We start from the raw sequence: 144,179 nt of genomic DNA, 5'->3' as shown, positions 1-144,179 counted from the left end.
TATGTCACTAAGCCACTCTGTGGTCTCCACATTCTGCTGCCACATCACCACTCTGTGGTCTCCTTATGCTGCTGCCAAATCACTACTCTGTGGTCTCCTCATGCTGCTGCTACCTCAACACTATGTCTCTAGGCCACTATGTGGTCTCCACATGCTGCTGCCACTTCACCACTCTGTGGTCTCCTCATGCTGCTGCCACATCACTACTCTGTGGTCTCCTCATGCTGCTGCTACCTCACCACTATGTCACTGGGCCACTTTCTGGTCTCCTCATGCTGATGCCACTTCACTACTCTGTGGTCTCCTTATGCTGCTGCCACCTCAACACTATGTCACTGGGCAACTCTGTGGTCTCCTCATGCTGCTGCATATCACTACTCTGTGGTCTCCTCCTACTGCTGCTACCTCAGCACTATGTCATTGGGCCACTTTGTGGTCTCCTCCTGCTGCCGCCACTTCACCACTCTGTGGTATGCTAATGCTGCTGCCATATTACTGCTCTGTGGTCTCCTCATGCTGCTGCCACCTCAACACTATGTCACTGGGCCACTTTGTGGTCTCCTCACGCTGCTGTCACGTCACCACTTTGTGGTCTCCTCATGCTGCTGCCACCTCAACACTATGTCACTGGGCCACTTTGTGGTCTCCTCATGCTGCTGTCACTTCACCACTTTGTGGTCTCCTCATGCTTCTACCACATCACTACTCTGTGGTCTCCTCATGCTGCTGCCACTTCACTACTCTGTGGTCTCCTTATCCTGCTGCCACCTCAACACTATGTTACTGGGCCACTTTGTGGTCTCTTCATGCTGCTGTCACTTCACCACTTTGTGGTCTCCTCATGCTGCTGCCACATTACTATTCTGTGGTCTCCTCATGCTGCTGCTACCTCACCACTATGTGTCACAACCAGACAGCTGAGAAGCTCTGACAGGAGCCGTCCAGATCCTCCTCCTTGAGTTTCTTTGTTTTGATTTCTGTTCCTCACCTCGTTAGTCTATCTCAGCTGTCATGCAGTCGGACTGATCACTTCCCTTTATATTCATCCCCATAAGGCAGTTGGGTGCGGCTGATACAACTTCCTGGAGTGTGTGTGCATGCTGTCCCAGCTCCCAGCTCCCAGCTCCCTGTTCCCAGTTCCCTGTCCACAGTCGTCTGCAAGATAAGTTCTGTTTATGTATTTATGATTTTCTGTTTTCTGGATCCAGGTGACCCTGACTCCCTCCGTGTCTGTGTAGGGAGCCGGTGGTCGTGTCCCCTCACTATTGTAGGGCCTTCAGGTCTAAGATAGCCGAGGTACGTGGATATGCGCCCATCCACCTTTGGGGTGGTCGCATAGGCTGAGCAATAAGGGAGAGCGGCAGGTCGATTGCAGGGGTCTCCCTTTTGTTCCTTAGTTGTGGGTCCAGTGAGTCATTGTTTGTATTGTATTATCTTGTTTCCTGTACACCATCCGTGACATTATCAGCCGCCAAAACCGTCTCAAGCATGGATCCGGTTACACTTTTGGCTGAACGCTTTCAGGGTCTTGCTTTGGAGGTAGCTGATCTCCGTAAGACTTTTTCTCAGTTTCAAGTGACCGGTTCAGCGTGCGTTCATGGAGTTTGTGCTGAGCCTAAGATTTCGCTCCCGGATACGTTTTCCGGGGGTAGTGAGAATTTTGTAGACCCGGGTCCCATTTTGGCTGAAGGTGTGGTGGTCTCTGCTCTTTTTCCTGAATTGGAGGCAGAGGTGCAGGCAGCTCAGTCAGAAGCTCCTGATCTTTGTCCTCCTGGGAGGTTGTTTGTGCCTCTCGCTTTGAGACACAAGATTTTTAAAGAACACCACGATACGGTCCTTGCTGGGCACCCGGGGACAAGAGCCACACTGGATCTCATTGCCCGGAGATTCTGGTGGCCTGCGCTTCGTAAGTCGGTTGAGGGTTTTGTGGCAGCTTGCGAGACTTGCGCTCGTGCCAAGGTCCCTCATTCACGGCCATCAGGTCCTCTCCTTCCTTTGCCCATTCCTTCCCGTCCCTGGACACATCTGTCCATGGACTTCATAACGGACTTGCCTCGTTCCTCGGGGAAGTCTGTGATTCTGGTGGTGGTGGACCGTTTTAGCAAAATGGTGCATTTTATCCCTTTTCCTGGTTTGCCCAATGCTAAGACGCTGGCGCAGGCATTTGTTGACCACATTGTCAAATTGCATGGGATTCCTTCAGACATAGTCTCTGATAGGGGCTCGCAGTTTGTTTCCAGATTCTGGAAGGCCTTCTGTTCTCGCTTGGGGGTTCGCTTGTCATTCTCTTCTGCTTTCCATCCGCAGTCGAATGGCCAGACAGAGCGTGTCAATCAGAATCTGGAGACATATCTGCGCTGTTTTGTGGCGGAGAATCAGGAGGATTGGTGTTCTTTTTTGTCCCTTGCTGAGTTTGCTTTAAATAACCGTCGTCAGGAGTCCTCTGATAAGTCACCATTTTTTGGTGCATATGGGTTTCATCCGCAGTTTGGGACTTTCTCTGGAGAGGGCTCTTCTGGTTTGCCTGATGAGGACAGATTCTCCTCGTCTTTGTCATCTATTTGGCAAAAGATTCAGGATAATCTAAAGAACATGAGTGAGAGATATAAGCGTGTGGCGGATAGGAGATGTGTGCCTGGTCCGGACCTGAATGTTGGTGATTTGGTGTGGCTGTCTACCAAGAATATCAAATTGAAGGTTCCCACCTGGAAGTTGGGTCCTAGGTTTATTGGGCCTTACAAGATCCTGTCTGTCATCAATCCTGTTGCCTACCGTCTTGATCTTCCTCAGACTTGGAAGATCCATAATGTTTTCCATAAGTCCTTATTGAAACCTTATGTTCAACCTATTGTACCCTCGCCTTTGCCTCCTCCTCCGATTATTGTTGATGGAAATCTTGAATTTCAGGTCTCTAGGATTGTGGATTCTCGTCTTGTCCGCGGTTCCCTCCAGTACCTCGTTCATTGGGAGGGTTATGGTCCCGAGGAGAGGATGTGGGTCCCAGTGACGGACATTAAGGCCTCTCGTCTCATCAGGGCTTTCCATAGGTCCCATCCTGAGAAGGTGGGCCCTGAGTGTCCGGCGTCCACTCCTAGAGGGAGGGGTACTGTCACAACCAGACAGCTGAGAAGCTCTGACAGGAGCCGTCCAGATCCTCCTCCTTGAGTTTCTTTGTTTTGATTTCTGTTCCTCACCTCGTTAGTCTATCTCAGCTGTCATGCAGTCGGACTGATCACTTCCCTTTATATTCCTCCCCATAAGGCAGTTGGGTGCGGCTGATACAACTTCCTGGAGTGTGTGTGCATGCTGTCCCAGCTCCCAGCTCCCAGCTCCCTGTTCCCAGTTCCCTGTCCACAGTCGTCTGCAAGATAAGTTCTGTTTATGTATTTATGATTTTCTGTTTTCTGGATCCAGGTGACCCTGACTCCCTCCGTGTCTGTGTAGGGAGCCGGTGGTCGTGTCCCCTCACTATTGTAGGGCCTTCAGGTCTAAGATAGCCGAGGTACGTGGATATGCGCCCATCCACCTTTGGGGTGGTCGCATAGGCTGAGCAATAAGGGAGAGCGGCAGGTCGATTGCAGGGGTCTCCCTTTTGTTCCTTAGTTGTGGGTCCAGTGAGTCATTGTTTGTATTGTATTATCTTGTTTCCTGTACACCATCCGTGACACTATGTCACTGGGCCACTTTATGGTCTCCTCATGCTGCTGCCACTTCACAACTCTGTGGTCTCCTCATGCTGCTGCCACCTCAACACTATGTCACTAGGCCACTCTGTGGTCTCCTCATGCTGCTGCCACTTCACTGCTCTGTGGATCCTTATGCTGCTCCCACCTCAACACTATGTTACTGGGCCACTCTGTGGTCTCCTCATACTGCTGCCACCTCACCACTCTGTCATTCGGACTCTCTGTGAACTTCTTATGCTGTTTCCATCCTCCCCACTCCATAACTGGGCCACTATTTTGCCTTTTTGGCCTGGTTGACATCATCATTTATGTGACCCTTCTTCTGATCTGTCAGAAGGAAGAAAAAATGATACGCACAACGGATCCTGTCTATGTAGCAGCTCTAAGGCCTGTATGACATGGTCCCTATTTTGCAGCAGAATTGGCTTATGACTTGGTAGCCAAAAGCAGGAGTGAGTACAAAACACAGAAGACATGCAAATATTCCATTCACGTGTCATCTCTGTTTTGGATCCACTCCTGTTTTTTTGGGGCTTTAGTAATACTGATGGATTAGTGACCAAATGCTGACCAAGTGAAGACGGATGCTCAACAGACAGGATCTGTTTTTTAGGGGTTATTGTTCTGATGGATGAGAGGAAGGGCAACATAATCAGTGATGTCAACACAAACACTGCTGACACCCTCTACATTCTTGGTAACCACGGGCGAGTCTAGAGTTCCCCTCGGTCAGGAGGGGAACATGGAGACAAAAGAAAAGGTGTGGGGGGCGCACAATAGGGTAGTATGTTCAGTACAAACTTAGCAAGTAGAGGCGCTCACCTTTTTAGGTTGTGCAATAATAGACACAACTCTATTGTAGGTATGTAGGTATAGAGAGACCTTTCGGATATGTGAATGCAGCCGCAGAAGAAGTATCTTTGGGATCGGATGCCCAATCCCCCAAAGGATGCTTGTAGAGAAAAAGGTTTCTGATCAGGTGCAAAATCACAGGCTCCAATCCGTCTCTTATAGGTGAATCTTCTTTAATTACATAAAATGTATAGAACAACGCGTTTAGGGGCTCAAAATGTTCCCTTTCAGGTTAACAGTAGTCACAATAACTAATTGTGGATACAGGTATATAAAGAGGAAAAAAAACACCAAAAAACGGGTTACCTGAGAGCTGCCCACAAATGGGAGGGTCTAGCCCCAGGTAAAATGTCACAAATAAGAATACAGCTTTTCAACTAATAAACCTCAATATATATATTGCTTATTATTACTGGTGGTGCATAGGTGAAATAATACAGATAATAGTAGGCGATTGTGTACTATATCTAGATGAACCTAAGATCGATAAACCGAAGTCACATGACCGCTGCAGTGCGTAGTTTGAACGGAGCCCAGAGCGTGCGCTCTGCTTCCCTATGTTTTCTTTCTGGGCGGCTGTTAATGTGAAGATCGCGATCAGTATCCATGTCTACAGAGACGCTGCTCTGCAGTTTAAAACGGAGCCCAGTGTCCCTGGAATAGAAGTACTGAGCGCTATGAGGTAATGTGGACTGGAACCGCAATGGATATCAAGGGGTACATATGTTAGGTGGATAAATATAAATCTAAAAATAGATATGCTTATACAGGATAAAAACTAAAAAATAAAATGGAGAATAAATATGCGCATTAAAGCTAAAAGGGCTCATAACCATAAAAAGAGACCCCATCCTGAATCAAATCATTCCAGAATTCCCAAAACTTACGTATAAAAGAGCGCGTACCCTCAAAAACATTCTTGCACCCAGTAAACTGAATCCTGTTACATACCACATTGAGAATCACGATACCACCGCCCCCAAAGGCAGCTCCAAGTGCGGGCACACAAGATGCCTATGCTGCTCCAGTATATGCCAAACATCTATTTTTTACAGCCGAGTGAGTGGGGAGTCATTCCCCATTTTGAGCAGCCTAAACTGTGAATCCAGCCATGTTATATATCTCCTAGAGCAGGCATGCTCAACCTGCGGCCCTCCAGCTGTAAAACTACAACTCCCACAATGCCCTGCTGTAGGCTGATAGCTGTAGGCTGTCCGGGCATGCTGGGAGTTGTAGTTTTGCAACAGCTGGAGGGCCGCAGGTTGAGCATGCCTGTCCTAGAGTGTCCGTGCCATCTACAGTATGTGGGGCGCACGATCCAAACACTGCGGAATAGACTGAATACACATAGATCAAAGATTAAGAAAAAATACTGGAAACACAGTGTATCCAGACACGCTGCGGAACATCATGAGGGTAGTTCAGCCGGATTTAAGGTGACCCCAATTGAACAAATCCCAAGTCACCTACATAAAGACACCCAGCACATTAGACGTAGGGAAATGTATTGAATCTTCAAGTTGAATAGTTTGCATCCATACGGCCTCAACAAAGCTTTTGAGATCAACTTATAGAAAGTCCTGGACTAGCAATTTATACATATATGTATATATATATATATATATATATATGTATATATTTTTATGCATTTTTATATATATTTATATGAAGTTGATACATATTCTCCCTCTTCCCTACCCCCGACATGGTTTTTATTTATCTATTACCATTATTATATCATATAATTTTATACATGTCACTTTTTTTGGATATGTGTACATCCGTGGATGTATCTATATGTTTATATGCTCTCATATTTATTTGTACATTATAGGGGCAAAAAAGTGCTTTATGGTTATGAGCCCTTTTAGCTTTAATGCGCATATTTATTCTCCATTTTATTTTTTATCCTGTATAAGCATATCTATTTTTAGATTTATATTTATATTTTTCCACCTAACATATGTACCCCTTGATATCCATTGCGGTTCCAGTCCACATTTCCTCATAGCGCTCAGTACTTCTATTCCAGGGACACTGGGCTCCGTTTTAAACTGCAGAGCAGCGTCTCTGTAGACATGGATACTGATCGCGATCTTGCGGTCACACTAACAGCCGCCCAGAGAGAAAACATAGGGAAGCAGAGCGCACGCTCTGGGCTCCGTTCAAACTACAGAGCAGTGTCTCTGTAGTCATAGATACTGGCCATGTGATCGCGAGTCTTGCGATCACATGACCAGCTGCCCAGAGAAGAAACATAGGGAAGCAGAGCGCAGGCGCCGAGCGCCGGACTTGGTAGCCGCTCTGCCCCAATCACATGACCGCACTGCAGCGGTCATGTGACTTCGGTTTATCGATCTTAGGTTCATCTAGATATAGTACACAATTGCCTACTATTATCTGTATTATTTCACCTATGCACCACCAGTAATAATAAGCAATATATATATTGAGGTTTATTAGTTGAAAAGCTGTATTCCTATTTGTGACATTTTACCTGGGGCTAGCCCCTCCCATTTGTGGGCAGCTCTCAGGTAACCCATTTTTTGGCGTTTTTTTTCCCTCTTTATATACCTGTATCCACTATTGGTTATTGTGACTACTGTTAACCTGATGAAGGGGACATTTTGAGCCCCGAAACGCGTTGTTCTATACATTTTATGTAATTAAAGAAGATTCACCTATAAGAGACAGATTGGAGCCTGGGATTTTGCACCTGATCAGAAACCTTTTTCTCTACAAGCACCCTCTACATTCTGTCAGGGGGCTCTACTTGTTTAAGTGTTTAATAGAACAGGTTCTATAGACATCTATGTGAAATCAGATGATGACGGTGTAAAAGAAGTGCACTCTTTCACACTATAGTAGGATCTGGGGCCTCTGCACGGTTCTTTATACCTGGCGCTAACATTGACCTGTAAGGCTGAGTTCACAAATGAGTTATTTGGTCAGTTTTGGCCCCATAACTGCCCAAATAAGTGAAGTATGCAGTGATTCTAAGAGAGACGCCTGTCATCTGCGTGTCATACTATCTCAAAGTATTGTTTCACTACCACAGCAGACTCCCTATGCTTGTTACTGCAAGGCACAGTGTTCTACACCACTATACAGGCTGTCTGCAGCCAGGAAATAGCTGTTTTTTTAAATTCGGATCAAAACTAATCTTTTCAGAAAATTTGTCGAACCGACCGAATCAAATTTTTGAAAAATTCGCTTATCTCTACTAGCAACATAGCCAGGTCTCTTTGACACCCACACCCATGATTACATTGGAATGTCTCCCACAGCAGGCAAATATCCACCTCCTCCTCAATGGATACCTGCCTTTTTTAACAGTAGCAGAGCACATTGTCACTCCCACTCCCCCTACTTCTTATCACATGTGTCGAGTGAAGTATCGCCATGTCGTGTTGGAGATGATCACTCTGGGAGAGAGTAGCCACATAGGTGAGCAGTTGCTAAAGTACATCAAGCAGCAAACATGCTGATAGCTGTCACCCCACAGACTCCAACGAGGCAACATGGTCGGCGACAGTGGCCGCAACATCATGGCCACCCGGAACCTGAAGAAAATAACACATGCTCCATGTCTTTTTAAAAAAGTACACTGGCTTGCGCAAGGTGCTGGCAATGTCCTGGAGACTGTCCCTTTTTTCAGCAATTCTCACGTGACAAGGAATGCACAACAGAATGGTCTGCCACTACACCTCCTTATCTGTGATGTTCCAACTTGCTGGCATTCGACATTGCTCATGCTACAGCGTCTGTATGAGCAGTGGAAAGCCATGAACAATTTTGTCATGCTTCAGACCGCCTCAGCAGGGAGCATGTATTGTTTCTAGTTTGGGCAGTGGCAGCTCATGCCTTTCCTGCTGCAGTTGTTGCTCACCTACCATCTACAGTTGATGCTCATGAAGGTGGGGGCAATAGACGAAGAAGAACAGCTAATGCATCTTGCTGTCCACCCTGTAGCTGTTGGGGACCCACAAGAAGAAACTCACATGGAGGAGGATGATGATGAGGTGCTGCTTTTGGAGCAGGAGGAGGTGGAGTCGGAGTTGGAGGAGATAGAGGATGATGATGATGACAGTGACACTGGCCACAACACCCAATCGTCTCAGCGGGGGAAGGAGTTAGAAAGAACTGGCTCCTCAGGCACTTTGGCAAGAATGGCGAACTTTATAGTCTCTTGCTTACTACAGTGACAGGCGTATCATTGACATTAAGCAGTTTGTTGATTACTGGATAGCTATGCATTTAGACCCTTGCTATCAAAGCAAAATGGGGGAATTCAGGGCAAAATAGTTGTATTACCAGGATATGCTCTGTTCCCAGCTTGCCGCAGTTTTACAGAGCAGATTCTCCCTGCCCTCATGTTTGTATAGGATGCCCGTGTTTGACCTCTGCTGAGTCGCTGATCTCCTGTCATCTCTGCCGGTGCTACTGCAACAATAATTAGCAGAAGCCGCAACAGCACCACTAGCAGCCAATTTAGTGTGCTGAACATCATGGATGTCACAGTACCGTTCACTGTGACACTTGTTACAATGTAGGCTGACTGCATGTGCTCTTGTGTATTGGCTGCGGTTGATGTTCCCGTGTATGCTGGTTGCTTGAGTGGTGCGTGGTAGCTGCGGCCTTCTCAGTGTGCTGTGAACTGTGTCCTGTAAATATATTGTTACTTGTGTCTGTATTGCAGTACCATTCATTGTAACACTGTGTTGCCGTGTAGGCTAGCTTCATGCACTCTTGTATACTGGCTGCGATTGACGTGTGAACTGTGTCCTGTGAATTGTATGCTCCCTGGTCCCTAATCCGCATGGCTTCTAGGCTTCCTGGTCCCTAATCCTCATGAGTTCCAGACTATGAAACCATGTTTCTATGTTGCAATGTCTTCATGTCCTATCTGTGAATGCCATTCTTCCAGTGACCCATGGGTTCCAGGTATGTTTGTATGTCTGTCTGAGAACGCAATGCTCCCTGTATGCATGGGTTCCAGGCATGCTTCTATTTCTCTGATTATGTTCTGATTAGGGATGAGCGAACCCGAACTGTATAGTTCGGGTTCGTACCGAATTTTGGGGTGTCCGTGACACGGACCCGAACCCGAACATTTTCGTAAAAGTCCGGGTTCGGGTTCGGTGTTTGGCGCTTTCTTGGCGCTTTCTGAAAGGCTGCAAAGCAGCCAATCAACAAGCGTCATACTACTTGCCCCAAGAGGCCATCACAGCCTTGCCTACTATTGGCATGGCTGTGATTGGCCAGTGCAGCATGTGACCCAGCCTCTATATAAGCTTGGGTCACGTAGCGCTGCATGTCACTCTGCTGATTCAAGCATAGGGAGAGGTTGCTGCTGCGACGTTAGGGCGAGATTAGGCAGATTAACTCCTCCAAAAGACTTCATTCTGTGATCGATCTCCAGCTGTGGATCATTGAAGTGCTAATATCGACTTGCTCACTTTTTTTAGGCTGCCCAGAGCGTTTTTAGATCACTTTTTTCTGGGGTGATCGGCGGACATTTTGTGGCTTGTGGTGCGCCAGCACAAGCTACCACCAAGTGCTTTTAACCATCAATAGTGTGGTTATTTTTTGCTATATCCTACATCAGCTGCAGGCTGAGCCTGTGTCACCCAAGTGCATTTAACCATCAACAGTCTGGTTATTTTTTGGCCATATACTACATCAGGTGCAGGCTGAGCCTGTGTCACCCAAGTGCATTTAACCATCAACAGTGTGGTTATTTTTTGGCCATATACTACATCAGGTGCAGGCTGAGCCTGTGTCACCCAAGTGCATTTAACCATCAACAGTGTGGTTAATTTTTGGCCATATACTACATCAGGTGCAGGCTGAGCCTGTGTCACCCAAGTGCATTTAACCATCAATAGTGTGGTTATTTTTTGGCCATATACTACATCAGGGGCAAGTTGAGCCTGTCACCCAGCGCCTAAAAAACAGGCCTGACATTTCTATTCAACCAAATCTGTACTGTTTTAGCTGGTCAAGTTATTTGTAGTGACCGTAAAAGCACAGTTTTTGTTCTGGGTTGAAAAACTATTCCCAAATTTGCCATTCTCAAAATAACTAAGTAGTTTATGTTATATGAGGCCTACTTGAAATCTATCCCAAAAAGGATATCTTAGATTCAAGGTGCTGATAGTGTCATTCAGAAAAACTTAACACACACGCTACCATGCAGATACAAGTCTAATTCTGTGATTAAGCGTATACCTGTCACACAGCACAAAAAAAAATAGGCCTCACATTTCTATTCAACCAAATCTGTACGGTTTTAGCTGGTCAAGTTATTTGTAGTGACCGTAAAAGCACAGTTTTTGTTCTGCGGTGAAAAACTATTCCCAAATTTGACATTCTCAAAATAAGTAGTTTATGCTATATGAGGCCTACTTGAAATCTTTCCCAAAAAGGATATCTTAGATTCAAGGTGCTGATAGTGTCATTCAGAAAAACTTAACACACACGCTACCGTGCAGATACAAGTCTAATTCTGTGATTAAACGTATACCTGTCACACAGAGCAAAAAAAAATAGGCCTCACATTTCTATTCAACCAAATCTGTACTGTTTGAGCTGGTCAAGTTATTTGTAGTGACCGTAAAAGCACAGTTTTTGTTCTGGGGTGAAAAACTATTCCCAAATTTGCCATTCTCAAAATTGTGGTGAACGGGAACAATGAGGAAAACATTTAATAAGGGACGCGGACGTGGACATGGTCGTGGTGGTGTTAGTGGACCCTCTGGTGCTGGGAGAGGACGTGGCCGTTCTGCCACAGCCACACGTCCTAGTGAACCAACTACCTCAGGTCCCAAGAGCCAGCAGAATTTACAGCGATATTTGGTGGGGCCCAATGCCGTTCTAAGGATGGTAAGGCCTGAGCAGGTGCAGGCATTAGTCAATTGGGTGGCCGACAGTGGATCCAGCACGTTCACATTATCTCCCACCCAGTCTTCTGCAGAAAGCGCACATATGGCGCATGAAAACCAAGCCCATCGGTCTGTCACATCACCCCCATGCATATCAGGGAAACTGTCTGAGCCTCAAGTTATGCAGCAGTCTCTTATGCTGTTTGAAGACTCTGCTGCCAGGGTTTCCCAAGGGCATCCACCTAGCCCTTCCCCAGGGGTGGAAGAGATAGAATGCACTAACGCACAACCACTTATTTTTCATGATGATGAGGACATGGGAGTACCACCTCAGCATGTCTCTGATGATGACGAAACACAGGTGCCAACTGCTGCGTCTTTCTGCAGTGTGCAGACTGAACAGGAGGTCAGGGATCAAGACTGGGTGGAGGATGATACAGGGGACGATGAGGTCCTAGACCCCACATGGAATGAAGGTCGTGCCACTGACTTTCACAGTTCGGAGGAAGAGGCAGTGGTGAGATCGAGCCAACAGCGTAGCAAAAGAGGGAGCAGTGGGCAAAATCAGAACACCCGCCGCCAAGAGACTCCGCCTGCTACTGACCGCCGCCATCTGGGACCGAGCACCCCAAAGGCAGCTTCAAGGAGTTCCCTGGCATGGCACTTCTTCAAACAATGTGCTGACGACAAGACCCGAGTGGTTTGCACGCTGTGCCATCAGAGCCTGAAGCGAGGCATTAACGTTCTGAACCTTAGCACAACCTGCATGACCAGGCACCTGCATGCAAAGCATGAACTGCAGTGGAGTAAACACCTTAAAAACAAGGAAGTCACTCAGGCTCCTCCTGCTACCTCTTCTGCTGCTGCTGCCTTCGGCCTCTTCTGCTGCTGCCGCCGCCTCGGCCTCTTCCTCCGCCTCTGGAGGAACGTTGGCACCTGCCGCCCAGCAAACATGGGATGTACCACCAACACCACCACCTGCGTCACCAAGCATCTCATCCATGTCACACGGCAGCGTTCAGCTGTTCATCTCACAAACATTTGAGAGAAAGCGTAAATTCCCACCTAGCCACCCTCGATCCCTGGCCCTGAATGCCAGCATTTCTAGACTACTGTCCTATGAAATGCTGTCATTTAGGCTGGTGGACACAGACAGCTTCAAACAGCTCATGTCGCTTGCTGTCCCACAGTATGTTGTTCCCAGCCGCCACTACTTCTCCAAGAGAGCCGTGCCTTCCCTGCACAACCAAGTGTCCGATAAAATCAAGTGTGCACTGCGCAAGGTCCACCTAACCACAGATACGTGGACCAGTAAGCACGGCCAGGGACGCTATATCTCCCTAACTGCACACTGGGCAAATGTAGTGGCGGCTGGGCCCAAGGCGGAGAGCTGTTTGGCGCACGTCCTTCAGCCGCCAAGGATCGCAGGGCAACATTCTTTGCCTCCTGTCTCCTCCTCCTCCTACTCAGCTTCCTCCTCCTCTTTTTCCACCTGCTCATCCAGTCAGCCACACACCTTCACCACCAACTTCAGCACAGCCCGGGGTAAACGTCAGCAGGCCGTTCTGAAACTCATATGTTTGGGGGACAGGCCCCACACCACACAGGAGTTGTGGCGGGGTATAGAACAACAGACCGACGAGTGGTTGCTGCCGGTGAGCCTCAAGCCCGGCCTGGTGGTGTGCGATAATGGGCGAAATCTCGTTGCAGCTCTGGGACTAGCCGGTTTGACGCACATCCCTTGCCTAGCGCATGTGCTGAATTTGGTGGTGCAGAAGTTGATTCGCAACTACCCCAACATGTCAGAGCTGCTGCATAAAGTGCGGGCCGTCTTTTCGCGCTTCCGGCGTTCACACCCTGCTGCTGCACGCCTGTCTGCGCTACAGCGTAACTTCGGCCTTCCTGCTCACCACCTCATATGAGATGTGCCCACCAGGTGGAACTCCACCTTGCACATGCTGGACAGACTGTGCGAGCAGCAGCAGGCCATAGTGGAGTTTCAGCTGCTGCACGCACGGGTCAGTCGCACTGCAGAACAGCACCACTTCACCACCAATGACTGGGCCTCCATGCGAGACCTGTGTGCCCTGTTGCGCTGTTTCGAGTACTCCACCAACATGGCCAGTGGCGATGACGCCGTTATCAGCGTTACAATACCACTTTTATGTCTCCTTGAGAAAACACTTAGGGCGATGATGGAGGTGGCCCAGGAGGAAGAGGAGGAAGAGGGGTCATTTTTAGCACTTTCAGGCCAGTCTCTTCGAAGTGACTCAGAGGGAGGTTTTTTGCAACAGCAGAGGCCAGGTACAAATGTGGCCAGACAGGGCCCACTACTGGAGGACGAGGAGGACGAGGATGAGGAGGAGGTGGAGGAGGATGAGGATGAAGCATGTTCACAGTGGGGTGGCACCCAAAGCAGCTCGGGCCCATCACTGGTGCGTGGCTGGGGGGAAACACAGGACGATGACGATACGCCTCCCACAGAGGACAGCTTGTCCTTACCTCTGGGCAGCCTGGCACACATGAGCGACTACATGCTGCAGTGCCTGCGCAACGACAGCAGAGTTGCCCACATTTTAACGTGTGCAGACTACTGGGTTGCCACCCTGCTGGATCCCCGGTACAAAGACAATGTGCCCACCTTACTTCCTACACTGGAGCGTGATAGGAAGATGCGCGAGTACAAGCGCACGTTGGTAGACGCGCTACTGAGAGCATTCCCAAATGTCACAGGGTAACCAGTGGAAGCCCAAGGCGAAGGCAGAGGAGGAGCAAGAGGTCGCCAACGCAGCTGTGTCACGGCCAGCTCCTCTGAGGGCAGGGTTAGCATGGCAGAGATGTGGAAAAGTTTTGTCACCACGCCACAGCTAACTACACCACCACCTGATACGGAACGTGTTAGCAGGAGGCAACATTTCACTAACATGGTGGAACAGTACCTGTGCACACCCCTCCACGTACTGACTGATGGTTCGGCCCCATTAAACTTCTGGGTCTCCAAATTGTCCACGTGGCCAGAGCTAGCCTTTTATGCCTTGGAGGTGCTGGCCTGCCCGGCGGCCAGCGTTTTGTCTGAACGTGTATTCAGCACGGCAGGGGGCGTCATTACAGACAAACGCAGCCGCCTGTCTACAGCCAATGTGGACAAGCTGACGTTCATAAAAATGAACCAGGCATGGATCCCACAGGACCTGTCCATCCCTTGTGCAGATTAGATATTAACTACCTCCCCTTAACAATATATTATTCTACTCCAGGGCACTTCCTCATTCAATCCTATTTTTATTTTCATTTTACCATTATATTGCGGGGCAACCCAAAGTTGAATGAACCTCTCCTCTGTCTGGGTGCCGGGGCCTAAATGTGTGACAGTGGCCTGTTCCAGTGGTGGGTGGCGTGAAGCCTGATTCTCTGCTATGACATGAAGACTGATTCTGTGCTGACATAAGGCCAGATTCTCTGTTACGGGACCTCTCTCCTCTGTCTGGGTGCCTGGGCCTAAATATGTGACAGTGGCCTGTTCCAGTGGTGAGTGACGTGAAGCCTGATTCTCTGCTATGACATGAAGACTGATTCTGCGCTGACATAAGGCCAGATTCTCTGTTACGGGACCTCTCTCCTCTGTCTGGGTGCCGGGGCCTAAATATGTGACAGTGGCCTGTTCCAGTGGTGGGTAACGTGAAGCCTGATTCTCTGCTATGACATGAAGACTGATTCTGCGCTGACATAAGGCCAGATTCTCTGTTACGGGACCTCTCTCCTCTGTCTGGGTGCCGGGGCCTAAATATGTGACAGTGGCCTGTTCCAGTGGAGGGTGACGTGAAGCCTGATTCTCTGCTATGACATGAAGACTGATTCTGTGCTGACATAAGGCCAGATTCTCTGTTACGGGACCTCTCTCCTCTGCCTGGGTGCCTGGGCCTAAATATGTGACAGTGGCCTGTTCCAGTGGTGGGTGACGTGAAGCCTGATTCTCTGCTATGACATGAAGACTGATTCTGTGCTGACATAAGGCCAGATTCTCTGTTACGGGACCTCTCTCCTCTGTCTGGGTGTCGGGGCCTAAATATGTGACAGTGGCCTGTTCCAGTGGTGGGTGACGTGAAGCCTGATTCTCTGCTATGACATGAAGACTGATTCTGTGCTGACATAAGGCCAGATTCTCTGTTACGGGACCTCTCTCCTCTGCCTGGGTGCCTGGGCCTAAATATGTGACAGTGGCCTGTTCCAGTGGTGGGTGACGTGAAGCCTGATTCTCTGCTATGACATGAAGACTGATTCTGTGCTGACATAAGGCCAGATTCTCTGTTACGGGACCTCTCTCCTCTGTCTGGGTGCCGGGGCCTAAATATGTGATAGTGGCCTGTTCCAGTGGTGGGTGACGTGAAGCCTGATTCTCTGCTATGACATGAAGACTGATTCTGTGCTGACATGAAGCCAGATTCTCTGCTATGGCATGAAGAGACTGATTCTCTGCTGACATGAAGCCAGATTCTTTGCTATGGCATGAAGAGACTGATTCTCTGCTGACGTGAAGCCAGATTCTCTGCTATGGGACCTCTGTCCAATTGATATTGGTTAATTTTTATTTTTTTTATTTTTATTTTAATTCATTTCCCTATCCACATTTGTTCGCAGGGGATTTACCTACATGTTGCTGCCTTTTGCAGCCCTCTAGCTCTTTCCTGGGCTGTTTTACAGCCTTTTTAGTGCCCAAAAGTTCGGGTCCCCATTGACTTCAATGGGGTTCGGGTTCGGGACGAAGTTCGGGTCGGGTTCGGATCCCGAACCCGAACATTTCCGGGAAGTTCGGCCGAACTTCTCGAACCTGAACATCCAGGTGTTCGCTCAACTCTAGTTCTGATCTGTCTATTTTTTTTACCATGCTCCGTGTATCCTGATTTGCATGGGTTCCCGGCTATGTGGCTATGTCTGTGAATTTGTATCCTGGTCTTGTGTCTTGTATCTGTACAGCATCTCTGTTTCCTTGTAGGTCAGCTGCCAAGTGTACAGGGACCATCCCAGGAGGTAGTGGCTGGGTCATTCCCCTGCAGTGAAAACTAGATCTCTGTCTCCAGGGGCTCACCTTAGGGTTTAGCCCTAAGTCAAACCGGTCACTTGGCACAGTAGTTACACTTCTGCCCTTGATCTCCCTGATCTGTACAGTTTTCTCAGCTATGAAAGCATCTGTTCTTCTTGGCCTGGTTTATTCTGATTGTTTGTAATTGGTACTTTTGTTTAATAAAACATTCATTTTGCCTTTCTCTGGATCTAGTTGTCTGTTCTGTCTACGCTTGTGACCCCTGAACATGTCAAGAGAACAGTTTTTTCAAGTGCCTTGTCAACCTGACGCACATAAGAAAATGGGTATGCACCGCCTGAACAACCAGGTTCAGTTGTACCTGGGCTGTTCCCTTTCTCTTGCACATACCCTGTTCCCTAAGCCTATAGACTTCTGGGAGTAGTGATGAGCGGCAGAGGCTATTTTCGAATTTGCAATATTTCACAAATATTTAGGCGAATATTTGTCATATATTCGCAAGTTCACTATCTTTGCTCTTTATTTTATTTCAATGCGAAAATCGCAATGTAAAATTTGCTTACTGCGCGAAAAAGGGGAGTGTCCCAGTTTTCAAGCTACCCGAAGTTTGAGGAGATTGGAAAACATGGTTGGCAGCAATTTTCGCGACAGTGAGGATGAACTCCTGATCACTGTAAGTAATTTGACATTACAGCACTGTGTTTGATTACATGTCACATGCATGTCAGAACAATCGCTTTATATACAGATAGATAAAATATTTGCGATTGTGAAAATCGCCACTTATGATGCGAATGTTTTTTGTTTTTTTTCGCAATACATACAACCTCACATTTTATCAGGTCCAAGTAGATATTACTGATTCGTGCACTAAGTATTGTTGTGACATCACAGCACTATGTCTGTAGCATGAATGTATGGACAGCATAGAAATATCTCTCACATGCACATTGAACATCCATTTTCCTGCCACACACTATATACCCCACACACACACACCGCCAGTATTTGCTGGTTCATTTAGAGTTACCCAGGGTGCACCACGGGGAGACGAACCAGTTTTACACCCCATACTATTCCGTCACTTCACTAGACAGGTACATCTATGCTCAGCTGGCCAATATCTGATTGCTCAAACCACACACATATAATCGCAATCGCAATACAATCCGATCTTATAACAGTAATATTAAGGACTCATTCAGATGGCCGTATGCTGTCCGCAAAAATGCAGATCCGTTTTTTTGCGGATTAGATGCTGTCCCATTAACTTCTATGGGGTCCCTTTTCTTCTATTGCACGGTTGAGCAAAAAAATGAAGCATGTCCTATACTTGTCAGTGAAAATCAGGACATGGCCCTATTGAAGAATATGGATCAGCAAAAAATGGATTGCAATCCGTTTTTTTGCTGACATGCTGAACTGTCCGCCAAAAAACAGATCCGCATTTTTGCGGACAGCATACGGCCGTCTGAATGAGCCTAAGTCTAATATTTCCCCTTCAAAGACTTAAATACTTTTTGATGTTTTGTTGAGGACATTATTTTCAATACTTGTATTAAAACAAATTAGGATTATATGCTTGCGTCTTTATCCTGCAGCGCATGTTGGAGCGGGGCTATGACCGGACCCGGGTCCACTAATACTTTGTTGAAGCACCTTTTGATTTTATTACAGCTAGGGGTGCACCGAAATTCCGGCAGCCCAAAATATCGGCCGAAAATGTACCTAATCCATTTCGGCCGATATTGTTACATATCGGCCGAAAATATGGGGTGTGGGATTTGTCACCCACCAAGTAGCTCACCATCTGCGGGCGGGCGCCGGGCGGGCGGTTTACTTTAAGTCACTGCATCTTTATTTTACCTTACAATCGTGACACTCCAGTAACAACTCTGCAGGCAGAGCGGAGGGCGGCGTAACGTCACTTACTCACGTGACGCGCCTGCTCCGCCTCCTTCATTCATAAAGTGGGCGGAGCAGGTGCATCACGTGAGTAAGTGACGTTACGCCGCCCTCCGCTCTGCCTGCAGAGTTGTACTGGAGCGTCACGATTGTAAGGTAAAATAAAGATGCAGTGAGTCATTAGTCTGCTGTGAGCAGCAGGGCCGGGGCTGTTATGGGTAGGGGGATCGGTCTATGGCACTGCTATGGGGAGGGGGGATCTGTGCACTGTTATGCCCATAACAGTGCACATATCCCCCCCTCCATAACAGCGCCACCCACAGATCCCCCTCTCCATAACAGCGCCACCCACAGATCCCCCTCTCCATAACAGCGCCACCCACAGATCCCCCTCTCCATAACAGAGCCACCCACAGATCCCCCCTCCATAACAGCGCCACCCACAGATCCCCCTCTCCATAACAGCGCCACCCACAGATCCCCCTCTCCATAACAGAGCCACCCACAGATCCCCCTCTCCATAACAGCGCCACCCACAGATCCCCCTCTCCATAACAGCGCCACCCACAGATCCCCCTCTCCATAACAGCGCCACCCACAGATCCCCCTCTCCATAACAGCGCCACCCACAGATCCCCCTCTCCATAACAGCGCCACCCACAGATCCCCCTCTCCATAACAGCGCCACCCACAGATCCCCCTTTCCATAACAGCGCCACCCACAGATCCCCCTCTCCATAACAGAGCCACCCACAGATCCCCCTCTCCATATATAATATGATTTATTAAATTCATGAAAAAGAATTATTAATAAAATCATTAAAAAAAAAGTATTTTAAAAGTATTTGGGCAAAAAGGCAGTTTCGGTTTCGGTTTTCGGTCAAGGGCATCCTGAATTTTCGGTTTCGGTTTCGGACCAGAATTTTCATTTCGGTGCACCCCTAATTACAGCACTTCTTTTGGGTATGAGTCTATCAGCATGTCTTTGCAAAAACACTCCAAATCTGTCAGATTGCGAGGGCATCTCCTGTGCACAGCCCTCTTCAGATCGCCCCACAGACTTTCAATCAGATTTAGGTCTGGGCTCTGGCTGGGCCATTCCAAAACTTTAATCTCCTTCTGGTGAAGCCATTCCTTTGTTGATTTGGATGTATGCTTTGGGTCGTTGTCATGCTGAAAGATGAAGTTCCTCTTCATGTTCAGCTTTCTAGCAGAAGCCTGAAGGTTTTGTGCCAATATTGACTGGTATTTGTAACGGTTCATAATTCCCTCTAGCTTAACTAAAGCCTCAGTTCCAGTTGAAGAAAAACAGCCCCTTGGCATGATGCTGCCACCACCATGCTTCACTGTGGGTATGGTGTTCTTTTGCTGATGTGCAGTGTTGTTTTTGAGCCAAACATATCTTTTGGAATTATGGTCAAAAAGTTCAACCTTGGTTTCATCAGACCATAACACCTTTTCCCACATGCTTTTGGGAGACTTCAGATGTGTTTTTGCAAAATGTAGCCTGGCTTGGATGTTTTTCTTCGTAAGAAAAGGCTTTCGTCTTGCCACTCTACTCCATAGCCCAGACACATGAAGAATACGGGAGATTGTTGTCACATGTAGAGATGGCCTTGCGGTTCGCCCGGCCATCGGTTTGCGGCGAACTTCACACATTCGCGGTTCGCCGAACATGCGAACATATGAACATATTCGCCGGCGCCATATTTTTTTACATTGTGAGAACTTTGACCCATGACACATCCATCAGGTGGTACAGGACAGCCAATTAAGACATTTCAGCACATGGACATACCCCCTACCTTATAAATAGACCCGATCTGGCCGCCATTTTACATTCTGTCTTTTGTCAGTGTAGGGAGAGGTTGCTGTGTGGAGCAGGGACAGGAGGTTAGAGTGTTAATAGTGACACAAATCGCTAGCTAATAGGTCCACAAAAGTCCTTTTAAGGACTGGTATAGGTGTGCTATTGATTGGTGTGCAATAGAGAGGGGTGTAATACACTTATAATATACTTTCTAATATAGAAAGCATATTATAGTGGATTTGTATAGTGCAGCATTGTGACTGGTGATCGATTCTGCAGCGATACCACAACTACAAAGAGTGACAAACGCAATTATAAAAAAGTATTATAACTGGTGTGATAGACCAGTGTCCCCCAAAACAACATATAGAATTGGGGTGTTATCTAAGAATATACTACTCAAATAGTGTATTTGTGTGCTGCAGAAATTTATCTGCTTTCACTGAGTTACCTCCGCTACACACAGTGATAGAATTTAAAGGAAAACATTTTTATAACTTGTGTGAAAGACCAGTGGGCCCCAACACAACATATAGAATTGGGATGCTATCTAAGAATATACTACTCGAATTGTGTATTTAATTTGTGTGCTGCACAAATGTATCCGCTTTCACTGCTTTACCTCTGCTACACACAGTGAGAAAATTTAAAGGAAAACCTAAACTGGTGTGATAGACCAGTGGCCCCAAAACAACATATAGAATTGCGGTGTTATCTAAGAATATACTACTCAAATAGTGTATTTGTGTGCTGCAGAAATTTATCCGCTTTCACTGCTTTACCTCTGCACACAGTGATAACATTTTTAATATTTAATTTTTTTTAAAACTGGTGTGAGTATAGACCAGTTGACACCAAAACGACATATAGAAGCAGGGTATTATCTACTAATACACTACTGGAGAAATTTAGCCTCTTTCACTGCGTTACCTCTGCTAGACACAGTGATAAAATTTTAAATCATTTATTTATTTATAACTGGTGTGATTATAGACCAGTTGACAACAAAACAACATATTGAAGCAGGGTGTTGTATACCTTCTTCCACATACACTGCGCTTCTCTATAGACTTGTCACCGGGTCATTTAAAAAATGACAGGCAGAGGAAGAGGCAGGCCCTTTCGCAGGGGTGTTAGGGGTAGGGCAGGAGCACCAGGCCGGAGCCAAAGTGGGAAGTTGCAAAAGGTGCGTTCAATTTCGTCAAAGGACGCACCAGATTTGGTTGAGTGGCTCACTCAGCCTTCCACTTCTGTACCCTCCTCATCCACTCTATCTGCACCCTCTTCACTCTCTGCTGTGTGCACCCCCAAAGACACCACCACCAACACCACCACCTCCATATACCCTCCACTTGAGTCACAGGAATTATTTTCCGATCCATCACAAGACATTTCAGATGTGCAGCCATTCTTGGCATCGGATCAGGAAGAGAAGGTAGCAAGCGCAACAGCCGCCACTCAGCAGTCTGACGACAGTAATCAGATCAGCCCAAGGAGGTTGGTCCCCGCTGTTGCTGCCTACTCCGAGATCTCTAACATTAGTGGTGGGGAAGGTGACGTCGATGATGACGTGTCTATGGACGTAACGTGGGTGCCCACAAGAAAGGAAGAGGAGGGGAGTCCAGAGGGAGAGATGGACCAGCAGATAGGGAGGAGAAGCAGGCCGAACTTACATTGCACAGGAGGGACAAACCAGACTGCTGATGTATCAGGAGTGAGCCAGCAACCATGTACGGTCACATCTGGCGCTTCCAGGCTGCCGACACATGGCTCCGCAGTGTGGGCTTTTTTTTAATGTGTCAGCTGCTGACAATAGTGTTGCCATCTGCAGCCTTTGCAGTCAATGCATAAGTCGCGGTAAGCCCAACAATCACCTAAGGACGACCGCCTTAAGAAGGCACCTGGCCTTACATCACCGAGCCCAGTGGGAGCTACGCCGTCAGAACCCACAGAGCCACACTCCAGGCTCTCACCGTCCAGCCTCTTCTCCTTCTCCTCTCTCCTCCCAATTGTCCTCCACTCCACCTTCCATCATGCCGTCCTCACGTTTGTCAGGAAAAAGGTAGGCTTCCGTGGCCCAAATGTTCGAGCGTAAAAAAATGATGATGCTGGATAACCCTCTTGCCCAACGGTTGACCGCTGGCTTGTCGGAACTGATAGCCCACCAACTTCTGCCATATAAACTTGTGGACTCGGAGGCCTTTCGAAAATTTGTGGCCATTGGAACACCATAATGGAAGGTCCCAGGAAGGAAATATTTCTCGCAGAAGGACATACCAGAGCTATATGGACACGTTCAGCGGCAAGTGAATGTATCTCTGGCACACAGTGTCGGTGCCAAGATACATCTTACCACAGACACGTGGTCTAGCAAACACGGGCAGGGAAGGTATATAACTTTTACTGCCCACTGGGTGAACCTTCTGACGGCCGTCAAGCATGTAACCGTGGCACCCGTGTAGATTTGGTTTTACCGCCACGGATTGCATGCAGGCCTGCCTCTTCTTCTCCTCCTCCTACTCCATCCTCCCTCTCCTCCTTTGTTGACTCCTCCTTTTCCGCTGCTACCATCTCTTCCGCTGTGCCAACCAAGATCCCCAGAACCTATTCGACATGCCAGGTTAGACGTTGCCATGCTGTGCTGCGTTTGTTGTGCCTGGAAGCCAAGAGCCACACCGGTCCTGCACTCCTTTCAGCTTTGCGTTCACAGGCAGATCAGTGGCTAACACCGCTCAATTTGACAGTTGGTAATGTGGTGTGCGACAACGGTGCCAATCTGCTGAGCGTGCTGAAACAGGGCAAAATGACACACGTGCCGTGCATGGCACACGTCCTGAACTTGGTCGTGCAGCGATTCGTTGTCAAATTCCCCGGGGTCCAGGACGTCTTGCGGCAGGCCAGGAAAATCGCGGGCCATTTCAGAAGATCTTACACGGCCATGGCTCGCCTTGCTGAAATCCAGTGGCGACACAACCTGCCCGTGAGACGTCTTATTTGTGACTGCCCGACGCGATGGAACTCAACCTTGTATATGTTCGATAGGCTGCTCCAGCAGAAACGTGCAGTTAACGTCTACCTGTACGAACTCTGCGGCATGACAGGTTCTGGGGAGCTTGTTTTTTTTTCACCACGCCAGTGGCTGCTCATGCGCGACACATGCAGACTTCTGCGGCCATTTGAAGAGATCACCAAACTGGTCAGTCACAGCCAGGGCGCCATCAGTGACATCGTACCTTTAGCTTTCTTTCTGGAGCGTGCATTGCGTCGTGTCATTGATCAAGCCATCGAGGAGCAGGAGCAGGAAGATGAGGAAGTAGCAATGCTGGATGAATTCCCAGGGGAGGCTACTCCATCTGAGACAAGTCAACAACAGGAGTCTGAAGAGGAGTCAGAGGAGGATGGTGTCAGGGAGGAGGAGGATCAAGAAGAGCATGCTATAAACCTTTCTGGGATCCCTCGTGTTGTCCGTGGATGGGGAGAGGAGAACGAGGACGACATTATCCTGGAAGATGAGCAGGAGCCAGGCCACTGCAACGCTTACAGTTTAGTGCAAATGGGGGCCTTCATGCTCCAGTCTTTTAGGAGGGACCCCCGTATAAAAAGCATAAAGGGCATTCTTTCAGCCGACCCGTCGACAGCTGTCCTCCGAATCCAGCCTCAGGGAACGCCTAGACCTGCAGGTGTCTGACTACATCAGTTTAACGGCTGATTTGGATGCTCTGAGAAGTGATGAACCCCTGGACTACTGGGTGGGCAGGCTTGACCTCTGGCCAGAACTTGCACAATTTGCAATGGAACTGTTGGCTTGCCCCTTATCAAGTGTCCTGTCCAAAACGACGTTCAGCGTAGCTGGGGGATCGTGACCGATAAGCGGACTCTAAAAATGAATGAGGCATGGATCTCTGATGAATTCAACACATGTGAACAGTAGACCATGTTTGTTTAAAATTCCTCATGACAGCCTATAACCGCCACCACCCATTACAATTTATGGTCCCTGTCTTCGGTAAATACAGCGGCATAAAATGCCTTTTATGTACGTTGAATGCCTAATTTTTGGGGCCTGTAATGGCCGACACTTACTTCTGTATCCTGTGAATGCCTAATGTACCACCAGCAACAGAATACAAAGTTATTTGCTGTCAGGGGAACGCCTGTCGGCTAATTTTTGAGGCCTGTAATGGCTGACACTTACTTCTGTATCCTGTGAATGCCTAATGTACCACCAGCAACAGAATACAAAGTTATTTGCTGTCAGGGGAACGCCTGATTGACACTTACTTCTGCGGACACATTTAACAGACGTCTGAATGGACCCTAAATCTGGCTGATTTAGGCCTCATGCACACGACCGTTGTGTGCATCCGTGGCCGTTGTGCCGTTTTCCGTTTTTTTTCGCGGACCCATTGACTTTCAATGGGTCCGTGGAAAAATCGGAAAATGCACAGTTTTGCAGCCGCATCCATGATCCATGTTTCCTGTCCGTCCAAAAAATATGACCTGTCCTATTTTTTTGACGGACAACGGTTCATGGACCCATTCAAGTCAATGGGTCCGTGAAAGAACACGGATGCACACAAGATTGGCATCCGCGTCGGTGATCTGTGGCCGTAGGTTACTTTCATACAGACGGATCCGAAGATCCGTCTGCATAAAAGCTTTTTCAGAGATGAGTTCTCACTTCGTGAAAACTCATATCCGACAGTATATTCTAACACAGAGGCGTTCCCATAGTGATGGGGACGCTTCTAGTTATAATATACTACGAACTGTGTACATGACTGCCCCCTGCTGCCTGGCAGCACCCGATCTCTTACAGGGGGCTGTCATCTGCACAATTAACCCCTCAGGTGCTGCACCTGAGGGGTTAATTGTGCATATCATAGGCCCCTATAAGAGATCAGGGGCTGCCAGGCAGCAGGGGGCAGACCCCCCTCCCTCCCAGTTTGAATATCATTGGTGGCCAGTGTGCGGCCCCCCCTGCCCCCCCCTATTGTAATATCATTGGTGGCCAGTGTGCGGCCTCCCCCGGCCACCCCCCCTCCCTGTATTGTAATATCATTGGTGGCCAGTGTGCGGCCCCCCCCGGCCCCCCCTCTATTGTATTAATATCATTGGTGGCCAGTGTGTGGCCTCCCCTCCCCCCCCCGATCATTGGTGGCAGCAGAGATTCCGATCGGCCTGGTTGCCATGGTTACTTATCAATATTACAATATTAGAAGCATCATACTTACCTGCTGGCTGCTGCGCTGTCTGTGTCCGGCCGGGAGCTCCTCCTACTGGTAAGTGACAGGTCTGTGCGGCGCATTGCTTAATGATCTGTCACTTACCAGTAGGAGGAGCTCCCGACCGGACACAGACAGTGCAGCAGCCAGCAGGTAAGTATGATGCTTCTAATATTGTAATATTGCTAAGTAACCATGGCAAACAGGCCTGCAGTAGCGTCCTGGTTGCCATGGTTACCGATCGGAGCCCCAGAGCGATTAAACTGTGACTCCGATCGGAATCTCCGCTGCCACCAATGATCGGGCGGGGGGGGAGGAGAGGGGAGGCCGCACACTGGCCACCAATGAAATTACAATAGAGGGGGGGGGGCCGCACACTGGCCACCAATGATATTCAAACTGGGGAGGGAGGGGGGTCTGCCCCCTGCTGCCTGGCAGCCCCTGATCTTTTACAGGGGGCTATGATACGCACAATTAACCCCTTCAGATGCGGCACCTGAAGGGTTAATTGTGCTGATCACAGCCTCCTGTAAAAGATCGGGTGCTGCCAGGCAGCAGGGGGCAGTCATGTACACAGTTCGTAGTATATTCTAACTAGAAGCGTCCCCATCATTATGGGAACGCCTCTGTGTTAGAATATACTGTCGGATATGAGTTTCACAATGTAACTCAAATCCGATGGTATATTCTAACATAGAGGCGTTCCCATGGTGATGGGGATGCTTCAAGTTAAAATATACCATCGGATTGGAGAAAACTCCGATCCTATGGTATTAACTCCTGACTTTACATTGAAAGTCAATAGGGGACGGATCCGTTTGAAATTGCACCATATTGTGTCAACGTCAAACGGATCCGTCCCCATTGACTTTCATTGTAATTCAGGACGGATCCGTTTGGCTCCGCACGGCCAGGCGGACACCAAAACGACTTTTTTTTCATGTCCGTGGATACTCCAAAAATCAAGGAAGACCCACGGACGAAAAAACGGTCACGGATCACGGAAAAACGGAACCCGTTTTTGCGGACCGCAAAAAAAAACGGTCGTGTGCATGAGGCCTTAGGCCGAGCTATTACAGTAAAATCAAGCAATATTACAAAAAACACAATACACGTTATAACTGTACAAACGATTTATATAACTTAGTAGAATTTTTTTAAATAAATTAAGGCAATTTCTCCAAAAGCATGATAATGTCATGCACCTCCTTCATGGCCTTGCGTTGCCTCAACTCCATGCCCTTTAAGTGCTCATGAATGGCCCGCATATCATGGAGATGCGCCCTTTGCAGTTTGGCCAATTTGGCCTTCATTGTCTTCAGTCCTGTTTGAAAAAAAAAAAAAATGAACATTATTTGCAACTCTTATTAAACCTTTAATTTGTGGTGCATATGACTTTATGATCGCTTGCTATTACACCTTTTTGTGAGAAAAGCTGTCCATAAAATTGCCTTTTTAACAGTTAATTTTTGTTTAAAAAGGTGTCCAACTAAGGGGTTATTTGGTATGATATTTTTAGACAGCTGGTTGTTACAGGTGCGGCCAAACCTACTATTTTTCCTTATTTTATAGTAAATTGTCTTTTACACAATAAAAGCATTGTTGAACCAAAAACAATTCCTGTTTTACTGTCTCCATATTTTGAGAGCCAAATTATTGATTCTATGTGGCTTTTGTCTAACGGTTGGGTCTCATTTTTAGCAGAATGCACTGACCGATTGTTACTATTTTGGGGGGCATATGCCTCTTTAGCTAGCTTGGTGTTGCACTTTTATTGATGTTAGGTTTAATAAATTCATATTTTCGTTTAATTTTATTTTTTTATTTAAATTGTTCACCGGAGTGGTAATATCATATGGTATTTTTATATAGACAGTCGATATGTAGACGGCGGTACAAAATATGTCTGTTTGTCTATTGTTTACCTTTTTTTTATTTATTTTTATTTAAAGTCTTTATACACATTGACGATTAAAATCTCATTACGTTAGTTAGTGATCTTTATGATCATTATATGCTATATTAGTTAGTTATATTTCAGTACATTATAATTTTATTTTGTTTGTTAGTTAATGATAATTCAATTGAAATTAATATTATTTATTTGTTAACTCAATGGTTTTAAAGTAGATTAAAGAGTTATTGGCCAGTGTTCTTTTTTTGTATTACTAGAGTGTATGTTGTCGCCTTATTGTCGGCCCTTTTAATGTTTATGTACATGTTATGGATACATAATCATATTGCTATGTGCACTTATTTACCCTCCTGCCGGGGGCTGGTGATCATCTCCTCTTCCTCCGAGTCCTGAGATGGGGTGGTGCTGGAGGGTCTAGCACTTTCCACCTCCTTCACTTCTCCCACATCTGGTGGGGGTGGCTCAATAGGCTGGGAGGGTCCGGCCTCCACCTCCTCTACCTCCACAACCTCCACCGGTCGCCTTTCCTGAATGGAGGGAATAGGAATGTCTGTGATCACAAAATGTTCAGATTTTAGATAAACAACTCCAAAATCTTAAGAACATTTGATATAAAGATATTCCAATATGGAGGGATCTATATATAATTGCAGTGGCTGCCAGCTTTATGATGCATAACTCAATCCAAAATTAACAGTATGAAAAAAGACATCCCCTCCACAGTGTCTTGATGGAACAATAGGGCGGGAGGAAACCCATGGGATGGGATTATCTCCTCAGTGTATCATAGGATGATATAATTCTCTACACCAGAGTCGGCTACTTCTTAATTCCATCACTAACACAATAGGACAAAGGGACAAATAAACCAACACATTCATTTGGAGTTATACTTTTTTGTGTTTATGGATTCACACCATGCTACTTTAATGGGGAATACGAAAAATGTGGCCTATAAACTCAACCAAAAATTCATGGTTTATAGTTCCCTCTCAACCAAATAGGTTGGAGTGGGGGTCTCCATAGTCCTGTGTCCAAAGCCTGTAGGAAGGAGGCTAGGCCTAAGGCTTCTACTGCAGAGACAGTGATGGTTCAGTCCGTCACTTGTCTGGCACAAAGCCAACAACACATCACATCACATCACCCAAAGAACATCATCCCCACAATGAAACATGGTGGTGGCAGCATTTGCTGTGGGGATGTTTTTCAGCAGCCGGGACTGGGAAACTGGTCAGAGTTGAGGGAAAGATGGACAGGGGTATTCTTGAGCAAAACCAGTCCCGCTCTGTGCGTGATTTGAGGCTAGGACGGAGGTTCAGCTTCCAGCAGGACAATGACCACAAACACACTGCTGAAGCAACACTCGAGTGGTTTAAAGGGAAACATATAAATGTGTTGGAATGGCCTAGTCAAAGCCCAGATCTCAATCCAATAAAAAATCTGTGGTCAGACTTAAAGATTGCTCTTCACAAGTGCAAACAATCAAATTTGAAGGAGCAGAATCAGTATTGCAAGGAGGAATGGGCAAAAACGCCTGTGGTAAGATGTGGCAACTGCTCATAGAGACTTATCCAAAGCGACTTGGAGCTGTGATTGCCGCAAAAGGTGGCTCTACAAAGTATTGACTTTAGGCTACTTTCACACTTGCGTTTGGAGCGGATCCGTCTGGTGTCTGTACAGATGGATCCGCTCCTATAATGCAAACGCTTGCATCCGTTCAGAATGGATCCGTCTGCATAACTGTTGTTCTCAGATCAGATTTTTCACTTCGTGAAAACTCAGATCCGACAGTATATTCTAACACAGAGGCGTTCCCATGGTGATGGGGACGCTTCAAGTTAGAATATACTAAAAGAACTGTGTACATGACTGCCCCCTGCTGCCTGGCAGGTGCTGCCAGGCAGCAGGGGTCAGACCCCCCTCCCCTGTATTTAACTCATTGGTGGCCAGTGCGGCCCCCCCTCCCTCCCCTGTATTTATCTCATTGGTGGCCAGTGCGGCCCCCCCTCCCCTGTATTTAACTCATTGGTGGCCAGTGCGGCTGGCCCCCCCTCCCTCCCCTGTATTTAACTCATTGGTGGCCAGTGCGGCCGGCCTCCCCTCCCTCCCTTGTATTTAACTCATTGGTGGCCAGTGCGGCCGCCCCCCCCCTCCCTCCCTCCCCTGTATTTAACTTATTGGTGGCCAGTGCGGCCGGCCCCCCCTCCCTCCCCCCCTAATTAAAATGACCGACCCCCCATCATTGGTGGCAGCGGAGAGTTCCGATCGGAGTCCCAGTTTAATCGCTGGGGCTCCGATCGGTTACCATGGCAGCCAAGACGCTATTGCAGTCCTGGCTGCCATGGTTACTTAGCAATAGAAGCATTATACTTACCTGCAATGAGTTAAATACAAGGGAGGGAGGGGAGGCCGGCCGCACTGGCCACCAATGAGTTAAATACAGGGGAGGGAGGGGGGGCCAGCCGCACTGGCCACCAATGAGTTAAATACAGGGGAGGGGGGGCCGCACTGGTAAGTGAAAGGTCTGTGCGGTGCATTGCTTATAGCACAGACCTTTCACTTACCAGTAGGAGGAGTGCCCGGACAGTCACAGCATCACAGGTAAGTATAATGCTTCTATTGCTAAGTAACCATGGCAGCCAGGACTGCAATAGCGTCTTGGCTGCCATGGTAACCGATCGGAGCCCCAGCAATTAAACTGGGACTCCGATCGGAACTCTCCGCTGCCACCAATAATGGGGGGTCGGTCATTTTAATTAGGGGGGGGGGCGGCCGCACTGGCCATCAATGAGTTAAATACAAGGGAGGGAGGGCCGGCCGCACTGACCACCAGTGAGTTAAATACAGGGGAGGGAGGGGGGGGGCCGCACTGGCCACCAATGAGTTAAATACAGGGAAGGGAGGGAGGGGGGGCCGCACTGGCCACCAATGAGTTAAATACAGGGGAGGGGGGCAGTCATGTACACAGTTATTTTAGTATATTCTAACTTGAAGCGTCCCCATCACCATGGGAACGCCTCTGTGTTAGAATATACTGTCGGATCTGAGTTTCACGATCTAACTCAAATCCGATGGTATATTCTAACATAGAGGCGTTCCCATGGTGATGGGGACGCTTCAAGTTAAAATATACCATCGGATTGGAGAAAACTCTGATCTGATGGTATATTAATAGGGACTCCTGACTTTACATAGAAAGTCAATGGGGGACGGATCCGTTTGCAATTGCACCATATTGTGTCAACGTCAAACGGATCCGTCCCCATTGACTTGCATTGTAAGTCTGGACGGATCTGTTTGGCTCCGCACGGCCAGGTGGACACCAAAACGCTGCAAGCTGCGTTCGGGTGTCCGCCTGCTGAGCGGAGCGGAGGCCAAACGGTGCCAAACGGATGCATTCTGAGCGGAACCGCATCCACTCAGAATGCATTGGGGCTGTTCGCGGATCCGTTCGGGGCCGCTTGTGAGAGCCTTCAAACGGAACTCACAAGCGGAACCCCGAACGCAAGTGTGAAAGTAGCCTTAGGAGGTGAATAGTTATGCACATTGACCTTTTCTGTTATTTTGTCCTATTAGTTGTTTGCTTTAGGGTACTTTCACACTTGCGGCAGGACGGATCCGACAGGCTGTTCACCATGTCGGATCCGTCCTGCGGCTGTTTCGCCGTGCCCCCGGGCCGCCGCTCCGTCCCCATTGACTATAATGGGGATGGGGGCGGAGCTCCGGCGCAGCACGGCGGTGCACGGCTTAAGGCCGCCGGACTAAAATTACTGCATGTCAGGTTTTTTAGTCCGGCGGCTTTCTCCGTGCACCTCCGTGCCACACAGAGCCCCCCATATAAAATACCCCTTCTTTGTGGCCTCAGTAGATGCCCCCACAGTGCCACCCAATAATGTGCCAGTAAGTGTCCCCATAGATGCCCCCCTAATCATGTGCCAGTATCAAGTGCGGAGTGCCTCTCTCCTCCCCCCATGTGCCGGTATCATAGTGCCATCTCCCCCCCAATGTGCCCGTATCATAGTGCCACCTCCCCCCATAATGTGCCCGTATCATAGTGCCATCTCCCCCCATAATGTGCCCGTATCATAGTCCATCTCCCCCCATAATGTGCCCGTATCATAGTGCCACCTCCCCCCATAATGTGCCCGTATCATAGTGCCACCTCCCCCCATAATGTGCCCGTATCATAGTGCCATCTCCCCCTATAATGTGCCCGTATCATAGTGCCATCTCCCCCCATAATGTGCCCGTATCATAGTGCCTCCCCCCAATGTGCCAGTAGTATCATAGTGCCTCTCACCTCTCCCCCTGGCATTCACAGACCCCCCCACCCCATAACGGTGCCATCCACAGACCCCCCCCCACCCCATAACAGTGCCATCCACAGACCCCCCCCCACCCCATAACAGTGCCATCCACAGACCCCCCCCACCCCACCCCATAACAGTGCCATCCACAGACCCCCCCACCCCATAACAGTGCCATCCACAGACCCACCCCATAAAAGTGCCGTCCACAGACCCCCCCACCCCATAACAGTGCCATCCACAGACCCCCCCACCCCATAACAGTGCCATCCACAGACCCCCCCACCCCATAACAGTGCCATCCACAGACCCCCCCACCCCATAACAGTGCCATCCACAGACCCCCCATCCTATAACAGTGCCATCCACACCCCATAACAGTGCCATCCACACCCCATAACAGTGCCATCCACAGACCCCCCCACCCCATAACAGTGCCATCCACAGACCCCCCCCACCCCATAACAGTACCATCCACAGACCCCCCCACCCCATAACAGTGCCATCCACAGACCCCCCCACCCCATAACAGTGCCATCCACAGACCCCCCATCCTATAACAGTGCCATCCACACCCCATAACAGTGCCATCCACACCACATAACAGTGCCATCCACAGACCCCCCCCACCCCATAACAGGGCCATCCACAGACCCCCCCACCCCATAACAGTGCCATCCACAGACCCCCCCATCCTATAACAGTGCCATCCACAGACCCCCCTATCCTATAACAGTGCCATCCACAGACCCCCCCATCCTATAACAGTGCCATCCACAGACCCCCCCACCCTATAACAGTGCCATCCACAGACCCACCACCCACCCCTTAACAGTGTCATCCACAGACCCCCCCACCCTATAACAGTGCCATCCACAGACCCCCCCATTGCCGCTCCAGTAGTTATATAATTTGTAATTGTGATTAATAATCTTGCTGCCCCCTCTGTGTGTAGTATTACATTCAATAAATCTTACTTACAGCCGGCTACTGCTATCGGAACAGGCCGGCCGGGCAGACGAGCGGCAGCGTCACTGACTGACGTCACCTGCCTGAGCCGCCTGCTTTATGAATGAAGCGGCGCAAGCAGGTGACGTCAGTCAGTGACGCTGCCGCTCGTCTGCCCGGCCGGCCTGTTCCGATAGCAGTAGCCGGCTGTAAGAAAGATTTATTGAATGTAATACTACACAGAGAGGGGGCAGCAAGATTATTAATCACAATTACACATTATATAACTACTGGAGCGGAGGGGCCGGAGCACAGTAAACGCACCGGCCCCCAGCTCCGCCTCCCAGTCCCTCCCACCAGATTCGTCGGATTCGTTTCAGGCAAATTACGTCTGGATTCGAGTCCACGAATCCCACGAATCCAGCAAGATTCGAGGGATTCGTGGATTCGACGAATCCCCCGTCCCATCTCTAATATAAAGCGATTATTCAGACATGCAGGTGAAATGTAATCAAATACACTAATTTAATGTAAGATTACTTACAGTCACCAGGAGTTCTTCCTCTTCCTCGTTGAACTTCGCTCCAACCATCGCATCCATCTATTTGCTAGTCGGTGTAAACCAGTTCCTGTACGCCACGCCTTCAGAACGCATGTGATCTTGCGATTAATACTTTGCCGAAATTTCACCGATAAAAAAAAAAATGCTTGCAGATCGTAAAATCGCTTAATACTTCTGGTATGTCAGTGTCCATGTTGTGGGACTATGTGTCTGCATTTACTAAGTATTTTGTGGCTGCAGATATGACCTGGAGGTTTCTCATGTTCGAATGCCATTAAAATGAATGGGGTTCGCGAACATTTGAGCGAGTTCGAGCGATCGCGTTCGCAAACCGTCCCATCTGATGTTCGTCTATCACTAGTCACATGTACCACACATCCAATACTTGCTAGATATTCCTGCAGCTCCTTTAATGTTGCTGTAGGCCTCTTAGTAGCCTCCCAGACCAGTTTTCTTCTTATCTTTGCATAAATTTTGGAGGGACGTCCAGTTCTTGGTAATGTCACTGTTGTGCCATATTTTCTCCACTTGATGATGACTGTCTTCACTGTGTTCCATGGTATATCTAATGCCTTGGAAATTCTTTTGTACCCTTCTCCTGACTGATACCTTTTAACAATGAGATCCCTCTGATGCTTTGAAAGCTCTCTGTGAACCATGGCTTTTGCTGTGGGATGCGACTAAGAAAAATTGAGGAAAGACCAACTAGAGCAGCTGAACTTCATTTGGGGTTAATCAGAGGCACTTTACATGATGGCCGGTGTATGCTGACTCCTATTTAACATGATTTTGAATCTGATTGCTTAATTCTGAACACAGCTACATCCCCAGTTATATGCAACCACATTATTTTAGTTTTTTTTTGTTTTCTTCCCTCCACCTAAAAGAATTCAGTTTGTTTTTCAATTGAGTTGTACAGTTTATAGGTCACATTAAAGGTGGAAAAAGTTCAGAAATGATTTATCTTTGTCTCATTTTTTTACAGAAACCTGACATTTTAACAGGGGTGTGTAGACTTCTTATATCCATTGTATATTTTCCTCTGCAGAAAATCTGTAGCAGACTCGTCACATGTGAACCTTCTCTTACTGTATACATGCTGTGTTTATATACAATGATTTTAAAACTTTAGACTGTTGGGGGGCCCACATTCATAGTATAGCCCAAGGCCCATGGTCATCTTAATTCACCCCTGGAGCTGTGTTACAGTAAAACCAGATCAGGACGCACTGCTCTATTGAGGGGCAGCAAGTCCTGACTATTTTACCTACAGCCTGATGACAGGGAGGGCTACGTCCACAACCACAAGTCAAAGAACCTTTGAGAAGCTCAGAAGCAAGTATAGCTCTGCAGGACCTGACACTCCCAGTTAGAGGAGCGAAGTTTGGAATAATTTGATTTGGACGATTCGCTGAAGTTCTTCAAAAAATTTGATTTGTTCCGAATTAATTTGTCACAAATTTGTCACCATAAATATGGTATACTCAGGTCACCCAATCTCAGTGTAAAGTTGAGTCACACAATTTTCAGTATTTGCAATTTCAAAGTGGGAATTTATTCATTCACATCATGTAGTAGTATCATCCGTTTGCCAAATATATATCTTAATATGAACAGTATTTACTTCGTGTATACTGGCTGCTCGCAGCCCTTGACCGTCACCAGAACACAATAAGTAGAGTGCGGTTCTCCATCTTCTTCAAACCCAATCTCAGTGTGGCTTGGAACTTAAGCTGCAGGGACAGGGCAGAGAGAGTGCAGGGAGAGGATATCGCTATGTGCATTACATTCTAGTGCCCCCACATTCATAGTTAATCCATTCTGTAGGTACTGTGCTGTCAGTATTACAGGCAGGTGTAATGTATCACCATCTACATCACTGTGAAGGGCGCCAAGATTCATAGCTAAACCCTTCTGTTAGCTGTGGAATTACTGTGCTTTAGTATTATAAGTCAATAAAAGCGTAAGGTCTAATTTATCGCCGTGTACTTAACCGTGCAGTGCTCCAAGATTCAAGTAATGGCCCCATGACAGAGTGGAGACAGTGGTAGCAACAGTGTCAGTAGTGGGCACATGACAGAGTGGGGATGGCAGCAGCAGTGGCAGTAACCGTGACAAAAGTGGCCCCATGAAAGTGTGGGGAGGAGGGCAGCAACAGTGGCAGTAAGGCTGTGTTAACATCACTGTTTATGCTTCCGCTCTTCTGATCCATCAGAAGAAAAAACAAAACATTACAGTATTTTGTCAGTGTTTTGCATCAGTATTTGATCAGTAATTGTGAGCCAAAAACAGGAGTGAGTCCAAAACAGAGATAAAATGTAATAGAATTATTTGCATCTCATCTGTGTTTTGGATCCTCTCCTGCTTTTGGCTTACAATTACTGATCAAATACTGATGCAAAACACTGACCAAACACTAAATAAAAGAATGTATTACCTACGATGAATTTGGGTGTTTTGATCCATCCACCAAGTTCGGCCTATCTGGTTTTAATATAACATAACAAAAATGCACCACTGCATACGGGGTTGAGCACTTCCTGCTTTTAATACCACGCTAATTTTTAGTTTGTATTTTGAATTTTTGGAGGTGTAGAAACTCCTAGTCTGAATGTGCCTTTATTTACATCCACAGGCAGCATTCTGGTGCACATGTGAGGCCCGGGCTATATCAGCCAGTCTTGGGTGGGGCTCAGAGCTCTCTGCCTCCTCCCATTGTATGCATGGTCACATGCTGGAGGTTACTGGGAGATTGCTTTGAGTCGGACCTTGCGCACCTGTAATTCGCCCACTGGCTCCTGGTATTGCCCATACGGCCCAGGTAGGTTTAGCGTTAGGTTCCCGAGCTACTTGAGAAACCTTGGCGCGGTGATCGGGCTCAGACATGTCCTCCAAGCAGGATATGTTGGCTAATTCTCAATTTTACACCAGTACGAGGGTTAATAAGACCGCAGAGTGCACCTGTATTTGTTTTTGTTATGTTATTTTGACTGTCTATCACATCCACACAATTGCTATCCTGTGTAGGATGTCCATTGTGGTACTTGTGGTCCGCTGCAGGCATCCTCCATTGTATGCATTTTTGCTGGGGATTGCCATTAGCAGCGGGCCACAAGTGCAGGATCTGCCCCCCCGGTATAGATGCACCACTGCATACGGGGTTGAGCACTTCCTGCTTTTTAATACCACGCCAATTTGTAGTTTCTATCTGGTTTTAACCCAAATACGAGGAGATATTTGACCCCAGGTGTTCTGCGTCCAACCTCCTGGAGAGCCAACTGGCGTTCAGCACTAACTCTTCTGTGATGCCCTTACATGTCCATGGCTGCACACGCACTGCACTGTATTGATCGCGGTGTGTCTACCCTTCGCCTACAGGTGTGGGTTATGCCTCCTCAGTCTTGTAATGGAAATAGTCAGATGTTCAATAACGTCTCATTAAAGTTGCTGCAGCTAACAAGCTCTTCCTTGCATCTGTAATCATTCCCCAATAATGACATTAAGTTAAAAACTACCGCATCCAACTTCCGAGAGGGCCAAGTGGCATTCAGCACTAACTGTTATGTAATGCCAGCGGCAGAATCACATAGCCGACACCCGACCTCTATGACAGGGAGCTGCGATCAGCGGCAGTTAACCCCTCAGGTGTGGCACTCCCCCCCTTCAGTATTAAAAACATTGGTGGAGCAGTGCGCCCCCCCCCCCGTATTAAAGTCATTTGTCGCGTGGTGCGCCCCCCCAAGCCCCCCAGTGTTAAATTATTGGTGGCAATGGCCACAAGGTACCCCCCCTCTTCATTGATGGTGCAGTGGCAGTTCCGATCGGAGCCCCAGAAGTGTTATCGCGGAGCTCCGATTGGTTACCATGGCAGCCAAGACGCTACTGAAGCCTTGGCTGCCATGGTAATCTCCCTGCTGCTGAGTGCACAAAGCAAAGGGCAGCAGGGAGAATGTGAAGTCCTATTCACCCTAATAGAGCTCTATTAGGGTGAATAGGGCAAGGAATCAAAAGAGCCCAGGTTCTAGCCCCTAAGAGGGGAAATAGTTATTAAATAAAAAGTAAAAAAATTAAAAAGTAAAACTAAATATTAAGTATTATTCACCCCCTTTCCCAATTTTACGTATAAAATATATAAACAATAACTAAATAAACATATTACATATCGCCACGTCCAAAAAGTCCAAACTATTAAAATATTTAAAAATATCTCCTATGCAGTGAACGCCTTAACAGAAAAAAAAACAAAAACTGCATGATTCGCCATTTTTTTGTCACATTGTCCTCCCCAAAAAATAGGATAGGACTGTTCAATTATGGGCCAGACATTCCATAAAATGCGGAATGCACACAGCTTTTTTGGTGTTTTATTATTTTGCATGGTATCGAATGGTATAGAGTATCGCAACACTTTTTATGGTATTGAAATTGAATCAGAATTTTGATAACGTGACAACCCTAGTTCTTAGTATGGAGGGACCCAGGATGGATTATGGTTATCCCTGTTGCGAATCCCTCTATTTTATTGCTCTGAGGAAGGTTTTTCTGCCTGAATGAGTTGTGCCATCTCTGGGCAGATGTCCTTAGCATGCAGATGTCCTTAGTTACTGCTTTGGGATTGTATATTTTTGGTTGCCATCCTTTGAGCAAATTAGTTTAATGAATGTTCAATCTTTTGCTGGTGTTTGTGGTCAATGTTCCTTTGGCTCAGTAACAGATTGGTCATTGGTTAAGTATTTTGTGGTCATTGGTTAAGTTTTTAGCATATATATAATATAGTCAGTGGCGCTGGATTTGCCTCACCTCTCCTGTGGTCATCTGGATGTCTTCAATGTCCTCCCGCCCCCTCCTTCTCTTTTTTGTTCATCTTTTAGTTTATTTGTTCTTGCTTTATTATGTTTGGGTTACGGCCTTTTATTTTAACCTGGGGTATTTGCCTTATTATTTAAAGTTGTGAAATTGAGCTCAAGTTTATGGCTGTGATCAGGTTTTATATTATTTACTGTATTAGTATAAAATGGTTAAGTCTTGAGTTATTGGTTTTAGTATTTTTGTTTACTAATTTTTAAGTTAATATGTACAAGGTTAATTTAACCACCTCAGCCCCCATAGCTTAAACACCCTTAATGACCAGGCCACTTTTTACACTTCTGCACTACACTACTTTCACCGTTTATTGCTCGGTCATGCAACTTACCACCCAAATAAATTTTACCTCCTTTTCTTCTCACTAATAGAGCTTTCATTTGGTGGTATTTCATTGCTGGTGACATTTTTACTTTTTTTGTTATTAATCGAAATTTAACGATTTTTTGGCAAAAAAATTTCATTTTTCACTTTCAGTTGTAAAATTTTGTAAAAAAAAACGACATCCATATATAATTTTTTCTCTAAATTTATTGTTCTACATGTCTTTGATAAAGAAAAAAATGTTTGGGTAAAAAAAAATGGTTTGGGTAAAAGTTATAGCGTTTACAAACTATGGTACAAAAATGTGAATTTCCGCTTTTTGAAGCAGCTCTGACTTTCTGAGCACCTGTCATGTTTCCTGAGGTTCTACAATGGCCAGACAGTACAAACACCCCACAAATGACCCCATTTCGGAAAGTAGACACCCTAAGGTATTCGCTGATGGGCATAGTGAGTTCATAGAACTTTTTTTATTTTTTGTCACAAGTTAGCGGAAAATGATGATTTTTTTTTTTTTACAAAGTCTCATATTCCACTAACTTGTGACAAAAAATAAAAACTTCCATGAACTCACTATGCCCATCACGAAATACCTTGGGGTGTCTTCTTTCCAAAATGGGGTCACTTGTGGGGTAGTTATACTGCCCTGGCATTTTAGGGGCCCAAATGCGTGCGAAGTAGTTTGAAATCAAAATCTGTAAAAAATGGCCGGTGAAATCCGAAAGGTGCTCTTTGGAATGTGGGCCCCTTTGCCCACCTAGGCTGCAAAAAAGTGTCACACATGTGGTATTGCCGTACTCAGGAGAAGTTGGGCAATGTGTTTTGGGGTGTCATTTTACATATACCCATGCTGGGTGAGAGAAATATCTTGGCAAAAGACAACTTTTCCCATTTTTTTATACAAAGTTGGCATTTGACCAAGAAATGTATCTCACCCAGCATGGGTATATGTAAAATGACACCCCAAAAGACATTGCCCAACTTCTTCTGAGTACGGCAATACCACATGTGTGACACTTTTTTGCAGCCTAGGTGGGCAAAGGGGCCCATATTCCAAAGAGCACCTTTAGGATTTCACAGGTAATTTTTTACACATTTTGATTTCAAACTACTTACCACACATTAGGGCCCCTAGAATGCCAGGGCAGTATAACTACCCCACAAGTGACCCCATTTTGGAAAGAAGACACCCCAAGGTATTCCGTGAGGGGAATGGCGAGTTCCTAGAATTTTTTATTTTTTGTCACAAATTAGCGGAATATGATGTTTTTTTTTTTTCTTACAAAGTCTCATATTCCACTAACTTGTGACAAAAAATAAAAACTTCCATGAACTTACTATGTCCATCACGAAATACCTGGGGGTGTCTTCTTTCCAAAATGGGGTCACTTGTGGGGTAGTTATACTGCCCTGGCATTTTAGGGGCCCGAATGCGTGAGAAGTAGTTTGAAATCAAAATATGTAAAAAATGGCCGGTGAAATCCGAAAGGTGCTCTTTGGAATGTGGGCCCCTTTGCCCACCTAGGCTGCAAAAAAGTGTCACACGTGGTATTGCCGTATTCAGGAGAAGTTGGGCAATGTGTTTTGGGGTGTCTTTTTACATATACTCATGCTGGGTGAGAGAAATATCTCGGCAAAAGACAACTTTTCCCATTTTTTATACAAAGTTGGCATTTGACCAAGATATTTATCTCACCCAGTATGGGTATATGTAAAATGAAACCCCAAAACACATTGCCCAACTTCTCCTGAGTACGGCGATACCAGATGTGTGACACTTTTTTTCAGCCTAGATGCGCAAAGGGGCCCACATTCCTTTTATGAGGGCATTTTTAGACATTTGGATCCCAGACTTCTTCTCACGCTTTAGGGCCCCTAAAATGCCAGGGCAGTATAAATACCCCACATGTGACCCCATTTTGGAAAGAAGACACCCCAAGGTATTCAATGAGGGGCATGGCGAGTTCATAGAAATTTTTTTTTTTTGGCACAAGTTAGCGAAAATTTATTTTTATTTATTTTTTTCTCACAAAGTCTCCCTTTCCGCTAACTTGGGACAAAAATTTCAATCTTTCATTGACTCAATATGCCCCTCACGGAATACCTTGGGGTGTCTTCTTTCCGAAATGGGGTCACATGTGGGGTATTTATACTGCCCTGGCATTCTAGGGGCCCTAAAGCGTGAGAAGAAGTCTGGAATATAAATGTCTAAAAAATTTTACGCATTTGGATTCCGTGAGGGGTATGGTGAGTTCATGTGAGATTTTATTTTTTGACACAAGTTAGTGGAATATGAGACTTTGTAAGAAAAAAAAATAATTTCCGCTAACTTGGGCCAAAAAAATGTCTGAATGGAGCCTTACAGGGGGGTGATCAATGACAGGGGGGTGATCAATGACAGGGGGGTGATCAGGGAGTCTATATGGGGTGATCACCCCCCTGTCATTGATCACCCCCCTATAAGGCTCCATTCAGATGTCCATATGTGTTTTGCGGATCCGATCCATGTATCCGTGGATCCGTAAAAAACATACGGACATCTGAATGGAGCCTTACAGGGGGGTGATCAATGACAGGGGGGTGATCAATGACAGGGGGGTGATCAGGGAGTCTATATGGGGTGATCAACCCCCTGTCATTGATCACCCCCCTATAAGGCTCCATTCAGATGTCCGTATGTGTTTTGCGGATCCGATCCATGTATCCGTGGATCCGTAAAAAACATATGGACATCTGAATGGAGCCTTACAGGGGGGTGATCAATGACAGGGGGGTGATCAGGGAGTCTATATGGGGTGATCACCCCCCTGTCATTGATCACCCCCCTATAAGGCTCCATTCAGATGTCCGTATGTGTTTTGCGGATCCGATCCATGTATCCGTGGATCCGTAAAAAACATACGGACATCTGAATGCAGCCTTACAGGGGGGTGATCAATGACAGGGGGGTGATCAATGACAGGGGGGTGATCAGGGAGTCTATATGGGGTGATCACCCCCCTGTCATTGATCACCCCCCTATAAGGCTCTATTCAGATGTCCGTATGTGTTTTGCGGATCCGATCCATGTATCCGTGGATCCGTAAAAAACATACGGACATCTGAATGCAGCCTTACAGGGGGGTGATCAATGACAGGGGGGTGATCAGGGAGTCTATATGGGGTGATCACCCCCCTGTCATTGATCACCCCCCTATAAGGCTCCATTCATATGTCCGTATGTGTTTCGCGGATCCGATCCATGTATCCGTGGATCCGTAAAAAAAAAACGGACATCTGAATGGAGCCTTACAGGGGGGTGATCAATGACAGGGGGTGATTAATGACAGGGGGGTTATCAGGGAGTCTATATGGGGTGATCACCCCCCTGTCATTGATCACCCCCCTATAAGGCTCCATTCAGATGTCCGTATGTGTTTCGCGGATCCGATCCATGTATCCGTGGATCCGTAAAAAACATACGGACATCTGAATGGAGCCTTACAGGGGGGTGATCAATGACAGGGGGGTGATCAATGACAGGGGGGTTATCAGGGAGTCTATATGGGGTGATCACCCCCCTGTCATTGATCACCCCCCTATAAGGCTCCATTCAGATGTCCGTATGTGTTTTGCGGATCCGATTCATGTATCCGTGGATCCGTAAAAAACATATGGACATCTGAATGCAGCCTTACAGGGGGGTGATCAATGACAGGGGGGTGATTAGGGAGTCCTTTATGGGGTGATCACCCCCTGTCATTGATCACCCCCCTGTAAGGCTCCATTCAGACGTCCGTATGTGTTTTGCGGATCCGATCCATGTATCCGTGAATCCGTAAAAATCATACGGACGTCTGAATGGAGCCTTACAAGGGGGTGATCAATGACAGGGGGGTGATCAATGACAGGGGGGTGATCAGGGAGTCTATATGGGGTGATCAGGGGTTAATAAGGGGTTAATAAGTGACAGAGGGGGTGTAGTGTAGTGGTGTTTGGTGCTACATATTACTGAGCTGCCTGTGTCCTCTGGTCGTCGATCCAAACAAAAGGGACCACCAGAGGACCAGGTAGCAGGTATATTAGACGCTGTTATCAAAACAGCGTCTAATATACCTGTTAGGGGTTAAAAAAATCTCATCTCCAGCCTGCCAGCGAACGATCGCCGCTGGCAGGCTGGAGATCCACTCGCTTACCTTCCGATACTGTGAACGCGCGCGCCTGTGTGTGCGCGTTCACAGGAAATCTCGCGTCTCGCGAGATGACGCATATATGCGTGACTGTGAGCAGGGCTGCCGCTTCCGGAACGCGATCCTGCGTTAGGCGTCCGGAGGCGGTTAATAAAGGCCGTGGCTAATTTTATGCATTTATCAAGTTGTCATGTGTTTCATTTTAAGGTTGATGTTAGAAAATGCATGACCTATAATCCCATGTATTTTTATTGTTTTAGATTTTAGACTTGGTATATGGAAATCATTTCTTTTTTAAAGGATTTCATGTCTACAGTGTATATAATTTCTGTTCTTTCAGTAGCTTTCCATTTGACAGAACCATTTGCAATTTCAATGTGTACATATTTATATTTCTTCTCAGTCCGTTGCTTGCATTGTTCATAGAGCCTTTTGACCTTTTAAGTACAGGCTCATTTTTTCCAGGATAAGTTGTGCCTTTTAAGGACACCATTTAATTTACCATGTCTGTTATTGGAAAACTCTTTGTGGGGTTAAATAAAAAAATAAAAAAATACAATTCTGCAAAGGTTTTTTGGGTTTTGACATCACAGCGTTCACTGTGCGTTAAAAAAAACATGACGTCCTTATTATGACAGCCATAACTTTTTTATATTTCGGTCTAAAGAGCTGTATGAGGGCTTGTTTTCTGTAGGACAAACATTAGATTTAATTTTTAGGGTATGTACAACTTTCTAACCACTGTTATTTAATTGTTTAGGGGGAAAAGGTGAAAAAAAAGTGTTTTTTTCTGTTACAGCGATCAGCGTGCGGGAAATTTTTAAAAATATTTTAATAGTTCAGACATTTTCGGACGCGGCAATAGTTTTTTATTGTTTATATGTAAAATTGGGAAAGTTAGGTGATTGAAACTTTTAATATTTTAATGTTTTTTTTAAACTTTTACAGTGATAACTTTTAACCCCCTTAGGAGGCTACAACCTGGGATCTTTTTATCCTTTGTTCTATTCACCTTAATAGAGAACTATTAGGCTGAATAGGATTTTGACTCACTCCTTGCTGAGATGTGCCTCGTGCACAGTGCAGCAGGAGGTTACCATGTCAGCCTTCTCAAGCTTCAGAAACGTCCATGGTAACCGATCAGAGCCCCGCAATTTCACTGCAGGGGCTTTAATCGGAAGGCAGAAGGAGCAACATCCCTCTCCCTTACCTCACAGATGCCTTGATTAGTGTTGATCACGGCATCTGAGAGGTTAAATGCCGCGCCATACTTTCCCTCAGCTGCTTATCTCTACCTTAAATTTTACATGTATCCACTTTTCTTACCTGACTTTCAATCCCTTTCCACATGCATCACTGTATTAAATTCTTCTATTAATAAAACAGGACTTTGTGGGTATTTAACTATAGAGTGTATTTTTGCCAACACCTCTAGTGATGGCCCTGGTGGGATATACACCCCTAGCAAAATTATCCTTATTACCTCCACCAATCCAAACCATAAAAAAATCTTCCCACTGCATCTAATTTACAATTTTTTGATTAATTTTTTTATCAACATCTAACCCATATGCAGAGAATGTTGTATCCATCCCTCACCTAGTGGCCCATAGTTACACCCCTGGCTGTAATGCTTACTTTTTTGTGTACTATAATAAAGATTACTGCAGCACTCAATATCTTCTTTTAAGACTATTCAAGTTATTCACCAATCTATGCTACATTTCGACTTCAAACTGTCTTTTTCATGCTTAAAAATCCATCCCCTAGGTGGAGGTTGGATGCAACATTCTCTGCATATGCTGGGGGTTTAGTTATTTATTAAAATAAAGATTAATTAAAAAAATGTACTTATGGAGCATGCAAGCTTGCCACCACCACCAAGTGGAATTTTGCATATCAACCACTGAGCTAATTCATCATGTAGTGCTGCTGTTACTTTGCTTTTGGTACTTTTTTCTTTAGTGACGGCCTCCCGCAATATTTCCAGACATGTTAACTTGGGGTTAGTTTTACACTGTAGGACTATTTGTAATTGGAAGATGTTTATCCCACAAACAAAGGTATTGCATCAAAAGGGGCATAGATGCCCGTGATAAGAACATAGTCCTACCAATTTACAAATCGCTAGTCAGACCACACATGAAGTACTGTGTACAGTTCTGGGCTCCTGTGAACAAGACAGACATAGCAGAGCTGGAGAGGGTCCAGAGGAGGGTAAAAAAAAAAATGCATATGAGAGTCTGGCTGTGAGTTGGTTTCTAGCACTGATTCAGACCCTGTTCACACACCAAGGGCAGTTGAGTGGTAGGACCCCATGCGTGCTGAGACACCGTGACGTGGTGCATGAGGGGCTCCAATATGTTCCTGACTTCAAGATATTGGCAAAGTTCTCAGCTTTTAACATTGGCCTGATGAATTAGCTAGTATTGTCAGTTGCGTATCATTTTGGTGTATTTTTTGCAATGATTTTTGTATGTATATATATTTTTTAATCAGCACAATGTATCATTTTGTGTAAGATGTCCTTGTGGTGCATGCGGTCCGCCCCGGCATCCTCCATTGTACGCATTTTTTGCTGGGGATTGCCGCTGTATGCGGACCGCATGCGGAGGAATTGCTCACCCGGTTATAGACACGCTACAGTGTCTGGGTTTGGCGCATTTCCACCCGTTTAGGCCACTTTTTTCAGTGAGTTTTTTGTCCAGAGGAGGGTACCCTAACCCTAACCCTGAAAGATTATCAAAATTAGGGTATTCACTTTAGAAAAAAGATGACTGAGGGGAGATCTAATTACTATGTATACATATATCAGGGGTCAGTATAGAGATCTCTCCCATCATCTATTTATCCCCAGGACTGTGACGAGGGGATATCCTCTGCGTCTGGAGGAAAGAAGGTTTGTACACAAACATAGAAGAGGATTCTTTACGGTAAGAGCAGTGAGAATATGGAACTCTCTGCCTGAGGAGGTGGTGATGGTGAGTACAATAAAGGAGTCCAAGAGGGGCCTGGATGTATTTCTGGAGTGTAATAATATTACAGGCTATAGCTACTAGAGAGGGGTCGTTGATCCAGGGAGTTATTCTGATTGCCTGATTGGAGTCGGGAAGGAATTTTTTATTCCCCTAAAGTGGAGAAAATTGGCTTCTACCTCACAGGTTTTTTTTTTTGCCTTCCTCTGGATCAACTTGCAGGATGACAGGCCGAACGTGATGGATAAATGTCTTTTTTCAGCCTTATGTACTATGTTACTATGTTAATGTTACAGGTAGTGGGTGTGGAACCACTACGTCAACCAACAGGTTCGACTTTGGGTTAATCATAAGGGTGTTATTCATGGATATATCAGGATGAATACCAGGAGGCAGGTCCCTGGTATTCATATTTTAACCCCTATATAGGGATCTGGACTTCTCTGCATGGAGCCACCAGGCTGCTACTTTTTGCACAGTCACTGATGCATAGCACTAAAGGATCAGGCAAAGCAAGAACAGGCCAAAGGCAGGCAGAGTAAATGTGAATCCGTGAATACATGTCTGAGGTCAAAGCAAGCAGCTAAGGGTCAATACAGTAATCAGACATGGGTCAAGTCAGGCAACAGAGGGTCAGAATCCAGAAATCAGGCACAAGTTGGTACATGGACGGATCGTCTGAATATGAGAATGGAGTGTAATGATCCATTCTGTCCTGGAAGTAAAAATGCACATCACATCCCAAACCTTTGTCTATACACACCCTCATAAAGCATTTGCACAACACTGGGTTGTGAGTCAAATGCCCAGCTACAGGTGTTCTATTGACCTCACACCACCTCTCTCAAAGGCTGTCATGGTACACAAGAAGAAGGATGGAATAAAGGTCTATCCTTTTCAGCAATAAGTCCCAGTTTTGTCTTTTGCAACAATAGGAATCAGTGGTACAGCCATTTCTCCAAAGTGTTCCAGAAGCTGTTTTCAATAGGACGCCGGCCTGCATATTGTTCATGTTACTGTGAGCAGCCTACGTGGCCAAAAGTGCTGCCATGGTCTGCAGTATCTCTGTACTTGTCTCCAATCAAGAAAATCTGGTTGGAAATTGCAAAGGGAGCTGCCAGAAGCGGATCTTGATGTTTTGTGTGCCCAAGTGCATTCAGCATGGCAGAACATTCCTCACACATCCAATAATAACCTCATTAAAGGTGTGTAAGTTTGTGTATTTCTACCTGTGGCCCTCATACTCAATAATAACTTGAGATGTTTTGAATATTTTGTCCATTCTTCATTATTTTTATTAGCATATGTATTAATCCTTTGATTTCTAGAATTCCACAACTTTTCCTTCTTGTGGTGTTGTTATTTCATTGTTGAGGTGTGTATTTATTTCAGAATGAAGCAAATTGCTATGGCCCTGATTTAGCATGCCTTCACTCCATTATTCTGGCTGCAAAAAGTCGCATATTAGGGCTTTTGTGACTTTTTGTGCTTGTGTGACTTTTTGCATGGACCTGGTTAGCTATGTTAATGAGTTTCACTCCAGATTCATCACTTAGACCTTTTTTTAAAAAAAACATTGCAAAAAAAGTTGCACTTTCACTCCAGTATGAGAGTGATGTAGAAAAACTGGAGTAATGTTTTCTAGACAGAAGTGTTAGATTTAAGGATGAGACAAATTTGTCAAATAATGTTCAACATTTGATAAATATTGCATAAAATACAACAACACAGACTCAAGCAAAACTGCCTTCAAATATTCCCCTCATGATAAATTTTCCTCTCTATTCCTGAAGACACAGTCAGTGCAGTTCAGTAAAGCAGTGGTCGGCCAGAGAGTATCGTGTTTCTTGGGTAGATCATGGTCGTGTGCATGAGCCCTTATAAGCCCAATTAAAAATGTTTAGATGAAAGAAAAATTGATCTCTCTTCAAAAGGAAAACCTTACATTTTTATTTTTTTAAATCATATTCATTACATAGAATTTTGGCATAGCTCCTGTTAAAATTAACTTTTTGTTTTAAAAATCACAATCATATTAATCAGAACTTTTGATTAATAATAAATGTAGTCCAGTGAAGAATTGGGAGTGTTACCTTAATATTTGGAATTTTTTCATTCCTTTTAGTTATCTCTGCAAATACAGTATACACAATGAAAATTCAGAAGAAAAATAAAGTCATTTAAGTATTAATAATCAGTCATAGCCACAGAACTGCTTACATTTCTCATTCCTGTATTGGAATGTCTACATTGGCATTTTTTTTAATGCATAACACATGTATGCATATACATACATAATATATTGGAACAATGCTAGTTTTGCTAGCAGAAATTTCCAATCAGTCTTGTTTTTGTGTTGAATAAACTAAAATTCGGCTTTTGTTTATGACTGGGTGGACACTGAGCTTGAATAGGTGTTGAAGCCTAGCTGCAACTCCACCTCTACAACCCAGCCTAAATGGGTTTTCTGGGCTTTTACTATCGATGATCTATCCTCGGGATAGGTCATCAATATCAGATCGGCAAGAGTTTGACACCTTGTATTCCTGCTGATCAGCTGTATGAGGAGACTGCGTGCACAGTGCGCATGTGCTGTCTCCCTTCTCTCTTACTGTCCACTGCTACTGTCTATGGCAAAGACCATAGACAGCAGCGGAAGACAGGAAGAGAGAAGAGAGACAGCACATGCGCACTGTGCACGCAGTCTCCTCATACAGCTGAACAGCGGGGGTGCCGGGTTTCGGACCATCGCCGATCTGATATTGATGACCTATCCCGAGGATAGATCATCAATAGTAAAAGCCCGGACAACCTCTTTAAAATACAAAATGTGATTCAATGGAGTATATCTGTGTGTGACTTGACTACCCAGCTGCGGTTTCCGCATGGTTTTTGCACCAATCCTATGTCATGGCACCCCTTATTTCAATCTGCATGAAAAAAATCCACTCCCATATGAGCGTCCATATATTGCCCTTGGAAACAAATGGATGCAGCACACAGAAAGGTTTTGGGATAGTATGTCTTCTAAAAACAGCATGAATTTTAAGCTTTATGAAGATACCCTTACACGTATCTCACTGCCTAAAGGGTATTTAATGAAATGATGCGACTCTGAGGACCCTGCAGTCTGCCTTAAGGAACAATTCAATGATATGTATGGTTATTTAATATTCAAATACATTTCAGGAGTACAAAGTTAAGGGCATTCAGGATCAAGATATGGTGATTTTTTTTTAAAAGTGGTTGCTATGTTGTCATAACAACCGAAATGTGATTCCCCTAGATTATTGTCTGAGCTTTCATTATCTCTATCCGCTTTAATCTTTGTAGACTTGTCATGTGTCATACAATTGCCAAACAATGTTAAAAAAACAGGAAGGAAAACCAGTCCATGTATCATCCCAAATGCAATAACAAGAAATATGATCTTAAAAAATGTTCGGAAGATGTAACTCTCAGCTGCAGAAAGGGCTATCACCCCCAAGATGGTGGATACAGCCCCCTGTACTATAGGATAACCCAGAGAATGTAAAGCATCAATCACCCTTTCATTTACTTTGGTTTTGAGATTGGAGACATAAGCATATGTAATGTGAGCAGAAAAGTCTACAGAGAATCCAATGCAGATGACAAGGTTGATCATGGAGATGGAATCTAAGTTAACATCCCAATAAGCCATGAAACCAGTAACACCCACTATGATAGAAGCTATGGTGAATGTCACCCACAAGGAGCACAGAGGGTTTGGAATTAGGAGGAGCGAGATCACAAGCATGGCGCCTGCAGCAACAGCAACATTCTGTATGGTGTTCTCTATGATTACAGCATATTGGTCAAAATATATAAATGCTGGATGATATACAAGAAGCGGGATCTCACAGCTCTTTGCTGTGTCCCTGACTTGGTTTAACATGTCTCTCTCATCCACTGCTGAAGTAACATTTACCGTCTGTATGAAGAAACGAGAAGCTCTTATAGCTCCTGACTGTATGTCCACGTCTTGTTTAAAATCTGGAAATCCCATAAACAATATTGACAAATGATCGATAAAGTTGCTCTTGTCACTAATGTTCAAGTTCATCTGGTTAGCCATCACTCTGTAGGCATTCAACCAGGACTCAGAGAAAGACTCACTAACGTAGGAGTTATCTATAAATGACTCCAGGCACCTGTCAATTTTACTCTGGACATCGGAATCCCAGTATGAAACCTCCTCAGTCACCACAACCATAACTCTAGGACCATATTCTGAAAAATATAAATCATCATTGTCATAGAAGGAACGAACATAAGAACTATCAGTAGCTAAATTTCTTAGATCAATCCCTTCCTGAACCTGAAAACACCCATAAATACTGCTGGCCAGATATCCCGCATATAGAAATCCAACAAGCACCTTGGTCCAGATGTTTGTGAGGAATGGGCCATAATACTTATGAAAAAAACTAGTCATGGGGTGGTCAATCTCTTTGCCAGTGATTTGGCTGTACCCTCCTCCAACACAACACATGTTATAAGCTAATGAACGATTGTCATCTTTTTCTTCTGTCAACTTCTTACATATAAACCAGTGCCTGTTATTCTCCTCTCTTCTACCATTAAGAGCTAAGAAAGCCCCAAAGCAGGTAACGTTATACAGGAAACAGAACAAGATGGCCGTCCCAGTGTATATACAGAATGACTGCACTGACCGGAAAGAGGTCAGAATTCCAATGTAGAAAGCTAGAACATCTGTGAGTGTTGTGATTGTTATGGAAACAGCAGCTTCAGAGTACGTTTCCGCCATTCTTTCTTCAACTTTATCTTTTACTTTAGTTTGTTGCCAGCTGGAAATCATAATGAACATGTCGTCCACCCCGACACCTGGAAGCACCAATAGTAATAGCAATAATAAATTTCTAATAAATATTTAATGAAGTTTTCAAAGATAAAATGATTTTTTTTAAAACAAAAAGCAATAATTGATTTTGCAATAATTAAAGAATTCACAGATACCGAGTTCCCTTTTCTGGAAGTATATACATTTATTACTAAATTTGCTACCTTAAAGAGGACTTTTTATGGGTTGTTTTTTTTTAAACTGAATACCTTATGTAGTAGTCCACTATCTGCTGAGTTATTTTTTTTCTTATAGACCCCTTGTTTTGTTTTTTTGGTGCCCAATATGTAAATTACTACAATCGGTACAGGGAGGAGAAGATCACAGATCTCCTCAGTGGGTGTCTACTTCTCCCTGGCTGTGACGCTGTCCAATTGCAGCGGACTGCTCCACTGCCAGGGAGAATACGAGACGGGAACAGACTATGTAAGAGAGTATAGTTGTAATGGTCACGTCCACACACACACAGGGGGAGGATAGTGACCATGACCGACACGTGACCGACAGACAGACAAGTCGAGCACCGAGTGATCAGCTCGGCGCTCAAAGCAGACCTAGGAGCAGGCAACCTCCCAGCTAGCAAAGCTTCCCTGGGAACGAGGCCAAACACAGATACTCACTCCCGAAGCTAAGCAGCAGGTCTGCGGCTAATGGGAGACCTAGTGCGCCTTTGGCGCCCAGTGACAATAGTACTTGATACACAGCATATGACTAAAACATGCTTAGAAAGCATCTTAACCCATTCCCGACCAGCACCATACTAGCAGGGTCTTAAAAACCCGCAAAACTATGTCGGAATTGCTTTTTTTTCCCAATTCCACCCCCAATTTTTCCTGCTTCCCACTACATTATATGCAAAATTAAATGGTGGCAACGAAAAGTACAACATGTTTCGCAAAAAACAAGCCCTCTTACGGCTATGTGAATGGAAAAATAAAAAAGTTATGGCTCTGGGAGTACAGGGAGCACAAAACGAAAACGCAAAAATGAAAAAACCTCTGGGGTAAAAAGGGTTAAGGAAACATTTCGTTTAACCATATTCGTTTGGGATTTTTCTATTGTTAATGTATGTGGTATTGCAATGGCTAGATTAGAAGACCACTTTAGATAGGTCTATAGACATAAAGTTGGCAGATCTGATCTGTTTTTGCTGGCTTAAAAATACTTTTCATCCTCAAATCCCCCTGTGGAAACAAGGGATATGCTGCCATCAATAATGTTATCAACAATCATAATAACTAGTAAATACTTTTTGATTGGCTAGCCTTCCTTTAAATGTTCATGTTTTCTGCTCTTTTGTGGCTGGTTATAGTGTGCACTCTGTGCATTTGCATCCAGCATACTAACATTCCTAATATTCCATACAAGGTAATACAGTGCCACATACCTCTTATATTCATTGATGTGTCCTCTGATGTAGACGTTCTCTTTATCTTCTCCATTCAGACCAGACCACCATAATGATTTCTTTTAGCCATGTCTTGTCTATGCAGAAATTGAAAACTACTTTTCCATCTTCCTCCCCAACTTCTGTATACCTCATCCTGACACCTTTAATACTGTTCCCACTGTGCTTCCCAATACTATACTGCAGAAACAGATAATCCCCTTGAAAATACTATTGCCACACAGATAGTTCCCCTTCAATAATTACTAGCACCCATCAATAATAATAATTCTCTGCCAGAGTGCACTATGTGGTAACAGTGCACCCAATAGTAATAATGTCCCTCATTTTGCCACCAGAAGTAATAATGCTCCCATAGTGCCCGCAGTAGTAATAATTCCCCTTATAATGTGTGCCTGTACAAATAGTACCCCCTTATAATGTGTGCCAGTACAAGAAATGTATGATGTGTATAATCTTTACCCATAAAATAATCCTCCTTGCAATGTGTGCCAGTACAATAATCACCCTTGCAATGTGTGCCTCCCTTATAATGTGTGGCAGCACAAAAATACCCTCTTATGTGTCCCAATCCCAAAAATACTCCCATATGATGTGTTCAAGTACAAAAAAAAACTTTTAGTTCCCCATGTACAACAGATTTCCCCATAGTGGCCACCTTAGAATGTGTGCCAGTACAAAAATCCTCCCTTATAATGTGTGCCAGTACAAAAATGTTCTCTTACAATTTTCGCTAAGCTGAAAAAATGCCCCCATATGTGCCAGTATAAATATTCCCTTATAACATGCGTCAAAACAAAAAAAACTACCTAATTTTAGTGCCCCCAGTACAATGAATGTCCCCATAGTGGCCCCGTTATAATGTGTGCCAGTAAAAAAAAAATGCTCCTTTTTATAGCCGCAGTGTCCCCATAGTGCTTTCTCCAGTTACAAAATAATGACCCCCCCACCCTATTATGGCCCAACACTATGCTGCCAAATAAAAATAATAAACTCAAATACTTACCTCCATTCTTCTGTCAGTGATGCAGTTCAAAACACATACCTCTTGTAGTCTGCTCTGAGCTATATGCAGCCTGGCTCAAGCAGCGCGATAATGATGAAACTGGCCTCTGATAATCTACAGAAACTAGGACTAAAGCCTATTAGAGGAAACGGTGGGCCAGGGAGACATCGTTCCCGTGCCCCGTCGCAGCATTCAGCTGTATTGCTGTCCTGAAAACAGTGAGGCAGTTGAATATGTAGAGATGAGCATTTCCACAATGGAAGTGCTCATTGCCCATGGCACTTCTACTGCTTACCTCTTTCCCCTACCTGGTGCTGCCTGAGGCAATCACCTCACCTCACCTCACCTCATTGGCGGTGCACCTCTGTTTATCGCACTGAACAGACACATACAGATGTAGCAGTGCTAACAATCACTGTTTTTGCATAGCGTTACTAACAAATCGCAACTTCTCTTTCACTCCGAACGAAACAACAACTGTAACAGCAATATACAACAAGGCCAGTAGATGACAGTGTTACCCTAAAGTACGTAATGAAGCTTAACAATCTCTGTACTGTACTCATTCATGGTGTGTGACCATGAATGAGTACTGTATTCATAGTGTGTGACCCTGCCTCTTACTCTTGGAAGAAAGAGAAAAAATAGAAGAAAACTGGAGAAGAAAGAAAGCTTAAATGAAGATGAAATCATAAACAAGGGCTCTTATTATGGCCACTTAACTATTCAAGAAAGATCCTCTCATAATACGCTATACAGTAAAATTAGATTTTTATTTTTGTCTTCAGAGAGCGAGCCTGGAGCTGGTGCGCTGAGTAGCACTTTATAGTTGCCGCTCAGCGCTCCATGTGAATCATTGCCTCCTTCTCCATCACCACTTCAGCCCCTGAGCAGCTGGAGCAGTGATGGAAGAAAAGGGATGAAAGAGTTAATATCTACCCTGGAAAAAAAAATGCAAGACCAAAATTTTTTTTTTACTGTATAGGGTATTATGAGAGGCACTAATAGTTAAACGGCCCTAATAAGAGCCCTTGTTTATGATTTCGTCTTCATTTAAGCTTTATTTCTTTTATTTTAATTTTTCTATTTTCTATTTTTTCTTCTTTCTTCCACCCGTTGGGTTATTTGTGACCTCCTTCCTTTGTGTTTGGTGATGCAGGAGACATACTGTAATTTGAACTTTTTCCATAAAGCTTTCTAATAACTTCATGGTATTATCATACATTTGATAAATAAAAAAATCATGATTAAAATAAAAAATAATAATCAAAGTTTAGGATATAATATGGTGTGGTATATTTAATTTATATAGTATATTAATATTTCAAAATTATACTGTAGTAGACAGTACTAAAATACGTATAAACTGTAGCTCTTGAATGAACCTACTTCATGTTCTTTGTAGTACAGTTGTACACTATTACTATGGTAAAGTAGGACAGTACAACTTTTCATTAATACAAATGGTGATATACTGTATATCTATATATAGCCAAATAAGTAATAGTATATCTATCTATCTACATATACACTATATATTGTGATATTTTACAAAAAGGGCAAGCAGATTAGGATTGGGGAAGATGTGGACGGATGTGTGGAGAAAGGTTGCTGAGGAGGATCGGGCATAGTGCCGTGTACAGTACAAGCAGGGATACCCGGAGGAGCCATGCTATAAAGACACTGAAAGCAGGGACAAATACTACCATATGATACTGCAGTTCCATGCGCCATCTGCTGTTTACAAACCCAAATTGCACCCTGAATTTTCTCACTACTCTTTTTATGCGCTTCGTTAGTTAATGAAACAGGATATCGCTCTGCACTCAAGCGATTCTACTGTGATCGCTAGCGCTGCTACATCTGTAAGAAGAGCAGTTATCTACTGTCAGATATCGAAATAGTGGAATGTCATTTAAGTACCTCCAACAAAAATCGAGATGTATGTTCAAAGTTGGAAATTAGTCATGATTTAACGCTCAGCGCTCATAAATAAAGACCAGGTTTCAAAAAATAGTCTGGTCACTTTGTCTTTATCAGCAATGGTGTGTGGCCAATACATTTTAAACGAAAACATTAAATTGGAGTGGACTAAACACCATTCTTAATAAGTCAGCCACAAGTATATTAGATATCTAAAAACTTACCAAGAATGAGAAATGGAGCATTTGCAACAGTAATGACAAAGGGCACTCCACATAGCAACAGCAGGCCAAAACTAGACAGAACTGCCAATCCAGATGAAATGACTCCAAACCCAGCCACCCAAGTTTTGTTCCTCACAGAATCAAGCCTGCAAGTAAATGAAATCAGAAATTTAGATATTTAAAAGGTGAAAACAAGCAACTAAGCTGTGTGCTATTAAGGCTGCCCATACATGGTCAGATGTTAATCAGGTTTTCAGAAGATGCAGTTTTGAAGCTAAAACCAGGTGTGGATCACAAAGAGAGAGAAAACATAAAGGTCAGATTCTACTTCTCATCTGAAAAAACTGATTATCTAGGGGCAGCCTTAAGTATTAAAGGGGTTTATAAAGCATTAAAGTGTTTTTCCAAGTGTCTTTTATTAATGGCCTAACCTCTGGATAGGTCATTATTATCTGACCGTTGGGGTCCGACACCCGGCACCTCGCTGGTCAATTCTTTGAGAAGGCATCGGTGCTCACAGTAGCAGCGTGACCTAACCAAGCACAGTTCCGTACATTGTATAGCGGCTGTGCTTGGTATCACAGCACAGCCCTTTTCACCTCAGTGGGGCTGAGCGACGCCTAGGCCATGTGAACGATGAACATGACATCACACGGCCTAGGAAAAGCTGGAGAAGGCAGCAGTGCTACTGTGAGTGCTGCTGCCTCAAACACCTGGTTGGTGGGAGTCCCAGGTGTTGGATCCCCACCAATTAGATACTGATTACGTATTCCGCTTGGAAAAACACCTTTAAATTCCATAATTGTATCCATGTGATTAGAGATGAGCAAATCAAGTCTATAGAATACAACTTCGACCTGAGTTTTTAAAAACATTTGTACTCTATAGAATTGTTATAGTTTTTGCTTGGAACAGATTTATAAGTGATTTCAAAATGATTGTTGCTCTTTTAACATTGAAGGGGCAGCTCACCCCTTAGAGGCTTGGGTGATTTTCCACTTTTGCATTTTTTCTTCTCCTTGCCTTCCCAGAGCCAAAACTTTTTTTATTTTTCTGTTCACATGGCCGTATAAGGGGGCAGATTCTGTCACATGCCATGTTGTGGCAGAATCTGTGACTTCTTCCGTGTTCAAGCCAAGGTCTAAAAAAGGGGGCGTGATGTGGGCATGGAAGGGGATGGGCCGGCATGCTGTCATTTTCTATGTTTGTTTTAGGAAGCTTTTAAGAAGTTGTCCTACATGTAGAATCAGCAGCGGATAAGCCAAAGTTATGTAGAGGCTGGCGCCACTACATAACTTTGGTGATCCACCCACTGTGCAAGGCCTTAATAATGTACCCTTTGTTTTTTTTTACAACGTCGCATCTAAGGGGTTAAATGTCTATGAACTACGTTATTGACAATCAAGACATTAGGCCTAGGCCTCTGCTGTATGAGGAACAGCGGTAACCCGACTGCTATGGTGCATGCTGTCCTCGGGGGCCGGGCACCATATTTAAAGTGATGATGTCCACTGGTCGTCAAAGGGGTTAATGCAGTTACTGAAGAAAAAGAAAAAGGAGAAGCAGTATCTATCCTTAACCCCCTTCATACATCAACCACTGTGTACTTGTAGATGTTTGGTCTTTAAAGATGGTGCCTGCTCTGGAGCGGAGCAAGTGCTATGGCTAGTTGGTGCCTGCTGTTTTAGTGACTGGCTGCAGCGGTTATGAAAACAATAAACTGTATGTGACTTTTTTATTTTATTTCATCTAGCCCCCTGCTCTGTAGCACTTCTTGTAAATCTCCTGTCAGTAGTGACCTCCCTTTCCAACTGTTTGCATAGACACATAGCTGTGGTTCACCTGATTAAATAGCTGTTTTTCTTTGTTGATCTGAGGCTCTGTTCAGGAGTTATAATGCTTTTTCTTAATATCTGAAACCTCAGATCCACAAAAGAAAAGTCAAGTGAAATATACCTACGGTATGTGTCTATGCAAACAGTCCGATAGGGAGGTAATTGGTGACAGATTCGCTTTACGGTATATTAGAGCAAAACAATGTTGGGCCTATTGATATATACTGTGGATTTACATTAATCTTGCCTAATAGTGTAACAGAATATGCATTTTCCCCTTGATTTATTATTTCAAAGATGCTGATTCCACCTTTCATTTTTCAGATCTCCTTTAGAAAATGAAAGGTGGAATCTGATTGGTTGCTATGGGCAACTAAGTTAGTTTTAATTTACACCAGTTTTGATAAATCTTCCCCTTAAAGAGGACCTTTCACCGATCCTGACATTGTGAACTAAGTATCATGACATATAGAGCGGCCCCCAGGGATCTCCCTGCACTTACTATTATCCCTGGGCGCCGCTCCGTTCTCCCAGTATGTTCGGGGACTTGGTTATAGTAGGCGGAGACTTAGGGGACTTGGTTATAGTAGGCGGAGTCCGCTGTAGCGCTGGCCAATCGCATCGCAGAGCTCACAGCCTGGGAGAAAAAAAAACTCCCAGGCTGTGAGCTCTGTGCTGCGATTGGCCAGTGCTATAGCAGACTCCGCCTACTATAACCAAGTCCCCTAAGTCTCCGCCTACTATAACCAAGTCCCCGAACATACTGGAGGACATAACGGGAGAACGGAGCAGCGCCCAGGGATAATAGTAAGTGCAGTGAGATCCCTGGGCGCCGCTGTATATGTCATGATACTTAGTTCACAATGTCAGGATCGGTAAAAGGTCCTCTTTAATCTTTTATTTGGAAGATCTATTGGCTCTCCTACAATTAATTATGTTACTCATGAAATAACAATTCTGGAACATATTTTCTTAGCGCTCTGCAATGTAACATTACTGTATTGATCCTGGAAATGTAGGAATAAATTGACAACTGGGTGTCAATAGGGTGTTTCTGTAAGAGGGCTGGAAATCTTCATTGTACTTTTTTTTTTTTTACAAAGAATGCCATATCTTTTACAGTAACTGTTGCTATGTTTTACTGTTGGCCCTGCTGCTGTGGCAATACCACCTTGATAAACAGTTCCATTATTAGCGCGCCCATGGCTATAGGCTGCAGCTCTGCAATTCTCAGCACCACCTTCCATTGAGATGTATGGGAGACAGAAAGGGCACAGCTGCAGGTAGGTGTGGCAGGCTTTGGTGCTGGCAACCCACCCAAACATTCCGCTGGAAAAGTCCTTTGGCCACTCACATGTGGCCGAGTTCTGCAACATTAAGACTTCCCCATGAAAACTGTCTATCCCCGAGTTCTGCTCTTTTGTGCAATTTACATGTTGTTGTGTTGCTGATTTCCTGTATGAGAATCTTTCAGATTTTGTTGCTGATTTTTCTGCAGTGTTTGCCACTGCAGAATCAATGTCCAATTGAATTGGAGAAATTCTCATATGCCTTATGTGACTGTTGCTAGAATATGCCAATATGGCTATAATTAGAGATGAGCGAATCGAAGTTGACGAAGTGGGATTTAAACCAAATTTCTGGAAAAATTTGATTTGTCCCGAAGTCGAATTTTTTCTAAAATGGCTGCTGCACATGTTACAAAGTGAAAGTAAAAAGCCTGGGAACGAGGGAGCACCCCTAATGACATGCAGACAACCAATCAGCAGATATCCAGCCCCTGTAATGTCACAGCCCTATAAAAAGCCTCCTCATGCCCGGTCTTGTGTACCGAGCGAGGAAAACAACTCCACCACCAGCTTTTGCCAAAACAGAATTTTACTAAAACGTGGTAATGAACACAACCACAAATGCTTGGATCATAAAATAAATTTACATATACTCAGCCTGAAGGCTGAGACCCTTGTGCTGCACAGCACGGCGCCCTCCGATGGATGCAGGAGGATAATGTGGTAATTTACCTACTAGCGGGCACAACTAAACTGCCACACCTTAGCTGTTATTACCCTAAAAAAACACGAACAATTGTTTGGGTGCGTGGTACAGGCTAGCCTGCAGTGCACCATAACAGCTTACAATGTTATAGTGCTGTACATTATCCCCCCTCCTATAACTGGTCCTGTAGCACGTGCCTGAGTATTTTTTCCCGAGCAAAACGCCAGCCTGGCTTGAGTTTGTGGGAGGTTTATCAGCTCTCCAATGTGAAATGTCATTTTAAGTTATGAGTCATTGTAATGAACAGTAGCAACACTTGTGGCCTGACACAAACAGAGATCCTAACTAACTAACTACAGGCCTGGTCTCAGTCTCTAGGCATCAACACTGTAATGAGGTGCGTGCAGGATCTTACCCACCCGGGTCTGCTCTGCATCCTCTGGTGACTCTGAACAGAACAAATGCCTCTCCAACAAGCATGTGGTCCCGCAGGGTATGTAGCTTTGCTCCTTAGCTCTCATCAGCGTTCCTGGAAGCAATCTTCCTTCCTCTGGACTGGATCAGGGTCTTGGACATGATCAGCTTCACTTAGCTGCAGCTCTGGTCACTGAGAGATGCTCTCACACCTTGATGCCGTCAGATTCTCTGCTCACACACACAGTTCCTCAGTCTCTGTTTCTTCTAAGATGGCTGCCTCCTTCTTTCTTCCACTGGCTCTGAAAACCCCACCTCTCATGAATATGGAAATATGAGCAGTCTTTTAGCTGTGTTTAGGAAACAGCGGCATCTTGTAGCCAAACAGCAGAATGTCAGTCCAGATCATTTAATTTAATCTACACAGTGTTCAGACAAGAAGAGCTGTTTCTCTATCTCACATCTCCGCCATTTTACAGTGAACTTTGTGCAGGGAGAGAGGTTACAGGCACTAGGGACAGTGATTATGAAAATACTAATATCATTAAAAACTATTGGAGCAGTCAGGGAATATAATACTGTAGGGAAAGGATAGGGAGGCATTATCCACACAGTAGGGAGAGATCAGGGATCCAATAGAAAAGTTACAAGCTGGGAATATCCCGTAGGAGCTATTCTATCACACCTTGCTGCACTAATTGGGGTGGTACTACAAGTGATCTATTACTACACATTTGAGGTTGTTTGCATTCTTTGAAACAATCAGTAATTCCCGTAATACCTGCTTCTGTTATTGGGTTTGGAAAGTGTTGTATGATACAACCAGTTTTGGGTATATATTTATTTCATATATGTAAGTACTTAGCAACCGCTGTATCACCCAGTGGCCCGCACCCCTTTTTCAGCAGTCAAGCCTTCACCACCTCAGCAGAAGGGAGCTGTGTTTCCTTCACATTATCTACTGGTCCTGAGGCTCCTGCTCCTCCTCTTCCTTGCAAAGCATTTTGTCAGCAATCGATTACAGAGGCGATTGCAAAAAGACAAGAGTATGCGTGCACTCATCCAACGGTGCAGAAGCTGCACATGCTCCTGGCCAAGTTGCTGGTACTACAGTCCCTTCCTTTCCATGTGGTTGACTCTTCACCTTTCACAAGAAACTGACGGCTTGTGCTGACCCAAGGTGAAGAGTCCAAAGCCGTCATTACTTCTCTAAAAAGGTTGTACCAGCCCTGCACACGTATGTTGAAAAGAAGGTGGGCCAGTCCTTGATCCTATCGGGTCTGCTAAAGTTCACAGCAGGCCGACATGTGGAGCTGTAACTACGGTCAAGGACAATATATGTCCTTTATGGCAAACTGGGTAAATGTGGTTCCAGCCCAGCCACACCAGCAACTTGGCCAGGTGACCGCACTGACGCCTCCTCATTCTCAAAGCTGTGGGTCCTGTGCCAATGTTCTCCACTGCCTCCTCATCCTTTACCTTGTCCTCAGCCTCCACTGCAGGCACAATTTTGAGTGCTCCTCCAGCATGCCACATGTGCAGGGCACGGCGGTGTCACGCTGTTCTGCACCTAGTTTGCATGGGCGAACGGAGTAACACAGGGGAGGAACTGCTCCGCGTCCGCCATCAAGAAAACAAATCCTGGCTGTTTCCTCGCCAACTGAAAATTGGAACCACGGTCACCGACAATAGGAAGAACAATGTGCCGGCGCTGCATCAAGGAGGGCTGAGCCATGCGCCCTGCATGGCACATGTGTTCATTCTGGTTGTAAAGCGGATCCTGAATTCTTCCACCTAGCTGCAAGACATCCTGAAAATGGCCAGGAAACTCATCGTCTGATATGTGACTTTTCCATCATTGGAACTCCACCCTCCACATGTTTGGACCGACTATGTGAGCAAAGGAAGGCCATAAACGATTTCTTGATGCAGGCGGGACAGGAGCACTCCCCTGTGTAACTCTGACGTTAGCCAGGTTGCAGCTTAATGCTTGACACCTGCTGTTTGCTCAGTCCCTTTGAGGAGGCTACTTTATTTGTCAGTTGCCAGGCCTGGGGGGATGAACAACGTTATTCCACTGCTTCATGTCCTGGAACAGATGCTGCTAAATCTGGCTGGCCAGGGGACAGGAGACGTGGCACTACATCTCATGGCCACCTGAGCCCTGTGAGGCTGAACTGGTGGAGGAGGAGGACATTCAGCCACAAGCAATGTATACAGAAAATGGGTGTTTTTTTTGCACAAGTGACAGGAGTATAGGAACAGGAGGAGCTAGAGGGCGATGAGAAAGGACTAGGCAGAGGGACCCAGAGACACAGTGGCATTATGCAATGGAGTTGGAGGCAGGGATTCCCTCCGAGTCCCTTGCGCAAATGGCCTGATGCATGCTCGGTTGCTTGTGTAGTGACAGCCAAATTGTCACAATTCGGCAGAGGGATGACTACTGGCTATCCACCATGTTAGACCCTCACTACCGGTCCAAAATGAGGGCCTTTTTTACACCCGCTGAGAGGGAGGATAAACCGAAATATTTTTGCGACATCCTATGTAGTCAGTTGGCCTCTGCCTATGTGCGCCATCGCCCATCCTCACGAAGGTCTGAACGGGGGGGGGCTCTATGCTCACATTCCACTGCCATGGCTCCTGGATGGGGGTGGGGGGCAGGAGCAGCTCCATCAGCAGCAACTTAAGTCTAGAGTCTCTTATGAGCACTTTTCTTCACCCACCTAGTGAAGAAACCATTCACCAGCAGCAGCCAGACATGGAGCAGAACCTGAACCAGCAGGTGGTGGCATACTTGTACTGCACCCTGCCATCCCACATCAAATATTCCCTGGACTACTGGGCAGCCACACTTGATTTGTGGCCGCAACTGGCCGAGTTTTCCCTAGACAAGCTTTCCTGCCTGCCCAGTGGTGTGGCATTAGAGCAGGTGTTTAGTGCCGCTGGGGGCATAGTTACTCCAAGGAGAACTTGCCTTTCCACCCAAAATGTGGAGAGACTGACCTTTGGAAAGATGAATCAGGCAAGGAGCAGCCAGGAGTTCCACACGCCAGTGCCTGATGGATCAGACTAGATCATTCTGGGCGCCACACCCAAACTTTGTCAAAAGATACCCGTTTCTTCTGGCCACCTGCTTCAGCCACTATTTGGTTGCTACCAACTGCCTGATGCTGCACACCTGCTTCCATTTGCTCCTATTGCCACCCACTATCTTGTGCTGTTACTACCACTGCTTTTGCCCCCTCCCCACCTCCCCACTCTGTGACTTGGGCCACTGTGTTGATTCCTCATGCTGTTGCCACCCTCACCAATCTGTGACTGGGCCATTGTGTTGACGACTCCTGCTGTTGCCACCCTCACCACTCTGTGACTGGGCCACTGTGTTGACTCCTCATGATGTTGCCACCCTCACCACTCTGTGACTAGGCCACTGTGTTGACTCCTCATGCTGTTGCCACTTCGCCACTCTGGTGACTGGCCACTGTGTTGACTCCTCATGCTTTTGCCACCTCCCCCCTCTGTCACTGGGCCACTGTGTTGACTTCTCATGCTGTTGCCATCCTCACCACTCTGTGACTGGGCCACTGTCTTGACTCCTCATGCTGTTGCCACCCTCACCACTCTGTGACTGGGCCACTGTGTTGACTCCTCATGCTGTCGCCCCTTCACCACTCTGTGACTGGACCATTATGTTGACTCCTCATGCTGTTGCCACCCTCACCACTCTGTGACTGGGACACTGTGTTGACGCCTCATGCTGTTGCCACTCTCCCCACTCTATGACAAGGCCACATTGTCCCTGTTTGGCCTTGTTGAGATCTGTCAGAAGGATGGAAAAATGAGAAACACAATGAATTCTGTCTTTGAAGCATCCGTAAAGGCCTGTATCACACGGTCCCTATTTTGTATCAGGATGTACTCATGATTTGGAAGCCAAAAGCAGGAGTGGATACAAAACACAGAAGACATGCACACTTTCCCATCACGTGTCTTTTCTGTTTTGGATCCACTCCTGTTTTTTTTTTGGCCTTAGCAATAGAGATGTCGCGAACATAAAATTTTCCTTCGCGAACGGCGAATGGGAATTTCCGCAAATGTTCGCGAACGGGCGAACCGGGCGAACGGCCATAGACTTCAATAGGCAGGCGAATTTTAAAACCTACAGGGACTCTTTCTGGCCACAATAGTGATGGAAAAGTTGTTTCAAGGGGACTAACACCTGGACTGTGGCATTACGTAGTTAACGCAGTCGGGTTTTAATCCATAAAGGGCATAAATCACCTAACATTCCTGAATAGTTTGGAATAACGTGCTTTAAAACATCAGGTATGATGTTGTATCGATCAGGTAGTGTAGGGGTTACGCCTGCTTCACAGTGACAGACCAAACTCTGACAGACCAAACTCCCAGTTTAACGCACCGCAAACAACCGCAAACAGTCCATTTGCACAACCGCAAACTCCCCATTTGCACAAGCTAGCCATGTCCCATTCCTTGTCCTCACTGACGTCATTGAAGGTCTCTTCCTCCACCCAGCCACGTACAATACCAATGTCCCCGAAAGGTGACAACAAGCCCCCTGGGACGCCTGCTGTGGTTGGTCTTCCACCTCCTAAAAGCCACCTTCCTCCTCTGACTCCTCTTCTTCAGACTCCTCTCTCTGCGTTGCCGCAGTTCCAGCAATCGACGACGACAAGGCTGCTTCTGGTGGTGATGGTGACCACAACTCTTCCTCTTCTTGCTCATCTACGGCCTGATCCAGCACTCTTCGCAGGGCACGCTCCAGAAAAAACACATATGGGATGAGGTCGATGATGTTGCCTTGGGTTTGACTGACCAGGTTTGTCATCTCGGCAAAAGGACGCATGAGCCTACAGCCATTGTGCATGAGCGTTCAGTAACGCGGCCAAAAAATAAAAAATAAAAAAATCAGTTCTTACCAGTTTAATCTCTGTTTTGTCCCCTATCAGGGGCCGGTGTGGTGTATGGAATAGATTTTAGGAACCGAAAGATGGAAAAAGATGCTTGGTCAATTTGGGGCACTGCGCGTGCGCCATGCAATTTACTGTGCTACCAGATATGAGTGGTATGTTAAGTAGTACTATTCCTATCAGTTTAATCCCTGTTACGTCCTCTATCAGGGGACGTGTATGGAATAGATTTTAGGAACCGGGAGATGGAAAAAGATGCTTGGTTGGTCCTCTTACTTCCAATTTGGGGCACAGCGCGTGCGCCGTGCAATGTACTATGCAATCCCAATATGAGTGGTATGTTAAGTAGTACTATTCCTATCAGTTTAATCCCTGTTACATCCCCTATCAGGGGCCAGTGTATGGAATAGATTTTAGGAACCGGGAGATGGAAAAAGATGCTTGGTCGGTCCTCTTACTTCCAATTTGGGGCACTGCGCGTACGCCGTGCAATTTACTGTGCTATCAGATATGAGTGGTATGTTAAGTAGCCATAGAGCAGCAGGAAATGCTAGCAGAATGCTTGGGTGTATAGGGAGAGGAATTACCAGTAGAAAGAGGGAGGTGCTCATGCCGCTCTACAGAGCACTAGTGAGACCTCATTTGGAGTATTGTGCTCAGTACTGGAGACCATATCTCCAGAAGGATATTGATACTTTGGAGAGAGTTCAGAGAAGAGCTACTAAACTGGTACATGGATTGCAGGATAAAACTTACCAGGAAAGATTAAAGGACCTTAACATGTATAGCTTGAAGAAAGACGAGACAGAGGGGATATGATAGAAACTTTTAAATACATAAAGGGAATCAACAAGGTAAAAGAGGAGAGAATATTTAAAAGAAGAAAAACTGCTACAAGAGGACATCGTTTTAAATTAGAGGGGCAAAGGTTTAAAAGTAATATCAGGAAGTATTACTTTACTGAGAGAGTAGTGGATGCATGGAATCGCCTTCCTGCAGAAGTGGTAGCTGCAAATACAGTGAAGGAGTTTAAGCATGCATGGGATAGGCATAAGGCCATCCTTCATATAAGATAGGGCCAGGGGCTATCCATAGTATTCAGTATATTGGGCAGACTAGATGGGCCAAATGGTTCTTATCTGCCGACGCATTCTATGCTATGTATGTTTCTATTCCTATCAGTTTAATCCCTGTTACGTCCCCTATCAGGGGACCTGTAAAGAATAGAGTTTAGGAACCGGGAGATGGAAAAAGATGCTTGGTTGGTCCTCTTACTTCCAATTTGGGGCACTGTGCGTGCGCCGTGCAATGTACTATGCAATCCCAATATGAGTGGTATGTTAAGTAATACTATTCCTATCAGTTTAATCCCTGTTACGTCCCCTATCAGGGGACGTGTATGGAATAGAGTTTAGACAACCGCAAAGAGTTGTCAATAGTTGACACACTCATGACATAAATTTTATTCCTCTATGCGTCAATCTTGGTGTAGTGATGACTGTGCTCGTGCGCACGTTTGGGAGATTGCAGGCGATGGCGGTTTTTCAAAGTCTATGGTCATGCTGAGGTAGTTCAGTGACAGTTGAGTGACCCAGAAAACAAAGTAGGCTTTAATGATCACCTTAGATGATCACAAAGAAAATTTATGTTTTTTCTATGCAAAATTATCCAGCCGATCGCTTTTGGTCTGTTCACAATGAAGCAACGACCTTATCTCATCTGGGGTGTGCCAACATTGCCATTGCCAACACACTCATAGAGGTGATCGCTTCATTGTGATAAGCAACCCCCTTCACCACAACAAGGTAACGATCACGAAGGGGAATTGACACATGTATGTGCCTTTTTTTTTGCAGCCACAGTGCAGCACCAGAGGCCAGAAAAATTTGGTATGTACACATGCCTGAAAAAATAGGTATTGTTGCAGCTGCTAAAACTTGATGTTTTCCAGGCAGAAAGTGCACTAAAACATTGCGGCTTGAACCCTAGTTGGTGGCGGAGTAGTCACGCAAGTCATCCGGCATGCAGAGATAAAATACAGCAGCATGTGGACCATTTTTAGCCCAAGGCATCTCATCAGGCCTTTTTTAGTCAAATGTATCGCCCACTGTCAGTCCCTTCGGGATCCATGCCTCATTCATCTTAATAAAGTGAGGTAATCTAGACTTTTTTTGACCGAGGCGACTTCTCTTCTCAGTGACAATACCTCCTGCTGCCACTGAAGGTCCTTTCTGACAGGACACTTGAAGCGGGGCAGGCCAGAAGTTCTATCGCAAATTGGGATAGCTCAGGCCACAGGTCAAACCTGCACACCCAGTAGTCAAGGGGTTCATCGCTCCTCAGAGTGTCGATATCTGCAGTTAAGGCTACCTGTCGGTCGAGTCGTTCTCTGAGGGTGGACCCCGAAGGGCTGTGGCGATGCGTAGGACTTAAAAAGCTCTGCATGTCCTCCATCAACAACACATCTGTAAAGCGTCCTGTCCTTGCCGGCGTGGTCGTGGGAGGAGGAGGATTACTTTCACCTCTTCCCCTGTTAGATTCCCGTTGTGCTGTGACATCACCCTTATACGCTGTGTAAAGCATACTTTTTTAACTTGTTTTGGAACTGCTGCATCCTTTTCCGACTTCCGGTATTTCGGTAACATTTTCAGGCACTTTCTGCTTATACCAGGGGTCTAGTAGCGTGGCCACCCATTACAGGTCGTTCTCCTTCAGCCTTTTTATACGAGGGTCCCTCAACAGGCATGACAGCATGAAAGACCCCATTTGCACAAGGTTGGATGCCGAGCTACTCATGTTCCGTTCCTCGTCCTCACTGATGTCATTGAAGGTCTGTTCTTCCCCCCAGCCACGTACAACACCACGGGTACCAGATAGGTGACAACGAGCACCCTGGGATGCCTGCTATGGTTGGTCTTCCTCCTCCTCCTCAAAGCCACATTCCTCCTCTGACTCCTCTTCCTCAGACTCCTCTTCCAGCGTTGCCGCAGGTCCAGCAAGCGATGCTGATAAGGCTGTTTCTGGTGGTGATGGTGCCCACAACTCTTCCTCTTCCTCTTCACGCTCATCTACGGCCTGATCCAGCACTCTTCGCAGGGCACGCTCCAGGAAGAAAACAAATGGGATGATGTCGAAAAGTTCTGAGGACATAGTTGACTGGCTAACACAGGACACCCAATCTTCTACAGCTTCCGCTCGGAACCTTGACGCACCATCCTCCTCCAGCTCAGCTTCGGGCACCTCTAAAGTTACCACTCGCCCGCCTGCCGCAACCACCAACAGTAGCACCACAGCTGCTTCACTTGATCTGTCAGAGGAGTTATTTACACATCAGTTGGAAGAAATGAGTGATGCGCAACCATTAGTGAGATGAGTCAGGGACAGGACTCATCTCAGGTAATTTGCTTATGTATCAAATCGTTTTTTTTACACAATAAAAGCACACAGAGCTATGGGGACTGGGTATTGCGGATGTGCTAGCGGCCATCTAGCAACCCATGTCCTCAGCTCTATACACAAAATCCCGGTGACAGGTTCCCTTTAAACAGTCCTTCTCAACATGCTGTTCACATTTTGACATCATAAGTCCAAGATAACACATAACAATTGATCAACAGTACCTCGCCATTGTTAGGCTTCAATCAGGAAGTTCTCAGACGGAAGTGGCCATTGAGCTTAGAGTGTCACAGAGCGTGTTCAGCAGGTTGCAACAGAGATACATAGAGACTTGAAAAGTCACAGAAAGACATAGAAGTGGACATCCTTTGGCCACATTCCACACTGATGACCGCTTCATTGTGACCAATGCCCTGTGGAATCGGATGATAAATGCCACACAACTCCAGGCACATTTAAGGGAGGTGCGAGGCACCCAAGTGTCACGTCAGACCATTTGAAACCGTTTACATCAGCGTGGTCTGCATGCTAGACGACCTGCAAGGGTACCTGACCACACCACCTGGCACAGGCATCATTGTCTTGCATGGGCCAGGAAGAATCTACGCTGGACGAGGTACCAGTGGGCTTCAATGCTGTTCACTGATGAAAGTTGATTCACGCTGAGCAGAAATGATGGCCGCCATCAATGTTGGAGACGTGAAGGAGAACACTATGCATCAGCCACTGTTGTCACCAGATGAACCTTTGGTGGTGGTGTTCGTGTTACAGTGTGGGCAGGTGTGTCTATTCAATACAGAACTGACCTAAACTTTGTAAATGGTACAGTGACAAGCCCATAATAGTTGAACAACATCATTAATCCAATCATTGTTCCTCTGCATCAACAACACAGGCCTAATTTCATCTTCATGGACAACAATGTGCCAGCTCATTGAGGTGGCATCATTAGGGAACAGCTGCTGGAGACTGGGGTACCTCAAATGGAGAGGCCTGTGTAATGTCCCGGAGTGCCATTACCACTTCTTTTTGGAACCTTGCTACTGTCTCCTATGTGCTAATTTATATTACCTAATGTTCCTCTTGTCATCTCCTAATAATGTGCATATTTATTCATGCAACTGGTTATGTTCATGTAATTACTTGGTACACCAGCAGATGTCGGCATCATTTGCAAGGTTAGTTTCCCTGGAGAGGGACCTCCTAGTTCGATTCTGGCCCTCTCTAAAGAGGGAGGAGTTTAGGTAGTGAGTAGGTCATTCTACCCTACCCCCTCGTGGGGAGAGGTTGTGTGAGGAGTCTTGTCTGAATTAACCCCTGCTAGGGGAAGGCAGCAGCCCTGGTCCTGTCTGGATAGCTACTGTTAGTCCCACGTCAGCATTATCACTGGAGGTTGTGCACACCCAAGCATAAGTGAGCTTGAGGTACTTCAAAGCAAGGCCAAGAAGTTCCTAGGATTCAAGTAAGAGACAGACTAGAGCTAAACTAAGTTCCAGCAGAAGAGGAAGAGTTCCTATTTACTCCAGCTAGCATAGCAGAGCTGAAATTGTTGCAGAGAAGCGTTTGCCTGCCATTAATGCCAATACCTGCTGATGACCAAGATACCATTTGGAAACAGTTTGGATTACAGTTTATGCCAAGTAAAAGCAACTGTTCAACGTTACTACAAGTCTGGACTCCATTTATTCCACTTGTTCATCATCCAAGTTCAACTACCCTTTTTGCACTTGCTTTGGACTACACCACGTCTGGCATCCAAGGACATCCAGGTAGGAGCACCGTTACACGTCTATGCAACATCTACAGAGACATTGTCGGCTGCTCTACACCACTCTTGAAATCCTACCCTGGGTACCAACATCACCATCTACAAAGGGGACTCCATGTTCTTATTGCTTAACCGCAACTGGTGTCACGTTTACTTGCTCTATAAGAGGGACGAATTTAGTAGAAACCTCCTAAGGGACAAGAAATACCCCAGGCGCTGTCAATCGCCCGCTGCAAAGCAAGTGGAATCACAACAGGCCAGGGTCTCCTTCCACTTTAAGGGACCCCTGGTAGGATAAGGCCGCTGCACCTGCACTTTCTCCAGACTTAAAAACCTATGGGATCAGCTGATTTGCCGTGTATAAGCTCTTAACTTTGTACCCCAGAACCTCAATGACTGCAGGCCGTCTCTATAAGAAGAGTGGGATGCCATGCCTCAGCAGACAATAAGTTGACATGTGAACAGCATGATACATTGTTCTTCAAGCTGTAATTGATGCTCAAGGCCACATGACAAGTTTTTGAGACACTGCCATTTTATGTGGGGGTATACCCACCATTGGTGTTGGCATTTGTTTCAATAAAGGGTAAAGGCCAAATATCCCTTACCTTTTGTGAGTAATAAATACAGTATATATATATATATATATATATATATATATATACACAGTGGATATAAAAAGTCTACACACCCCTGTTAAAATGTTAGGTTTCTGTGCTGTAAAAAAATGAGACAAAGATAAGTCATTTCAGAACTTTTTACACCGTTAATGTGACCTATAAACTGTACCACTCAATTGAAAAACAAACTGAAATATTTTAGGTGGAGGGAAGAAAACAAAAAAAAACTAAAATAATGTGTTTGCATAAGTGTGCACACCCTCTTATAACTGGGGATGTAGCTGTGTTCAGAATTAAGCACTCACATTCAAAACCATGTTAAATATGAGTCAGCATACACCTGCCATCATTTAAAGTGCCTCTGATTAACCACAAATAAAGTTCAGCTGCTCTAGTTGGTCTTTCCTGAAATTTTCTTAGTCGCATCCCACAGCAAAAGCCATGGTCCACAGAGAGCTTCCAAAGCATCATAGGGGTCTCATTGTTAAGAGGTATCAGTCAGGAGAAGGGTACAAAAGAATTTCCAAGGCATTAGATATACCATGGAACACAGTGAAGACAGTCATCATCAAGTGGAGAAAATATGGCACAACAGTGACATTACCAAGAACTGGACGTCCCTCCAAAATTGATGAAAAGACTAGAAGAAAACTTGTCTGGGAGGCTACCAAGAGGCCTACAGCAACATTAAAGGAGCTGCAGGAATATCTGGCAAGTACTGGCTGTGTGGTACATGTGACAACAATCTCCCGTATTCTTCATATGTCTGGGCTATGGAGTAGAGTGGCAAGACGCAAGCCTTTTCTTATGAAGAAAAACATCCAAGCCAGGCTACATTTTGCAAAAACACATCGGAAGTCTCCCAAAAGCATGTGGGAAAAGGTGTTATGGTCTGATGAAAGCAAGGTTGAACTTTTTGGCCATAATTCCAAAAGATATGTTTGGCGCAAAAACAACACTGCACATCACCAAAAGAACCCCATACCCACAGTGAAGCATGGTGGTGGTAGCATCATGCCAAGGGGCTGTTTTTCTTCAGCTGGAACTGGGGCCTTAGTTAAGCTAGAGGGAATTATGAACAGTTCCAAATACCAGTCAATATTGGCACAAAACCTTCAGGCTTCTGCTAGAAAGCTGAACATGAAGAGGGACTTCATCTTTCAGTATGACAACAACCCAAAGCATACATCCAAATCAACAAAGGAATGGCTTCACCAAAACAAGATTAAAGTTTTGGAATGGCCCAGCCAGAGCCCAGACCTTAATCCGATTGAAAATCTGTGGGGTGATCTGAAGAGGGCTGTGCACAGGAGATGCCCTCACAATCTGACAGATCTGGAGTGTTTTTGCAAAGAAGAGTGGGCAAATCTTGCCAAGTCAAAATGTGCCATGCTAATAGACTGATACCCAAAAAGACTGAGTGCTGTAATAAAATCAATAGGTGCTTTAACAAAGTATTAGTTTAAGGGTGTGAAACCATATTATTTTATTTTTATATTTTTTCTTCCCTCTACCTAAAAGATTTCAGTTTGTTTTTTAATTGAGTTGTACAGTTTATGGCCTCATGCACACGACAGTATTTTTTTGCGGTCTGCAAAAAGGGGTTCCGTTGTTCCGTGATCCGTGTCCATTTTTGTTTCCGTGTGTCTTCCCTTATTTTTGGAGGATCTCCAGACATGAAAGAAAGTAAAAAAAAATCTAAGTCAAGTTTGCCATGCAAATGATAAGAAAAAAACGGACACGGACGCGGATGACAATCTTGTGTGCCTCCGTGTTTTTTCACGAACCCATTGACTTGAATGGGTCCGCGAACCGTTGTCCGTGAAAAAAATAGGACAGGTCATATTTTTTTCACAGACTGGAAACACGGATCACGGACGCGGATGACAAACGGTGCATTAGCCGAGTTTTCCACGGACCCATTGAAAGTCAATAGGTCCGCAGAAAATCACGTAAAACGGAACAATGGACACGGGACACAACAACGGTCATGTGCATGAGGCATATAGGTCACATTAACCCTAAGTTCACACCTGAGCGTTTTACAGTGCGTTCCTACGCGCTGTAAAACGCACAACAAGGAGAAACCAATGCTTCCCTATGAGAATGGTTCTCACCTGGGCGTTTTACAGCGCGTACGATCGCGCTGTAAAACGCCCGACGCTCAAACAAGTACTTGAGCGTTTTTTTGGGCGTTTGTCCCGCGTTCCCGTACATAGACTTTCGGGAACGCGCGACAATGTGTGATCGCTTGTCTCTGTATGCGCACTTGTAAACGCCCGTACAATCGGGCATACAGAGCGCTCCTTTGAGAACGCTCAGGTGTGAACCCGGGGTAAAGGTGCAAAAAAGCTCTGAAATGATTTATCTTTGTCTCATTTTTTTACATCACAAACCTGACATTTTAACAGGGGTGTGTAGGCTTTTTATATCCACTGTATACATATATATATATATAATGTGTGCATTAGCAAAAGCGTGAGTGAGGAACAACACTAAGGTTTGCTGCCATCTACTGAGCAATTGTATTATCCACAGAATAATAATACATGGGATGAGGCAATATCTTCCAATCACCTGACCAACAGCTGATAAATTGCAGTCTTCGCTTGCGTCTATTTGTATAAGGCTCTTTCACGTGAGCGATACGAATTGTGTCAGGATCTGTTCAAGATAAAAACGGATGATTTTGCATGCAATTTTAATCGGTTTAGTCTGTGATTGTGTTCAATGTGTGCGTTTTTTCCGAATGGATGCAGTCAGCTTTGATGCCTTTTTCATAAGCATGAAGAAAAACTTAAGAATAATAATTCACATGTCCTAACAACCATCAGTGAAAAACAAATTGTATCCGTATTGCATCCAGGTACGTTCTGTTTTTCATGCAAGCACTATTCACATCTATGGAGCCAAGGCTATGTGAAAAACACACGCTCTAGAACAGTGTTCCTCAACTCAAGTCCTCAGGGCCCACCTAACTGCCAGGTTTTCAGGTGTTACAGGAAAATATGGCTCTCAGCCAGAACCTCAGCCTGATGACCACACAAATATGCCTAATAATTGTATATAGTGCATATTAATATCCAGTGGTATTCACCCATTTAGTGATATCAGTATGGCCAGTAACCATTTGGTCATTGTGTCCCTTGTTAGCACATCAAAGGCAGGAAGGGCACATTGTAAAAGCACTTGGACAACATTCTCTTGGCCAACAGATTGGGAAGATATTTGGGTGGTCACAGGGTGGAGTCCATGTGGGGGCTGGGACACAGGAACATATAGGTGACATGAAACTTGGGAGGCGCTCTCTTCCTGCCAGCCCTTGGACCAACAACACTTCAGAAGCAAGCTTAGTACATATCTGGTTATATGTGTATGTATATAAGTATAATATCTCAGTAGACTTTATATGTGTACATATAGATATTTGTAGACTGCGATTGTATTATGTGTTGATTATATATATGCTATTTATGCATGAGTCTCTATATGTACATGTACTAATGGTCAGGTAATGAAAGTGAGTTGGTTAGAAGTGTAGATCCAGGACTCTGGATATACTTGATATACATACACATTATTAGCCACATTGCTTAGCATCCTGGGAGGGCAGGAATGGAGGCAGCTGTGTGTGGTGGTGTCCTCTATATGTTGTGTTATTTGTAGTGTCTGTATCTTTATGTATAATATCCATTGCTTTGTTATCTCTATGTTATCAGTAAACTATTATTATATATAAGTATCTGCGAGGGTTGTGTGTTACTCCTGCGGTGTATGAAGGACTGGAAAAGGTGTAATAATACACAGAACAAGCGGGTTATACTGTATAGGAAACAAAGACAACAGTCTAGGAATAGAATAGAAGGGACGAAATAGAGAGATAGACATAAATCTCCAATTTCCGATAAGCAAACCTCCCTTCATTATCAGGATTTCCTTACTATTCAACAGGTGATATATTTAGTTTTAATGTATCAGGATTTACCACAGGTATTCATTCTGTGGGATATTCCCAAATCATGAATGGTAGTTGGACCCCGAGGACTGGAAATGGGGAATGCTGCTCTAGAACATGCTGCAACTCTTATGCACAGACCCATTTAAATGAATGTGTCAGGATTTACTCTGGATGCTTTCTCTACATGCATCACATCCGGACGGAAAACCAGTTCGTCCAGGGCATCCCGAAAGGATCCGGATGCAATGCATTTTTCAATTATGGTTTCTAGGAGATTGTTATTCTTCAGTTTTTCTTCATGTACGTGAAAAACACAACAAAACTGAATGTATCTACATAGAAACAACTGAAACGCTGAACACAAAAACAGACAAAACTGTCTGAACTTGCATGTAAAACCATCAGTTTTTTCTGACACAATCTATGTAATTCCTGTGAATGAGGCCTTAAGAAAACGGTCTGTGAGCCAAATTTATGAAGGTGACGCACAGCATTTGTTAAATTTAGCAAACTGTCACGTCCTGACTTAGAAACATAGAATGTGTCGGCAGATAAGAACCATTTGGCCCATCTAGTCTGCCCAATATACTAAATACTATGGATAGCCCCTGGCCCTATCTTATATGGCTATCCCATGCATGCTTAAACTCCTTCACTGTATTTGCAGCTACCACTTCTGCAGGAAGGCTATTCCATGCATCCACTACTCTCTCAGTAAAGTAATACTTCCTGATATTATTTTAAAACTATGACCTCTTGTAGCAGTTTTTCTTCTTTTAAATATTTTCTCCTCTTTTACCTTGTTGATTCCCTTTATGTATTTAAAAGTTTCTATCATATCCCCTCTGTCTCGTCTATCTTCCAAGCTATACATGTTAAGGTCCTTTAACATTTCCTGGTAAGTTTTATCCTGCAATCCATGTACCAGTTTAGTAGCTCTTCTCTAAACTCTCTCCAAAGTATCAATATCCTTCTGGAGATATGGTCTCCAGTACTGAGCACAATACACCAAATGAGGTCTCACTAGTGCTCTGTACAGCGGCATGAGCACCTCCCTCTTTCTACTGGTAATTCCTCTCTGTCACGGATGGTGTTGCAGAAAACAAGAAGTAACAAATAAAGATCCGACTGACTTGATCCCAAACTAAGGAACAAAAGGGTGAGCCCTATTAAAGCCCTATAGCTCTCCCTGACTGCTCAGCCCATGCAAAGATCTCTGTGATAGAAAGTTGCATGTCCACGTACCTAGACTGAGTGACACCTGAAAACCCTATAATAGTGAGGGGACACGGACCACCGGCTCCCTGCACTAATACAGAGGGAGTCAGGGTCACCTAGAATCAAGCCAACAGGAAAACACAAATAAAGGGATAGACTTATCTGAGAAACAGAACTTCTGAGAGATCTGGTGGTGACACTCTCCCTATACACCCAAGCATTCTGCTAGCATTTCCTGCTGCTCTATGACATTGTCTGCCTATCTTTAAGTCTTCTGAAATAATGACCCCTAAATCCCTTTCCTCAGAAACTGAGGTTAGGACTGTATCACTGATTTTATATTCTGCTCTTGGGTTTTTACGCCCCAGGTGCATTATCTTGCACTTATCAACATTACATTTTAGTTGCCAGATTTTTGACCATTCCTCTAGTTTTCCTAAATCCTTTTCCATTTGGTGTATCCCTCCAGGAACATCAACCCTGTTACAAATCTTAGTGTCATCAGCAAAAAGACACACCTTATGTCACCACCAGACATCTAAGAAGCTCTGACAGACGTCCTTCAGAACCTCCTCCTTGAGGTTCCTTTTGTTTTGCTTTCATTTTCTCATCTCGTTAGCCTCTCTCAGCTGTCATGTAGTTGCACTGATTGCATCCCTTTAAATCCCTTCCCATACTGCATCACTTTGCGGTTTATACAACTTCCTGGAGTGTATGCATGCTGGATGCTACTACTGAGTCTTCTACAGATAAGTTTTGTTCATTCATTTGTATTTCCCTGTTTTCTGGATCCCAGGTGACCCTGACTCCCTCCGTATCAAGTGTAGGGAGCCGGTGGTCGTGTCCCCTCACTATTATAGGGTGTTCAGGTGTTATACAGTCGAGGTACGAGGATATGCTATCATCTACCATTGAGATTTTTGCATAGGCTGAGCAGTTAGGGAGAGAGCCAGGTCTGTTGCAGGGCTATCCCTTTGGTTCCTTAGTTTTGGATCCAGTCAGTCGGATCTTCATTTTGTGTCTTCTAGTTTTCTGTACACCTTCCGTGACACCTTACCATCGAGGCCTTCTGCAATTTCGCTGATGAAGATATTAAACAATATGGGTCCCAGAACATATCCCTGAGGTACCCCACTGGTAACAAGACCATGGTCTAAATATACTCCATTGACTACAACCCTCTGTTGTCTGTCCCTCAGCCACTGCCTAATCCATTCAACAACATGGGAGTCCAAGCCCAAAGACTGCAATTTATTGATAAGCCTTCTATGTGGGGCAGTATCAAAAGCCTTACTAAAGTCTAGATAAGCGATGTCTACTGCACCTCCGCCATCTATTATTTTAGTCACCCAATAAATAAAATCAATAAGATTAGTTTGACATGATCTTCCTGAAGTAAACCCATGCGGTTTTTCATCTTTCAATCCATGGGATTTTAGATGTTCCACAATCCTCTCCTTAAGTATAGTTTCCATTAATTTCCCCACTATTGATATCAGGCTTACTGGCCTATAGTTGCCCGATTCCTCCCTACTACCTTTCTTGTGAATGGGCACAACATTTGCTAATTTCCAATCTTCTGGGATGACTCCTGTTGCCAGTGATTGGTTAAATAAATCTGTTAATGGTTTTGCTAGTTCACCACTGAGCTATTTTAATAGCTTTGGGTGTATCCCATCAGGCCCCTGTGACTTATTTGTATTAATTTTAGACAGCTGAACCTCTTCCTCTGTAAAGACACATGCATCAAAAGATTCATTAGTCTTCTTTCCTAACTGAGGTCTTTTTCCTTAATTTTCCTTTGTAAAAACTGAACAGAAGTATTCATTGAGGCAGTCAGATAGTTCTTTGTCTTCTTCCATATACCTTCCTTCTTTTGTTTTTAATTTGGTAATTCCTTGTTTTAGTTTCCTTTTTTCATTTATGTATCTGAAGAATGCCTTATCGCCTTTTTTCCCTGACTGAGCTAATTTCTCTTCTGCCTGTGCTTTAGAAGCTCTTATAACTTGTTTGGCCTCTCTCTGCCTAATTTTATAAATTTGCCTGTCATCCTCATTTGTTTGTTTTTTTATCATTCCTAAATGCTATCTTTTTGTTTTTAATGATTTTGGCCACTTCTGCTGAGTACCACAGTGGTCTCTTCCTTTTTTTGCTTTTACTGACAAGCCTAATGCAATTTTCTGTTGCCTTCAATAGTGCCACTTTTAAGTAGTCCCATTTCTCCTGGACTCCAATAAAACTGTTCCAATCTGATAGGGACTCGTATACCACTAATCTAATTTTAGAAAAGTCCGTTTTTCTAAAATCTAAAACTTTTGTTTTTGTGTGGTGTGACTCAGTCACTGTACTTATAGTAAACCACACTGACTGGTGATTACTAGATCCCAAGCTTTCCCCTACAGTAATATCATATACCAAATTCCCATTTGTCAATACTAAATCTAAAATGGCCTCCTTCCGGGTTGGCTCCTCAACTACTTGCTGTAGAGATAATCCCAGTAGGGAATTTAGAATATCTGTACTCCTGGCAGAACTAGCTATTTTGGTTTTCCAGTTTACATCAGGAAGATTGAAGTCTCCCATAATGATAACTTCCCCCTTCAATGTCATTTTAGCTATTTCCTCAACTAGTAGATCATCTAATTCTTTGACTTGACTAGGTGGTCTATATATCACACCTACACGAGTTACCTTATGATTATCAAGCTGCAAGGTAACCCAAACTGACTCTAAATTGTTCTCGCTAACTTGTATCAAATTAGATTTTATGCTATCTTTCACATACATGGCCACCCCTCCCCCTTCTTGCCTTCTCTGTCTTTCCTGTATAGAGAGAACCCTGGTATTGTTATATCCCAGTCATTACTCCCCTTGAACCACGTCTCAGTAACAGCCACTACATCTATATTCTCAGATGCCATTATAGCCTCAAGTTCATTGATCTTATTCCCTAAACTGCGAGCATTTGTAGACAAGAATCTGAGCTTGTCATTTTTTAACCTTTGTGCTACTGGCATCTTCCTGACTTACTGTCACCTGTTAAAGCTCCAGAAGCTCAGGAATAAAGAGCAATAGAGAATTGGTAGGGAAACAGAAAAGAAGCCAACTGGTTCATTCATTCTGAAAGCAGCCGGGGCCTGTAAAATAGAGAAGTCGGAAACAGAGACAACTCTGCAGCCTTTAAGTAAGGTAATGTAAAGCCCAGTTCTCAATGTATTTATATATTTCCCGAAAGCATAACAGAGGAACAACACAATGCAGAGGTATGTTCACACTAGGTGAAAATGGTGCAATTTCTGTGTCACAGAATTTTTGTCAGTATATCTATAGTGTATTACAGCACCAGCAAAGTACATGAAATGTTAACGAATTTTCATCCATATGCTGCAGAAAAAAATCCACAGTGGAAATCTGTGTATTTTTCTGCAAAATCCACAATGTAAATACCTCTGGGGAAAATCCACCCTATTTAGCATAGATTAAATCAAAATGATACAACATTGTAACTGTATAAGATATACAAATATGGACTAAACCAGACAAGTCCAGACATCATTCCACTTAACAACTAAGTAGTGAAATGAGGTATGTAGTTCTGGCGCTGCAGCTACTGCAGAACAGCTAATCGGCAGGGGAGCGAGTGTCAGATCCCGCCAATAATGTATTCATGGATTATCCTGAGGATAGTAAAATCCTGGACAAACTCTTCAAATGGGACTTGTCCAGGATTAATACGCTATTTGCGGGGATTTGACACTCGTTCCCCTGCCGATTAGCTGTTCTGCAGTAGGTCCAGTGCCAGAACTACATACCTCATTTCACTACTTAGTTGTTAAGTGAAATGGTGTCTGGACTTGTCTGGTTTAGTCCATATTTGTATATCTTATACAGTTACAATTAGGGTTGTCCCGATACCACTTTTTTAGGACCGAGTACAAGTACCGATACTTTTTTTCAAGTAGTCACCGATACCGAATACCGATACTTTTTTTAAATGTCATGTGACCGTTTTGGGGGATCTGTGGATCTGTGGATGACGCACTGTCATGTGGGGGATCTGTGGATGGCACTGTTATGGGGGACCTGTGGATGGCACTGTTATGGGGGATCTGTGGATGGCACGTTATGGGGATCTGTGGATGGCAACTGTTATGGGGGATCTGTGGATAGCACTGTTATGGGGGATCTGTGGATGGCACTGTTATGGGGGATCTGTGGATGGCACTGTTATGGGGGATCTGTGGATGGCACTGTTATGGGGGATCTGTGGATGGCGCTGTTATGGGGATCTGTGGATGGCGCTGTTATGGGGGATCTGTGGATGGCACTGTTATGGGGATCTGTGGATGGCACTGTTATGGGGATCTGTGGATGGCACTGTTATGGGGGATCTGTGGATGGCACTGTTATGGGGGATCTGTGGATGGCGCTGTTATGGGGATCTGTGGATGGTGCTGTTATGGGGGATCTGTGGATGGCACTGTTATGGGGGATCTGTGGATGGCACTGTTATGGGGGATCTGTGGATGGCACTGTTATGGGGATCTGTGGATGGTACTGCTATGGGGTGGGATATCTGTGGATGGCATTGTTATGGGGTGGGGGGATCTGAGGATGGCATTGTTATTTGGTGGGGGATCTGTGGATGGTGCTGTTATAGGGGATCTGTGGATGGAACTGTTATGGGGAGGATCTGTGGATGACACTGCTATATGTCATCCACAGATCCCCCTCATAACAGTGTCCCCCAATACACCGGGCCCCGCCGCTCACCGAAGTATTTATAAACGCTGCCCTCTCCCATGTTCCCCTGTATCCCCATAGCACTTACTTAAGCTTCCATAGCAGGCAGAGCGGACGGCACCAGTAACGTCACTCACTGACGTCGCGCGTCTGCTCCGCCTGCTTCACTCATAAAGTGGGCGGAGCAGGCGCTCTACGTCAGTGAGTGACGTTACTGCTGCCGTCTGCTCTGCCTGCTATGGAAGCTTAAGTAAGTGCTGTGGGGATACAGGGGGATACAGGGGAACATGGGAGAGGGCAGCGTTAGTTCAACTTAATAACAGGATAAGGATTCACGTTTATAAATACTTTGGTGAGCGGCGGGGCCCGGTGTAAGAGTACAGTGACTGCACCGGGCCCCGCCCATAGTTACGCCCATAGTATTCTATTTATGTATCGGGGCGGGGTATCGGCGGCTGAGTACCGCCGAGAAAACTCGGAATCGGTCCCGATACCGATACTAGTATCGGTATCGGGACAACCCTAGTTACAATGTTGTATCATTTTGATTTAATCTATGCTAAATAGGGTGGATTTTCCCCAGAGGTATTTACATTGTGGATTTTGCAGAAAAATCCACAGATTTCCACTGTGGATTTTTTCTGCAGCATATGGATGAAAATTCGTTAACATTTCATGTACTTTGCTGGTGCTGTAATACACTATAGATATACTGACAAAAATTCTGTGACACAGAAATTGCACCATTTTCACCTAGTGTGAACATACCTCTGCATTGTGTTGTTCCTCTGTTATGCTTTCGGGAAATATATAAATACATTGAGAACTGGGCTTTACATTACCTTACTTAAAGGCTGCAGAGTTGTCTCTGTTTCCGACTTCTCTATTTTACAGGCCCCGGCTGCTTTCAGAATGAATGAACCAGTTGGCTTCTTTTCTGTTTCCCTACCAATTCTCTATTGCTCTTTATTCCTGAGCTTCTGGAGCTTTAACAGTGCCTTGCAAAAGTATTTAGCCCCCTTGGCTTTTTTCGTATTTTGATACATTACAGCCTTAAATTCAATGTTTTTTTAATCTGAATTTTATGTGATGGATCAGAACACAATAGTCTAAGTTGGTGAAGTAAAATGAGAAAAATATATAAATAAAACTGTTGTTTAGAAATAGAAAACAGAAAATTGGCATGTGCGTATGTATTCACCCCCTTTGTTAGGTAGACCATAAAAAGCTCTGGTGCAACCAATTACCTTCAGAAGTCACATAATTAGTGAAATGATGTCACCTGTGTGCAATCTAAGTGTCACATGATCTGTCATTACATATACCCACCTTTTTTGAAAGGCCCCAAAGGCTGCAACACCTAAGCAAGAGGCATCACTAACCAAACACTGCCATGAAGACCAAGGAACTCTCCAAACAAGTAAGGGACAATGTTGTTGAGAAGTACAAGTCAGGGTTAGGTTATAAAAAAATATCCAAATCTTTGATGATGCCCAGGAGCACCATCAAATCTATCATAACCAAATGGAAAGAACATGGCACAACAGCAAACCTGCCAAAAGACGGCCGCCCACCAAAACTCATGGACCGGGCAAGGAGGGCATTATTCCGAGAGGCAGCACAGAGACCTAAGGTAACCCTGGAGGAGCTGCAGAGTTCCACAGCAGAGACTAGAGGATGAAGGTAATATAGAACGGAAGAAAGTAGCGGCACTCACCAGTGTGTAGTCAAAAGGATATGCAGCTTTATTTAATCCAGAGTTACATCAGGCAGGGGGCAGACGATTCAAAACACGCATTGATCAGCTGATCAATGCGTGTTTTGAATCGTCTGCCCCCTGCCTGATGCAACTCTGGATTAAATAAAGCTGCATATCCTTTTGACTACACACTGGTGAGTGCCGCTACTTTCTTCCGTTCTATATTACCTTCAACTTGCATCGCACCTGCATAGCTGAGCACCGCCGTCTGTGTGTGTCCTCTCCAGCCACGTACAGCACTGGATCCTAGTGCGCCTAGCCGCTGCGAGTGGTGCCGCCCCCTAGCTCATTTGTTACAGAGACTAGAGGATCTTTCCATAGGACGACAATAAGCCGTATGCTCCATAGAGTTGGGCTTTGTGGCAGAGTGGCCAGAAGAAATCCATTACTTTCAGCTAAAAACAAAAAGGCATGTTGTGAGTTTGCGAAAAGGCATGTGGGAGACTTCCAAAATGTATGGAGGAAGGTGCTCTGGTATGATGACACTAAAATTGAACTTTTCAGCCAAAGAAAACGCTATGTTTGGCGCAAACCGAACACATCACATCACCCAAAGAACACCATCCCCACAGTGAAACATGGTGGTGGCAGCATCATGCTTGGGGGACTGGGAAACTGGTCAGAATTGAGGGAAAGATGGATGGTGCTTAATACAGGGATATTCTTGAGCAAAACCTGTACCACTCTGTGCGTGATTTGAGTCTAGGATGGAGGTAAACCTTCCAGCAGGACAATGACCCCAAACGCACTGCTAAAGCAACACTTGAGTGGTTTAAGGGGAAACATGTAAATGTGTTGGAATGGCTTAGTCACAGCCCAGATTTCAATCCAATAGAAAATCTGTGGTCAGACTTAAAGATTGCTGTTCACAAGCGCAAACCATGCAACTTGAAGGAGCTGGAGCAGTTTTGCAAGGAGGAATGGGCAAAAATCCCAATGGTAAGATGTGGCAGGCTCATAGAGACTTATCCAAAGTGACTTGGAGCTGTGATTGCAGCAAAAGGTGGCTCTACAAAGTATTGACTTTGGGGGGATGAATAGTTATGCACATTGACTTTTTCTGTCATTTTGTCCTATTTGTTGTTTGCTTAACAATAAAAAAAAAAAACATCTTCAAAGTTGTGGGCATGTTCTGTAAATGAAATTATGCAAATCCTCAAACAATCCATATTAATTCCAGGTTGTGAGGCACCAAAATACTAAAAAAGTCAAGGGGGTGAATGCTTTTGCAAGGCACTGTACCTCAGTTCACTACTTAGTTCTTAATTGAAATGATTGACAGCAGGACTGCAGTGTCCATCTCCATCCACTATACAATGGATAGAGGCAGTGGCGTGCCCAGGGGGGTGCCAGAACAGAAGAAATGAGCGCTACCATCAATACAGATGGAAGCACTCATTGCTTTTCCCTTTATAAGATGCAGTGTATCTTATAAAGGGAATACTAGCGAGCGCTTCCATAATAAAAGTGCTCACTAGTCTGCAGGAGGAGGGGTAGAGAAGCGCTGTGAGCACTGTACAGTACTTACCCCTCCTCCTGCTCGCTCTTCTCAGTGCCTGCGCTGCTGTGTCCTGGCTGCCTGCAGCGTCAGGATGTACAGAGCGCACTCTGAAGGAGGTCAGGTGACTGCAGCGCGGGCCCTGAGAAGAGACAGCCAGGACAGGGAGAGTGGCGACAGGAGAGGTAAGTTATTTTATTATTTTACAGTCTGATCTGAGTTCTGATATGGAGGTCTAATGGGGGGGCTGGAGGTCTGACTGCGGGGGCCTGAATATCTGACTGGAGGTCTGGGGTGGTCTAATGGGGGATCTGAAGATCTTACTGGGGGTCTGGAGGTCTAATGGGGGTCTGATTGGGGGTCTGGAGGTCTAATGGGGGTCTAAAGGTCGAATAGGGGTCTGATTGGCGGTCCGGAGGTCTAATGGGGGTCTGATTGGGGGTCTGGAGGTTTAATGGGGGGCTGGAGGTCTGACTGGGTGGTCTGGAGGTCTAATGGGGTCCTGATTGGGGGTCTGGAGGTCGGACTGGGGGGTCTGGAGGTCTTATGGAAGTCAGATATGGGGGTCTGGAATCTGGATGTCTAATGGGGGTCTGGAGGTCTAGTGGCGGTCTGGAGGTCTGATATGGGGGTCTGGGCTGGAGGTCTGATATAGGGGTCTACGTAAATGGAAGGCATACGGAGTACCTTTTGTTTTATTAGCGGATCCATTGAAATGAATGGTTCCGTATACGGTCTGGAAAAAAACCGTTAGTGTGCAAGAGGCCTTAAGCAAGTTGAAGTCCACCGGCCAGCATGATGGCGTCATCTTGGGTGTGATGACGTCAACTCAGGCCTCGAAAATCTTCAAGCAAGATGGCGGAGGCCCACCCGCCACAAGCAAATCAATCAGGTAAGTAATGATTTTTTTAATTTTTTTTACACCGTGTTATGTACATGAGATGCAGCGATCATGTATGAATGCGGCATCTGAGGGATACAATGATGGGGAGTGGTGCAATCTCCGCTCCCTGTCATTGCACCCACTGCATAAAAAGAAATGTGCTTTGTGACTAAGTAATTAGTGTGCAAGAGGCCTTAAGCAAATCGAAGTCCACCAGCCAGCATGATGGCGTGATGACGTCAACTCAAATCTTCAAGCAAGATGGCGGAGGCCCACCCGCCACGAGAAGCTAATTTCTTTTTTTAAAGTTTTCGAATTTTCCAATACTTTGCTCATCTCTACACATGATGTATTTTATTACAAAAATTACCTTACCTTACACAGGACATGATGGAAAAAAATATGGTGACAAAATAGGTAATAGAAAACAATGGAATTATAGTCTTTGTTGTGCCATCAAATTCCTGCTGTCGTGATACTGACGTGAAATAAGATACCTAGTATAAAAAATAAATACATGTTATGTTATAGTAAATTTTTTAGTTAGGAAAAACAACCATTATGCTAACTACTGACTATAATATTTTTACAGAAAAATATAGAGAAACATTTCCATGGTTGTTTAGATTTCGGCAACATGATGACTTTAGTTGCCAAAGGTAACAGTGTAGCGCTGCCTGCATTGTAAATAATTAAAGTGAATGGGTTACTGTTGTGACCCACCAGTTGCTAAAACTGCAACATGATAGTCATATTTCAAACCTACTGGATTTTTGTGATTATTGTATTGGGGTTATTGAGGATATGGAGCAGGTTGGTTGGTGGCAATTCCGCACTTAGGTGATACTGGCCTAGTGGTCATTTAATCAGTGTCTTAAATGATGATGGTTGCAGTCCACACTGCTCTCTGGAATCTCAAGGCTTTACTTGAGAGAAATTGGTTTGGTTCTCTCTGGAAAATTTGTATCAGGAGCAGGAGCTTAACAAGTTTCCTCCTCTCCCCTCTGTCTCTGGACAGGACCAACTCATTTCTACCAGGAGGAGAGGAACAGGATGGTAAGCCCTGTTCTTTGCCAGCATTTGCCATCCCTTTCTTGCTGGTAGCTACAGCCATAATCAAACAATGAGATACATAATATATAACAATATAAACAATATACAAATTGTAGTACCCCTAGGTCTGGGATACTAGACTAGCTCCATCCTCTGTATGGTTTCCAGCACTGGCAGCTGCCCAAAAAACAGCTAAATGTTGGGTTGCTGGCTGTTAGACCCCTACCATTCTGATATTGATGTCCTATTCTAAGGACAGGTTATCAATATCAAAGTACTGAAAAAACCCTTTAATGAGATTTACTTAGCTTCCATCGTGTTTCTATTTGTAGGGCAGGCAGAATAGCCAAGTATGCTATATTATTCTGACAATTAAAAAACTGCACCCTGGTGAATTTGATGCAAATGTGAATAAAGCCTAAAAAGTATGATCTAAGATAAATATGGGGGTGCACACTGGATAATGAAGGAGGTCCTATATAGAAGAGGAGTCCTGAGTCAATGGATCCAAACTACTCTCCAAAAAAGTTAGGAGCAGTAAAAAGGGGTTTTCTGGGATTTTAATACTGATGACCTATCCCTAGGTTGAAGGCAGCATTTCAGGGCATAGACTGGCAGCAGCTTCTGTCACACATTAAAAAAAGAGGATTAATGGGAGAGCTTTAAAGGGAACCTGTCACCAGTTTTATGGTGTCCTAACTAAGGGCAACATAAATAAGTGACTGATTCTCTTAGCAAAATGCTGGGTCACTTTCTTTAATTGACCCAGTCAATCTGCCAACATCTTGTATTGAAAAGCTCCAGCTGATAATAATGAGTCCTATATATTCATGAGCTCCTGACTCTCCCCGCCCACCTGCTGCTGAATGACAGTTATTTTCCATATGAATCAGCAGCATGTGGGCAGGGGAGTGGCTATAGCTCTGAATTAAATATACGCTGGACTCACTGACATCACGCCGGACTCAAATCAGCTCATTAGCATGCGGCATCTTTGTGTGTATATTATGAGGTAACCATCTGTCACAGCAGTAAGTGAATACATCTAAGGTACTTTTTAGTAGTTAATGATTGTATATAATTAGTTAGATTATAATAAAATATCCACATGACAGGTTCCCTTTAAATCTACTTAGGGTAATTACACTGCAAAATGTATTTCTACAGGTAAAAAGTATATAAGGCTAGAATTAAACCTCATAAGGCTTTCAGTTACTGTAAAAAGTGCTATAAACAACAAAAGGGCATTTTAAAATACAAGTTGGAGAGGTCAACCGTAGCCTTTGAAATTTACAAAGGGAAAAAAGAAATAGATTCTGCAAAAATACAAAATAAACGGCTGCTGACTAAAGAGAGCAAGAAAAAATAAATCCCCAAAATAAATGATTCTTAGGGTCCATTCACACGTCCGCTAAATGGATCCGCATCCATTACACAATTTTGCGGAGCGGGTGAGGAACCATTCATTTTCAATGGGACAGTGTGCGGTCCGCTACCGCACTTCCGTTCCGTGGCCCCACAAAAAAATACATGTCCTATTCTTGTCCAAAGACACGGACAAAAAAAGGCATTTCTATTATAGTGCTGGCCCTGTGCGGTCCGCAAAATGCGGAACGCACATGGCTGATGTCCGTGTTTTGCGGATCCGCTATTTGCGGACCGCAAAACAGTTAGGGACGTGTAAATGAACTCTTAATTTACATGGTCCCGGGTTATAAGTGGTACAGTTCTAGGTCCCCTTTTATTTATTTTTTAATGATATAGAGGATGGAATAATTACCACTTTTTTTTTTTTTTTGCACCAAGCTATGTAGTATTGTGCAGTTTATGGAAGATGTCCATAAACTACAAACTGACTTGGGCACTCTGATTGTTTGGGCATCCACTTGGCAAATGAGATTCAATGTGGATAAATGTAAAGTTATGTATCTGGGTACAAAAACTAGCACACATGATACTAAAATATGTCATATGTCCTAGAGTGACTAAAACTGGGAGAGTCTTTTGTAGAGAAGGATTTGGGTGTATTTGTAGATCATCGTAGACTAATTAACAGCATGATGCAATGTCAATAAGCTGCCTCTAAGACTAGCAGAATATTGTCAGGTATTAAGAGGCATGGACTCGCGAGAAAGGGATGTAAAAATACCACTTTACAAAGATGTGGTGCTGCCTCATCTGGAATAAGCAGTTCAGTTTTGGTTAACTGTAAGAATGCCCTGGAGCTGGAAAAAAGTACTAAGAAGAGCAACTAAACTGATGGAAGGTCTTAGTTATGAGGAAAGATTAGAGGAATTAAACTTACTTAGTCTTAAGAAGAGACATCTAAGAGCAGACATGATTAAAGTAGTTTTACAGGATTTTTGAACTAATGATCTATCCTCCAGGTAGGTCATCAGTATATAATTGGTAAGGGTCCAACACCTGGGCCCCCACGCCGATCAGCTGTTTGAGAAGACACTGGTGCTCACAGTAGTGCCACAGCCTTCTCTCTGTTCACCAAGCACAGCGCCGTCCATTTGTGCTTGGTATTGCAGCTCTTTTTTTATTACAATTATGTATACCCTTGCACATGTAGAGGCACTTTTTACATATATTTACATTTAGTCAAAGACTATTGGTTGCCTGCTCTTGACATGTACATTTTTTATTTTATTCGCATTTATTTTTGTAAAATTTAGCTTTTATTAGTCATTTAATTAATATATATAAAGTGAGCACTTAAATCTAACCTACTGATTAAAACTCTCTACAGTAGACCCTTTGTGTGCTACGTTGCAATTGGCTTACTTCTGGTGCAGGCTAGTATAACAGTAACAACGTGCTATGGAAAAATTGTCTTTTTTGCTGAGTGCCTGTGTGTACATCTTCTAGGCTTACTATAATAACACTGTTGCTTTTTATACTGCCTGCTAGCTTTGCATTATCTGTGGTTGCTGACACATTTATTTTTCATGTAACTTGGCTTAGTGACTGTATTGGTAGCTGTTTGATTGCTACACTAGCTGGCAGCTATATGCTTCAATTTGCCTGTTCAATGACTAGGCTTATTTCTCATGACGGCGCAGTACCACAGCTTGGTGACTGTGATAGTAGCTGTTTGATCGCTACACTTGCTGCCAGCTGTCAGCTTAATATTGTCTGTTCAAAGGCTATGCTTAGTTTCTCATGGCGGCGCAATATCTCACTATGCTGCCTGGAGGCTACTCGGTAGCTTACACACTAATTCCGGGTCTGCTGTGAACTAAAAACTTAATTACTGCCCCCCGACATGTTTCGCCATATACATGGCGTCTTCAGGGGATCGGGCAGACTGCACAGACAATATTTGAACAGACAATATTAACCACCTCAGCCCCCAATGCTTAAACACCCTGAAAGACCAGGCCACTTTTTACACTTCTGACCTACACTACTTTCACCGTTTATTGCTCGGTCATGCAACTTACCACCCAAATGAATTTTACCTCCTTTTCTTCTCACTAATAGAGCTTTCATTTGGTGGTATTTCATTGCTGCTGACATTTTTACTTTTTTTGTTATTAATCGAAATTTAACGATTTTTTTGCAAAAAAATGACATTTTTCACTTTCAGTTGTAAAATTTTGCAAAAAAAACTAGATTCATATATAAATTTTGCTCTAAATTTATTGTTCTACATGTCTTTGATAAAAAAAAAATGTTTGGGTAAAAAAAAAAATGGTTTGGGTAAAAGTACAAACTATGGTACAAAAATGTGAATTTCCACTTTTTGAAGCAGCTCTGACTTTCTGAGCACCTGTCATGTTTCCTGAGGTTCTACAATGGCCAGACAGTACAAACACCCCACAAATGACCCCATTTCGGAAAGTACACACCCTAAGGTATTCGCTGATGGGCATAGTGAGTTCATAGAACTTTTTAGTTTTTGTCACAAGTTAGCGGAAAATGATGATTTTTTTTTTTCTTACAAAGTCTCATTTTCCACTAACTTGTGACAAAAAATAAAAAGTTCTATGAACTCACTATGCCCATCACGAAATACCTTGGGGTCTCTTCTTTCCAAAATGGGGTCACCTGTGGGGTAGTTATACTGCCCTGGCATTCTAGGGGCCCAAATGTGTGTTAAGGAGTTTGAAATCAAATTCTGTAAAAAATGACCAGTGAAATCCGAAAGGTGCTCTTTGGAATATGGGCCCCTTTGCCCACCTAGGCTGCAAAAAAGTGTCACACATGTGGTATCTCTGTATTCAGGAGAAGTTGAGAAATGTGTTTTGGGGTGTCTTTTTACATATACCCATGCTGGGTGAGAGAAATATCTTGGTCAAATGCCAACTTTGTATAAAAAAATGGGAAAAGTTGTCTTTTGCCAAGATATTTCTCTCACCCAGCATGGGTATATGTAAAATGACACCCCAAAACACATTCCCCCAACTTCTCCTGAGTACGGAGATAACCAGATGTGTGACACTTTTTTGCAGCCTAGGTGTGCAAAGGGGCCCATATTCCAAAGAGCACCTTTCGGATTTCACAGGTCATTTACCTACTTACCACACATTAGGGCCCCTGGAAAATGCCAGGGCAGTATAACTACCCCACAAGTGACCCCATTTTGGAAAGAAGACACCCCAAGGTATTCTGTGAGTGGCATGGCGAGTTCCTAGAATTTTTAATTTTTTGTCACAAGTTAGTGGAAAATGATGATTTTTTTTTTTTTCATACAAAGTCTCATATTCCACTAACTTGTGACAAAAAATAAAAACTTCCATGAACTCACTATGCCCATCAGCGAATACCTTGGGGTCTCTTCTTTCCAAAATGGGGTCACTTGTATGGTAGTTATACTGCCCTGGCATTCTAGGGGCCCAAATGTGTGGTAAGGAGTTTGAAATCAAATTCTGTAAAAAATGACCAGTGAAATCCAAAAGGTGCTCTTTGGAATATGGGCCCCTTTGCCCACCTAGGCTGCAAAAAAGTGTCACACATGTGGTATCTCCGTATTCAGGAGAAGTTGAGGAATGTGTTTTGGGGTGTCTTTTTACATATACCCATGCTGGGTGAGATAAATATCTTGGTCAAATGCCAACTTTGTATAAAAAATGGGAAAAGTTGTCTTTTGCCAAGATATTTCTCTCACCCAGCATGGGTATATGTAAAATGACACCCCAAAACACATTCCCCAACTTCTCCTGAGTACGGAGATACCAGATGTGTGACACTTTTTTGCAGCCTAGGTGGGCAAAGGGGCCCATATTCCAAAGAGCACCTTTCGGATTTCACTCGTCATTTTTTACAGAATTTGATTTCAAACTCCTTACCACACATTTGGGCCCCTAGAATGCCAGGGCAGTATAACTACCCCACAAGTGACCCCATTTTGGAAAGAAGAGACCCCAAGGTATTTGCTGATGGGCATAGTGAGTTCATGAAAGTTTTTATTTTTTGTCACAAGTTAGTGGAATATGAGACTTTGTATGAAAATAAATAAATAAAAAAAAATCATCATTTTCCACTAACTTGTGACAAAAAATAAAAAATTCTAGGAACTCGCCATGCCCCTCACGGAATACCTTGGGGTGTCTTCTTTCCAAAATGGGGTCACTTGTGGGGTAGTTATACTGCCCTGGCATTTTCCAGGGGCCCTAATGTGTGTTAAGTAGGTAAATGACCTGTGAAATCCGAAAGGTGCTCTTTGGAATATGGGCCCCTTTGCCCACCTAGGCTGCAAAAAAGTGTCACACATCTGGTATCTCCGTACTCAGGAGAAGTTGGGGAATGTGTTTTGGGGTGTCATTTTACATATACCCATGCTGGGTGAGAGACATATCTTGGCAAAAGACAACTTTTCCCATTTTTTTATACAAAGTTGGCATTTGACCAAGATATTTATCTCACCCAGCATGGGTATAAGTAAAATGACACCCCAAAACACATTCCCCAACTTCTCCTGAGTACGGTGATACCAGATGTGTGACACTTTTTTGCAGCCTAGGTGGGCAAAGGTGCCCAAATTCCTTTTAGGAGGGTATTTTTAGACATTTGGATACCAGACTTCTTCTCACGCTTTGGGGCACCTAGAATGCCAGGGCAGTATAAATACCCCACATGTGACCCCATTTTGGAAAGAAGACACCCCAAGGTATTCAATGAGGGGCATGGCGAGTTCATAGAATTTTTTTTTTTTGGCACAAGTTAGCGGAAATTGATATTTTTTATTTTTTTCTCACAAAGTCTCCCTTTCCGCTAACTTGGGACAAAAATTTCAATCTTTCATGGACTCAATATGCCCCTCACGGAATACCTGGGGGTGTCTTCTTTCCGAAATGGGGTCACATGTGGGGTATTTATACTGCCCTGGCATTCTATGGGCCCTAAAGCGTGAGAATAAGTCTGGAATATAAATGTCTAAAAAATTTTACGCATTTGGATTCCGTGAGGGGTATGGTGAGTTCATGTGAGATTTTAGTTTTTGACACAAGTTAAGAAAAAAAATATATATATAAATATATAATTCTGCTAACTTGGGCCAAAAAAAATGTCTGAATAGAGCCTTACAGAGGGGTGATCAATGACAGGGGGGTGATCAATGACAGGGGGTGATCAATGACAGGGGGGGTGATCAATGACAGGGGGGGTGATCAATGACAGGGGGGGGGATCAATGACAGGGGGGTGATCAATGACAGGGGGGTGATCAATGACAGGGGGGTGATCAATGACAGGGGGGGTGATCAATGACTGGGGTGGTGATCAATGACAGGGGGGTGATCAGAGAGTCTATATGGGGTGATCACCCCCCTGTCATTGATCACCCCACTGTAAGGCTCCATTCAGATGTCCGTATGTGTTTTGTGGATCCGATCCATGTATCCGTGGATCCGTAAAAATCATACGGACATCTGAATGCAGCATGACAGGGGGGGGGGGTGATCAATGACAGAGGGGGGTGATCAATGACAGGGGGGTGATCAGGGAGTCTATATGGGGTGATCACCCCCCCTGGAAGGCTCCAGGGAGACGCCTGTATGTGTTTTGCGGATCCGATCCATCTATCAGTGGATCCGTAAAAATCATGCGGACATCTGAATGGAGCTTTACAGGGGGTTGATCAATGACAGGGGTGTAATCAATGACAGGGGTGTGATCAGGGAGTCTATATGGGGTGATCACCACAGTCATTGATCACGCCCCTGTAAGGCTTCATTCAGATGTCCGTATGCGTTTTGCGGATCCGATCCATCTATCAGTGGATCCGTAAAAATCATGCGGACATCTGAATGGAGCTTTATAGGGGGTTGATCAATGACAGGGGGGTGATCAGGGAGTCTATATGGGGTGATCACCACAGTCATTGATCACGCCCCTGTAAGGCTTCATTCAGACGTCCGTATGCGTTTTGCGGATCCGATCCATCTATCAGTGGATCCGTAAAAATCATGCGGACATCTGAATGGAGCTTTACAGGGGGTTGATCAATGACAAGGGTGTAATCAATGACAGGGGGGTGATCAGGGAGTCTATATGGGGTGATCACCACAGTCATTGATCACGCCCCTGTAAGGCTTCATTCAGACGTCCGTATGCGTTTTGCGGATCCGATCCATCTATCAGTGGATCCGTAAAAATCATGCGGACATCTGAATGGAGCTTTACAGGGGGTTGATCAATGACAGGGGTGTAATCAATGACAGGGGGGTGATCAGGGAGTCTATATGGGGTGATCACCACAGTCATTGATCACGCCCCTGTAAGGTTTCATTCAGACGTCCGTATGCGTTTTGCGGATCCGATCCATCTATTAGTGGATCCGTAAAAATCATGCGGACATCTGAATGGAGCTTTACAGGGGGTTGATCAATGACAGGGGGGTAATCAATGACAGGGGGGTGATCAGGGAGTCTATATGGGGTGATCAGGGGTGATCAGGGGCTAATAAGGGGTTAATAAGTGACGGGGGGGGTGTAGTGTAGTGTAGTGGTGCTTGGAGCTACTTTACTGAGCTACCTGTGTCCTCTGGTGGTCGATCCAAACAAAGGGGACCACCAGAGGACCAGGTAGCAGGTATATTAGACGCTGTTATCAAAACAGCGTCTAATATACCTGTTAGGGGTTAAAAAAAACACATCTCCAGCCTGCCAGCGAACGATCGCCGCTGGCAGGCTGGAGATCAACTCTCTTACCTTCCGTTCCTGTGAGCGTGCGTGCATGTGTGCGCGCGTTCACAGGAAATCTCGCGTCTCGCGAGATGACGCGTAGATGCGTGATTGTGCGCAGCGCTGCCACCTCCGGAACGCGATCCTGCGTTAGGTGGTCCGGAGGTGGTTAAGCTGACAGCTGGCAGCAAGTGTAGCGATCAAACAGCTACTATCACAGTCACCAAGCTGAGGTACTGCGCAGTCATGAGAAATAAGCCTAGTCATTGGACAGGCAAATTGAAGCATATAGCTGCCAGCTAGTGTAGCAATCAAACAGCTACCAATACAGTCACTAAGCCAAGTTACATGAAAAATAAATGTGTCAGCAACCACAGATAATGCAAAGCTAGCAGGCAGTATAAAAAGCAACAGTGTTATTATAGTAAGCCTAGAAGATGTACACACAGGCACTCAGCAAAAAAGACAATTTGTTCATCACACGTTGTTACTGTTATACTAGCCTGCGCCAGAAGTAAGCCAATTGCAACGTAGCACACAAAGGGTCTACTGTAGAGAGTTTTAATCAGTAGGTTAGATTTAAGTGCTCACTTTATATATATTAATTAAATGACTAATAAAAGCTAAATTTTACAAAAATAAATGCTAATAAAATAAAAAATGTACATGTCAAGAGCAGGCAACCAATAGTCTTTGACTAAATGTAAATATATGGTATTGCAGCTCAGCCCATTCACGTCAATGGGGCTGAGTGTAGCATAGGCCATGTGACCAATGAACATGACGTCACATGGCCTAGACCAGGGATGGGCAAACTGCTGCTCTCCAGCAGTTGTAAAGCTACAACTCCCAGTATGCCCAGTCTGCCTACAGCTATCAGCCTACAGCAGGGCATGATGGGATTTGTAGTTTTACAACAGCTGGAGAGCAGCAGTTTGCCCATCCCTGGCCTAGACAATGCAGCAAAAAGGTTGCGGCTCTATTAAGAATGCCAGTGACTTCTCAAGCAGCTGGTGGGGGGCCCTGGGTGTCAGCACCCCACTGATCAGATACTGATAACTGATTCTAAGGATAGGACATCAGTGCAAGAATATCTAAAAAGCCTTTTAACCTACAGTACAGACCAAAAGTTTGGACACACCTTCTCATTCAAAGACTTTTCTTTATTTTCATGACTATGAAAATTGTAGATTCACACTGAAGGCATCAAAACTATGAATTAACACATGTGGAATTATATACATAACAAAAAAGTGTGAAACAACTGAAAATATGTCATATTCTAGGTTCTTCAAAGTAGCCACCTTTTGCTTTGATTACTGCTTTGCACACTCTTGGCATTCTCTTGATGAGCTTCAAGAGGTAGTCACCTGAAATGGTTTTCACTTCACAGGTGTGCCCTGTCAGGTTTAATAAGTGGGATTTCTTGCCTTATAAATGGGGTTGGGACCATCAGTTGCATTGTGGAGAAGTCAGGTGGATACACAGCTGATAGTCCTACTGAATAGACTGTTAGAATTTGTATTATGGCAAGAAAAAAGCAGCTAAGTAAAGACAAACGAGTGGCCATCATTACTTTAAGAAATGAAGGTCAGTCGGTCCGAAAAATTGGGAAAACTTAGAAAGTGTCCCCAAGTGCAGTCACAAAAACCATCAAGCGCTACAAAGAAACTGGCTCACATGCGGACCACCCCAGGAAAGGAAGACCAAGAGTCACCTCTGCTGCGGAGGATAAGTTCATCCGAGTCACCAGCCTCAGAAATCGCAGGTTAACAGCAGCTCAGATTAGAGACCAGGTCAATGCCACACAGAGTTCTAGCAGCAGACACATCTCTAGAACAACTGTTAAGAGGAGACTGTGTGAATCAGGCCTTCATGGTAGAATATCTGCTAGGAAACCACTGCTAAGGACAGGCAACAAGCAGAAGAGACTTGTTTGGGCTAAAGAACACAAGGACATTAGACCAGTGGAAATCTGTGCTTTGGTCTGATGAGTCCAAATTTGAGATCTTTGGTTCCAACCACTGTGTCTTTGTGCGATGCAGAAAAGGTGAACGGATGGACTCTACATGCCTGGTTCCCCCCATGAAGCATGGAGGAGGAGGTGTGATGGTGTGGGGGTGCTTTGCTGGTGACACTGTTGGGGATTTATTCAAAATTGAAGGCATACTGAACCAGCATGGCTACCACAGCATCTTGCAGCGGCATGCTATTCCATCCGGTTTGTGTTTAGTTGGACCATCATTTATTTTTCAACAGGACAATGACCCCAAACACACCTCCAGGCTGTGTAAGGGCTATTTGACCATGAAGGAGAGTGATGGGGTGCTGCGCCAGATGACCTGGCCTCCACAGTCACCGGACCTGAACCTAATCGAGATGGTTTGGGGTGAGCTGGACCGCAGAGTGAAGGCAAAAGGGCCAACAAGTGCTAAGCATCTCTAGGAACTCCTTCAAGACTGTTGGAAGACCATTTCAGGTGACTACCTCTTGAAGCTCATCAAGAGAATGCCAAGAGTGTGCAAAGCAGTTATTCAAAGCAAAAGGTGGCTACTTTGAAGAACCTAGAATATGACATATTTTCAGTTGTTTCACACTTTTTTGTTATGTATATAATTCCACATGTGTTGATTCATAGTTTTGATGCCTTCCGTGTGAATCTAAAATTTTAATAGTCATGAAAATAAAGAAAACTCTTTGAATGAGAAGGTGTGTCCAAACTTTTGGTCTGTACTGTATATAAGCATACAAATGGCCCATTATTCTCCATAAGAACATTAGAACATGGTCACAGAAGGAACAGTGGATGGATTAAAGACAAATAGGTAGATGAATGCTTATGAAAATGGGTAGAATTCTGGTTTCTCCTTCCCCTTCCCTTAACCCCTTCCTGACCAGCGGCGTAATAGTACGGCGCAGTGGGACGTGACTTTCCACTCAGCACCATACTATTACGTTGGTCTGATCGGGCGGGTGCAGGAGCTGCACCCGCGCGATCAGCGTCAGGGGTCCAGCAGTGACTGATAGCCGGACCCCTGCTGTATGCGCCGACATCGCTGAAAACACAGATGCCATCGCATTAACCTTTGATGTGCCGCGATCCGCGCTGAACTCGGCACGTACGATGTATGGGTGGAGGGAGAGAGCTTCCATCCGGTCCGAGCGCTGCTGTGATGGGGACTCGATGGCAGGGAAGGCAGCCCAATGCCTTCCGTAGGCATCGTGGCTGTCTTCCATGTAACCCTGTGAGATCCAGCCTCCTGGATCTCACAGGAAGCAGGCTGTAAGTGTATTACACTGGTAATACACTTACAGCCAATGCATCACAACACAGAAGTATTGTAATGCATTGTAAAGGGGATCAGACCCCCAAAAGTTGAAGTCCCAGAGTAGGGCCAAAAATAAAGTAAAAAAAGTTAAAAAATATAAAGTTTCTCTCAAAAAAATTAAGAGTTTCAAGTTAAAAAAAAGCATCTTTTTGCCAAAATAAAGTAAACATTTTTTTTTTTAAAGGAAAAAAAGAACAGTAAACATATTAGGTATCGCCGCGTCCGTATCGACTGGCTCTATAAAAGTTTCACATGACCTAACCCCTCAGAGGAACACCGTCAAAAACATAAAATAAAAACTGTGCTAAAAAAACATTTTTTGGTCACCTTACATGACTAAAAGTGCAACACCAAGCGATCAAAAAGGCGCATGCCCCCCAAAATAGTACAAATCTAACCATCACCTCATCCCACAAAAAATTTGCCCCTACCTAAGACAATCGCCCCAAAAATTAAAAAAACTATGGCTCTCAGACTATGAAGACATGATAAACATGATTTTTTTGTTTCAAAAACGCTTTTATTGTGCTAAATGTAAAAAAAAGTAGACATGTTAGGTATTGCCGCATCCGTAACAACCTGCTCTTTAAACATATCACATGATCTAACCCCTCAGTGAACACTGTAAAAAAAACGGTGTAAAAAAAGCCATTTTTTGTCACCTTACATCACAAAAGGTGTAATAGCAAGCGATCAAAAAGTCATATGCACCCCAAAATAGTGCCAATCAAACCGTCATCTCATCCCACAAAAATGACACCCTACCTAAGACAATTGCCCAAAAACTAAAAAAAACTTTGGCTCTCCAACTATGGAGACACTTTTATTGCTTTAAAAATTATATTATTGTGTAAAACTTAATAAAGTTTACAGTCAGTATACATAATAGGTATCGCTGCGTCCGTAAGAACCTGCTGTATAAAAATATCACATGACCTAACCCCTCAGATGAACACCGTAAAAAAATAAAAATAAAAAGTGTCAAAAAATTCTTTTTTTGTCATCTTACATTACAAAAAGTGTAATACTAAGTGATCAGAAATACATACGTAACCTATAATAGAACCAATCAAACCGTCATCTCATAGCGAAAAAAAAATTGCCCCTAAATAAGACAGTCGCCCAAAGAATAAAATGAACTATGGCTTTCAAAATATGGAGACACAAAAAAAGTTTATTTTTCAAAAATTCTTTAATATGCAAAACAAAAAATGTAGTCATACCGTATCTTGTATTGTCGCGTCTGTAACAACCTGCTCTATAAAAACACCAAATGCTCTAACCTGTCAGATGAACATTGTAAATAGCAAAAAATAAAAACGGTGCCAAAACAGCTATTTGCCTCACAAAAAGTGTACTATAGAGCAACTTAAAATCATATGTACCCTAAAATAGTACCTACAAAACTGCCACCTTATACTGTAGTTTCCAAAATAGGGTATTTTTTTCGAGTTTCTACTCTAGGGGTGCATCACTAACAAAAATATTGAGTTTTGTTAGTGGAAAAAAAAATTATTCAAATGGAAAATCTGCCAAAAAGTGAAATTCTGAAATTTCATCTCTATTTTCTATTCACTCTTGTGGAACACCGAAAGGGGTGTAGTTTCTAAAATGGGGTACATTTTTGGGTGGTTTCTATTATGTAAGCCTCACAAAGTGACTTCAGACCTGAACTGGCCCTTAAAAAGTGGATTTTGGAAATTTTCTGAAAAATTTCAAGATTTGCTTCTAAACTTCTAAGCCATCTAACGTCCCCAAAAGATAAAATAGCATTCACAAAATGATCCAAACATGAAGTAGACCTATGGGGAATGTAAATTAATAACTATTTTGGAGTTATTACTATCTATTATAGTAGTAGAGAAATCGAAATTTGGGAATTTAGTAATTTTTCCAAATTTTGGGTAATTTTTTTAAAATAAATAAAAATGAAATATTTTGACTCAATTTTACCACTGTCATGAAGTACAATATGTGATGAGAAAACAATCTCAGAATGGCTTGGATAAGTAAAAGCGTTTTAAAGTTATTACCACATAAAGTGACACATGTCAGATTTGCAAAAAACGGCTTGGGCAGGAAGGTGAAAACTGGACTGGGGTTGAAAGGGTTAATTCACACCCCTTTCCATTTACTGGATGAACTTCATGGACCTATGTCTTCTTTTTCAACGATACTATGTACAGTAACCTACAATCAAAGTTCAAATACAAAAACAAAACTGTCTTTAGTTTTTCTAACCCAACACTTTTAGTAAAACCACAAAACAAAATGAAAAATAATTGATGATACAGCACAAAGAAAATCAAATGGTGAGTAATTAACCATCTCAGCTCCCCTAGCTTAAACCCCCTTAATGACCAGACCACTTTTTACAATTCTGCACTACATTACTTTCACTAATTTCACGGTTTATTGCTCGGTCATACAACTTACAACCCAAATGAATTTTACCTCCTTTTCTTCTCACTAATTTAATTTGGTGGTATTTCATTGCTGCTTAAATTTTTACTTTTTTGATATTAATCGAAATTGACAGAAATTTTTGCAAAAAAACATAATTTTTCACTTTCGATTGTAAAATTTTTCAATTAAAACTACATTTCTAAATAAATTTTTCTCTAAATTTATTGTTCTACATGTCTTTGATAAAAAAAAATGCAATAAGTGTTCTCTAAATTTATTGGTTTGGGTAAAAGTTATAGTGTTTACAAACTATGGTGCAAAAATGTGAATTTCCGCATTTTGAAGCAGCTCTGACTTTCTGAGCACCTGTCATATTTCCTGAGGTTCTACAATGCCCAGACAGTAGAAACACCCCACAAATGACCCCATTTCGGAAAGTAGACACCCTAAGGTATTCGCTGATGGGCATAGTGAGTTCATGGAAGTTTTTATTTTTTGTCACAAGTTAGCGGAAAATTATAATTTATTTTTTTTTACAAAGTCTTATATTCCACTAACTTGTGACAAAAAATAAAATTTTACATGAACTAACCATACCACTCACGGAATACCTTGGGGTGTCTTCTTTCCAAAATGGGGTCACTCCCCTGGCATTTTAGGGGCCCTAAAGCGTGAGTAGTAGTTTGGAATCCAAATTCGTAAAAATGCTCTGTGAAATCCTGAAAGTACTCATTGGAAATTGGGCCCCTTTGCGCATCTTGGCTGCAAAAAAGTGTCACACATGTGGTATCGCCGTACTCAGAAGAAGTAGGGCAATGTGTTTTGGGGTGTATTTTTACATATACCCATGCTGGGTGAGAGAAATATCTCTCTAAAAGACAACTTTTCCCATTTCTTTTATACAAAGTTGTCATTTGACAGAGATATTTCTCTCACCCAGCATGGGTATATGTAAAAATACACCCCAAAACACATTGCCCTACTTCTTCCGAGTACGGCGATACCACATGTGTGACACTTTTTTACAGCCAATATGCGCAAAGGGGCCCAAATTCCAATAAGTACCTTTTAGGAGGGCATTTTTAGACATTTGGATTCCAGACTTCTTCTCACGCTTTAGGGCCCCTAAAATGCCAGGGCAGTATAAATATCCCAGAAGTGACCCCATTTTGGAAAAAAGACACGCCAAGGTATTTCGTGAGGGGCATGGCGATTTCCTAGAATATTTTTTTTTTTTGCACAAGTTAGCGGAAAATGATTTTGTAAGAGAAAAAAGATAAATAAAATAATCATTTTCCCCTAACTTGTGCCAAAAAAAAAATATTCTAGGAATATAAATGTCTAAAAATAGTCTGGAATATAAATGTCTAAAAATTTTTACGCATTTGGATTCCGTGAGGGGTATGGTGAGTTCATGTGAGATTATTTTTTTTTTTTCACAAGTTAGTGGAATATGAGACTTTGTAAGAAAAAAAAAAATAAAAAAAATCAATTTCCGCTAACTTGTGCCAAAAAAATAAAATTCTTCTATGAACTCGCCATGCCCCTCAAAAATGATCTTTTTATAGCGCCGCAGCGATTTTACGGTGTTTTTGCAGTGATCAGAAAAAAAAATTTATGTCACTTAACGGACTGAACGCAAGTGGGGCGGACTGAACGCAAGTGTGAGCACAAGATCAGGCCTGATTGGGTGAACACTGTGTTTTTTGTAGAGCCTATAGAACATGTCCTATTCTTGTCCGCAATTGCGGACAAGAAAAGGCATTTTCTATATAGTTCGGGCAATGTGCGGATCCGCAAAATGCGGAAAGCACATTGTCGGTGTCCGTGTTTTGCAGATCCGCGGTGTCAGTGTTTTGCGGATCCGCGGATCCGTGGATCCGCAAAACACATACGGTTGTCTGAATGGAGCCTTACAGGGGGGTGATCAATGACAGGGGGGTGATCAGGGAGTCTATATGGGGTGATCACCCCCCTGTCATTGATCACCCCCCTGTAAGGCTCCATTTAGACATCCGTATGTGTTTTGCGGATCCGTGGATCCGCAAAACACATACGGACGTCTGAATGGAGCCTTACAGGGGGGTGATAAGGGAGTCTATATGGGGTGATCACCCCCCTGTCATTGATCACCCCCCTGTAAGGCTCCATTCAGATGTCCGTATGTGTTTTGCGGATCCGTGGATTCGCGGATCCATGGATCCGCAAAACACATATGGACGTCTAAATGGAGCCTTACAGGGGGGTGATCAATGACAGGGGGGTGATCAGGGAGTCTATATGGGGTGATCTCCCCCCTGTCATTGATCACCCCCTTGTAAGGCTCCATTCAGACGTCCGTATGTGTTTTGCGGATCCGTGGATCAGTGGATCCATGGATCTGCGGATCAGTGGATCAGTGGATCTGCGGATCCGTGGATCCGCAAAACACATACGGACGTCTGAATTGAGCCTTACAGGGGAGTGATCAATGACAGGGGGGTGATCAAGGAGTCTATATGGGGTGATCAGGGGTTAATAAGGGGTTAATAAGTGACAGGGGGGTGGGGGGTGTAGTGTAGTGGTGTTTTGTGCTACTTACAGAGCTACCTGTGTCCTCTGGTGGTCAATAGTGTTGATCACGAATATTTTATCGCGAATATAGGAACTTCGAAAATTCATGAATATTTCGAATATAGTTATATATATTAGTTATTTTGAATATTCAAATATTTTTTTTCCCCTTTTTTTTTTTTTAAATCAGTACACATGATCCCTCCCTGCTTCTAGCTTGTGGGCCAATAAGAAGGCTGAAGTATACTTGACTTTAGGAGTAGTAGTGTTTGCGAATTTTGCTCTATATTAGTTTTTTCGAATATTCGCTATATTGCTATATATTCTTGTTTTAGAATATTACGAATATGAAGTTAAATGAAGTTATAGCAATATAGCAAATATTCGAAAAAAATCAAATATAGAGCAATTTAGCTAATATAGTGCTATAATCTTCTTTGTCTAATAGTTGTAAGTTGAAAAATTTGCAATAAAAAATTTAAATCCGAAAATTCGAATTATGAAAATTACGCATATTACACAATCATTACCTTGCCGATTTTTTGAGAAAAAAAAAATCGTGAATTTTCGAATTTGCGAATATTCAACAAATATTCTACAAAATATTCGCCCTGCCACTCATCACTAGTGGTCAATCCAAGCAAAAGGGACCACCAGAGGACCAGGTAGCAGGTATATCAGACGCTGTTAACAAAACAGCGTCTGTTATACCTTTCAAGGGTTAAAAAAAATCGCATCTACAGCCTGCCAGCAAATGATCGCCACTGGCAGGCTGTAGATGCACTCGTTTACCTGCCGTTTCCTGTGAACGCGCGCTCCTGTGTGCGCACGTTCACAGGAAATCTCGCGTCTCGCGAGATGACGCGCCGGCGCGTCGAAGAGGAACAAACCGGCCGCCTCCGGACCGCAATCCTGCGTTAGGCGGTCTGGAGGCGGTTAACATAAAAACACACAGTTAATAGATTTTACTTTTAGGGGAGGATGTGATGCCTTAAAGAAGCATCATACAGCGGTACAGATAATAATAATACTTATGTTTACGCACAGTGAAATTTTCATTATGACAAAAACATGTATGTTCATTATTTGCCACAAAACATTACTGAACGTACGAAACAGTCTTACCTTGATGTGATTGAGTTGTAAGGCATTCTTTGCAAAGAATTTGATAAAGTGGTTGATCCACTGCAGGCTGTTTTCTTTGTCGTGCTGACTGTCTTCTCTCAAATAATATACTAATTTGATTGCTTTGGCTTCCTTCACAGTACTGTCTGAATTCAGTGTCACTCCACCCAGGTATGTTCCTATGAACGCTCTATTTTGAAACATGGGGTAACTTATAGGTATTGTCTCTATCAGACTCACATTACCTTCTACTGCAGATAGGAGTGGATTTGCTGTAATACATTTTTGTCCCTGGACCTCTGCACATATTTGCTGAAATGCGAGCGTTGCATTAGCTGCAAGTCCTATCACTGTGAAGTTCTGCACCATCTCATCCAGCTGCACAAGCTCATTGAACGTGTTAACATTTATGACATTATCAGACGTGCTGACTGCTATGAGAGAGACAAAAGAACCTTCTGTGTATAGTCGCTGTGCAGAAAACTGCCCCGAGTCATTGGTGGGAAAATGTTTCATTACAAATTCTCGTTCTGTTTTAGCTGGACCTCCAATTGGTGTGAACTGATCCTCTATGTCGTTCGCTACCCTCTCTCGTAAAAAGTAAAAGCCGGCTCCCAACCCAGCAGATAAAACAAAAGGAATTATTAGGAACCACCAGGGGTACCTTCCCACCAGCTTACCAAGCTGACGGAAGCCAAGAGAGAGAGGTCTCTGTATACAGTCTGTGTGACACCTGCCCATTGCCAGTCTTTTGTTACCTGCAAAGAACAGAGAAAAAGTTTGCACTGTTAATATAATACATGTAGCAAACATATAACAGCAAGTAAAACTCACATACATCAGTGGCAGCACTGTATGATGAATGGTCTCATTCTTCTTTAAGCGGTTACAAGGAAGAGGGAAGTGTATTATATCTGGATGACATGGTTACTAATGATCAACATCACAGGTAACTGCATCCAAAGATGACTGTTAAACTTTCTGTCATTCCAAATGAAAATGAAATAGAAACAAGTTCTCAGGAACAGGATTTTAGGCCACCAGCCAAATTAAATAGATGACAGGATCAGGCTATTGAACTACAATTGTTTGGTTTAAACTTTTTTTTAAAGGGAACCTGTCAGCGGCAAAAGCCATCCCAAACCACCAGCAGTACCTTCAAGTAGCCGGCAGTGAGTTTCGAATGATGATTTTCTTACTGCATTCTGATGAGGTAGAAGTATGAAAAACGTTCGTTTATCCTCCGTCCGCGCTATTTTCCAGTCAGGCTTGAAGTCAAGGGGGCAGCGGCCTCCTTGCTTCAAATCAAGGTAACCATGCCCTCTTCCATTGCCCCTTCTCCTGTGACTGACAGACAGCTGTTCGGCAAAGTCAGCCGGCTGTGGGACATAAGCGCTGTCAGTCACAGCGAAGGGGCAATGGAAGGGGGCGCGGTTACCTTTACTTGAAGCAAGGAGGCCGCTGCCCCTTTGACTTCAAGCTTGACAGGAAAATAGCGCGGACGGAGGGTAAAAGAACGTTTTTCATACTTCTGCCTCATCAGAATGCAGTAAGAAAATCATCATTCGAAACTAACTGCCGGCTACTTGAAGATACTGCTGGCGGTTTGGGATGGCTTTTGCCGCTGACAGGTTCCCTTTAAGGTTTTTATGGATGGTAATATTAAATACTAGAGTTGAGCGAACACCTGGATGTTCGGGTTCGAGAAGTTCGGCCGAACTTCCCGTAAATGTTCGGGTTCGGGATCCGAACCCGAACCGAACTTCGTCCCGAACCCGAACCCCATTGAAGTCAATGGGGACCCGAACTTTTGGGCACTAAAAAGGAAAGAGCTATCCACATTTGTTTGCAGGGGATTTACCTACATGTTGCTGCCTTTTGCAGCCCAGGAAAGAGCTAGAGGGCTGCAAAAGGCAGCAACATGTAGGTAAATCCCCTGCAAACAAATGTGGATAGGGAAATGAATTAAAATTAAAATTAAAAAAATAAAAATGAACCAATATCAATTGGACAGAGGTCCCATAGCAGAGAATCTGGCTTCACGTCAGCAGAGAATCAGTCTCTTCATGCCATAGCAAAGAATCTGGCTTCATGTCAGCAGGGAATCAGTCTCTTCATGCCATAGCAGAGAATCTGGCTTCATGTCAGCGCAGAATCAGTCTTCATGTCATAGCAGAGAATCAGGCTTCACGTCACCCACCACTGGAACAGGCCACTGTCACACATTTAGGCCCCGGCACCCAGACAGAGGAGAGCGGTCCCGTAACAGAGAATCTGGCCATATGTCAGCGCAGAATCTGTCTTCATGTCATAGCAGAGAATCAGGCTTCACGTCACCCACCACTGGAACAGGCCACTGTCACACATTTAGGCCCAGGCACCCAGGCAGAGGAGAGAGGTTCCGTAACAGAGAATCTGGCCTTATGTCAGCGCAGAATCTGTATTCATGTCATAGCAGAGAATCAGGCTTCACGTCATCCACCACTGGAACAGGCCACTGTCACACATTTAGGCCCCGACACCCAGACAGAGGAGAGCGGTCCCGTAACAGAGAATCTGGCCTTATGTCAGCGCAGAATCTGTATTCATGTCATAGCAGAGAATCAGGCTTCACGTTAGCCACCACTGGAACAGGCCACTGTCACACATTTAGGCCCAGGCACCCAGGCAGAGAAGAGCGGTCCCGTAACAGAGAATCTGGCCTTATGTCAGCGCAGAATCTGTCTTCATGTCATAGCAGAGAATCAGGCTTCACGTCACCCACCACTGGAACAGGCCACTGTCACACATTTAGGCCCAGGCACCCAGGCAGAGGAGAGAGGTCCCGTAACAGAGAATCTGGCCTTATGTCAGTGCAGAATCAGTCTTCATGTCATAGCAGAGAATCAGGCTTCACGTCACCCACCACTGGAACAGGCCACTGTCACACATTTAGGCCCAGGCACCCAGGCAGAGGAGAGCGGTCCCGTAACAGAGAATCTGGCCTTATGTCAGCGCAGAATCTGTCTTCATGTCATAGCAGAGAATCAGGCTTCACGTCACCCACCACTGGAACAGGCCACTGTCACACATTTAGGCCCAGGCACCCAGGCAGAGGAGAGCGGTCCCGTAACAGAGAATCTGGCCTTATGTCAGCGCAGAATCTGTATTCATGTCATAGCAGAGAATCAGGCTTCACGTCACCCACCACTGCAACAGGCCACTGTCACACATTTAGGCCCCGGCACCCAGACAGAGGAGAGCGGTCCCGTAACAGAGAATCTGGCCTTATGTCAGCGCAGAATCTGTATTCATGTCATAGCAGAGAATCAGGCTTCACGTCACCCACCACTGGAACAGGCCACTGTCACACATTTAGGCCCAGGCACCCAGGCAGAGGAGAGAGGTCCCGTAACAGAGAATCTGGCCTTATGTCAGCGCAGAATCTGTATTTATGTCATAGCAGAGAATCAGGCTTCACGTCACCCACCACTGGAACAGGCCACTGTCACACATTTAGGCCCAGGCACCCAGACAGAGGAGAGCGGTCCCGTAACAGAGAATCCGGCCTTATGTCAGCGCAGAATCTGTATTCATGTCATAGCAGAGAATCAGGCTTCACGTCACCCACCACTGGAACAGGCCACTGTCACACATTTAGGCCCCGGCACCCAGACAGAGGAGAGAGGTCCCGTAACAGAGAATCTGGCCTTATGTCAGCGCAGAATCTGTATTCATGTCATAGCAGAGAATCAGGCTTCACGTCACCCACCACTGGAACAGGCCACTGTCACACATTTAGGCCCCGGCACCCAGACAGAGGAGAGCGGTCCCGTAACAGAGAATCTGGCCTTATGTCAGCGCAGAATCTGTATTCATGTCATAGCAGAGAATCAGGCTTCACGTCACCCACCACTGGAACAGGCCACTGTCACACATTTAGGCCCAGGCACCCAGGCAGAGGAGAGAGGTCCCGTAACAGAGAATCTGGCCTTATGTCAGCGCAGAATCTGTATTCATGTCATAGCAGAGAATCAGGCTTCACGTCACCCACCACTGGAACAGGCCACTGTCACACATTTAGGCCCAGGCACCCAGACAGAGGAGAGCGGTCCCGTAACAGAGAATCTGGCCTTATGTCAGCGCAGAATCTGTATTCATGTCATAGCAGAGAATCAGGCTTCACGTCACCCACCACTGGAACAGGCGACTGTCACACATTTAGGCCCCGGCACCCAGACAGAGGAGAGAGGTCCCGTAACAGAGAATCTGGCCTTATGTCAGCGCAGAATCTGTATTCATGTCATAGCAGAGAATCAGGCTTCACGTCACCCACCACTGGAACAGGCCTCTGTCACACATTTAGGCCCCGGCACCCAGACAGAGGAAAGGTTCATTCAACTTTGGGTTGCCCTGCAATATAATGGTAAAATGAAATTAAAAATAGTATTGAATGAGGAAGTGCCCTGGAGTAGAATAATATATTGTTAAGGGGAGGTAGTTAATATCTAATCTGCACAAGGGATGGACAGGTCCTGTGGGATCCATGCCTGGTTCATTTTTATGAACGTCAGCTTGTCCACATTGGCTGTAGACAGGCGGCTGCGTTTGTCTGTAATGACGCCCCCTGCCGTGCTGAATACACGTTCAGACAAAATGCTGGCCGCCGGGCAGGCCAGCACCTCCAAGGCATAAAAGGCTAGCTCTGGCCACGTGGACAATTTGGAGACCCAGAAGTTGAATGGGGCCGAACCATCAGTCAGTACGTGGAGGGGTGTGCACAGGTACTGTTCCACCATGTTAGTGAAATGTTGCCTCCTGCTAACACGTTCCGTATCAGGTGGTGGTGCACTTAGCTGTGGCGTGTTGACAAAACTTTTCCACATCTCTGCCATGCTAACCCTGCCCTCAGAGGAGCTGGGCGTGACACAGCTGCGTTGGCGACCTCTTGCTCCTCCTCTGCCTTTGCATTGGGCTTCCACTGGTTCCCCTGTGATATTTGGGAATGCTCTCAGTAGCGCGTCTACCAACGTGCGCTTGTACTCGCGCATCTTCCTATCACGCTCCAGTGTAGGAAGTAAGGTGGGCACATTGTCTTTGTACCGGGGATCCAGCAGGGTGGCAACCCAGTAGTCCGCACACGTTAAAATGTGGGCAACTTTGCTGTCGTTGCGCAGGCACTGCAGCATGTAGTCGCTCATGTGTGCCAGGCTGCCCAGAGGTAAGGACAAGCTGTCCTCTGTGGGAGGCGTATCGTCATCGTCCTGTGTTTCCCCCCAGCCACGCACCAGTGATGGGCCCGAGCTGCTTTGGGTGCCACACCGCTGTGAACATGCTTCATCCTCATCCTCCTCCACCTCCTCCTCATCCTCGTCCTCCTCGTCCTCCAGTAGTGGGCCCTGTCTGGCCACATTTGTACCTGGCCTCTGGTGTTGCAAAAAACATCCCTCTGAGTCACTTCGAAGAGACTGGCCTGAAAGTGCTAAAAATGACCCCTCTTCCTCCTCTTCCTCCTGGGCCACCTCCTCTTCCATCATCGCCCTAAGTGTTTTCTCAAGGAGACATAGAAGTGGTATTGTAACGCTGATAACGGCGTCATCGCCACTGGCCATGTTGGGGGAGTACTCGAAACAGCGCAACAGGGCACACAGGTCTCGCATGGAGGCCCAGTCATTGGTGGTGAAGTGGGTCTGATCCGCAGTGCGACTGACCCATGCGTGCTGCAGCTGAAACTCCACTATGGCCTGCTGCTGCTCGCACAGTCTGTCCAGCATATGCAAGGTGGAGTTCCACCTGGTGGGCAAGCGCAGACAGGCGAGCAGCGGCAGGGTGTGAACGCCGGAAGCGCGAACAGACGGCCCGCACTTTATGCAGCAGCTCTGACATGTCGGGGTAGTTGCGAATGAACTTCTGCACCACCAAATTCAGCACATGCGCCAGGCAAGGGATGTGCGTCAAACCGGCTAGTCCCAGAGCTGCAACGAGATTTCGCCCATTATCGCACACCACCAGGCCGGGCTTGAGGCTCACCGGCAGCAACCACTCGTCGGTCTGTTGTTCTATACCCCGCCACAACTCCTGTGCGGTGTGGGGCCTGTCCCCCAAACATATGAGTTTCAGAATGGCCTGCTGACGTTTACCCCGTGCTGTGCTGAAGTTGGTGGTGAAGGTGTGTGGCTGACTGGATGAGCAGGTGGAAGAAGAGGAGGAGGAAGCTGAGTAGGAGGAGGAGGAGACAGGAGGCAAAGAATGTTGCCCTGCGATCCTTGGCGGCGGAAGGACGTGCGCCAAACAGCTCTCCGCCTGGGGCCCAGCCGCCACTACATTTACCCAGTGTGCAGTTAGGGAGATATAGCGTCCCTGGCCGTGCTTACTGGTCCACGTATCTGTGGTTAGGTGGACCTTGCCACAGATGGCGTTGCGCAGTGCACACTTGATTTTATCGGACACTTGTTTGTGCAGGGAAGGCACGGCTCTCTTGGAGAAGTAGTGGCGGCTGGGAACAACATACTGTGGGACAGCAAGTGACATGAGCTGTTTGAAGCTGTGTGTGTCCACCAGCCTAAATGACAGCATTTCATAGGCCAGTAGTTTAGAAATGCTGGCATTCAGGGCCAGGGATCGAGGGTGGCTAGGTGAGAATTTACGCTTTCTCTCAAATGTTTGTGAGATGGAGAGCTGAACGCTGCCGTGTGACATGGTTGAGATGCTTGGTGATGCAGGTGGTGGTGTTGGTGGTACATCCCATGATTGCTGGGCGGCAGGTGCCAACGTTCCTCCAGAGGCGGAGGAAGAGGCCGAGGCGGCGGCAGCAGCAGCAGAAGAGGCCGAGGCGGCAGCAGCAGAAGAGGTAGCAGGGGGAGCCTGAGTGACTTCTTTGTTTTTAAGGTGTTTACTCCACTGCAGTTCATGCTTTGCATGCAGGTGCCTGGTCATGCAGGTTGTGCTAAGGTTCAGAACGTTAATGCCTCGCTTCAGGCTCTGATGGCACAGCGTGCAAACCACTCGGGTCTTGTCGTCAGCACATTGTTTGAAGAAGTGCCATGCCAGGGAACTCCTTGAAGCTGCCTTTGGGGTGCTCGGTCCCAAATGGCGGCGGTCAGTAGCAGGCGGAGTCTCTTGGCGGCGGGTGTTCTGATTTTGCCCACTGCTCCTTCTTTTGCTACGCTGTTGGCTCGGTCTCACCACTGCCTCTTCCTCCGAACTGTGAAAGTCAGTGGCACGACCTTCATTCCATGTGGGGTCTAGGACCTCATCGTCCCCTGCATCGTCTTCCACCCAGTCTTGATCCCTGACCTCCTGTTCAGTCTGCACACTGCAGAAAGACGCAGCAGTTGGCACCTGTGTTTCGTCATCATCAGAGACGTGCTGAGGTGGTATTCCCATGTCCTCATCATCAGGAAAAATAAGTGGTTGTGCGTTAGTGCATTCTATCTCTTCCACCCCTGGGGAAGGGCTAGGTGGATGCCCTTGGGAAACCCTGGCAGCAGAGTCTTCAAACAGCATAAGAGACTGCTGCATAACTTGAGGCTCAGACAGTTTCCCTGATACGCATGGGGGTGATGTGACAGACCGATGGGCTTGGTTTTCATGCGCCATCTGTGTGCTTTCTGCAGAAGACTGGGTGGGAGATAATGTGAACGTGCTAGATCCACTGTCGGCCACCCAATTGACTAATTGTCATGGTCTTACCTTCTTGCTGTTCTCCTTCGTTTGACATGTGCTGGCGGCCATCTTGGTTTCTGGGTTTCTTGTAGCCTTCCACCCTGCGGCTCCTCCTTCCCACTGGGAGGAGCTGGATGCCTAGCTCATATATATAGGAGGTCTGTGGCTTCAGTTCCTTGCTTGGTCCTCTTGTGTACACATGCTTCTAAGACTGCTGCTGCTTCTGGTTCCTGATCCTGGCTTCGTCTGACTACCCTGCTGGTTCCTGATCCTGGCTTCGTCTGACTACCCTTCTGGTTCCTGACCTCTGGCTTCGCAAAGACTCTGCTCGGTTTCACCATCCGTTTGGACTTTTGCTTTACAGCTTTATTTTCAATAAAGCCTTCTTATTTTCTCTTATCTCTTGTTGTACGTCTGGTTCATGGTTCCGTAACATTAGGACCAAGCCATGAATTCTGACGGTACAGGGCCATCCTCGCTACCCACGCTGGTTGCCAGACTTGATCAGCAGGATCACCTGTTGGGTCGGTTCGCTGTGGCGTTGCAAACCCTGCTTGAATGCACGGCTCATTTCGCTCTTGTTGCCGATGGGTCGGTTGTCGCTCCTGGGCTCGCTCCTACTGCCGCTCCGGTTGTTGCGCCAGAGTCTACCCCGACACCTGTTGTTGCGCCTGCGGTGTTTCGGGGTATGACCGGTTCTGCCCCTCTTCCACAGCGCTTTGGGGGAGAGCCAACTCAGTGCCGAGGTTTCCTTAACCAGGTGGGCATTTATTTCGAGTTGCTGCCACATGCCTTTCCTACTGAGAGATCAAAGGTGGGCTTCTTGATCTCGCTGCTCTCGGACAAGGCCTTGGCCTGGGCCAGCCCTTTATGGGAGAACAACAATCCGGTGGTTGCCGAGTTTTCCGGTTTTGTTGCTTCTCTTCGGAAGGTATTCGATGTGCCGGCTCGTGCTGCCTCTGCTGCGAAGCTCCTTATGTCCATCAGACAGGGTTCACGATCCGTAGCTGAATACGCCATTGAGTTTCGTACCCTGGCAGCAGAGGTGGGCTGGAATAATGAGGCTCTGGTCGCTGCTTTCTCTCATGGTCTCTCGGATGCCTTGAAGGATGAGGTTGCAGCTAAGGACCTACCAGTTGAGCTCGAGTCTCTTATTTCATTCCTGATTTTGATTGACACCAGACTCAGGGAGAGACCTTCCTTTAAGGAGAACCTGCGGAGGTCTTCTAACAGATTGGTGCCTACGTTTGCTGTCCCACCCGTGCCTCCCTCTCCTCCCACGCCTCCTGGGGATGACTTGTCTGGGGGTGAACCCATGCAGCTGGGGTTTGCTCGCCTGTCCGAGGGGGAGAGGGCACTCCGGAGACGCGAGGGCCGATGCATGTACTGTGGTCTCGGTGGGCATTTTCGGTTGGCATGTCCGAACCGTCCGGGGAAAACGCTCGTACCTGAGATCCTGTCGGGGGCAGATCTTGGGTGGAGTCTCCTCGTCCCCGGTTTCCCGTGTTGACAAACCACTGATCACTGTTGTCCTCTCCTGGGTCGGGGGCTCGGTGACGACCCAGGCGTTGGTGGACTCTGGTGCTGGTGGTTTGTTCATTGATAGTGTGTTCGCTGCCGCCAATTCCATTCCTCTGCAGGCTCGAGGTTCCCCACTGGCTCTTGAGGCGATAGACGGCAGACCCCTTCTGCCGCCACACGTGACTCATGAGACCCTTCCAGTGGGGATAGCCATTGGTGCCGTTCACAGAGAGTCGGTCTGTCTCCAGGTTATTTCGTCTCCACACTACTCGGTGGTCTTGGGGTACCCCTGGCTCCAGAAGCATAATCCGACTTTCGATTGGAGATCGGTCGAGATCCTCTCGTGGTCACCGCAGTGTGGGGCTAGTTGCATCCATGGGCCTGTCAAGTTGCTGTGTACTTCCTCGGACTCTCTGTTGCCTCCTGAATACGAGGAGTACCGGGATGTATTCGATAAGGTGCGCGCGGTTGCCCTACCTCCGCACCGCCCATACGATTGTGCCATAGAGTTACAATCTGGTGCCGTTCCTCCTCGTGGCAAAGTCTATCCACTGTCGGTAGCGGAGAATGAGGCCATGGAGGAGTACGTGAGGGAGGCGCTTTCACGCGGACACATTCGCAAATCTTCGTCCCCGGCAGGGGCTGGATTTTTCTTTGTGAAAAAGAAGGGCGGTGAGTTGAGGCCTTGCATCGATTACAGGGGTCTCAATCGCATCACGATCAAGAACGCTTACCGGATACCCTTGATTTCGAGCTGTTCGATCGCCTTAAAGGGGCCACGGTCTTTACCAAACTCGACCTGAGGGCGGCATATAACCTGGTAAGGATCAAGGCGGGCGATGAGTGGAAGACCGCGTTTAACACCAGGACCGGTCATTATGAATCCTTGGTTATGCCCTTTGGGTTGTGCAATGCGCCCGCAGTCTTTCAGGAATTCATCAACGATGTTTTCCGTGACCTGTTGCAGCAGTGTGTGGTGGTCTATTTGGATGACATCTTGGTATATTCTGAATCCATGGAGGTCCACATTCTGGATGTCAGACGAGTGTTGCAACGGTTACGAGAGAACAAGCTGTTCGGTAAGCTTGAGAAATGCGAATTTCACCGATCCCAGGTAACCTTCTTAGGTTACATCATTTCCGCTGAGGGGTTCTCCATGGATCCTGAGAAGGTTTCGGCTGTCTTACAGTGGCCCCAGCCCAGTGGTCTTCGTTCCCTGCAGCGCTTTTTGGGCTTCGCCAATTATTATCGGAAGTTCATCAGGGACTTTTCCATGCTGGCCAAGCCTCTCACGGATCTGACCAGGAAGGGCAGTAATTCCCAGGTCTGGCCGCTCGAGGCCATCCGAGCTTTTGAGGCCCTAAAGTCCGCCTTTGTGTCGGCTCCGATTCTGTCGCATCTCAACCCTGGGTTGCCCTTTGTCCTCGAGGTGGACGCGTCTGAGACGGGAGTAGGCGCCCTTCTGTCTCAGCGTAGAACACCAGAGGGTCCTCTGCTTCCTTGTGGGTTTTACTCCCGGAAACTGTCTTCCGCGGAGTGCAACTATCAGATTGGTGACAGGGAGTTATTGGCCATCGTGCAGGCCCTTAAAGAATGGAGGCACTTGCTCGAGGGTTCGGTGGTTCCGGTTCTCATCCTGACGGACCACAAGAATCTGACCTACCTTTCTGAGGCCAAGAGATTGACACCACGTCAGGCCAGATGGGCTCTGTTCTTGTCACGTTTTAATTACGTGGTCTCCTACCTACCCGGTTCCAAGAACATCAGGGCGGATGCCTTATCACGGCAGTACTCCGAGCTGTCCAGGGAGGAGTCGATTCCGACTTCGGTCATACCTCCGAATCAGATCCTGGCCGCCATTCGCACCTGCCTGACCTCTCCCCTGGGTGAGCAGATTTTGGCGGCTCAATCTGGTGCTCCCTCTGGGAGACCCAACGGCAGATGTTTTGTGCCTGAGGAGTTGCGCACTCGGTTGTTGCGTACCTACCATAACTCCAAGACCGCGGGGCATCCTGGAAAGAATCAGCTGTCCTGGGCTGTTTCACGTCTGTTCTGGTGGCCTTCCCTACGTTCCGACATCGCCGCATATGTAGCGGCATGCTCCGTTTGTGCCCAGAGTAAGTCCCCTCGGCACCTTCCATTGGGCCTTCTGCAACCCATAGCCACCGGGGAGCGCCCATGGTCACACCTGGGGATGGATTTCATTGTGGACCTCCCTGCATCCCGAGGCCATACGGTCATTCTCATGATTGTGGATCGGTTTTCCAAAATGTGCCACTGTGTTCCTCTCAAGAAGTTACCCTCTGCACAAGAGTTGGCCACGATTTTTGCCAGGGAGGTCTTCCGGTTGCACGGTTTGCCCAAGGAGATTGTGTCAGATCGGGGGAGTCAGTTTGTGTCCAGGTTCTGGCGCGCCTTTTGCTCCCAGTTGGGGATTCATCTCTCCTTCTCCTCGGCCTACCACCCTCAGTCCAATGGGGCCGCAGAACGATCCAATCAGGCCTTGGAGGCAATTCCTTCGTTGCTATGTCTCCGATCACCAAGACAATTGGGTTGACCTCCTGCCTTGGGCTGAGTTTGCCAGGAACACGGCGGTGAACTCTTCCTCTGGGACGTCTCCCTTCATGGCCAATTATGGGTTCCAACCTGCCGTGTTACCGGAGGTATTCTCTCCCCAGGATATTCCGGCTGTGGAGGATCACCTTTCCGTCCTACGTGCTTCTTGGGTACAGATCCAGAAGTCCCTTGAGGTCTCTGCGCAGCGCCAGAGACTCCAGGCTGATCGCAGACGAGCGCCTGCTCCTTCCTACCAGGTCGGAGACCGTGTATGGTTGTCCACCCGCAACCTCAACCTTCGAGTGCCCACTCCCAAGCTGGCGCCACGCTTTGTTGGTCCCTTCCGAGTGCTTCGCAGGGTAAACCCGGTAGCCTATGCCCTTGCGCTTCCTCCTGGCATGCGGATCTCCAACGTGTTTCATGTCTCCCTGTTGAAGCCACTGGTGTGTAATCGTTTCACTTCCTCGGTTCCTCGGCCTCGTCCGGTCCAAGTGGGCAATCGTGAGGAATATGAGGTGAGCAATATCCTGGACTCACGCCTGGTCCGCGGTCGGTTGCAGTTTTTGGTCCATTGGCGTGGTTATGGTCCAGAGGAGCGTTCCTGGGTTCCCTCCGCAGATGTCCATGCTCCTGCCTTGCTCCGAGCCTTCTACGCACGCTTCCCTCAGAAACCGTTTTGTGCTCCGCGGAGGAGGGGCCCTTGAGGGGGAGGTACTGTCATGGTCTTACCTTCTTGCTGTTCTCCTTCGTTTGACATGTGCTGGCGGCCATCTTGGTTTCTGGGTTTCTTGTAGCCTTCCACCCTGCGGCTCCTCCTTCCCACTGGGAGGAGCTGGATGCCTAGCTCATATATATAGGAGGTCTGTGGCTTCAGTTCCTTGCTTGGTCCTCTTGTGTACACATGCTTCTAAGACTGCTGCTGCTTCTGGTTCCTGATCCTGGCTTCGTCTGACTACCCTGCTGGTTCCTGATCCTGGCTTCATCTGACTACCCTGCTGGTTCCTGATCCTGGCTTCGTCTGACTACCCTGCTGGTTCCTGATCCTGGCTTCGTCTGACTACCCTTCTGGTTCCTGACCTCTGGCTTCGCAAAGACTCTGCTCGGTTTCACCATCCGTTTGGACTTTTGCTTTACAGCTTTATTTTCAATAAAGCCTTCTTATTTTCTCTTATCTCTTGTTGTACGTCTGGTTCATGGTTCCGTGACACTAATGCCTGTACCTGCTCAGGCCTTACCATCCTTAGAACAGCATTGGGCCCCACCAAATATCGCTGTAAATTCTGCTGGCTACTGGGACCTGAGGTACAGTAGTTGGTTCACTAGGACGTGTGGCTGTGGCAGAACGGCCACGTCCTCTCCCAGCACCAGAGGGTCCACTAACACCACCACGACCATGTCCACGTCCGCGTCCGCGTCCCTTATTAGATGTTTTCCTCATTGTTCCCGTTCAAAACAATTTTGAGAATGGCAAATTTGGGAATGCTTTTTCAACCCAGAACAAAAAGTCTGCTTTTACGGTCACTACAAATAACTTGACCAGCTAAAACTGTGCAGATTTGGTTGAATAGAGATGTGAGACCTGTTTTTTTTTTGCGCTGTGTGACAGTTATAGGTTTAATCACAGAATGACACTTCTATCAGCACGCTAGCGTGTGTCTTAGGTTTTTCTGAATGACACTATCAATAACTTCAATGTAAGATTTTCTTTTTTGGATAGATTTCAAGTAGGCCTCAAATACCACAAACTAGTTATTTTCAGAATGGCAAATTTGGGAATGCTTTTTCAACCCAGAACAAAAAGTCTGCTTTTACGGTCACTACAAATAACTTGACCAGCTAAAACTGTGCAGATTTGGTTGAATAGAGATGTGAGACCTGTTTTTTTTTTGCGCTGTGTGACAGTTATAGGTTTAATCACAGAATGACACTTCTATCAGCACGCTAGCGTGTGTCTTAGGTTTTCTGAATGACACTATCAATAACTTCAATGTAAGATTTTATTTTTTGGATAGATTTCAAGTAGGCCTCAAATACCACAAACTAGTTATTTTCAGAATGGCAAATTTGGGAATGCTTTTTCAACCCAGAACAAAAAGTCTGCCTTTACGGTCACTACAAATAACTTGACCAGCTAAAACTGTGCAGATTTGGTTGAATAGAGATGTGAGATCTGTTTTTTTTTGCGCTGTGTGACAGTTATAGGTTTAATCACAGAATGACACTTCTATCAGCACGCTAGCGTGTGTCTTAGGTTTTTCTGAATGACACTATCAATAACTTCAATGTAAGATTTTCTTTTTGGGATAGATTTCAAGTAGGCCTCAAATACCACAAACTAGTTATTTTCAGAATGGCAAATTTGGGAATGGTTTTTCAACCCAGAACAAAAAGTCTGCTTTTACGGTCACTACAAATAACTTGACCAGCTAAAACTGTGCAGATTTGGTTGAATAGAGATGTGAGACCTGTTTTTTTTTTGCGCTGTGTGACAGTTATAGGTTTAATCACAGAATGACACTTCTATCAGCACGCTAGCGTGTGTCTTAGGTTTTTCTGAATGACACTATCAATAACTTCAATGTAAGATTTTCTTTTTGGGATAGATTTCAAGTAGGCCTCAAATACCACAAACTAGTTATTTTCAGAATGGCAAATTTGGGAATGCTTTTTCAACCCAGAACAAAAAGTCTGCTTTTTACGGTCACTACAAATAACTTGACCAGCTAAAACTGTGCAGATTTGGTTGAATAGAGATGTGAGACCTGTTTTTTTTTGCGCTGTGTGACAGTTATAGGTTTAATCACAGAATGACACTTCTATCAGCACGCTAGCGTGTGTCTTAGGTTTTTCTGAATGACACTATCAATAACTTCAATGTAAGATTTTCTTTTTGGGATAGATTTCAAGTAGGCCTCAAATACCACAAACTAGTTATTTTCAGAATGGCAAATTTGGGAATGCTTTTTCAACCCAGAACAAAAAGTCTGCTTTTACGGTCACTACAAATAACTTGACCAGCTAAAACTGTGCAGATTTGGTTGAATAGAGATGTGAGACCTGTTTTTTTTTTTGCGCTGTGTGACAGTTATAGGTTTAATCACAGAATGACACTTCTATCAGCACGCTAGCGTGTGTCTTAGGTTTTTCTGAATGACACTATCAATAACTTCAATGTAAGATTTTCTTTTTGGGATAGATTTCAAGTAGGCCTCAAATACCACAAACTAGTTATTTTCAGAATGGCAAATTTGGGAATGCTTTTTCAACCCAGAACAAAAAGTCTGCTTTTTCGGTCACTACAAATAACTTGACCAGCTAAAACTGTGCAGATTTGGTTGAATAGAGATGTGAGACATGTTTTTTTTTGCGCTGTGTGACAGTTATAGGTTTAATCACAGAATGACACTTCTATCAGCACGCTAGCGTGTGTCTTAGGTTTTTCTGAATGATACTATCAATAACTTCAATGTAAGATTTTCTTTTTGGGATAGATTTCAAGTAGGCCTCAAATACCACAAACTAGTTATTTTCAGAATGGCAAATTTGGGAACGCTTTTTCAACCCAGAACAAAAAGTCTGCTTTTACGGTCACTACAAATAACTTGACCAGCTAAAACTGTGCAGATTTGGTTGAATAGAGATGTGAGACCTGTTTTTTTTTGCGCTGTGTGACAGTTATAGGTTTAATCACAGAATGACACTTCTATCAGCACGCTAGCGTGTGTCTTAGGTTTTTCTGAATGACACTATCAATAACTTCAATGTAAGATTTTCTTTTTGGGATAGATTTCAAGTAGGCCTCAAATACCACAAACTAGTTATTTTCAGAATGGCAAATTTGGGAATGCTTTTTCAACCCAGAACAAAAAGTCTGCTTTTACGGTCACTACAAATAACTTGACCAGCTAAAACTGTGCAAAAAATAACCAGACTGTTGATGGTTAAATGCACTTCGGTGGACACAGGCTCAGCCTGCAGCTGATGTAGGATATAGCACAAAATAACCACACTATCGATGGTTAAATACACTTGGTGATAGCTCGTGCTGGCGCACCACAAGTCACAAAATGGCCGCCGATCACCCCAGAAAAAAAGTGATCTAAAAACGCTCTGGGCAGCCTCAAAAAAGTGAGCAAGTCAATAATAGCACTTCAATGATCCACAGCTGCAGATCGATCACAGAATGAAGTCTTTTGGAGGAGTTAATCTGCCTAATCTCGCCCTAACGTCGCAGCTGCAACCTCTCCCTATACTGATCATAGCAGAGTGACGTGCGGCGCTACGTGACTCCAGCTTAAATAGAGGCTGGGTCACATGGTGCACTGGCCAATCACAGCCATGCCAATAGTAGGCATGGCTGTGATTGCCTCTTGGGCCAAGTAGAAATGGGGATCATTCTAAATTAAAGTGGTATTATACCTACTATAAATGGAAAAATAGAAGCATTTTTGATCAAACGTGTGTCAGGCCCATCTACTAGGCATCAAGGTGGCTTCCGCAGATGGGTATCTAACACTAATATACCGCCTCTCTTGGACTTTCCTAAGCCTACTATTTTCAGGGCAGTGTAGGAACCAGCTACATTTATACTCTGCTCAGAAGCCCCAGGCAGATGGGCGTTGCTCAGTCTAAAAGAGGTGCTGCCCTCAATATATACTACAATAAAATTTAGAATAGCACATTTATATTCATAGTCACAGGTGCATATTCATCAAGCAAACATGGTTGATAAAAAAATGGCTGCACAACATTTCACATACAAACAATAGAGTTGAGAAATGGGGATCATTCTAAATTAATGTGGTATTATACCTACTATAAATGGAAAAATAAAAGCTCTTTGTGCACATTTTTGATCAAACGTGTGTTGGGCCCATCTACCAGGCGTCAAGGTGGCTTCCGCAGATGGGTATCTAACACTAATATACCACCTTTCTTGGATTTACCTAAGCCTACAATTTTCAGGACAGTGTAGGAACCAGCTACATTTATACTCTGCTCAGAAGCCCCAGGCAGATGGGCATTGCTCATTCTAAAAGAGGCCGCTACCCTCAATATATTCAGTATTATAAGTATATACAGTACTACAAGTAGTATATACAGTACTACAAGAAAATATGCCTACTTCAGAGGCATCGGTCTGTACCACAAACTCCCTCTTGAAATCGGGCGTCACCAACACCGATGACCCGCACAGGACTGACTTCAACGCGAAAAAAGCCTCTTCTGCCTGGTCATTCCAGCGGACCATCACGGATTTCCGTCCCTTCAAGAGCCCTGTCAATGGAGCCACTAAAGTGGCAAAATAGGGAATGAACCTCATATAATAGCCTACCATTCCCAGGAACGACTTAATTTGCATCGTGGTGACAGGTCGTGACCAATTCCGAATCGCCTCTATTTTATGCACTTGGAGTTTGATAATTCCAAGTCCAATGATGTACCCAGGCTCGGACTGGCCCACCGGGGAGCCGGGGAAATCCTCGATTTACCCCTGCCCCGCCCCCTACTAACATCTCTCTCACTAGGAGCAGCTCCAGAAACTGGACTAAACACTACGTTGTGGTTACAGGACCTTTAGTGATGTCACAGTCATGTGATCATCCATGTGTGTGGGAGGAGTTAGGGGAACACAGGCTGTGCTGTGGAGAATGCAGAGGTACTTCATGTATGGAAGGTGTGAATAAAGCAGGGCTATGTCAGTCTAACCAGTCTATTGTACAATTTTCTGTGTGTAATGTGCACACAGTAGTTCTGTGTAATGGACTAGGGATGAGCGGCAGGGGCAATATTCAAATTTGCTAATATTTGGTAGAATATTCGTAATATTTTCATGAATTCACGATTATTTTCTTGATCTCGAAAAATCAGCAATGTAATATTCGCGTAATGTGCACAAAATACAGGCATGGGTCACTATAACTATATTTTTTCAAGCTGATGAATTGAACGCATTGCACCCACACTGAATCCCGACCCATTCATTTCTATGGGGCTGTTCACATGAGCGGTGATTTTCACGCATCACTTATGCGTTGCGTGAAAATCGCAGCATGTTCTATTTTGTGCGTTTTTCACGTAACGCAGGCTCCATAGAAATGAATGGGGTTGCGTGAAAATCGCAAGCATCCGCAAGCAAGTGCGGATGCGGTGCGATTTTCACGCATGGTTGCTAGGAGACGATCAGGATGGGGACCTGATCATTATTATTTTCCCTTATAACATGGTTATAAGGGAAAATAATAGCATTCTGAATACAGAATGCATAGTACAATAGCGCTGGAGGGGTTAAAAAAAAATAAAATTATTTAACTCACCTTAATCCACTTGATCGCGCAGCCCGGCTTCTCTTCTGTCTGTCTTCTGTGCTGTGTGGAGGAACAGGACCTGTGGTGACGTCACTCTGGTCATCACATGATCTTTTACCATGGTGATGGATCATGTGATGACTGGAGTGACGTCACCACAGGTCCTGTTCCTCCACACAGCTAAGATGAAGAAGAAGGAGATGCCAGCTTTGCGATCAAGTGGATTAAGGTGAGTTAAATTATTTATATATTTTTTTAACCCCTAAAGTGCTATTTTACTATGCATTCTGTATTCAGAATGCTATTATTTTCCCTTATAACCATGTTATAAGAGAAAAAAAATACAATCTACAGAACACCAATCCCAAGCCCGAACTTCTGTGAAGAAGTTCGGGTACCAAACATGCGCGATTTTTCTCATGCGAGTGCAAAACTCATTACAATGTTTTGCACTCGCGCGTAAAAATCACGCGTGTTCCCGCAACGCACCCACACATTTTCCCGCAACGCCCGTCTGAAAGAGGCCTTATATGCAGATAGAGTGCTACAATATATTCGCGATTGAGAAATCCACACTAATGATGCGAATATTTTGGCGCAATACGTGCAAATTCACATTTTAACAAGTCTGACTACTAGTGATTGCACTAAGTATTGTTGTGAACTTGTGACATCACAGCACTATGTATGTATGTATGTATGTATGGACAGCAAAACCAGCTACACTATATCACTATCGAACCTACACTGACTATCTCCCACTAACTATCTGTATTATATATATAAGCTAACTAACTAACTATCGAATGTAATGACACAGGAAAGCAGAGAGCACAGCAATAACACTGCTGTCTCTCTCAGATCTGCAAAATACTGCATACAAGGGCTGCTGGGGAGGTTCTTATATACAGTACACTGAACAAAAATATAAACCGACACTTTCAGTTTTGCTCCCATTTTGCATGAGCTGAACTCAAAGATTTGAAACATTTTCTACATACACAAAAGACCCATTACTCTCAAATATTGTTCACAAATCTGTCTAAATCTATGTTAGTGAGCACTTCTCCTTTGCCGAGATAATCCATCCCACCTCACAGGTGTGGCATATCAAGGTGCTGATTAGACAGCATGAATATTGCACAGGTGTGCCTTAGACTGCCCACAATAAAAAGCCACTCTGAAAAGTGCAGTTTGATCACACAGCACAATGCCACAGATGTCGCAACGTTTGAGGGAGCGTGCAATGGGCATGCTGACTGCAGGAATGTCTACCAGAGCTGTTGTCCATGCAGTGAATGTTCATTTCTATACCATAAGCCATCTCCAAAGGTGTTTCAGAGAATTTGGCAGTACATCCAACCGGCCTCACAACCGCAGACCACGTGTAACCACACCATCCCAGGACCTCCACATCTAGCATGTTCACCTCCATGATCGTCTGAGACCAGCCACCCAGACAGCTGCAGCAAAAATTGGTTTGCATAACCAAAGAAATTCTGCACAAACTGTCAGACACCATCTCAGGGAAGCTCATCTGTATGCTCGTCGTCCTCATCAGGGTCTGGATCTGACTACAGTTCGTTGTCGTAATCGACTTGAGTGGTCAAATGCTCACATTCGATGGCGTTTGGCACATCGGAGAGGCGTTCTGTTCACAAATTTTTCTGTTCAGGGCAGATGGCAGACAGCGTGTGTGGAGTCGTGTGGGTGAGCAGTTTGCTGACTTCAACATTGTGGATCGAGTGGCCCATGGTGGCGGTGGGGTTATGGTATGGGCAGGCGTATGTTATGGACAACGAACACAGGTGCATTTTATTGATGGTATTTTGAATGCACAGAGATACCGTGTAGAGATCCTGAGGCCCATTGTTGTGCCATTCATCCACGACCATCACCTCATGTTGCAGCATGATAATGCACGGCCCCATATTGCTAGGATCTGTACACAATTCCTGGAAGCTGGAAACATCCCAGTTCTTGCATGGCCAGTATACTCACGGACATGTCACCCATTGAGCATGTTTGGGATGCTCTGGATCGGCATATACGACAGCGTGTTCCAGTTCCTGCCAATATTCTGCAACTTTGCCCAGCTATTGAAGAGGAGTGGACCAACATTACACAGGCCACAATCAACAACCTGATCAACTCTATTTGACGGAGATGTGTTGCACTGCATGAGGCAAATGGTGGCCACACCAGATACTGACTGGGTTTCTGACACCCCCCACCCCACCCCCAGTAAGGCAAAACTGTGCACATTTCAAAGTGGACTTTTATTGTGGGCAGTCTAAGGCACACCAGTGCAATATTCATGCTGTGTAATCAGCACCTTGATATGCCACACCTGTGAGGTGGGATGGATTATCTCAGCAAAGGAGAAGTGCTCACTAACACAGATTTGTGAACAATATTTGAGAGTAATGGTTCTTTTGTGTATGTAGAAAATGTTTCAGATCTTTGACGAATCACTATAATAATATAACTATATTCTAAATATTTGCAAATTCTTGAAGTGCCGATATTCACGATTAATATTCGCTATTACACTATAATGGACATGTAGCAGAGCTGTGTATGCAATGTGTATATAGTAAACTATCTTTTTAACCTGTTACATACACAGGGCGTATAGGTATGCCCTGATGTCCTGGTACTTAAGGACACAGGGCGTACCTGTACGCCCTGTGTATTTCCGATCACCGCCGCGCGGCGGGCGATGATCGGAACAAGGTGCCTGCTCAAATCATTTAGCAGGAACCTTGGTACAATGCCCAGAGGGGGTCCTGTGACCCCTCCCCCCCGTGTTGGCAATAGCAGCAAACCGCAGGTCAATTCAGACCTGCGGTTTGCTGCGTTTCCGGGCTATTCGGGTCTCTGGTGACCCGATAACCCAGAATAGGACGGTGATCGGTGGTGTTATAATACATCACCAATCACCCTCCTGCGATCCTGAGAGGTGGCGGTCACGCCACCTCTCAGGATAGCTTCGGATTGGTCGGCTGGGCAGGTGGGCGGGCGGAGCGGCAGTTTTGAATTGCCGGAGCTCCTCTCCCCAATCATACAGGTCCGTGAAGCGGGAGAGGAGCTCGGCTGTACTGTAAGTTTTTTTGTGCCATCAGGCACAAATCTGTGTATTTTGGAGAGGTAGAGAGAGGTAGATTAGGCAGGGATAGTGAGGGAGAGTTAGGGGGAAAAAAAACATTTTTTTTATTGCAGTTTAGCACCCGGATCAGGTGGCTGGGGTCCACAACACTCAGCTTTGTGACCCTAGACCCCCCAGGGGTGCTGCAGCTTGCCGTCCTGCCCCCACACACACATTTTTGGGGGGTGCAAGTGTTTTTTTCGTTTTTTTATGCGCTGACTGTGGCCGGCACTCTTAGCGTCCGGCCACTGTTAGCGCATCGCCCACCCCACCGCTGATCAGCTTCATACCGCTGATCAGCGCGTTTGAATCTTTTTTCTTTTTTTCATTTTTTTTTACACTTTTTGGGATTTTCTAATTTTTTTGTTATTTTATTTTATTTTTTCTGTTAGGTGTAGGGCAAAGTACACGTCCCCCACACACACGCATGCTGAATAAAGTTTTCCACGCACGTACAGACACGCACACACACACTCCCCTATGGCCCGCCGGATGTTCTCGGCCGAGGAGGCATACGCCCAGCATGCCTCCGAATCCGAGAGTCCCAGTGAGGATGAGGATGACCCCACTTTCCTCTTGTCATCCGCGTCCTCCTCCTCATCTAGCGATGATGATGAGCCCCCAAGGCAGCGGAGACGCCGCTAGGGGGAGCAAGGGGGCCGCCATGCCAGGGACCCTGTGGCCCACACTAGTACGAGCAGCTCTGGGGCTCGTACTAGTTTTCCTGCCCACCAGATAAGTCCACCTGATATCCCTAGCGGTGAACTTGTCTGGTGTACCCCAGATCATTTTGAGCCTGTGATTCCTGATTTTGTTGGCCAAGCAGGAATCCAGATTCCCACAGTGGGCTTTACTGAATATGACTATTTTAGTCTTTTTTTCAGTGACCATTTTGTGAATCTGATGGTGGAGCAAATGAACCTGTACGCCCAACAGTTCATTGCTCAACAGCCAGGCTCTTTTTTGGCTAGGGCCAGTGGCTAGACTCTGGTCAGTGCAGCCGAGATGAGGACGTTTTGGGGCCTCGTGCTGTACATGCGCCTAGTCAAAAAAACTGTGTCAGGCATTACTGGAGTGGGAACGTTCTCTACCAGACCCCACTTTACAGTACGGCCATGACACTTACCCGGATTGAGGCCATCCGGAAATGCCTGCATTATGCAGATAATGCAGCATGTTCCCCCCAAGGCGATTCTGCCTAGGACCGCCTGTACAAAATCAGGCCGGTCATCGATCACTTTGGGGCCAAATTTTTGGAGGCCTACGTACCTGGAAGGGAGGTCGCGGTTGATGAGTCTCTCATTGCTTTCAAGGGGAGACTCATTTTCCGCCAGTATGTTCCCTCTAAGCGGGCGAGGTATGGCGTGAAGCTGTACAAACTTTGTGAGAGTACCTCAGGGTACACTTAGAAGTTTTGTGTGTACGAGGGGCGAGATTCCTGTATTCAATCTCCAGAATGTCCCCCCACTCTGGGTGTTAGCGGGAAACTTGTGTGGGACCTTATGCACCCACTGCTAGATAAAGGTTACCACCTGTACGTGGATAACTTTTGTAACGGATCCCCTTCTGTTAATGGACGCTTCCTTGCTTGCGCCGAGGACCACAAGCACCGCACTGGACACCACAAGCACCGCAGACTCCACAACCGCCGTAGCTTAACTGGAGCCGCGCCGTCTTCCTTCCACCCTGAATGAACCTCCAGCATTCAGAACCGTGTGGGAAAGATCTCTCCTCCAGGGAATATGCAGAGCATAGCAATCCCCAGCGTGATACAGCAATTCCCTCCAATAACGAGACAAGGCTGCATTTTGAAGGGTTAGAAAAACATGAACTGAACTGAACTCTTTATTGAGGGCTACCCGCCCGTATTTATGCAGGTCCCCACAATGCATCATGGTTTCCTCCTCTCTGCCCTGGAGACACCCGAAGAGCAATTCAATTATCTCCCAGGACAAAGGGAAATCACCAATACACATGTGGGAACAACAGGAGAGGAATCACCACCCAAATACACAAAATCCTCCCTTCTGTCTGGGATATAATTATGGATTAACATAACTATCACAGACAGTATAAATACAGTTTTTAAACATACACTGTAACTTTAAAACCATACATTCCATCTCCATAAAAATTACATATTTAAACTCAGCATACATCAAACATAAACACTTCCAAAAATCACACAAATCCCTCCAGCGGATCAAAAGTTTAGTGGAAGTCCTTTATGACCGACCGCAAGCACAATTTCCTGCCCAAAACAGTTCCATAGATTTGGGCTGTGCGGTCGGTCAATTTCATCCAGAAAAACGACTAAGTCCCATCTTCGAACGGGACTTAGTCTCTGGAGCTGAAAGTTCAGTATGGAAGAAGGGAAGGGTCAGCGGCGTTCGTGTATCTGCGCATCCGATTCCAGCTCCACAGAATCCCCAGCATACACCGCTGGCCGCGTTCGGTCCCACCAACAGTCCAGACATGCGGCACAGTTCTGTCACACTGTTCCTGAAGGGCAACATGTCCCGGGGCCATAGTCGTAGGGCAGGAGGCTAGCCATAAGTCCTCTACAATGCCCAGTGGCAAATGGCAGTTTGTCACAACTTTTATACTAGTATCCCTATGTTCCAGTCCCTCGCTGCCAGTTCCACATCCGCTTGTGGGACCGTGTGGAAAAATCAACGCGGCCTTACTACCCACCCCCTCCAGGTACCTATCCCCAGGGGTGAGACCCGTGCCCTTACCAGTGGAAACCTGTTGCTGGGAGGAGTTGATCTCTCTGATCAAGTTTTAAAGCCATATAATACCATGCGCAAAACCCTTACATGGTACAAAAAAGTTGTGGTCTACTTGGTACAGGTTGCCTTGTACAACTCTTTTGTGCTGTCCCAGAATGCTGGCAACACAGGAAAATTCCTACAGTTCTATGAGGCAGTCCTCAAGGACCTGATCTTTTCTGACCGGGAAAGAGCAGGCTGGAGTACCTCGGGAACTGGAGGCGCCCGGATCGTCCCTGGCCAACACTTTCCAGGTGTGGTCTCCCATACTGGAAAGAAGGGACAGTCCAAAAAAAAGTGCAGAGTGTGTCACAGGAGAGGGATACGGAAGGACACCACCACTCAGTGTGACACGTGCCCCGATCATCCTCTGCATTGACTGTTGCTTAAGGGAGTACCACACTTCCATGGAGTTCTAAATTTATAATCCCCTTCCCCAATTTTTATTCCATTTAGCCACTGACAATTGAAACAAAACTATGGTTCTCAGATTTGAGATACTAAAACAAAATTTCTTTTTTCAAAAATATTATTTTGTAGAACTAAAATAAATAAAAAAGTAGACATATTAGATATCGCTGCATCCGTAAAAATCTGCTCTATAAAAATACCTCATAACCTAACCCCTCAGATGAACACGGTCAAAAAAAATAGAATTAAAACGGTGCAAAAAAAGGTATTTTTTTTGTCACCTTACATCACAAAAAGTGTAATAGCAAGTGATAAAAAAGTCATATGCCCCCAAAATAGGGCCAATAAAACCGTCCACTCATCCCACAAAAAATGAGCCCCTACCTAAGATAATAGGCTAAAAACTCAAAATAAACTGACTCTTAGACTATGGAGATACTAAAATGTTTTTTTTTATTTTTTATAAAAGGATAATATAGTGTAAAACCTAAATAAAAAAATTAAAAAGTAGACATATTAGGTATCGCCGCGTCCATAAGAATATGCTCTATAAAAATACCCCATGACCTATCCCCTCAGATGAACACGGTCAAAAAAATAAAATAAGAACGATGACAAAACAGCTATTTTTTGGCAAATTTTCAATTTTAAACCGTTTTTTTTCCAGTAACAAAGCAAGGGTTAACAGCCAAACAAAACTCTATATTTATTACCCTGTTTTTTCAGTTTACAGAAACACCCCATATGTGGTCGTAAACTGCTGTATGACCAAACGGAAGGGCGCAGAAGGAAAGGAACACCGTATGGTTTCTGGAAGGCAGATTTTGATGGCCTTTTTTTTGGCACCATGTGCCATTTGAAGCACCCCTAGAGTAGAAACTTCATAAAAGTGACACCATCTAAGAAACTACACCCCTCATGGTATTCAAAACAGATTTTCAAACTTTATCAACTCTTTAGGTGTTCCTCAACAGTTTATGGCAAATGGAGAGGAAATTTCTAAATTTCTATTTTTGGTAACCTTGCCTCATAAAAATGTAATATAGAGCAACCAAAAATCATATGTACCCTAAAAATAGTCCCAACAAAACTGCCACCTTATCCCGTTGTTTTCAAAATGGGGTCACTTTTATGGAGTTTCTACTCTAGGGGTGCATCAGGGGGGCTTCAAATGGGACATGGTGTAAATAAACCAGTCCAGCAAAATCTGCCTTCCAAAAACCACACGGCGCACCTTTCCCTCTACGCCCTACCGTGTGCCCGTACAGTAGTTTACGGCCACATATGGGGTATTTCTGTAAACTACAGAATCAGGGCAATAAATATTGAGTTTTGTTTGGCTGTTAACCCTTACTTTGTTACTGGAAAAAAATTGATTAAAATGGAAAATTTGCCCAAAAATTTAAATTCTGAAATTCCATCTCCATTTGCCAATAACTCTTGTGGAACACCTAAAGGGTTAACAAAGTTTGTAAAATCAGTTTTGAATACCTTGAGGGGTGTAGTTGCTTAGATGGTGTCACTTTTATGGAGTTTCTACTCTAGGGGTGCATCAGGGGGGCTTCAAATGGGACATGGTGTAAATAAACCAGTCCAGCACAATCTGCCTTCCAAAAACCACACGGCACACCTTTCCCTCTATGGCCACATATGGGGTGTTTCTGCAAACTACGGAATCAGGGCAATACATTTTGAGTTTTGTTTGGCTGTTAACCCTTGCTTTGTTGCTGGATTAAATAGATTAAAATGGAAAATGTGCCAAAAAATTGAAATTCTGAAATGTTATCTCCATTTGCCATTAACTCTTGTGGAACACCTAAAGGGTTAACAAAGTAAAATCAGTTTTAAATACCTTGAGGGGTGTAGTTTCTAGAATGGGGTCATTTTTGGGTGCTTTCTATTATGTAAGCCTCACAAAGTGACTTCAGAAATGAACTGGTCCTTAAAAAGTGGGTTTTTGAAAATTTCTGAAAAATTTCAAGATTTGCTTCTAAACTTCTAAGCCTTCTAACATCCCTAAAAAATAAATGTAATTTCCAAAATTATCCAAACATGAAGTAGACATATGGGGAATGTAAAGTAATAACTATTTTTGTAGGTATTACTATGTATTATAGAAGTAGTGAAATTGAAACTTGGAAATTTGCACATTTTTCCAAATTTTTGGTAAATAAATTTTTGGTAAACCATGGTGATGGATCATGTGATGGACCATGTGATGACCGGAGTGACGTCACCACAGGTCCTGTTCCTTCACACAGCAAATAAAGAAGACAGAAGAGATGCCGGCTGCGCGATCAAGTGGATTAGGGTGAGTTAAATTATTATTTATTTATTTTTAACCCCTCAAGCGCTATTTTACTATGAATTCTGTATTCAGAATGCTATTATTTTCCCTTATAACCATGTTATAAGGGAAAATAATACAATCTACAGAACACCGATCCCAAGCCCGAACTTCTGTGAAGAAGTTCGGGTTTGGGTACCAAACATGCCGATTTTTCTCACGCGAGTGCAAAACGCATTACAATGTTTTGCACTCGCGCGGAAAAATCGTGCATGTTCCCGCAACGCACCCACACATTTTCCCGCAACGCCCGTGTGAAAGAGGCCAAAGGGATTGTCTTATCTCAGACAATGGGCGCATATGGCTTGTCTTATAGATGGGGGTCCCACCTATATCAGTATCGGAGCCTCACAAGGTGGTGGCTGGAGGCCTCCGGTCTAGCCATCACCAAGCGGTCTCCCCATAGAAGTGAATGGGAGCGCACTGCTCGACGTCAATAGCCGAGCCAGCGCATGGCTATTTGTGGCGGCACCGCTTTTTGGGCTCTGTTCTCAATATATATATACTGGAACACCTTCCCAATTAAAATATACCTTTTAATGATTATTTATTAAAATCTGGCCTACAGCCGGACTACAAGTACAAGGAAGGTCGACATACAAAACAAATACTGTCATATAATGGCAAGAAGGTATATTGGATGTAACTACAGTTACATCTATCAGAGATTAAGATAGACGTATATGCAGTACTGGTGAGCAATCCGTAGGATTAAGATTACCCCCACATGAGTGACTTTATGTGTGGGAAACAGCTGAGAGCAAAAACATAGAGAACAATATATTACAGTTCCCTAATGACCTTATTATGTGGGTCGAGAGGGTTACGTGGCTCGACCCACGTAATTAGGTCATTAGGGAACTGTAATATATTGTTCTCTATGTTTTTTTTCTCAGCTGTTTCCCACACATAAAGTCACTCATGTGGGGGTAATCTTAATCCTACAGATTGCTCACCAGTACTGCATATATGTGTATCTTAATCTCTGATAGATGTAACTGTAGTTACTTCCAATATACCTTCTTGCCATTATATGACAGTATTTGTTTTGTATGTCGACCTTCCTTGTACTTGCAGTCCGGCTGTAGGCCAGATTTTAATAAATAATCATTAAAAGGTATATTTTAATTGGGAAGGTGTTCCAGTATACACTCACCTAAAGAATTATTAGGAACACCATACTAATACGGTGTTGGACCCCCTTTTGCCTTCAGAACTGCCTAAATTCTACGTGGTATTGATTCAACAAGGTGCTGATAGCATTCTTTAGAAATGTTGGCCCATATTGATAGGATAGCATCTTGCAGTTGATGGAGATTTGAGGGATGCACATCCAGGGCACGAAGCTCCCGTTCCACCACATCCCAAAGATGCTCTATTGGGTTGAGATCTGGTGACTGTGGGGGCCATTTTAGTATAGTGAACTCATTGCCATGTTCAAGAAACCAATTTGAAATGATTCGAGCTTTGTGACATGGTGCATTATCCTGCTGGAAGTAGCCATCAGAGGATGGATACATGTTCTCATTCTGTTTACGCCAAATTCGGACTCTACCATTTGAATGTCTCAACAGAAATCGAGACTCATCAGACCAGGCAACATTTTTCCAGTTTTCAACAGTCCAATTTTGGTGAGCTCGTGCAAATTGTAGCCTCTTTTTCCTATTTGTAGTGGAGATGAGTGGTACCAGGTGGGGTCTTCTGCTGTTGTAGCCCATCCGCCTCAAGGTTGTGCGTGTTCTGGCTTCACAAATGCTTTGCTGCATACCTCGGTTGTAACGAGTGGTTATTTCAGTCAACGTTGCTCTTCTATCAGCTTGAATCAGTCGGCCCATTCTCCTCTGACCTCTAGCATCCACAAGGCATTTTTGCCCACAGGACTGCCGCATACTGGATGTTTTTCCCTTTTCACACCATTCTTTGTAAACCCTAGAAATGGTTGTGCGTGAAAATCCCAGTAACTGAGCAGATTGTGAAATACTCAGACCGGCCCGTCTGGCACCAACAACCATGCCACGCTCAAAATTGCTTAAATCACCTTTCTTTCCCATTCTGACATTCAGTTTGGAGTTCAGGAGATTGTCTTGACCAGGACCACAACCCTAAATGCATTGAAGCAACTGCCATGTGATTGGTTGACTAGATAATTGCATTAATGAGAAATAGAACAGGTGTTACTAATAATTCTTTAGGTGAGTGTATATTCATTGATTCTTCCCTTAGATTTATTTACTGCTTAGCAGGTTCTTGATGTGGTCTGTTCTCAATATAGGTGTGGGTCCCAGCAGTGTGACCCGCACATATAAGACAATGGGAGCATATGCTAGCAATATGCCCCCATTCTCTAAGGTGAGACAATCCCTTCAATAGAAATAAAAAAAAATAGACATATTAGGCATCACTGCGTCTGTAACGACCTGCTCTATAAAAATGACATGACCTATCCCCTCAGGTGAATGACATAAAAAAAAAAAACATTTTTTGGTCCCCTTGCCCCCAAAAAGTGTAATATTGAACAATCAAAAATCATATGCACCCAAAAAATGCAACAATAAATATGTCAACTCTTCCTGCAAAAAAGGAGCCCCTATACAAGATCATTGGCAGAAAAATAAAAAATATATTGCTTTTAGAAATGGAAACATGATTAAAAAAAACTTTATCATGTAAAAAAGAAAAAAAAGATAGACATATTGTCACAGTGTAGTTCACTGTGACACGGGTTACAGAGTTGCTCGCTTTAGTAGCTCTTGGGCGTAATGGCTGCGGTGGATGCCGTGTAGGCTGATTACCTGATAAACAAACAAAATGCTCATTCATTGGGTACTGTAATTTAATCATTTGTGCGCACATAAAAATGATCATTTAATGGAAGTAGATTGTGCTGTGTAATCACGATCTGCTGCTGGCAAACAACTAGTCAGTATGGGGAAGAACAATGACAGTAGTGATCACTGCTCCCCATACAATGGAGATAACTGCATGTACCGTATTTTTTGCCCCATAAGATGCACTTTTTCCCCCCCTGCGTCTTATGAGGTGAATACAGGGCAAAGAAATATAAAATGTGCTCCGCATTGCTTATTCTCGGCACATCGCAGGCTGTGCTGCATAGGAACAGCAGCCTGCGATGTACCACACATCTGAGTTACCTGTGAAGAGGAAGAGCCTGCAGTGCGTACTTGCTAATGGGGACTGGCCGCGGCGTGCGCTAAGTGGTAAGGTCAGGTCTGCTGTAGCTGGTGTAGAGACCGGCCGGCCCTGTCTGGTGCAGATTTGCGGTGAGAACGTTGGTGGGAGCGCGGGAGCAGGCAGATGAGGGGTACAATGCATGAGCACTGATGAGAGCACTGATGAGAGGATGAGGGGCTGATGAGGGGCTGGGGGAGTGATGAGAGACTGGGAGGCTGATGAGAGGCTAGGGGACTGATGAGAGACTAGGGGACTGATGAGAGGCTAGGGGGCTGATGAGAGGCTAGGTGGCTGATGAGAGGCTAGGGGGCTGATGAGAGGCTGGGGGCTTATCAGAGGCTGGGGGCTGATAAGAGGCTGGTGGCTGAAAAGAGGATAGAGTTCTAATGATAAGAGGCATGGGGCTGATCTGAGGTCTGAATGGGGGTCTCATTTATATTGGGGCTCTTATCTGAGGTCTGATTGGGGGTCGTTCACTTTGGGGTCTGAGCTGAGATCTGATTGGGGGTCTGATCTGAGGTCTTATTGGGGTCTTATTACCATTGGGGGGTCTGATTGGGGCTGTCAGCTGAGGTCCAATTAATATTAGGGGTCTGATTGATGGTCTGACCTTAGGTCTAATGGAAAAAAAAATATCTTATTGTCCTCCGCTAAAACCTAGGTCTGTCTTATGGGCCGGTGCGTCTTATAGGGTGAAAAAAATGGTAAACACAGCTTTCTCCTCTGTTACAGAGCAGGCAATTGTCAGGAAGGAACTCTTCCTTCCTAATAATCTTCTGCTCTGTCGCCATGTGTTAAGGGACCTTAACAGATTAGGTTATCGACTACAATGAGTTGCTTAATGAGAAACAATTTGATATAGTGTAGTGCACAATACTGTTCTGTTTTGCACACTGTATTGAGTGCTAAACGGCAAATATTCATGTGCATGAGCACGAAAAATGAACAAGTAATAATTAGAATAATTTCTACTGGTGGGCCCCAGGCACCCCACTCCGACACTGGATGTACCCCAAGTATTTAGTCTCCTCTAACCCTATCGTGCATTTCTTTGGGCTAGCGGTCAGTCCAGCCTTCCTAAGGGAGTTCATTACAGCCTGCATTTTGGGTAGATGGCTTTCCCAGTCGGTACTGTGGATGACAATATCGTCCAGGTAAGCCGACGCGTACCGACAATGTGGACGAATTACAATGTCCATGAGTCAGTGGAACGTGGCGGGGGCACCATGCAGACTAAAGGGTAACACTTTATACTGATACAGCCCTTTAGGGGTGACAAAGGCAGTTTTCTCTTTGGCAGCCTCCGTTAAGGGCACCTGCCAATAGCCCTTCGTGAGGTCCAAAACAGAAAAATATCAGGCTCGTCCTAACCTCTTGATAAGCTCATCTACCTGGGGAATGGGATACGCATCGAACTTGGAGATTTTGTTTAGTTTGCGAAAATCGTTACAGAACCGTAACGTCCCATCCGGCTTGGGTATTAAGACTATCGGACTGGCACATTCACTTTTGGACTCCTCAATGCCGTCTAGTTGCATCATTAGCTGCACTTCCTCTGCGATGGCTAGTCGCCGAGCCTCGGGTACCCGGTATGGTTTTAACCAGACTTTTGCCTGAGGCTCAGTGACAATGTCATGCTGGATTATGGAAGCGCGTCCAGGGAGGTCCGAGAACACATCTGTCGACCAATGAACTCTCTAGCTTACTTACTTGCATCAGACCGAGGAGCCTGAACCTTTTCTCTTACAAAACCTGGGCGTGGGCTGTCTTCAGTAGAGGACTCCCTATCTTTCCATGGTTTTAGTAAATTCACATGGTACACCTGCTCCGGCTTTCGCCGCCCCGGCTGGTGTACCTTGTAATTTACTTCTCCCACTTTCTCGAGTACCTCGTAGGGCCCCTGCCACGCAGCTAGGAACTTACTGTCTACGGTTGGTACCAGAACCAAAACCCGATCACCCGGGTTAAAGTTACGGAGCTTGCCCTTTATGCCTTGGAGGTGCTGGCCTGACCGGCAGCCAGTGTATTGTCTGAACTTGTGTTTAGCATGACTGGAGGGGGTTATCACAGGTTATATTTCCCAATGTTTTCGGTGTACCCTAATTAAAAAAAAAAAAAAAAAATTTAAAACCAAAAAGCTTCCTCAACCTCCTACTCCATATGGACCTCATCCTCCTAGATCAAGATAATTATTTTTTATTTTTACGTATTTTATGTTATTTAAAGTAATTTCCCTATTCACATTTGTTTGCAGAGCACTTGCCATGCTCTTAACCACATTTTGCTGGCATTTGCAGCCCTCTAGCCCTTTCCATTACATTTTTACAGCCATTTTAGTGCTCAAAAGTTTGGGTCCCCATTGACTTCAATGGGGTTCGGGGTTAAGTTCGGGTCCCGAACTCGAACTTTTTTGTGAAGTTCAGCCGAACCTGTCGAACCCGAACATCCAGGTGTCCGCTCATCTCTAGTTACCACAAATCGAACTTCTCCTGAAATTCAGATCGAATTCCACTTTTTTATCTTTGATTTGCTCAACACCAGTTAATACCAGGGGAGCACCCAGGAATTTTGTATAGGGGGGGTCCGAAAGGCAAAAAAATGTGGCATGTGTAGTGCGCTGTGCTAATTAAATTTTTCAAAGCCCCCTTTATATTTAAAAATGCAGGGAAGGGGTGTAGTGTGTTGCGCTGATTCTTTTACTTGGCGATTCTAAAAGCTCTGTAGGAAAATAACAAATTTTTTGGCCCCCGCCCATTATTAAAAGCCCCTCCTACATATAATAGGCCACTCCTAACAAACACTGTACAGCTGACATTCTATAGTTGAGGCCTGTCTCTACACATCATACGGAGCGAGGGGGAGGTCTGTCCTGGCTGCACTGCCTGCTTCACATTATACAATAGACAGCCGGCTACAGCCAGGACGCTCCTCCGCTCTCCTCCCTCCCCAGATCCTGCTCAAGGCCTGTGGTTTCCCCCACCATCTGTCACCCGCCCGTGCCCTGCTGCCCCCCTTGACCGTCCTCACCCAGCTCTGAATTCTCCTTCTGCAAATGGCAGGGGGAGGAGCCGGAGCATCTCCTCTCCTACATAGCGCCACATACCTCTTACATCCAGTGATGTCACCTTTGTTGTAGACGTTCTCTTTCCTCATCTTCTCCATTCAGACCAGACCGCCATGATGATTTTTCAGCCATCTCCCATCTCTGCAGAGATTAACAAACAGACATTAGTTTCCCACATTTCCATCATCTTCACATCTTCTGAACACCCTTTCCTGCCACCCCCAATACTGTGCCCGCTGGGCCCCCAATACTATACTGCAGAAACAGTCCCCCTGGAAATACTACTACCACACAGATAGTGCCCCCTTCAACAATTATTGGCACACAGTGCTCTAAAAAAATAACTGCGCCCAGACACTAATAGTATAAAGATAATGTCCCCCAAAAATTATTGTGCTAAGCTGATACTGTGGCAGGGTGCCCCCCAAAGTAACAGGGCTCCCCAAAATATAAATAATTCTCTGCCAGAGCACACTTAGTAGTAATAATGCCCCTATAGTGCCCATACTAGTAATTATGTTCCTCATAGCCCCCCAGTATTAGCAAAGCTCCCCATAATACCTCCTAGTACTAATAATTCTCCCTACAATATGACAGTACATGAAATACCCCCGCTTAGTGCCCGCTGTTGAGCTAATGTCCCCATAATGTATGCCAGTATAAAATACCCCTATATAGTGCCCCAGTAAATGCCCTCATAGTGCTCCTCTCCCCCTTCCCCATAGTGTCCCCCATAATATGCCAGTAAAAAATGCCCCTTCTAAGTGCCACCATATGCCCCAATAGTGCTCCTCTCCCCCATAGTGCCGCTCTCCCCTATAGTGCCTACCATAATGTGCCAGTAAAAAAATGCCCCCTTAGTGCCACCAGATGCCATAATGCCCCCATAATGTTCCAATAAGAATAAAGGCCCCTTTAGAGCCCCCACTTCCCCTTAGTGCCCCCAAATAATGCCCCTATAGTGCCACCAGATGCCCCATAGTGCCATTCTCCCCTATAGTGCCCCCATAATATGTCAATAAAAAAAGCCCCTTTAGACCCCCCAGATGCCCCCATAGTGCTCCTCTCACCCATGGTGCCGCCCCATAATGTGCCAGTAAAAAATGCCCCTTCAAAGTGCCACCAAATGCCCCAATAGTGCTATACTCCTCCATAGTGCCGCCCTCCCCTATAGTGCCTCCCATAATGTGCCAGTAAAAAATGCCCCCTTAGTGCCACCAGATGCCATAATGCCCCCATGTGCCAATAAGAAAAAAAGGCCCCTTTAGAACCCCAACTTCCCCATAGTGCCCCCAAATAATGCCCCTATAGTGCCATCAGATGCCCCATAGTGCCGTTCTCCCCTATAGTGCCCCCCATAATGTGTCAAAAAAAGCCCCTTTAGAGCCCCCATAGTGCTCCTCTCCCCCATGGTGCCCCCCAAATAATGCCCCTATAGTGCCACCAGATGCCCCCTAGTGCCGTTCTCCCCTATAGTGCCCCCCATAATGTGTAAAAAAAAAAAGCCCCTTTAGAGCCCCCATAGTGCTCCTCTCCCCCATGGTGCCCCCCCATAATGTGGCAGTAAGAAGTGCCACCCAAAAAAAAAGTACCACCAGATGCCCCATAGTGCCGTTCTCCCCTTTAGTGCCCCCATAGTGCCAGCTCCCCCCTCCAAAAAAACAAAAAACAAAAAACAAAAAAATACACTGATACTTACCTCCATCAGCAGCGATGCGATGCAGGCTCTTCCGGCCTGTGTCCCTGCTGTGTGCTGCCCGGCTCAGGCGGCGTGATGATGACATCATCCCGCCGCCTGAGCCGGCCTCTGATAGGCTGCAGGCATTAGTGCCTGCGACCTATCAGAAGAACAGGGGAGGGACACACCTCTCCCTCCCCTGCCGCAGCACAGCACAGGCATCTGTATCGCTGTCCTAAGGACGGCGATACAGATGGATTAGATATGGAGATGAGCGCTTCCACAATGGAAGCGCTCATCTCCTAGTACTCCTACTGCCCCCCCGCCCCCCGCCCCCCCACCACCGCCGCCGCAATTACATCCAGGGCCGCGCCGCCTGTGGTGATCGGCCGTGCGGCCCTGAAGGATTAAAAAAATAAAATTTGGGCTGGTTGTTCTAGGGGGGGTCCAGACCCGCTGGACCCCCCCTGTAGGTGCGCCACTGGTTAATACCATACATGTAGCAAACATATAACAGCAAGCAAACCTCACATACATCAGTGGCAGCACTGGATGATTGTTTAATTCTCCTTTAAGAGGTTTCAAGGAAGAAGGACGTGTATAATATCTGGATTACATGGTAACTAAAAATCCAAAAACCATTTCACAGGTAACTGCATCCAAAGATGACGGTTAATCTTTCTGTCATGAATAACAATAAAATAGAAATAAGTTCACAGCAAAAGGAATTTAGGTCACCAGCCAAATTATACAGATGACTTGATCAGGTTTCCTCACCATTGTGTTATTTTGTATATTTCTCCTAGTTCTTCCTTATCTACAACAGTAATATTAGAAAAACACACAGCACATGTTGACTTCCTGAAAATAAAGCCAAATAAAAAAGACACAATGATTTAAACTGAAACCAAGAAACGCACAAGTTATTTTTTATTTATCTTATGCACTCTCCCACAGTCCCAGCTACTTGAGACCGGCGCCTTCTCTTATAGTGTGCAAGCATGGCCACCTCTGCTGGATTACAGAGTGGTCATAACTAGGGATGAGCGAAGTAACATAGTAACATAGTAACATAGTATATAAGGCCGAAAAAAGACATTTGTCCATCCAGTTCGGCCTGTCATCCTGCAAGTTGATCCAGAGGAAGGCAAAAAAAACCTCTGAGGTAGAAGCCAATTTTCCCCACTTTAGGGGAATAAAAAATTCCTTCCCGACTCCAATCAGGCAATCAGAATAACTCCCTGGATCAACGACCCCTCTCTAGTAGGTATATCCTGTAATATTATTACACTCCAGAAATACATCCAGGCCCCTCTTGAATTCCTTTATTGTACTCACCATCACCACCTCCTCAGGCAGAGAGTTCCATAGTCTCACTGCTCTTACCGTAAAGAATCCTCTTCTATGTTTGTGTACAAACCTTCTTTCCTCCAGACGCAGAGGATGTCCCCTCGTCACAGTCACAGTCCTGGGGATAAATAAATAATGGGAGAGATCTCTGTACTGACCCCTGATATATTTATACATATTAATTAGATCTCCCCTCAGTCGTCTTTTTTCTAAAGTGAATAACCCTAATTTTGATCATCTTTCAGGGTACTGTGGTTGCCCCATTCCAGTTATTACTTTAGTTGCCCTCCTCTGGACCCTCTCCAGCTCTGCTATGTCTGCCTTGTTCACAGGAGCCCAGAACTGTACACAGTACTCCATGTGTGGTCTGACTAATGATTTGTAAAGTGGTAGGACTATGTTCTTATCACGGGCATCTATGCCCCTTTTGATGCAACCCATTATCTTATTGGCCTTGGCAGCAGCTGCCTGACACTGGTTTTTGCAGCTTAGTTTGCTGTTTATTAAAATTCCTAGATCCTTTTCCATGTCAGTGTTACTGAGTGTTTTACCATTTAGTATGTACGGGTGAGGCTACTTTCACACTAGCGTTCAGAGCGGATCCGTCTGATGTCTGCTCAGACGGATCCGCTCCTATAATGCAGACGTTTGTATCCGCTCAGAACGGATCCGTCTGCATTATAGTTTGAAAAAAATTCTAAGTCTGAAAGTAGCCTGAACGGATCCGTCCAGACTTTACATTGAAAGTCAATGGGGGACGGATCCGTTTGAAGATTGAGCCATATTGTGTCATCTTCAAACGGATCCGTCCCCATTGACTTACATTGTAAGTCTGGACGGATCCGCTTGCCTCCGCACGGCCAGGCGGACACCCGAACGCTGCAAGTAGCGTTCAGGTGTCCGCTTGCTGAGCGGAGCGGAGGCTGAACGCCGCCAGACTGATGCATTCTGAGCGGATCCGCGTCCACTCAGAATGCATTAGGGCTGGACGGATGCGTTCGGGGCCGCTTGTGAGACCCTTCAAACGGAGTTCACGAGCGGACACCCGAACGCAGGTGTGAAAGTAGCCTGACTTGCATTATTCCTTCCCATGTGCATAACCTTACATTTGTCAGTGTTAAACCTCATCTGCCACTTATCTGCCCAAGCCTCCAATCTATCCAGATCCCTCTGTAGTAGTATACTGTCCTCTTCAGTGTTAATTACTTTACACAGTTTAGTGTCATCTGCGAAAATTGATACTTTACTATGCAAGCCTTCTACAAGATCATTAATAAATATATTGAAGAGAATAGGGCCCAATACTGACCCCTGAGGTACTCCACTAGTGACAGTGACCCAATCTGAGTGTGTACCGTTAATAACCACCCTCTGTTTTCTATCATTGAGCCAGTTACTTACCCACTTACAGACGTTTTCTCCCAGTCCGAGCATTCTCATTTTATATACTAACCTTTTATGTGGTACAGTGTCAAATGCTTTGGAGAAGTCCAGATACACGACATCCATTGATTCGCCGCTGTCAAGTCTAGAACTTACCTCCTCATAGAAACTGATTAAATTAGTTTGACATGACCGATCCCTCACGAAGCCATGCTAATATGATGTTATTTGCTTATTTCCGTTGAGATGCTCTAACATAGATCCCTCAGAAAACCTTCAAACAGTTTACCCACAACAGATGTTAAACTTACCGGCCTATAGTTTCCAGGCTCTGTTTTTGGACCCTTTTTGAATATTGGCACCACATTTGCCATGCGCCAATCCTGTGGGACATTCCCTGTCAGTATAGAGTCCGCAAATATCAGAAATAAGGGTCTGGCTATGACATTACTTAATCCCCTTAGGATACGGGGAGTGTATGCCATCCGGTCCTGGCGATTTGTCTATTTTGATCTTTTTAAGTCGCTGTTGTACATCTTCCTGGGTCAGACTGGACACTTTTAATGGGGAATTTATTTCAACATTCAGCATTTCATCTGACAGTTTATTTTCCTCAGTGAATACATTGGAGAGAAAAATATTTAACAGCTTTTCTTTCTCCTCGTCGCTCTCTGCGACTCCCCCCTCATTACTCTTTAAAGGGCCGACACCTTCAGATTTATACTTTTTAACATTTATATAATTGAAGAACATTTTAGGGTTAGTTTTACTCTCTTTGGCAATTAATCTCTCGGTCTCTAGTTTGGCCGATTTTATTTGTTTTTTACTTGTTCTATTTTTATTCCTTATAGTTTTTCAGTGCTTCCGTTCTACCCTCCTGTTTTAGTGTTTTATATGCTTTCTTTTTGTCATTTATTGCTTTCTTTACAGTTCTGTTTATCCACATTGGTTTCTTTTTGTTCCTTAACCTTTTATTCCCATACGGTATGTACCTCTCACAATGAGATTTTAGGATGCTTTTAAAGATATTTCATTTTGTGGCTGTATTTTTATTTGTGAGGAATTTATCCCATTTCGTTAGGCCTATGGCCTCTCTTAGTTGGCTAAATTTAGCTTTTTTGAAGTTTGGTATTTTTGTTCCTCCCTGTAGAAACGCTCTTTTGAATGATAATTGGAAGGTTATTACTTTATGGTCACTATTTGCCAGGTGTCCCCCAACCTGCACGTCTGTTGTTCTGTCAGGTCTATTGGTTAATACTAAGTCCAGTATGACCGTCCCTCTAGTCGGGTCCTGAACTAGTTGGGAGAGGTAATTGTCTTTGGTTATTGCCAAGAACCTGTTTCCTTTTTGAGATATACAAGTTTCAGTTTCCCAGTCTATAACTGGGTAGTTGAAGTCCCCCATAATAACCACCTCATTATGATTTGCCGCCTCGTCTATCTCGTTTAGTAGTAGATTTTCTGTGGACTCTGGTATATTAGGTGGCTTATAGTAAACTTCTATTAGTAATTTATTGTTGTTTTTAGCTCCATGTATCTCTACCCACAGTGACTCCACATGTTCATGTCCCTCACTTATATCTTCACAGAGTGTGGGCTTTAGACAGGACTTTACATAAAGGCAAACCCCTCTCCCTCTCCGGTTTTGACGATCCTTTCTAAACAGACTGTAACCTTGTACATTAACCGCCCAGTCATAGCTATCATCCAGCCATGTCTCAGTTATTCCCACTATGTGATAGTCCTCCTCACACATCACTAATTCCAGCTCACCAGTTTTATTAGTCAGGCTTCTGGCATTAGTATACATAGATTTGAGAGGTTTATGTATATTTTTTACCCTACACCTTTCCTTCTGAACTGTTCTAGTCCCTCCTTCCATTCCTCCCCCAGTCCCACTACCTTGCCCCCGGTCTCTATCTGCACTATCTTCCCCTCCTATAATGTAATTTCCCTCCCCCAGTCCCTAGTTTAAACACTCCTCCAACCTTCTAGCCATCTTTCTCCCCAGCACAGCTGCCCCTTCCCCATTGAGGTGCAGCCCGTCCCTACGATAGAGCCTGTAGCTGACAGAGAAGTCGGCCCAGTTCTCCAGGAACTGCAAGTGGTACCTTGGAACCGAACCCGAGTTCGGGAAATAGTTTTTTTACAGTACAAATTAATATATTTTATTAAATTATTCCCCAAAATCTTGCGATACTTCGTGAAGCAATAACTTTGGCTCATCGGAGCCAATACATTCTAATACTGTACGGAGCTCCTGCTCCGTACAGTATTGGAACAAAGTTTTATGTTTCATCCGAAGTCGATTTGCTCATCCCTAGTCATCCCTAGTTTGCTCATTTGCTCATCCCTAGTCATAACGAGCAGTGTATAATGTGATGGAAAAATGAATCAAGCCAGCAAAGGAGGCAATATGGAGAATCACCATAAATTAGTAAGTGGCTTGAATGAACTTTCTCTACATGATAAATGCCACTTACTGAAGTGAGACAACCCCTTTAAGCACCAAATAGCTTCCTGAGCATGTAGCTTCTTTGATGTTTATTAATCCAAGTAGTGTTCATCATGCTGCATCCTATGGAAACAAAAATGGATGTAAAGCTACAGAATGCAGTGGATACACGTTTTTAGACATAAAGGTCATGCTTTACAATTTGTACCTAACATTCATCTTAAATGTTTCCAGGAGTGAAAACCACAGCTGTAGCTCAGATACAAGGGAGCTGCTGCACATTCATGCATATGCTCTCTCCCACGGTCCCAGCCACCAGATAGTCTGCACTTTTTTACTATAGTGTGCAAGCATGTCCACCTCTCCTAGACATGAACAGTGTATAATGTGATGGAAAAATGAATCAAGCCAGCAAAGGAGGCAATATGGACTATCACAATACATTAGTAAGGGCCTTGTATTTACTTTATGTGATAAATGCCATTTCCTGAAGTGAGACAGCCTGTATATCAGTGGTGTACATACAGGGGTCGCAGAGGTCGCTGTTGCGACCGGAACTCCAGGGGGCCTGGCCACCTGTGGACCCCTGGCCCTGCCCTGCTGTAGTGCTGGGTGTACCCGGTGGCTAGTGCTCCTCGTGCCCGCCCCCCAGTGCTCCTTGTGCCCGCCCCTTTAATATACTTCACTGTCCTGAGCGCCTACAGCATCAGGACGTTGTGCACGCACTATGACCTGATGCTGCACGCTGTTAGGCGACGATGCACAGCCGACTGGGAAGACAGACAGAGAGATGCGGAGCGCGACTTCTGCCGGAGGCTCGAAGAGGATGAGTAGCCCCACGGCGCAGAACAGGTAAGTATTGGGGCCTGGGGGAATGGGGATTACTCTGGGCTTCCGCAGCTGATTGATGTGAGCTGATGGGGGCTGAGTGGGGGTCTTTGAGCCGATCTGAGGTCTGATTGGGGCTGAGTGTGGGTCTCTAGGCTGATCTGAGGTCTGATGGGGGCTGACTGGGGGTCTTTAGGCTGATCTGAGGTCTGATGGGGGCTGAATGGGGGACCTAGGGGTCTTTGGGCTAATATGAGTTTTGATGGGTCTGAGTGGGGGTCTTTGGGCTGATCTGAGGTCTGATGGGGCTGAATGGGGGTCCCATGAGGGTATTTGGGTGATCTGAGGTCTGATGGGGGCTGAGTAGGGGTCTGATGATGATTGGGGTCTTTGGGCTGCTCTGGGGCCTGATGGGTGCTGACTTGGGATCTTTGGGCTGATCTGAGGTCTAATGGGGGCTGAGTGGGGGTCTTTAGGCTGATATGAGGTCTGATGGGGGCTGAGTTGGCTGATATGAGGTCTCTCTGCAGTGGCAGAGAGACTCACTGAGGCCATCAGTAGCCATTTTAGTCAGATTACAGCCACTCTGTAGCTTTGGCTCTAATCTGACTGAAATGTCTGCTGCTGGCCTCAGTCTCCCTGCCACTGCTGCTCCTAGGGTGACCAGACGTCTGGTTATTAGACTCCTGGTCCGGTGCAAGGCCAGGACGGACGGACAGAAGTCCCCCTTTTTTGTTGTTATGGATGATGGGACTGCTAGTCTGCCACTGCCCACTTGCCCAGTAGTCTGACTATACTACAGTCACTCACCCCACCTCGCCTCGTTCTCTCTCTCTCTGCCAGACATTTATGCCAGCCTGAGCCAGGCCCAGGAGCAGCACTCAGCCAGCCAGAGCCCACACTGAGCCTAGCCAGCCTCCAGCATTCAGCCTTGCCAGTTGCCACTGACTTTCAGCAGGTCGATTCAGCAGCTTTCAGCCAGAACCAGCTCAGGTA

At 45.1% G+C, this 144,179-nt stretch overlaps 1 protein-coding gene across 2 annotated transcripts; it reads right to left on the bottom strand.

Annotated features, from left to right (window-relative positions):
* Positions 1–48,329: 48,329 nt before the first annotated feature.
* Positions 48,330–137,724, bottom strand: LOC121002805 (patched domain-containing protein 3-like). 2 transcript variants are annotated; one of them, XM_040434357.1, is made up of 5 exons: positions 137,703–137,724; positions 102,528–103,285; positions 84,306–84,427; positions 54,910–55,055; positions 48,330–50,332 (listed from the first exon to the last, which is right to left on the bottom strand). In XM_040434357.1, exons 2-5 carry the CDS (start codon positions 103,266–103,268, stop codon positions 48,666–48,668), a joined length of 2,676 nt encoding a protein of 891 aa, XP_040290291.1. In that variant the 5' UTR covers positions 103,269–103,285; positions 137,703–137,724; the 3' UTR covers positions 48,330–48,665. The 2 variants fall into 2 exon arrangements, with proteins under 2 accessions (XP_040290291.1, XP_040290290.1); XM_040434356.1 differs by lacking the exon at positions 137,703–137,724 and adding an exon at positions 103,366–103,446.
* Between the last annotated feature and the right edge of the window lie 6,455 nt (positions 137,725–144,179).

Source organism: Bufo bufo, chromosome 5, assembly GCF_905171765.1.
Source record: "Bufo bufo chromosome 5, aBufBuf1.1, whole genome shotgun sequence".
NCBI lineage: Eukaryota > Metazoa > Chordata > Amphibia > Anura > Bufonidae > Bufo > Bufo bufo.
This window is presented reverse-complemented; position numbering and strand designations above follow the sequence as displayed.

What these genes read in the sequence shown, in the direction of transcription:
- LOC121002805 (XM_040434357.1), bottom strand. Translation starts at nt 103,268, where the DNA reads ATGGGCAGGTGTCACACAGACTGTATACAGAGACCTCTCTCTCTTGGC. An exon ending in TCCATCATGTCCTGTGTAAG is followed by an intron (nt 55,056 to 84,305) that starts GTAAGGTAATTT and finishes ATTTACTTGCAG; the next exon opens with GCTTGATTCTGTGAGGAACA. An exon ending in TGCTCCATTTCTCATTCTTG is followed by an intron (nt 50,333 to 54,909) that starts GTAAGTTTTTAG and finishes TGGTGCTTCCAG; the next exon opens with GTGTCGGGGTGGACGACATG.